We start from the raw sequence: 143,679 nt of genomic DNA on the forward strand, positions 1-143,679 counted from the left end.
GGGTACAGGATCCCTGTACATATGCATACATGTCAAAGCCGAAGACCTACTTTGGTTTTCTTCCTCAATCAACCCTTGCTTTATTGTTTGAAGCAAGATATCTCAGTGAACCTGAATTCCATCCATTCACCTAGACTGACTCATTTTCTTCACAAAGGAATAAATACATGGAGGATGTGGAGATTTTGGAGCACAGATGTGGGAGACCAAACAAGACACAATGACTACTTGAATGGGTCTAGTGACACTTACTGTGAACCAAAACACTTTTAGAGCTGAAGAGCAATATAAAACAAATGCTTCATTTAGCAGGCTACAGTGTACTCTAGAACACCAAACTTAGGAGAAGAAAAGATGACAAAAGAAACAAGACTCCAAATGCAAGCTCTTCTAACCAGTGTTTTGAATTCACAGAAGAGGCCAGGGAACCTACCTGCCAGTTAAATTAACTTTCCTTTCACCTTAAGACTTCAGAACCTGATTCTCCGGTATATTATATCTGCCTTTTCACAGCCAAAATTATCCATTTAACAAATCTCAACATTTATCACTTAAGGGTTTTTTTCTATCTATTCTTTCCATAACTTGTCCCTTCGGTTTTCTTGTCAACATCTCCAGCACTCTTGACAGGCAGAACTGTGCCCTCAGTATTCTGTGTCACATTCAAAATGTTACAGTTGCTCCTTTTCACAGAGACACACAGTGGAAGTATTACAGAGGGAACAGAAAGTTACTTAAGCACAGAGATAGGGAAGGGAACATGATAGGGAATAATGTGCCCACAAGATGGATATATGGATAAATTCTGTAAATAAGGGGGCTTGGAATGTTTGATCAAAAGGAAATGAATCCCCAGAGGACAATGCTTATCTTCATCAGTGATGGATTAAGTTTATTAGTTGCCCAGAGCTCAGATGTTATACACATGATTTGTTTGTTATCCCTATGTCCTTGCTAAATAACTTGAATAGTCACCTAAAGGAGCTTAGTAGGCACATTATGGTGTAAACAGAATATGTTTATATTCAAAAGCTTGTTTAGATTATTATTGGTATAGAAGAGAGTTATATAGCCATGGTAATTGATATACTGCTAACTGAAAACATCTTTCTTGTACTCATTCTATTTATACTCCAGCCTTGAAATGAGGTATGTGCCTGGTCTTATTGTAACTTGTTATGCCATGTTTGGTTGGTATCCCTGGGAGGCCTGCTCTTTTTTTGGAAGGGAAACAAAGGAAGAGTAGATCTGGAGGAAACAGAAGGTGTGGAGAAGAGCAGGAAGGGTGGAGGGAAGGGAAACTGTGGTCGGGAGGTAATGTATGAAAGAAGAATTTAAAACAACAGAAACAACGGAATGTAAGTTGTAGCTTAAAAGGTATATGGGAAAATTGATATAATGTCAAAAGTTATTAGCAAAATAGATTGTGAGTTTCTGAAGACTACTGATGACTAGGTCTAAAATGTTATGCAAATCAGAGTACAGATATATGCAAGTTAATGCAAGCACAGGAGAGGCGAGCAGGTGAGGTACAGCTAGAGCCTGGAAAAGACCTAAAGCATGGTTCAGTACATCGAAAAGTCATTAGTTCTTTCTATGTATGCTGAGTCAGGTCCCCTTCTGACCATCACATCTGGCCTCCAGAAGCCTCCAGAAGCCTCTGAATAATGTGGTTGAGGGAAACAGCAGCCTAGAGAAAAGTAGAGGCTGCTTATCTTTGAGCAGGCCCTGTCAATTTTCACACACCTCACCCACCATCAGAGAGCTTGCAGCCAGCCTTTTCATGCAGGCAGGACAGCGCTGCCAGAGGAAATGTTAGTCAGTCATGGGTAGTAAACAGCATATCTTTTTGTTCATAAACACATTGGACAACTGAGAATCAGCATGTACTTGATTTTAAACATTGTAGCAAGAACAAGTCTACAGATTTATAAAAATTGTTCTGCTGTCCTCTTTTTTTTTTTTTTTTTTGAATACAAGAAAAACACATTGTACCTAGGGCCAGATGATTAGCTCTCCATAGTGGAACAAGTAGAAATATTCTATCTCCAGGCTTGGCACAAACACAAAATCCCCACTGTGTTATCTATCCCCCTCAATTCTAATGACAACAATGAGAAACTGTACAACTTCTCTTGGAAGCTTCTACTCAGGAAAGACTCCTGCTTGCTATGGCAAGCACTTGCGTCTATATCAAGAGAAGTAAAACCAGCTACCATTTGGTTAAGAAGCTAAGGAACTGGGAGTTTGCTCTACCAGCGGTGCTATTTACCCTTACTGCTACAGCAGCACAAATCACAGAGGACAGGATTGTCCAGCAAAATGACTCCAGAGGAAACAGAAATGATTGACTGGAAGACAAGAACTTCAGATGAACCCTAAGTCTCTTGTGTTTTATTTCCTTTTGCTTTATTTTAGACTTTCTTACTCTATAAGGAGAATTCACTTAGTAAATTAATTCACTTATCAAAATTCACTAAGTCAATGTTTACTTAGATGAGAATTTTTGAGAAAAACTAAACACAGACAAGCAACAAACAAATAGAAAAGATTAAAGTAAAAAATTAAATATTAATGAAATATACATATGGTTTCATTAAATTCTATAATAATACAAAGATAAAATAGAAATTATTTTTTGCTTCTAATACATTCAGACTGAAGTTTTCCCTCCCTCCACCTCCCAACTCCCTTGAATAACTCCTCTGTTTCCCTTAAGAAAAGAGCAGACCTCCCATCAAACAAACCCTCATATCAGGGATAAATGAGGCAACCCAGTAAAAGGAAAAGGTTCCCAAGAGCAGGCAAAAGAGTCAGAGACATCTCCGTTCCCACTGTTAGGAGTTCCATAAGAAAATCAAGCTACACAACCATAACATATATGCAGAGCACCTAGCTACATGCCCACGCTCCTGATTGCTGCTTCTGTCTCTGTGAGCCCCTATGAGCCCTGCTTAGTTCAAGTCTATGGACCATGTTCTCCTGGTCTCCATGACCCCTTAAGCCTCTGAAATGAAATGTTCTTAAAAACAAATTACAGGAAATAGTATATAAGGTACAAGTCACCTACAAAGGATTGTGAATCAGAGTGTCAGCTGACTTCTCAGTGACAGTATGATTAGCAGAAATAAAAGAATCAGGTTTTTCATCAAGCTACAGAAGAAAGCCTTATACACCCCACACTGTAAACCTAACCAAATATCCATCAAGCATAAAGATAATATAAAGCCAATTTCAGATATGTGAGCAAGTATTAAGAGAGATACGACATAAAATGTAATCTTCAGAAAGGAAAAGTGGGCCTAAGAAATCCGACATGCAAAGAAATAAAACTCAAAAATTTAGTGAACATCGGTGAATATCTTTAAAAAAATGAATATCTTTTAAACATTTCAAGAATTGAAATATTAAAGAAGATGAGCAACCATGGGCAGAATGTTAACAGATATTCTACCCCAGGATTTTCTCAGTGAGCTTCGTGTGTAGACATCACGAAGGCATCAGTGGAAACTGTGCCTTGACTCATCGACTCGAGCTTCTGTTGTCATTACTGATTGGATTCCAGCAACAGTGGCAACTACAGGTGTCAATGATTAGTACTCTGTAGAACATTCCCCAGGGATTTGAAGAGACTACCTAGCAACCGGGTTACTGATGGCTCCCCTTTATCATCAGGACACTAAATTCAACTTCACAGTAAAATGATACATTTTAAAGGAGGATGGTCTTTTCTATAGTGATTCTATCAGTATCTATGTCATTGATATTTTTGACAAAATAACATATTTTATAGTTTTATGATTTACATCCATAGAATGTTCAGTCTTTATCAAGACCTCCACTTCTCGGAAGCAACTTGATAAAATCGTGAAGTGGCTTGACCACGCAAAGTTTCACACATGCCTAGGCTGAGAGGCTGGAACAGTATTCTAGAGTGAATGACATATGTCTCATCTTGGCAGAAATGTAATACTTTAGCTCTTATCTGAAAACTGAGAGCTGAGAACTCAAGGGACAGAAATAGGAATGAGCCTTTCACTATTACACCTTACAGACCAGCAAAGAATTTTCTTTTTCCCCCCAATACCATGTTCCATTTTTAGTCATGAGAGAATTGTTTTCACAAAGAAGCTACTGTTTCATTAAGTAGGAAGCTGATAGTGGCCTCTGACATTTGTTGTTTCTCCTGCTACTAAAGCAGCAAGCAACAAAAGTGGACAAAGGCTTAGATTCTCATGGCCACTCATGAGAACGTTGATGGCTGTTATATAATGGTGGAAAGCAGATCTATTCCAATATTGCCCAATATTCCTAAAGAATTCCATCAATTCATAACCTAAAATGACCAAATACTCAGATTCTTTAAAAATGAAGAACTCCATCCATGTGAAGTGCTTGGAGAAGAGAGGAAAAAGTGAATGGGAGGGGAAAATGGCTGTAAATATTTGTTCTAACAGGTAAGTAAGCATGGACTGCAGCAGCAAGGAACTGCACTGTTTAAGCCTCTGGTCTTTCTCCCTATGTTATGGCAAACACATGCTTTGAGGCATCTGGGATGATGACTGCTACTTTAGGTCTCTGGTGGACTCAAATCAAATTATTGTTCTTTTTTTCCCTTGTTAATTTACATAGCTCAGACACCTGCTTTTGATCCTGGGCTCCTGCATCATGCAAAACAGTCTTTATTCAACCAGGAATCTACACACAAAAGACATTCTAAGGCAGTGGCAGCTGCTGTAACCAGCAGGCGCCAAGCTGTGCACCTGTAGTGAAAAATGTTATTTCTTCCTCATGGAAAGTCCTAAATGGTTGATTTTGGCTGATAGGAATTATCTCTCTAAGGAAAAATTCAAAGACCGAGGCATGGTTGCTTTTTCCTAACTGCCCTTTAAGAGAATTTAAGTTCCAATATCTTTCTACACACCTGAACCATCAGGAAATAGAAAATAGAACATAAAGGTACACTATGTTTGCTGACCTGGACACTTTACAGGTCTTCAGTGCTGCCTCTGACTGCAAGCACCAGAAGTCTGGAGAAAATCAACCTCTCTCTTGCTCTCTCTTTCTGTCTCAGTTCTTCCCTTCCTCCCAACTTCTTTTCTACTTCTTCCACTTCCTTCTGATTTATAGGAGCCCGTATGAAATCTCCAAATAGTCCTCTAGGCAAAACCAACTCGTGATATCTATATTAACTGTGCCTATATATTGCTATATATCTATCTATATCACCTCTCTATATATGTCTCTCTATATCTATATAGATATGTAGATGTAACTATGATAAATTAAATAACATGACTAGTTATAGCAAACAGTGAACACTATCTAAAGAGAGATGGTATGGCTGAATGAATCCTTAAAGATATATGTCTATATACCCCAAAGCCATCTATATTCAGTAGGAGTGACTGTCAAGCCTTATTTACTTCCATTTCATTAATAAAAAATGTCCCTTAATACATTAAATGAGGCAAGTATAACTACTAATGGATTTTACCACAAAATTCTAGCAATCATGATTAGAATTTTGTCCTTAGATGAGTGACATTCTAACCACAAACACTCTCTCTCTCTCTCTCTCTCTCTCTCTCTCTCTCTCTGTGTGTGTGTGTGTCTGTCTGTCTGTCTGTCTCTCTGTCTGTCTGCCTGTCTGTCTGTCTCTCTGTCTCTCTGTATCTAGAAGGACAGCCTCTATAGGGCTGTCATAAGACCATCCTGAGGTTCTCAACAGGCATTACTCTCCCTGGCCCCAGAAAAGTCATCTAGGAAACCCAGAGAGCAGAACTAGGGAGCCTTTGATTAGTATGTTTTATTGGGAAAGGAAAACAAAAGTATGTCCTATTTTGACATCTTTGTCTCTGGCTCTTGGTATCTTGTCTTTTCATCTAACTGGTATTTTAAAAAAGAAATAAAAAGCCTTAAACACCTCTTTATTAATATGAAGCAGTTCAGTTCTGCCTAATGGCCAATATGGAAATTTGCATTTGTATGTTACATTTAGCCCAAAACAAAAAGTTTTTAAAATGGCAACCTATCTCTGACTTACTCATTGCACTTAAAGGGCTATTTAAGAGAATAATGTAGAACAAACCATGAGTCTTTCCTCTCGGGAAGAGCTGGTAGAGTGTTCTGACCACATTTTCAATTGCATTCTACTAATTTTTATAGCCTGAATGGTTCAGGAATCGGCTTGTATTCCTGCCAACAAACTCCTTAAGTTAAAAAAAAAAGAGTATACAGTGGCAATTAGCATCTGAAAAACTATTAGATCATTGCAAAAAGCATACATCATAACCATTCACAAACTTCTTTGAGTCCCAACAAAAACCTTTTAAAAGACCCTAAACACCTGCTTATAAAGACATAAAATTGTTTCTAGCTGGAAAAAAAATAGACTAAATCATACGATTCAAAATTCAAACTTATTATTAATAAAAGAAATTTGGAATAAGCATTTGACATACAATCAAGTAACTTCAGTGTGATTAACTTTGATCATAAACTTCCCATCGCCAAGAGCATTGCTGTCCCTTTCTCTAGCATCACCACTATAAAAAAAAAAAAGACTTAATTGAAGGAAAATCATTTTATAAAAATGTTTACCGAATACAGTTTTGTAGATATTCTTCTGATTGTTCAGAATGAAAGGCATTCATCAGAGAAGCCATTCTAAAATCTTAAATTTTCTAATCTGAACCAAGAAGAGAGGAAAAAATTGCAAATCCCATCCCTCCTTTTCTGTTGGTGTTTACACCTTAAACTATGAGTATTTATCTTAAAAAACTATTCTAAATTATTAGACAGAAAAGAGCATAATATCCTGTTAGCTTATTTGAAGATTCGCAGGCTCTCACAGGGGAGTTATTTAACATATCTTCATTATTAGTCTTCAGAATGAATTACTGAAATTTGGAATGCATTGCTAAGCCCCTTCTTAATCAGCCACCTCACTCAGTTCCTACTGCATTCAAATTAAAGAAAATGATAGCTCTTGGAGACCATTAGGAATAATTATCCCTTTTATAATCTATAATTTGATCATAGATAATTATGTGATGTAACAATAGAATAATTAGACTTGTTTCTCTATCCGTGTTTGTGTGTGGCCTAATCATGCCACAGTTGCCAGATGATATTTCTTAATATTTTGAGATTATAGTATAATACACAATTTTCCATTTCCCTTTTCTCCCTACAAACCTCCCCAGCCTTGCTCCCTTTCAAATTTATGATGTTTTTCTTGTTGTTGTGTGTTCCTAAATAAATATATACAGTCTGCCAGTCTTTAAATTGTTACTTGTTTGTACATGTTTTTAGGACTGACCATTTTAAGACCCTATGAAAACTGGTCAACTCAATAATTGTCACAGATACAAAAGATTCAGATGATTGTAACGTACATTGTAGTCAGAGTAGTACTTTATTTTATTTTCTCAGTACTGAAATGAAGATGAATTCAGCAGAAAAGTATATACTAGAGTATTTCAATGGGCAGACACTGTTCCAGGGTTGGGCGGGGGGGGGGGATAAGCAAACAGACACAGAAATGGTTACAGAATGTTGGTTAATCTAGGAGAGGAAAAAGGCATTGTTAAAAAATAACCAAGTTTAAAATCGAGAAAAACTATAATCTGAGCAGATGATCTTCGGCTCCCCTGTTAAACATCCTAAGAAATGAAGTACTTTTTTTATCACGCCAGAAAATAAAAATAGCATAATAACATGAATCTTTTGTTTTTCTTCCTTTGAGACAAAGTGTGGCTTAATTAGCCTGCTTGGCTTTTAATTCAAGGTTTTCTTCCTCAGCCTTGGGAATGCTGGGGTTACAGGTGTGTACACCACATATAGCCAATATTTTATCATTTTAACTACAGTTCAGTGTATTTCATTTATGCACAAATTGTACAGTCATTATCACTCTCTGTACCCAAAAAACCTTTATTGACTTTAATTAAAAATTGTATTATTAAATAGAAACTTGTCTTAATTCACTTTATATTGCTGTGATAAATACCATGATCGAATGTAGCTTGGGGAGAAAAAGGTTTGTTTTAGTTTATAGTTTCTAGTCCATCATGAAGGGAAGGCAGAGAACATTAGGAAATAACCAGGAGGCAAGTACTGAAGCAGTGGCTGCAGAGGAATCCTGCTTACTGGCTATGGAAAACTTATTGTTGTCCATCGCTTGCTCAGCCTACTTTCTGATACAACTCAGGACTATCTGCCTAGGGTTGGAGCCACCCATGGTGGGCAGAGCCCTTCCATATTAATCATTAATCAAGAAAATGCTCCACAGACTTGCCCACAAGCCAGTTTGAGAGAGGCAATTCCTCATTGAGATTCCCTCTTCCCAGATATATCCTGATTTCTGAAAGACTGATAAAAACCAACCAGCACAACTCTCTTCTATTCTTTCAGCCCTGACAGCCACAATTCTATCTTCTATGTTTGTTCATTTGCTTATTCATGGTATGTTATTGTTATGATCCAAATATTTGGCTTCCGCCAAATTTTCACATATTGAAATTGTAACATAAGATATTGATATCAGAAAGCGATGGATTTAGAACATAGAACTATCATAAATGAGAGTATTACCCCATGAAAGAATCCAAGAGAAGCCTCCTATGTTCCCTGCAATGTGAAGATACAACAAACATGTGAACGTGGAAGTGAGCTGTGGCCAGATCCTGAATCTGCTGGTAAATTTCTGAGTCCAGAATTGTAAGAACTTTATTTATGTTGCTTTTAGTCTATGGCATTTTCCTCTGAGCCATTCTATGTATATATGCTTGGCCCAAGGAGTGGCGCTATTAGGTACAGCCTTGTGGGATTAGGTGTGTCACTGTGGGCATGGGTTTAAGACCCTCATCCTAGCTGACTGGAAGTCAGTCTTCTACCAGCAGCCTTCAGATGAAGATGTAGAACTCTCAACTCTGCCTGCACCATGCCTGCTTGGATGCTGCCGTGCTCCTGCCTTGATGATTATGGGCTGAACCTCTGAACCTGTAAGCTGGCCCCTATTTAATGTTGTCCATATAAGAGTTGCCTTGGTCACAGTGTCTGTTCACAGCAGTAAAACCCTAATTAAGACACCGTAAGTGTGCATGGTCTCTAATTGCTGCACAGCACCCTCAATCAACACTTGTGATTTTCAATGTCTTACAAGATGTGAAGGATCTCACAGTAACTCTAATGTGCATTTTTCTAGTGCTTAAAGACACGCAACATTCTTTGAAAACATTTATTGGATATTTATATGTTTGTGATTTGGTGTGTTAGCTGTGGAAAATACAGGTGAGGTTAACTATTTAAAAAATAGGAAATATTTATGTTGGCTCATGTATTCAGATGATGGTTGTCTTAGTTAGGGTTTCATTGCTGTGAACAGACACCATGATCAATGCAAGTCTTATAAAGGACAACATTTAATTGGAGCTGGCTTATTCCCTGGCCTCCATAGGCTTGTTTAAACCCGTAAGTCTATGGAGGTTATACCCAAACATAGCATAATTAAAAAGTATTTTAGTTCAACTTTTAAATCCCCATAGTCTATAGCAGTATCAACAATGTTAAAAGTCCAAAGTTCAAAGTCTCTTTGAGATCTCCCAATCACTTAACTGTAATCCCTAAATTAAGACAGGCAACCAGCTGGGCAAATTTCAAACTCTGCTATCTCCATGTCTGATGTCAAAGCAGTCTTCAAATCTTTAAATCTTTTTTCATCTTTGTGACAAACTTCTTTCTCCTGAGCTGGTTCCACTCCCTTTTAGCAGCATTCCATCAGCTCTAGCATCTTTGACATCTTTGGGCCTCCAAGGAAGCTTCAATATTTCAGCTTGTTTCTATGTCTGGGATCCACACATGACCCTCCAAAGGGCTGGCTTTACTTTTCTGGCTCTGCCTTCTGGAGCACTCTAAGCTCAGGTTAATATACTCCATTCCCACTGCTGTTTTTGATGATCATCTCATGATACTGGCATCACTAATACACTGGGGTCTTCTGTTGTAACTGGGCTTCACCAATAGCATCTCATAGGCTCTCTTCATGGTGTCAAGCCTCAAGTCCTTTTCATGACTTGGGCTATCAATCGCAACCTTCACCAATGGCCTTCCATGGCCTCTCACAGTGCCCAGTCTAAGTTGCTCTTCATGACCTCTTTATGCCTTTAAAATCAGTACCACTTGAGTGACTCTTACACATTACCATGAGGTAGCATGAGGTACAACCTTGGCCATCTCTTAAACACAGTTTCTTTGTGCTCTCAGAGAATACTTCCCAGAAGATTTCACCTCAGTGATGCTGATCTCTTTCTTAGCTCCAGCTAACCAGCATCAATTGTCCCAGTCATCTCCTTCTCTTCTTGAATATAAAGCCAAAGACACATGGTCAAAGCTGCTGAGTTCTGTTGCTTGAAGGAGCTGGAACATGGCCTGCCTCATTCTATTACGTTATCATTAGCTTCTTCTTTTCTAACTCCTTCACGTCTAAGTTTGGCTATCCTGGATCTTGCTCTGTAGATCGACCTTAAACTCAGAGATCTGCTTGTCTTTGCCTCCTGGGATTAAAGTTGGGTACAAAGTTGCCTGGGGCTAACTCAGCTGGGTGGGATCTTGCCCCACCATCATTACTCTCATTCAATTTAATATCCTTGAACACAGGATTCGGCTCAATTTAACTATCTGATGCTCCTGTAATATTCAAACCATATATTTTGTATTTTTCCTTTCTCAACTTTCATTTTTTCATTGAAATGTTCTTCATAAGAGTCAATTTTAGTAACCACACAACAGAATTTACACCAAGCTGTTTAAGACTTCCTTTTTCAAAGCAATTAATCTAAATCTCTTCACCTTAACCTGAGGCACACTCTTTGGACAATGGCCAAAAGCAGCCACATTTTCTCCCCAAAATACCAAAAAACCAGTCTCTAGACCACATACTGAAATTCCTCACTGAACCATCTTGGGCCAGGTCTGAACAGTTCAAATTACTCTCAACTTCCGCATTCTAAAATAGCCCATTAAGCTCCATTTAAAGCTTTCCACTGCTTTCCAAATCCAAAGTCCGAAAATCTACATTCTTCCAAACAAAAGCATGATCAGGCCTATCACAGCCTATCCGACTCCTGGCACCAACTTCCATCTTCAGGTTTTATTGCTGTGAACAGACACCAGGATCAATGCAAGTTTTATAAAGGACAACATTTAATTGGGGCTGGCTTACAGGTTCAGAGGTTCAGTCCATTATCATCAAGGCGGGGGAGCATGGCAGCCTTCAGGCAGGCATGGTGCAGGAGGAGCTGCGTTCTACATCTTCATGCGAAGGAAGCCAAGAACATACTGAGCATCCTCAAGCAGTTAGGAGGAGGGTCTCCAAGCCCACCCCCACAGTGACACACTTCCTCCAAACAAGGCCACTCCTTCTAACAGTGCCATTCCCTGGGCCAAGAATGTGCAAACCATCACAATGGTCAACTCATATTATTGCTTTTGATTGAGCTGACAGAACATCATGGTAAAGAAAGTTTGATGAAGAAGAGCATCTAGGAGAAAGAGGGTGTGAGGAGAAGCCATGATAAGACACCCTTCAGAGACCTATGTCCCCAGTGACTTATTTTCCTACTTTTTAACAAAAATATCATTTATTGTTACTTTTATTATTTTATGTGTTTAGGTGTTTTGCCTGCATGTGTGTACACTACATGAATGCACAGAGCCCAAAGAGACAAGAAGAGGGTATCCAATAACCCTGGGACTGGAGTTACAGATAGTATGAACCACCATGTCTGTGTTGGAGATCAAAACTTCGTCCTTTGGAAGAACAGCAATGCTCTTAACTGCTGAACTATCCCCCCTAAATCCTATAGTTCCTCTAATTCTATCAAATTATAAACTTTTCAGTGTGCTAACTCTCTGGCTAGATCATAGTCCTCATGACCCACTCACTTTGCAGTGATTTGGTCTACAAGCTGAGGAGCAAGTTTCACCACCTGAATTATTTGGAGATATTCATGTACAAACTCTAAAATCTCTTTGGAGAATTGTCTATTCAAATGCCCTGTTCATGTTTGAATGGAGCCATTCTTCATTTGTTGTTGCAGTTAGGTTTAATCATTGTTTATAAATTCTGATAATAATTCCCTAGCAGGTACATATTTTGTAAATATTCTTCTAATTTTTGGTTACTATGTTTTTGTTTGTTTTGTTTTGTTTTGTTTATAAGATTCTGTTGTGCATGGAATTTCTTAACTTTTAGGTCTAACTTAACTATATTAGTGTTCTTTTCTTGAATGTGTCCTATCTCTTGCTTTTTCACTAATCCAATGACAAAGTTTTCTCCAGTGCTTTCATCTACGATTTTTGTTCATCTAAGCTTTAAGTTTGACCATTGATCCATTTTGAACTCACATTGGTGTTCGGTGTATAGTGAGGACTCAACTTCGGTCTTTAACAGATCAATATCCAAGCACCATTTGTTGAAAAGATTTTTTTTTCCCATTAAAGAGACTTGGCATACTTGTTAAAAATCAATGCGCTACTTATGTGAGGGGTATTTCTGGGCTCTCCGCTGATATTTTGAGGATGAACAGGAATTAAGTCATAGACAAAAGAGAGAAATACCTCTCAAAGAAGAAAGATTGATTTGTACAACAGTAAGCATTGACTTCCTTTTCTAGGTGTGAAGGAATGTAGCATTGATGAATCTCATCCCACCATTCTGTTCATAAATAATATATTAAGTTATTCTGACATTTAGGTCTCTCGTGGGGAAAATATTGAGTTATTTACTTTACTTTAGTGTTTCCCACAGAGAAGGGGGGCACTTAATCCATTCTTCTTTGTCTCATAACCACTATGTCACAAGCATGCCTCTTTTCTCTTTTTGAAGGCACCAGGTATCAGTGACTCAGAAAAGCACATCTCTCTAATAAATAGATCATTTACAACAACATTGCAAAGAGGAAGAGCCTAACTATCTTAGGATAGCCTACATTGCAACATAAAAGTAGTATTCTATGCTACTATGAAGAATAAAGCTAGAGCTGGAGAGATGGCTCAGTGGTTAAGAACACTGACTGCTCTTCCAGAGGTCCTGAGTTCAAATCCCAGTGACCACATGGTGGCTCACAATCATTTGTAATAAGGTCTGATGCCCTCTTATGGTGTGTCCAAAGACAGCTACAGTGTACTTATATATAATAAATAAATGCATCTTTTTAAAAAATTTTAAAAGAGAGTAGAACTAGAAAAGTTTTATTCAGCTAAATACAGATGTAGAGTGATGGGAGGAAGGAGGGAGAATCATCAGTCAGGATTCAACAAGCTATTAACATGGGAAATTATTGCAATTTATGTCAATTATATATATGATTCCATATTTTCGGTCGTGTCTCCTGCCCATCAATTCCCTTTGAACAGAATTAATGAATGATATATCTAAGAAATGTACTGTTTTCTGATATGGAAATAAACAACTTCATGTATTTATTTAAGATACTTAAAGTATCTAAGCTTATAGGCTTTTATTTGAATGTTTGTTAGTTAACCATGATTTCATAAAAAAAAAAAAAAAAAAGATCGTCTAGTTCCATACCATATCCTTTTAGCTTTATAAGAAAGAAAACATCAGCTAATTTCTGATGTTATTTTTCCACTGCCAGTGGAATGAGCCAATTTAAACCAGATTAGACTATATTAAAGGCAGCTTTATTTGGAAGCTGCTCTCAGGTGGGCGAGTTCACTGGCCTCCAAGGAGTCGCCAGGAGGAAGAGGAGAGGTGGAAAGAAAGAAAGAGAGCGCACAGGGGTAGAGAGAGACTAAAATATCTGGATTACATAGCAAGGAGCCTCTGGGAGAAGGGCAGCTCAGTCCTTGGGCTGGAAAGTTTAGGGGTGGGGGCAAGGTGGCCAGGTAGGAACAGAGGGATGCTGAATCCCTGGAGGCCAAGTCTGCTTTGGTATGCAAAATATGCACCTCAGTCCCTTGTCCTGGGGTCGAAACCAGACAATTTCTAAGGGCTACATGGCTGGCATGGCTAAGCAAGGATTCAGAGGAAACCCTGACAGTATTGCTTACAGAAGCCTCCTCAGTTTGGTAGGCAGGTCACTATCATCCTCCTGTAGCTCCTAGAGATGTGGAGGTACTGGAAAGAGATGGAGAAAAGCAGGAAAGAGGATTGTGGGGGTGGGGGGATGGGAGCGGAAGAAGGAAAGGGAGAAAAAAAGATAAAAGACAAAGTTGCTGTTTCTCCAAGTATGTGTGAGCATGTGTGTGTGTCCAAAATTTACATTTCAACTGTTTCAAATCATACACTTAATTTCAACACGCACTCATTTATACTGATGGTCCTATCATTTGAGAAATCAAAGGGACATGTACCCAGAAAATACTGTCATTTTTATAAATATTTCCAAAAATGTAAGACAACAGTAATGTCTCTGTGTATATAATAAAATAAGAAAGAGCTTTTGTTACTTGCTCATGAAATTTCACAAGACACTGTTTCTGCCAACTTACCATAGAAATTATTCTAGAATATTATGCTCCTTAGACATTGCACAGTGCCTGACACCTGTCACAGTTATGCTCCTTATATTTTTTGTGCTTCTTTGTTAACTCTTATCTATTTTGCCTTTAGATGAATGAATTATGTCCACTTGTCTTTATCTTTTATCTATGACTTGAAAGGTTAACACCCTATTTTAGAGATAATCTAACATGATTATCTTAAGCCATTAAAATTCTTTTTAACCTAATTATGCCAACAGTAACTGCTGGCTTCCTCTGATGGATGTCAAGGAATTCGGTTCCGATGACTTTCCACCTTTGCTGTTTTTTTTCCATATTTTACCTTATATTAACCTGGAGTTTAAGGTATTTCTTTAAGTGTAACAAGTAGGAGGACCTGAGTCCAGGTCTCCAGCACCCATTTAAAAAGCAGTGTGTCATCCTATGTGCTGTAACCCCACTGCTTCCGAGGGAGGAGATAGGAAATGGCCCGGGCTTACTGACCACTCAGCTTAGTCATAAGGGACATGAGCAAATTCAGTTAGAGACTGTCAAGGACACAAGGTAATGCATAATAGAACAAAGTATTTCACATCCTCTTGTTTTATGAACACATATAACAGACAGCACACACGACACATTCAAGTTACACAGACAGACACATATACACACAGACAGACAGACAGACATTATGTTTATATGGACCTCTTTATATTTTATGTTGCTACAATTACACTCAGTTATAGTAGTTTCTTCCAAGTACAGGAAGAAACTATTTATCCTGCGATTTTAGACAATTCAAGTGATTATGAGCACTTTTTCTTAATCACAAGTTCTACAATAAATAATCTGGCTATTCATCCTCTAGTTTTTCAGAGTATTACTACATCTTCTAGTTTTACAGTACACATTGTTTAAAAATGATCTTAGGTGGCAAGTTTTCTAAACACCGAAGCTCTGAAAATAACCTTATAAAGTCTTTTGAAAATAGTAATCCTGTATCTGAAGACAAAATATTTGAATCTGCATACATTAGCAATCTTCAGGTTTTATGGAACAAAAATTATAATTACTGGTAACGCCCCCCTTGCAGGGTGTGTGTGTGTGTGTGTGTGTGTGTGTGTGTGTGTGTGTGTGTGTGTGTGGTGTGGTGTTTTTTAATCCTAACAGAAGTCTGCAAGCATATGGTTGCTAGTTTTGACTGGGTTACCAATAGGGTTCTTAAGCACCTGTCACCAGGTCTCTGACAGGCAAAATAATGTCCCCCAAGGAGATTCATACCAGATTCCCTAGCACACTTTGCATGAAAGGGGGTTGGAGCTTGCTAATTAACAAATCTAAGGAGGAGAGGTTTTCCTGGATTATGGTGTTAGGCTCATTATAATCACAAGGGTCCTTAAGAATAGAGTCAAAGGGACAGCAGGTTGTAAAAGTTCATTCTCCTGGGATGTCACATCCCTGACTTGGATAGACCCATGAGGTAATGTTCCTTCTAGAAGCCACACTGAGGAAAGCAAGGAGATAAACTTACAACAACCTGCCCACACCTTAATTTCAGTGCTGGGAGAAGGACTTCAGACTCCTGACCTTCAGGAGTATGAGATAATAGACTTGTGTTGTTTTCAGGTGCTAAGTTCATTGTGACATTGACAGGATCCAATATGATGCCCAAGTAATTACATAAAAGCCAGAGAGAAAGGGCCTACCTAGTCAGTGGAGCCTTCTGCCAGAGATTAAAACCTTTCTCAGAAATGCCTTTGGCAGAATTTTGTTTTCTTCTGCTGGAACACAATCAGGTCTTATAACCACTTTTTTTTTTTAAATACTTTATTTATTTAGTATATATGAGTACATTGTAGCTGTCTTCAGATACGCCAGAATCTGTTATAGATGGTTGTGAGCCACCATGTGGTTGCTGGGAATTGAACTCAGGACCTCTGGAAGAGCAGTCAGTGCTCTTAACCACTGAGCCATCTCTCCAGCCCATAACCACTTTTAATTAAAGAAAAAATATAGATGAAAATTATTTAGCTTTTTAGGTTCAATGTTAGGACAACCTACAAGAGAGCTAGAAATGACTTGTGAGCTCTAGATTGTATAAAACTACTCTTTTCTGCTAAGAACTCTGCAGGCATCACCCCATTGGCTTTCTTTCTCATCAGTGTCCTCCAAAAGGAATTATAAATATGTCATAGGTAAATATAAGATCTATGTGTGTGAACTTACAACATATGGATTAAAAAGTATTTTCTAGAATGTGTCTGAGATATAACTTTACCCTCTGATTTAGAAGGTGGGACAGTTACTTCAAGTACTGAATAAATATTGGTTAAAAATTTAATAATACATTTCAGATATTTGAATTATTTCCTTAAACTTCCCTTTTTGTCTTCTCTTGTATATTTGATCTTCCTCCTCATTTTGAAATTATTTCAATGTTAGACTTTATTGTCTTTATTATTTCATCCAGAATATGCTTCCCATTCTTTCTCACTATATTGTTATTGTAGTCTTGAATTTGATATCTTCCTACCTCTTGCTAGGTTACAGGTATGTACCACCATGTCTTGCTTTAAGAGTTCATGTATTGAATGTTTGGTCAGCTCATCTTATACTGCAGTGGCTTGCTCTTCCTAGAGTTGTGAGTTGCCCCGTCCCCATTACATGATACTTTATTTTCATTAATTTGTTTTCCTTTTTTCCTTTCTCACTATTTTCATGTTCTAATCTTCAAAATCAGCTTTCACACCTGCTGTAATTCATTGAAGACACAGAATAATGACCTTTTCTGTTAACTCTTTTATCTCTGTTCATTGTCCACTTCCTCTCGCAGAATCTTCAATGATCGAAAGTCTGGTTGTTTACTCATTCCCATCAGTGAGTAGCCTGCTTAGTTAGCGGTGCTCGACATTGTGACACAGTGGATTTCTAGAACCCTGTTTGAATGGTGAGGAAGATTTGCGCTCTAGGGTGAGGGACAGCTAAGAAGGCTGAGAAAACATTCCCTTCATATCTAGATCCTGAATATAGATCCCACAGGAATGCAGACCCACTTTCCTGCTGGGCCATGTGGATACAGTCAGAGGTCACTTCCTGAACCAGAGCCAGAGGAGGAAACTACATCTGAGTGGAGGAACAGGCCATCAGACCACCTGCTTCATGTGAGTTATCCTGTCACCCACTTGGAACTGGAGACATTTGTAGTCTGCTAAAAACATTAATAAATGCTATGGTCCTTTCAACTCTTATTATGTGCATGAGAAATTGCCTAGGATTTACTGCTTTTCTTCTAAGAAAAGCATACTTATTTTATTGAGAGAAGGCTCGCAGCACTTCCCACACTCTACTCACTCACTTTCAGGGAACCACTCTGTCTGTCTGTCTGTCTGTCTGTCTGTCTGTCTCTCTCTCTCTCTCTCTCTTTCTCTCTCTCTCTCTCTCTCACACACACACACACACACACACACACACATTTCAAATATTCAAGTTATTTTCTTAAATTTCCCTTTTTGTCTTCTCTTGTATATTTAATCGTCCTTCTCATATTGAAATTATTTCAATGTTAGACTTTTATTGTTTCTATTCCTTCATGAATAAAACTACGTGTGTGTGTGTGTGTGCGAGAGAGAGAGAGAGAGAGAGAGAGAGAGAGAGAGAGAGATGGGTGTCACTCAGGTTATCATATATATCACATATATATTAATTATGATGATTTAGGGAAAAATTATTGATAAGGATGTCCTGTGAAAACCTCTATCTTTGCAATATTGGGGAAACATAGATCTCTCTGTAAGCATTGTGCTTCTTTTGTGAGAGAGCTGTTGTTTACTTGACAAATAATTATCTCTTCCTCTCCTCCTAAAGGACCTTTAATTTTGGGGGGTACAGCATGATGTTTCCCTTTCTTGTATGCAGGAATGGCTAGGTAACAAAGCCCAGGAAAACAACGTGTAAGCAATTACTGAGCAGAGACCTCAAAGCTCTGAAACACAGCAATGACACAACTGTGCATGTCTTTCTTTCTGTTATCTTCTTTTTCTTGCTCAGAAGGAAGAGTCTTTGCACACTGAGCTCTGGATAATACACTGAGACCCTGAAAGCAAGGCTACACCCTAAAAATGGAGTTCTGTGGAGCTTCCTGATATTCCTGCTCATATTTGTGGCTGAAGTCAACTCCTGAGAAAGTATCCAGTTGTTAAGGAAGAGCCATTCTCTCTTTGCACAAATGCATCAGCCTTCTTTACTATTGTTTAGTGAAAGCAATATCAAAGTGTAAGACTGCGTGCGTACACATTGAAGCCAATCAGTTTTGCTTTACAAATTAGTTCTGCAGGTTTGCCTTTTAAACAAATTGGTGCCTTAGGAAATATCCTGGAAGTTTCTAAGTCAACAGTTTTTCTTTGAATAAACAGGCATTTGGCACTTTTATTAGCAAAGCGTTTAGAGGGAACACACTTCAGCTTTGAGGAATTAAGGGTAACTTGGGGCCCTGGGCTCTCAAGACGATTCCGTGAAGAGCCGGGCTTTGGGAACTGTAACTTCTGCCTTGAAATAACAGATCTGGAAGCTTAGGCAGAGTTCTTTTATTGCTTTTTGCTGGCTTTCTTATCACTAAAATTACTTGTAAAGCTGTTTGTTTATAATAACATCAACTTGCATCAGCTGTTCTACGGGGAAATAAGGAAGCAGAAAATTGCATATCTTTGGGGAGTGATAGATATTGGAGAAAGAAAAGCTTAAGAAGGAAGAAAAACATCAGCAGAAAAGTGGCAGAGCCAGCCAAGGAGTCAGGCCATCTTGTTTAAGTCTTCTACTCAGGAGACTGCTTAGGCTCCACATGTACATTAGAAGTTGTGTGCGCTGGAGATAATGAATTCTATGAGGCATGTGCTTTATTAAGTTCTGCTTTTCAGCTTTAAAAAAGTTTAAATATTATTCTTTATTCTTTCTAAAACACCTCTAAGCACCTAATATGTAACAAGTATTGAGCAAATTACAGCAAAGATTTATGCTAAACTTTAAATGGAACTCCTTGCTTTGGTTTTTCATAGCTGCAGACTACAGTATAATTTACCAGATACACTATATTCTTTCTTTCCACTACTAACACCTGCTTAAAGACTGGTTGAAGATGGCCCAGTGGTTAAAAGCCCGTCTGGACCCAGGTTTGATTCCCAGCATCCACATGATGGCTCACAATCATCTATAATTCCAAATCTGGGCAATCCTATGCTCTCTTCTGGCTACTGGCACCAAGCACATTCATATTGTGTGCCAAGAGCCAGCCTCGGCTTGGTTAGGGGGAACCTGCAGAAGGAGGTGTTTGGGAGTGATGGAAGAAACAACTCGAAGTCAGTGACTGGTGTAAGCTGAGAGCTCTGTAGTCTGCTCTCAACGGCTGTCTCTTGCTATGGAATATTCTAAACGCACTCTGGATAGTTCATTGGTTTTCTGACCCAAGTCAGAAAAGCTGCTAGGAAAATCCAAAAGAGTTATGGTTAGCTCTCCAATTAGCTTTTTGGCATTCCAAACAAAGTCAGAAAATCTGGCAGACAAATTCCAAACAGGAACTACACTAGCTCTCCAGACAGCTCATTTCTTACAGACCGAAGCCCAGTCTTTGATTTACATATCAGCTCAGTCATTTGCCCTAGGTTCCCTTTTGGTTTTCCCATGAATCAGCATTTTATGACCTTAGTCCCTTGGTTTTTAGAAAACGGAAATACATTGTTCTTAACAAAGCAAATGAATTCAGAGATCTGCTGCCTTTGTGGATAAGCTACCCTAGTGGAATCCTGTCCTAAGATCTCCACTCCCACCATTCCTGGACCTAGAGTTGCTCTGTCCCAGGCTGACCTTGAACTCAGAAATCTGTCTGCTTTTGTAAACATAAACACTAAGTTTAGTTGGGTGGGATCTTGCCTTAAGGTCACCACTCCCTAAGCCTCTGTCTAACAAGCTGGCTCATTAGTACAGCTACTTGTGTTCTTTTAGGTCCATGAAGGCCCTCATAAATTCATATTGCATACATATATTTTGCATAGAGGAGAAAATATATATTCTTGAACCAATGTTCTCAGAGTTCTTTGCCACAGCCTTAAGGGCTGTCTTGAAAGTCTCAGCACCACAGAGACATTCTCATTTCCTGGGATCATCCGGTTCGTAATTATCAAGGAGTCATTAACCTTGGCAGAGAGGACATTCCCCCATCGGAGGGATATATATACATATATATATATTTGTGTGTATACATATATGTAACTATTGTATAGTATTCATATTTATATGTGTATATACCAGTTAGGTATATATACATTATTATACTATACAAACAAACCTTATATCTAGCAACCATCAACACTCAGGGAGGCCCACTCTTGCCGACTCTGCTCGGTTAGGACCTTTGTGATGCCTTCCCTTCCACAGCCAAGCAGGACTCAGCAGGTGTGTAAACATACATTCAGGAAAAATGCTCATACAAAATAAAACAAAATAATAAAATAAAACAGAGAAACTTGGTTTGAAACCATGTAGATTAGGACATAATGCTAACTGTAATAATAATTTGAATTTTCTAGCATCCTGTATACAATAGTGGGTTTTCTAAAAACTAGATGCGTTCAGATTTTCTTTATAAGGAAAAAATAACTGATTAGGTAAGTCTAAATTAATAGAAGATGGAATTTGTAATATGTCATACAATAAAAAGAAAACAACGATTTTTATTGTAATAGCAATGCAAATTTATGCTGGAATTTCTGGGCTTCATAAAGAAATATCTACATTTTGGTTTTGTGACTATGTTTAAACACACTTTAAGTGTGTACTTTATTCCTTTTTAAAGTTTCCAGACATCTAGGAGAGGCTGGAGGTACAGGGTATGTTTAGTGAGAGCATCAACAGCATGCCAGATGGTAACAGAAATTACCTAGATGCCCAGATAGACGTGATGATGGATACATGGTAGAATTGTCTACTAATGCAGATGACGCAAGATCGGCTCCTTTTTTTTTTTTTAGTCGTTGAAAGCATTGGAAAGAGTTGACCACAAATAAAGAACGCTCTTTATCAGAAAGCTTAGAAACAAATGGAAGAAATGCAAGTTATAGACATGCCAGTGTAATTGAAGTTTTAATGAGGTCCAAGTGCAAGTCATTAAACTTAATCAGGCTTATTAATTGATCCTCGATATTATGAGCGAACAACCTCCTGTCCAAGTAGGGACTCGTTATTTGTCTTTATCTTTCTATCACTCATTCATCCAATTCATTAACTACTGTTTCTCTCTCAGTGCCTCAACGAGTTTCATTGTTTGGTTTCTTGTGCATGTTGGCTCATAGTCTCTTTCACAATTTTCATTGGTTTCTAAATGCTCTTTAAGTACCAGTTATAATCGGCCCATATGCAGCTACCTGGTGCTTTCATAAGCATGCTTTTGAATAAGTGAAAGAGGGGGTATGAGATGGGACAGGGTGATAGGGGAGAAGAGGTGGGAGGGGGTTGGAATTCACCAGGTATCTGTGCTCCCTCAAAGAACCAGCAGGTGGTAGCAACACTTCGTGCGAAGGCTACAGCGGTGCTCCGCGGGACCTAAACAATAGACCCCCAAACCAGAACTCCAGTTTAGAAATGGTTAGGGATGAGTAGAAACGTTTCTCTCTCGTAGCAAGCTTGTTCTGTTCCTCCCCTACCTCCAGGCACCTACTGAGTGGACCTTCCACTGCCTCTCATCACTGTGGGGAGGTACTCTGCGGAGCGCGCGCCAGGAAGGTGGCACCCAGAGGTGCAGGGACCTGTTCAAGACACGTCTGCGCCAGGCACAGACATCAGACTTCCCGGACTCCGCCCCAGGCTTCCCTGCCTTTGAGACGATAGAAGGTTCAATACAGAGGCCCCATCGCTGACCCAGATTCAGGGACAGAAACAGACACAAGTCCGAAGCTAGCACCGGGACGTTTTCCTTCCCAGACGCCTGCACCGTCTCTGGCTGTTCTGCCCTCCCGTGCCTCCCTCCACCGCCTCCTTTTTTTCTTTTTTCTGCTCACGCCCACCTCGGTTCAACCCGGAGTAGAAGCCCCACTGGTTTAGTTCCTAGAGTTAAAGAAGAGGGAAGGAGGGGCCAGGGACGCTGCGCTTGGGCTTCTGCCTGGCGATCAGCTGCCAGCCAGTAACGCTTTGCTCCGCTGATGCTCCGGCGCGAGCTACAGGATTTTAAACACGCCTTGCAGCGGCGCCCACTGGCCACCTCCTCCCGGACCCTAACTCGTGCAGTCCTTCTGCCCACGTCCCCTCCGCCCGCCAGGACCCACGGGAGGAGGCCGACCCTCCTCAGCACACAGGCGGGCCCAGGGCGCGCCCAGCATCTCCACTGCACGCCCCGCTGGGGATCGGGCGCCGCGCACTTGGGTCCTAGGCCCAGAGGGCGGGCTCGGCTCCCGGAAGAGGAGAGCCAGGGCGGCAGAAGGGGCCGGAGAGGGGCGGGCCAGGCTGGGAGGGACGAGAGGGGGCGGGCCCGGCTGCGTTTGCCCAGCCAGCGCTTCGGAGCAGCGGGCGTCCGAACCCAAGAGCAGAGCTCAGCGACTCCGATCGTGACACCGGCCCCCGCACGATTCCCCAGGGCCCCGCCTAGGGAGCAGTCCCTGCTTGCAGCCTCGGGTCCTCTCCCAGAATCCCAGAGACTCCAAGCTGCGAGCAGACGCGGGCCGCTGGGAAGCGAGGTCCTCAGACCAGAGAGGACACGCGCGACGCTAGGAAAGATCTGCGAGGTGCAGATCCACCGCGGGGGCCTCGGGGGCGCAGACCTGCAGAGCTGGAGGCCGGCGGGAAGGTGAGTCCAGGATTTGGCAGGTCGGAGGATACTGTGTCTGGAGAGTAAGGGATTAAGGTTTGCAAAGTAGAGGATCCCTCTAGCCTGGGCCTATGCACACCCTGGGGGGGGGGGGGGTCTCCTAGAGGGGAGTACTGGGTATACCTCTCCAAGGCGAGAGTAGGTTCCTGAGAGACTGTCCCTTCTCTAGCCTTCATCGATGCTTTCTATTCTGTGTATCCTGGGTGTTAGAATTCTTCCATCACGTTTTCAATGCCTGTGCCTGTGGCTTGGGGTGTGTGGGGGGGGGGCGGGGGGTAACCTCACAAAGGTCAGGCTCCCAGCATTCAGAAAAGGTTTGTCCATGCCTCTGACTCCTGTGGCATCTCTCCAATTCCCTCGCTGCTGGTGGAGCTGGCGGGGGGCAGTCGATATCTACATCCCGCAACCCTTAAGCCTGGAAATAGAGGCTTGGATCTTGAGCCCCAACCATAAGCACGCCCCCTCCAATTGCAAACAAAGTCTCTTGCTCCTGCCCCAGCTCCACCCCCTCTATGCATCTGGGTGCTTGGCCCAGCCTGCCCACTGATCTTGGCCGTCTGGCACCCTCTCCCCTCCCATCCCTGGGGGAGCTGGCAGGAGACCAGCATAGCTGATGTTGTAATGTCCCTGGCAGTGCCCATGTAGAGTGCTGCCCAGCCTCTTCCCAATCAGTTAACCCAGGCCCTCCACCCGTCAGGGAAACTTGACTCAGGTGGCCCTGGAAGGGAAGCTGATGCTTCTTAACAGAGATACCAGTGGGAGTGACTGGTAGGGCTGTTGAGAGTCCTTGGAGACTGAGCCAGTAATAGGGCATTTGGGTACTGAATCTTGCTCATAGCAGCTATGGACCCTTGAAAGCTGTGAGCCTTTTGTCTTGAAGGAAGATGGCCATGAATGCCCCAGTGTACCTACCTAATGAGATATGGAAGAGTCTTCTCCAATCTATTGGCCCATTCATCATACAAACAGATGATTGGTAAGGACCAGGGAGTTACCCGTATGCTGGGAATAACAGGCCATGATGGCTGAGCATGGGAAAAGCAGGGCCATCTTCTGTGATAGTATTTTCCCCAGCTTTTCACCAACTCCTGAACCTGTCCATTCCGTTTCCTATCAGCCTTCCATGCCTCATTGTAGGTAAAAGGACTATGACAACATCTGAAGAGGCAGGAAGCCTTGGTTTCCCTTTCTTCTACCCTATGCTCACTCAGTGCTTCAGCAGAAGCATCTTACTAGAGAGCAGCTCACAGCCAGTGAGGATGCAGCATGGCCCATAGCAAGGACAGCCTTTCATAAGACCTCCAATTCATCCCTCTGCTCTCTGGGGTTGTCTACTGAATCTCAGTTACCTTTCCTTATACTCTACTGGCCATCTGTGGATACAGGAACTACTTCTGGCCCCCAGGGCTTTCTCCCATCACCTTTCAGGATGCATTGCTCCTATATTTGCTCCTAACCCTCCCTTAGACTCTTTCCCAGTACTATTATGACCCCAGTCAGTGAACAGCCAAAGTGATTCATTTTCCATGGCTGTCTGGCTAGACCTAGACATTGCTTGCATCTTAAATGCCTCTCCTGTCTGCAAAGACTGGGAGTGGGAGGTACAAATGCATGCGCCAGAACACGTTTAGGGGACATTATTGGAGACTAGAGATCTCCAGGGACATAGAACTGTCCTTAGGTTGGTAATCCACAAATTGGCTTCTCCGGCTTGGTCAGCAGAAGATCAAGAATGAAATGATAGCTACCTCCTCCCTGTCTGTCCTGAAGGCTGCCTTGATGCCTCATGGGATCTTTTTCAAGGCACAAGGCCAAGGCACGGAGAGAGCTCACCAGAGGATCTCTAGGGTGCAGATTAAAGGGTAGAGACTACAGCAGTCAGCTGAGCAAGGATTATATTGGAATTTCCTGGGTGTTCAACAGCTGCAGAACAGGACAGAGGACTAGCCTATAGTACTGACCCTCCCACGCTGACCCTGCAACTAACAGGTGTGAAAACCAGCTCAGCAACCACAAGAGACCTAAGGCCATTGGTCCCTTGCTTTGGGAATGCTCCTGATCCCTGCTGGACAGCAGCTAACCATGCTTCAAGAAAATCTCTCTCCCAAGCCTCCCTCTGTTGCCAGAGAGGACCCTCCCAGCATGTTACAAGTATCCAGTTCCCTCTGTTCCCTCTCCTTCCCATTGTAGATATAGTCCTTAGCCCAGCATGGAGACAGAGAAGCATGCTGACAACTTAAACTTCTTGGGAGAGAAGCTTAAAGAATACCCAAGTACAAAAGTTACTTCTTTGCCTTTGTTGTTGGCATCCTTTTGCTCCATCACTGCCAGTTTTGCCCCCTTGTGTCTTAGAGTTAAAAATTCCTAGCTGTTCCCAAAACTAACAGGGAAAAGGGAAAAAGAGATTAAACATACAAACATATGCTCTATGTATGCAGTGTCAAACATATCCTTTCATATATCCTTGCTTTGTTTAGACTTTAATTTTGAAAAATAAGGCATGTTTGTTATAATAAGAACAGAACAACTTAGGCATGTGTAAGAGTTAACTGTCCCCACCCTGTGCCCTCCATCAATAGCACCCTCCTACAGTTTTAATGACCCAATATATTTTCTCTCCTACCTTGCTTTAAGTTGATTTGGCTTACATCTTTTTTCTTTTTTAATTTAGAGCGAGGTGCATAAACTATCAAGTAAGCTGGGTTTTGTTCATGAAGCTATCGAATTTAGCCTTTCATTTAAACACAGTTAATTTCTAAAGCTCTTGCCGATTTGCTAATTGAATTCCTTTCAAATCTTTCATTCTCACAGAAAACAAAATTCACAATCTATATCTGATAGCTAAAACGTTAACACATTTCTGCCTTTTGCCACCTTCTAAAACCAGACATGGTCTCGATGCCTAAGACCCTGCCATTTTATTTTATGTTATAAAATAAAGCAAATGTATTAGGCTTGTGATCTAGTGTCTCCATCATACAAAGAAGGCAGAAAATGATAGATGGAGAAAAGGAGTTGAGGAAAAGATCATAGAAAGTGATTTTTATTGCATGAAGCTGTCCTGTGGGTTATTTTCTGAGCTACCATTTACATCCACATTTCTGCCACATTGGGTATTTTATATTTTTACAGCTTCATGTACAATTAAATATGAATGCTCCCCTGATTGAGATCTACTATAGCCCCTGCTCAAGTCTGAGGATTTCAAAAATCTAACCAGTTCCCTTCTTGATCTGCAGCAGAAATGGAGATCTCAGACAAGCTAAGAGGGAGGGACTCAAAGAGGCTCCTGGCTGATCCCTTCCCCTTTGGTGACAGGATGCTTGGCTGAGGGGGATGTTGTGGCTTCAAGCTGCAAAGCAACCTTTGGAAGTCAGGTGCTAAGCCCTGCCTTCTTAGTATTCCAGGCTCGAGGAGCACTCCTGTCTTGTCTCTTGTTGCTCGCCTTTTGAAACTTGCTTCAGAAGAATCTGCAGTGCTGTGACATAGTTGACAGCAATTACTTCATATCTCAAGGTTCCCTTTTTCTTTGTTTTTATTCTGGCAATGGAGCTACACTGTGAATCTTTTAATATATAAATAGGAGACTTGGTTGGTTGGATTAGCAAGAATTGATCTAACTTCCTACTCTGACTCAGCAACATTTCCTCCCTGAATACACTTATTTTTAATCTTCAATATTCTGGTTCTGAATCTGAAGATTTACTTCGAACATCAAAATATATTGCTGAATATTTTAAGATCGTCTGTTTTTTTTTTTTTTAAACTAAACTAAAATACCCAAGTACTCAAATAACAATTCACCACATTGATATCTACAGTTTATTCTCCCGGGTTCCTGATGACAGGACCTGTGCAGATTTAACCTATTTCATCATTGCTTTTGTTATTTTCTGGATCTTCTGGAGATGGGCCAGCTTTGTGTTGTCATCAAGGCTGCACGCTAAGGCTATACTAGTAGACCTTATCCAAGCAAATATTTCTGTCATTTATCATCTTCTAGAATGTTCTGTATTGCACAACTGGTACTACTTTTTTTTTCCTTGCCTTGCTTTTCTTTTTCAAACAAAAAAGTCCTATTAACAATGCTAATATGGTATTATTTCTTCTCCGTGATTGTCCGATTGTAAGTGGGAGAAGGCTCAGTCTTTACTGTTTCTTCTTTGTACAGAATCAGAACCCACTTGTGGTCTGCCTGAAAGAGACTATTTTGAGGGATATCTTCAGGGCATGTAGTAAAGTAGCCTTCACTGTTTAAAAGCCTGCCTCCGGTGATCTTCTGTTCTTGATAACAATGTACCTAAAGACTAAGGCTCTGGATTGAACCTGGGTGGGTTGTTTTGACATTAAGGCCATGGGGATTTGGGGTGGGGGTGGTTACAACTCCAGCATGTATTACTTTGTGGTATTTATGGAATGACTACTGATGCGGGAGCCGGTATTGCAGAACTTCACACAGCCACCTAAGCTCTGAAGTTTTTCCTCTGAGCTTTTACTTGATCTGCGCATGATCCAGGCAGCATTCAGAACTCAGAACGGTGCTTTCAGAAAATCTTTGCTTCTCACCAGCTGTTTTTCTACATGGAACTGCTTAGTGCTTGCCTCTCTTTCCAGGCCATGAATTGTCTATTTCACAGACAGGGCTTCAGTAGTAAGGAGGAAAGAATTCACTGGCTACTTGATTGCTATTCATCACCCTCAGTGGTTTTCAAAAGGTGTCCCTCTAGGATGGCTTCATGGGGTGACACTAAAGGCTTTATACTATTACACACATAACACCTTTCCCAGAAAAAAAAAACCAGAGGAGCAGGCATAATAGTGCTTCTGTTGACCACAGTTCTTTGACCAAGTACAGTTTTAGTTCAACTTCACTTCATTGGGAAATGTGTCTTTTTGCTATCATCGAGGACAGTCAGGATGAGGGGATCATCCATAGCCAGCGTGGGGCTGCCTTTCCAATTGGCTTCTGGTTTTGCTTCTCTGATTCCCTCTCAGTATTGTGAGCAGTGTGCCTCTCATTTTTTCTCAACTGAAATAAAGTTCCATGTGCCATGTGAACTTTTGAGAACAAATAACAGAGAAAGGCAAGAGTAGCCACCAATAGTGCTGTGGCCTTCACTGTGGCCCTGGAAGCATTCATTCCTTTGCAGGCTATTGGGCTTAGAACTGTATTTACTAATGGTTATAAAAGTGTCCTGTAGGGGATGGCTCTAGAAATCACTCAGACAACCTAAGCTCTATTTTGATTCATTTTACTAAGCAGATGTTAGCTGCAGCTTTCAAAAGGAACCTTAATTCATTATTAAGTTCAAAAGATAATTAATGGTGGTGAAAGATTATTTTACTATAAAAATTAAGAAGTCAATGAGAATATCTCCCCCAGTCCCTGTCATTTCCTTTCTTCTCAAGTTTTATGTGTTGCTCCATGATTTCCCTTTACATGCATATGTGTATGTTTACTTTGTATTTGTAATGCTGGGATTGAATGCAGGGGCTCCCATACAAGACAAATGTTCTACCAGCAGCAGCTTAAACACCCAGCTCGATAGCTATTCCTTTTAAGTTAACAAGTAAGAGCTTACTTAATACCATTCTTCTGCACATCCTGCTTCCACTTGGAAGGCACTTTCGTTTCCTTACATAAACAGCTCACGTAGTTGCTTAGGACATACCATAATTTCTCAACCATCTTCCTACTGATGTTCTGTTACTTTACAGATTTTTTTCCCCCTCACAAACAATTCACAGTGGCTCAGGACAAGGCTCGGTACTAGAACTCTGTCCAATCCCCTGCATCGCTCCACCCCCAATATCATGAATGTCGTTGTTTAAGCACATATCATGCAAGTCCATGATACCTGAAGGACTTCTAGATGTCAGGTGACTAGATGTTGGCAGTCGTTCTCCACATGCATATATAATATGAATTTAACAGCAGACTATAGAGAAGGGACCCTTACCATACCTTGTCCAACATTGTTTTCTCAAGCTCATAGGTTAATATAAGTTAATTATTTCAACTTACAACAACAAATGTACATTTTTTTGGGCAATCAACAGCTAATAAGAAATGCAAGTGTGTTCCTCACCATTCAGAGGATGTGCAGAGGTCAGGGTATTAATATGGCTGGATTCTGGTAAGGAGCATATTTACTGCAGACTCCCCTCTATTCGTTGTAGCTTTACAGCACGGAAATAAAGCTAGAGAGAGTGCTTGGGGGTCTCTTCTGAGAATACTAATCCACTCGTGTAAATCCTCCATGCAGAATTACTTCCCAAAGGCTGCACCTCCGAAAACCATCACACTGGGGAATACTATTGTAACATGCGTATTCATGACAAACGCAAAACATCCTTCTGTAACAAATGGCATGTCACTGCTATTTCAACACACCTTCCTCTAGTTATGAGCAAATAAGAAGCATCTTTTCATGTGTTTATGCTATATGCTTAGTTTTCTCTAGCTTCAAGAGAAAAAAATGCCCCTTGGGGAAGAGAACCTTTGTTCCAAACGAGTGCCAGACCTACATAGCTCTGTCCTCTCCTAACACAGCCTCATTTATCTCTGAGTCCTTGTGCCTGGGTTCTTTTTACATCTGTTCTCCCACCTCCCCACCCTTCATACCCCAAAGCCATTTTCCTTTGGCCCCTTTGCTTCACTGTCTCTGCGAAACGTCTGGAGTATCCAGAGCACAATTGCTGGGTCCTAGTAAGAACCCACGTGTCCATCAGGATGAACTGCTTCTTCCATACCTGCTTTTAATGAGAAGACATCTCTAACTCCCATACAGGTTGGCTGCTGGAGGACAGGTGCAGAGTAAATGAAGAGCTCAAACTGGAATAACTCCTTCCAGACACAAAGGGTAAGACTGAATCAGCACTCTGTTCTGCTTTGTCTCCAAGAATGAGGTCCTTGAGACATAGTCACATAAAGCGTTGAGACGGAAGCTTGGCATATGTCTCTACAGCAGTGGTTCTCAACCTTCTTAATGCTATGATCCTCTAATGCAGTTCTTCATATGGTGGTGACCCCAGCCATAAAATTGTTTTCCCTGTTACTTTATAACTGTAATTTTCCTACTGTTATGAATCGTAATGTAAATATCTACAGAATTCTGATATGTGACCCCCATGAAAGGGTCCTTCAACCCCTAAAGGGGTCAGGACCTACAGATTGAGAACTGCTGCTCCACAGGAAAGTGGAATTTGCATAAAAGAACCAGATGAGTCAACTCTTACAGGCCCAAGGTTTGATCAGGGGCAGTTTGAGGGTTGTAGGACAAGAGCTATTATGCACCTACAGAGTGTGTGAAAATGACTTCTTCTCTCTGCATCTTCTCATCCTGTGTCCTCCCAAGGAAACAAGCTTGTCTGTAGACAACGGGTCTTCCGAAAACCACAGCTGCGCCTCAGAACAGGGCAGTGGCCGAGGCAATGGTGGGAGTGCCGAAGACACCGCATGGCTTCTGAGAACACGGCTGGGTCAGGGAGCAGAGTGGCGGGCATGGTGTACAGTCTATGGCTCCTGGTTCTGGGGCCCTCAGTTCTAGCTCTGGAAGGTAGGAAGGAGGGGAGGCAGGAAAGTCCTATCAGCCAATGGAGTTGGGTGCAGTGGAGGGCTACGGGAGGGCGTTCAGGAGGGGGAGATGGGATACATAACTAAAACAGCAGGAAAGAGGGAAGCTATGGGCAAAGTGAACAGAACTCGTATCAAGTATTTTAGACTCAGGATCCTCATAAATACTGAACTCCTGCAGGCAAATTAAATGGATCTGAGAGAGACAGACAGTATTTGGTTTTCCATGGAATGGAGTGGGAGTAGCCTTGCCAGCTGGAGGCTTTTCACAATTTGTCCCTTTATGTCGGAACAGAGGTGCTGCTGGATACCACAGGAGAGACCTCTGAGATTGGCTGGCTCACCTACCCACCAGGTGGGGTGAGTGCAACTCTTCATTCTGAACTCATCCTCTGGCCTACATTATACTCCAGAAAGGGGAATTGAGGGAGGAAATCCCGGATCAAAGGTGTGAGATAAGACTCCATCCGTTGTAGGGAACAGAATTTCAATGTATCCTCTGTGTGTTTTGCTTGCCATTCATGCTAAAGCTCAGTGTAACAGATACAGCCCTACAGTGACCCTCTGTCACCTCCCTCTGCAAACTCTGAGCAGTTATTGTTTTTCCTGGTCCTCTTGCAGTGGGATGAGGTGAGTGTTCTAGATGACCAGCGCCGTCTGACTCGGACCTTCGAAGCATGCCACGTCGCAGGGCTCCCTCCCGGTTCTGGGCAGGACAATTGGCTACAGACACACTTTGTGGAGCGGCGAGGGGCCCAGAGGGCACACATCCGTCTTCACTTCTCTGTGCGAGCCTGTTCCAGCCTGGGCGTGAGTGGAGGTACCTGCCGAGAGACCTTCACCCTTTACTACCGGCAGGCTGATGAACCAGACAGCCCTGACAGTATTTCGGCCTGGCACCTCAAACGCTGGACCAAAGTGGACACAATCGCAGCAGATGAGAGCTTCCCTGCCTCCTCTTCCTCTTCCTCCTGGGCTGTGGGACCCCACAGGACTGATCAGCGGGTGGGACTGCAGCTGAATGTCAAAGAGCGCAGTTTTGGTCCTCTCACTCAGCGTGGCTTCTACGTGGCCTTCCAGGACACAGGGGCCTGCCTGGCCCTTGTAGCAGTCAAGCTCTTCTCCTATACCTGTCCCTCCGTCCTGCGCGCCTTTGCCTCTTTTCCTGAGACGCAGGCCAGCGGAGCTGGAGGTGCCTCCTTAGTAGCTGCTGTGGGCACCTGTGTAGCTCATGCGGAACCCGAGGAGGATGGCGTAGGAGGCCAGGCAGGGGGCAGCCCACCAAGGTTACACTGTAATGGGGAAGGAAGGTGGATGGTAGCTGTGGGAGGCTGTCGCTGCCAGCCTGGACACCAGCCTGCTCGTGGAGACAAGCTCTGCCAAGGTAAGACGCTTTCCCACAGGCACTTGGCTTTGATTTCTCTCCTGAACACTCCAAATCTGGCTTTGTCCACAAAATACCTAACATAAGCCTCCTCAGGAAAGGTTCCATTCTCCCCGATTTTGCTTTCTACAAGACTTGCTCATCGGACTGCTCTGAAATTTCTAGTTTTCCATATTTTGTGCCCTGAGACCATAGGCCCAAGAAGTGACAGAGAGCAAAAGTTTGCTCTGATCTTGGGCTATTTCATGGGGACTCCTCTGTGCACATAATCAACCTGTCTGGGAAGGATTCATCATCAGCTGGTAGCTGTGAGGCAGGTAGGCTAATAGTAGCAGATAGACTAACCGGCTAACAAGACTACAGAGAGTTTAGGTATCCTGGCTAGTAACACCTACTTCCCGGCTTGCCCTGCCTACAGCCCCTAGCACACCCAACTATTCATAAGTGGAAATGAATTGTACCCCCTGACTGACTAAATAGATCTATGCAGCATGGAGCAGGAGGCACTGACTGTGTCTCAGGACAGAGAAGCAGCTCCAGGGAACAAAAGACACCTTATACAGATGACTAGAAACTCAGGGTGATTGGATGAAGCTAACACGACACCTTATTTTCCCCTTTGCCTCTTTAGCCTGCCCTGAGGGGTCCTATAAGGCACTGCCTGGAAATGTCCCCTGCTCACCGTGTCCAGCCCGCAGCCACTCCCCTGACCCTGCAGCCCCAGTTTGTCCCTGTCTCCAAGGTTTCTACAGGGCCAGTTCTGACCCACCAGAGGCTCCCTGCACTGGTGAGTCTCAGTTCAGCTTGACACATTAAATCAGGGAATGGGAGAGGATTTAGGGGACCTAAGAACACTGGGGGGTGAAAGATCTTTGGAGTTCACTTGAATGACTTGGCATTCTCCTGTTTTCTTGATCCCCTCCCCTCATGACTCACACCTCTCTCTCTACTCATTTCTGGCCCCACTTTCTGCCCTTTTGGCTGCACCTTCTGTACTCCTTCATCTCTAAATCACCTTCACCTCATAATCCCCACCCCCAATACACCCCTTCCAGGTCCTCCATCAGCTCCCCGGGAGCTTTGGTTTGAGGTTCAAGGCTCAGCACTTATGCTGCACTGGCGCCTGCCTCAGGAGCTGGGCGGACGAGGGGACCTGCTCTTCAATGTTGTGTGCAAGGAATGTGGAGGTCACAAGGAGCCCAGCAGTGGGGGAATGTGTCGCCGCTGCAGGGATGAGGTGCATTTCGACCCCCGCCAGAGGGGCCTGACCGAGAGTCGAGTGTTAGTTGGTGGGCTCCGAGCACACGTGCCATACATCTTGGAAGTGCAGGCTGTCAATGGGGTGTCTGAGCTCAGCCCTGACCCTCCCCAGGCAGCAGCCATCAATGTCAGCACCAGCCATGAAGGTGAGCTCTTTCCCTTCTCTCTAAGGACAGCTTGCTTCAGCACCTCGGATCCCCTCTTCCCCATGCCTGCTTTTCAGCCAGCCTGCATTAGACATCACATTCTGAACTCTATCCCCTCCACCCTTGGGTGCTGCTGCTCTCAGAGACTCCAGACCCCCCCCCCCAACAATAATCCTCCACCCTGCACTTTAGTTCCTTCTGCAGTCCCTGTGATGCACCAGGTGAGCCGGGCCGCCAACAGCATCACAGTGTCCTGGCCACAGCCTGAACAAACAAATGGAAACATCCTTGACTATCAGCTGCGCTACTATGACCAGGTGGGCAGGGGGTCAGGGCAGAGCTCTCAACCACGACAAGCCTGACCCTGCAATGGCGTGGCTGTGGAGGAGGGCAAGAGGTGCCAAGAACCTCAGGCACCAGGGATATCACAGAGGAAGAGAGGGGACAAGGCAGGGACAAATGAGTGAGTGATTGTTGTCCCTAGGCAGAAGATGAATCCCACTCCTTCACCATGACCAGTGAGACTAACACTGCCACTGTGACACGGTTGAGCCCTGGCCACATTTATGGCTTCCAGGTTCGAGCACGGACTGCGGCTGGCCATGGCCCCTATGGGGGCAAAGTCTATTTTCAGACACTGCCTCAAGGTGAGAGGAAGCTTAGATGGGCATTTGGGTCCTAAGACTCTTAAAGCCACAAATCTTGTCCCATCATCCTCCAGACCAGTGTGTCTGGGAAAGGAGGATGCTGTGGGTGCCCCCTGACTTTAGAGGCTGGATGAGTAGAGCGGGAGGCTGTGAATTAATATGAGTGGGGTTATGGGTATGAATGCATGTAGTGTGGACAGTCTTGAATGTGGAGAATTGGAAGGATGCACAAGTAGATGAGTGTATATGTGACATGTATGCCTGTGGTGCTGTGGATGTCCAGGGGGCATCAGAGGCATGTGGACACAAAGAAAGCCTGGATCCTCCCTGTGACTCTACCACTGATCCCTCAGGTGAGCTGTCCTCCCAGCTTCCAGAGAAGCTGTCCTTGGTGATTGGTTCCATCCTGGGGGCCTTGGCCTTCCTTCTACTGGCAGCCATCACTGTACTGGCTGTCATCTTCCAGCGGTGAGGCCCCTGTCACTCCTATCCAACCTACCCCAGTACCATTCAAGTCCTGACAAACCCAGGAACCCCTGCAGCACTTCGCACATCCTTCTACTAGTTCATTGCAAAGGTGGGAAGGAGGGGCCTAGCAGAGTCCTCTCAATCTTAGACCCATGGGCTGGGAAGATGCCTGCTTGGCCAGGGTGGTTGGGGCCGATGCAAGCCGACAGAAACAAGTATCATTCTAGGCTATTGGTTTGCCTCTCAGGAAGCGGCGTGGGACCGGCTACACAGAACAACTGCAACAGTACAGCAGCCCAGGTTGGGAAGGGGAGAGGGACTGTGGCTGGGATTGTGGGCTTCTAGGCGCATGCCTGGTGAGGAAGGGGCTCTTCTTCCTCACCATCTTCCAGAGGTAGAAGGGTGTGTCTTGGGTATTTGGGTAGTCAGCATACCCTCATAGCACACTATACTCTTCAGGACTTGGAGTGAAGTATTACATTGACCCTTCCACGTATGACGACCCCTGCCAGGCCATCAGAGAGCTTGCTCGAGAGGTTGACCCTACATATATCAAGATTGAGGAAGTCATTGGGGCAGGTATTTAAGGGGAAAGGTGTCTGCAAGGGCCTAGTGATCCCTTCGTAGCACAGCTGAACATATCAATACTTTTATCCATGGCGGTATTTATTCTTTCAGGTTCCTTTGGAGAAGTGCGTCGGGGCCGACTGCAACCCCGGGGAAGGCGGGAACAGGCTGTGGCTATCCAGGCCCTGTGGGCAGGGGGTGCTGAGAGCCTGAAGATGACCTTTCTGGGTCGGGCAGCCCTGCTGGGCCAGTTCCAGCACCCCAATATCCTGCGCCTGGAAGGTGTAGTCACTAGGAGTCGGCCTGTCATGGTGCTGACAGAACTCATGGAGCTTGGTCCCCTGGACAGCTTCCTTAGGGTCAGTTCTGCTTTGATGAAGGAAGGTCCATGGGTTGATGAAAGCTTGGAGCTTTCCAGAAGACAGAGCCTTTTCTCTCTGTCACATCTTCTCTCGTGGGATGAACCATCATCCACCCTGGTTTTTCCATCCTTTCCTCTGTCATGATTTTCATCCTTCATGGGCCATTTTGAATCCCAAATTTGCCCCCAACTGCCCCCGTTTGCTGGGGTGTGTGTGTGTGTGTGTGTGTGTGTGTGTATGTGTTTCAGGGTGTCTACCCTGCTGGTGACCTCTATCCTCTGCTCTTCAGCAGCGAGAGGGCCAGTTCAGTAGCCTGCAGCTGGTGGCCATGCAGCGGGGTGTGGCTGCTGCCATGCAGTACCTGTCCAGCTTTGCCTTTGTTCACCGAGCACTCTCAGCCCGAAGTGTGCTAGTGAATAGCCACCTGGTGTGTAAGGTGGCCCGTCTTGGCCACAGTCCTCAGGTAAGCTCAGGATCTTGGAGGGTCAGTGCCCGTCAGCAGGTGCTGGGGGTAAATCTAGAATATGGGACGGGTGCTACAGGTGGGATATCATGGTTCCTGGGAGTTAGGGGCTTGGTCATGCAGTGAGGAGAAGGATGCCTGGACTTAGGGCAATTATGGGGCTTAAGCCAAGGGAACAAAAAGAAGCCCGGGAGACTGGTAAAAGTTCCTACTTGCTGTCAATACAGAGGTCATGCAGGCTGCAGAACCAGCATAGTGATGTTAACAATCCGAATGTCCCACTCAGGCCCCATGACCTTGTGCAGTCTTCTGTTCTCGAAACCTTGATTCTCCATCTCAGTGTGTATCTACTCGATGGCTAAGGGGCTCGAACGAGATGCTGATGGGAGATACCCAAGACATCTAAGCATCTAAGTTGCCCAATGAATGCGATGCTCACTGATGCTCATTAGTTTACCAATGGTTCTGCTCTTTAGGGTTCAAGTTCCTTGCTTCGCTGGGCAGCCCCAGAGGTCATCACACACGGGAAGTACACAACATCTAGCGATGTCTGGAGCTTTGGCATACTCATGTGGGAAGTGATGAGCTATGGAGAACGGCCCTACTGGGACATGAGTGACCAGGAGGTGAATGTGACACAGACAGACATTTGCTCATTTCCCACCCAGGTCTCATAGCCTAAGACCACCCTTTTCACAGCCATTCCGTTCTAAGATCTTGTGACTGGAATATTCCATATCTTATAGGTCCCTTTCCACCTCGGCTTCATGCTTCATGCCAAATCAGCCCATTCTCTGCTTTTCTAACATTTGTACCAGCAATAGCTTCTCATCACATGTTCCTCTTGACCTGCAGGTACTAAATGCGATAGAGCAAGAGTTCCGGCTGCCCCCACCTCCGGGGTGCCCTACTGGACTACATCTGCTGATGCTAGACACTTGGCAGAAGGACCGTGCCCGTCGGCCTCACTTTGACCAGCTCGTAGCCGCGTTTGACAAGATGATACGCAAGCCTGATACCCTCCAGGCTGAAGGGAGCTCCGGGGACAGGTCTGAAGCTTGGGGCAGGAGCCTGGGAAAGCCAGGGAGGGTGGATAGAAACCAAAAGGAAAATTGAGCAGAGATAGTAAGATGAGAGGAAACCTGACTTGCTTGCTCCTCCCCACCTTAGGCCTTCCCAGGCTCTTCTGAACCCTGTGGCCTTGGACTTTCCTTGCCTGGACTCTCCCCAGGCCTGGCTTTCAGCCATTGGACTAGAGTGCTACCAGGACAACTTCTCTAAGTTTGGTCTTTCCACCTTCAGTGATGTGGCTCAGCTCAGCCTTGAGTAAGCAGGGTTGGTGAGGTGGGAGGGTGAACACTCTGGGCCCCAGGCGACAGGGTACATTTGGGATATTAAAGATGCTGGCCCAAGTCTGATCCACTCCTTCCCCACCAGAGACCTGCCAGGCCTGGGCATCACCCTAGCTGGCCACCAGAAGAAACTACTGCATAACATCCAGCTCCTCCAGCAGCACCTGAGGCAGCCAGGCTCGGTGGAAGTGTAAAGCCTGGTCAGCAATCTGTGAGCTGCCGCTGATGCCCCAACCCAGCCCTGGCCATAGGGTGGAGGAGGGGCGTGTGAGACTGAGCCAGACTCTATTCCAGCCTCCATGCCTGCCACATTAAACCCAGCCCTCTGGACATTGCACCCCCAAATCCTGCTCTTCCAACAGCCTCCCCCATATTAAAGGGAAAGAAGGGAATTTATAAGTTGAGGTGTGTCCATGCCTCAGTCTGCAAAGAAGGGTTCGGGAGGCCTTGGAGGAGGAGCAGAGCTGCAGGACAGGGTGGGCCAGTGCTTAAGTTCACTGAAACATAAAGGGAGCTGGGTGGGGATCAGGAAATGACTTTACTGGAAGGTGGCAAGGCTCAGCCTAGTTTCCCCACCCCTAGACTGGTGCCTGTATCTCTCCATCACACGCTTTCCCACAATCTGAGTGTTCTCCACCGGTCCTCTGAAGCACTCTGGGTAGAGTTCTGTGCCCTCCCACTTATTAGACCTGGGTGGAGACAGGTGCCTGTGACGGGAAGCCTGTCTTTAAAGTGCTCTGGTGTGCAGGGGAGCTTCCATAAGAGAACAAGGAATGCTTGGTTGAGGCAAGGACCACAGAATCTTCTTCTTTCTGCCCCAAGGTGGAGTTGTGGAGCTCTGAAGGATTTATTGTACATTCCTTAGCATGTTCCTCCCCCTTCTCCTTGGACTTGCAGGATGACTTCTAGTTTTGAACTGGTTTTCTTTCATTCTGTTTTGATGTTTGGTGAGAGCCAACATTTAGATCTGGTACTCCCAGCCCTCCCCATCTTCCAGGCCCCGGTTGATTATCCCTTGAAGGTCCTTCCTTAGGGCCCCTTGTCGAAGCCTTTCCCAATTGGTGCTGCTTCGGGAGGTACTTCGAGACACTGAGGGTGTAGGAAAGGACAGATAGGCACCAAAGGGTCGTGCCATCTCCAGTTTTTCTCCTGAGTCTTTTTCCAAGTCCTCAGAGTAGAGGTCATCTTGTTGCTGGAAGGCCTGTGCATAGCGGCGGATGCGTTGTCTGTTGAGATCTTGTCTATCTTCCACCCTAGAAAGAGTGGAAGGAGGGATTACTGAAAAGAAGATCCAAGTTCAACACTTGTCATCCAGCCCCACCAGTGTTGACGTTTTTGTGTAGCCAGTGTGGGGACACAGAACAGCAACCCCTCAGAGGCCAGGCCTCAGAGAGCTGCAGGCTCCGCTCTGATGAAGCTTAGGGGCCCAACCTCAAAATAGAATCTTGTCCTCAGTAGCCACACTTTAGACAATGAACATGAGGTCTAGGAAGCATGCAGACTTCCATAGATCATCTAGAAACAAGAAATCATCTAAAGTGACTGCTTAGGGAATACCACATCGCTTACCTCAAGAACCAGCGGTCCCCAAGACCATACTCTCGCCCACATATCCCAGATCGAGGCCACAGGCAGCGAGGCAGCTTCCGTTCTAGCATCACGGTAGTAGCCACAACCTTTATTTAGGTATAGAAAGGGAAGTCAGAGAGGAGGTCAGGTGCTGACTGAGGAGGTCAGGGAGAGGAGCAGGGGCCAGGCAGAGGGAAGACAATTTAGTAATAGAAAAACTCAGGTACTTGTGGCTTTCTAGAAATGGAAGCAAGCCCCCAAACCAAGATGGCAGTATGACCTTAATAGAGTCTCTTCTGTGGAAGAGAATAAATGGGACTTGGACCCCACAATTCTTTATCCTCTGACTTGAAAGCCATGATAAAGCCAGGTGAGGTACAGGTGGCATGTAAGGTTCTCAGGAGAGACCTTGATCCCAGGTACAGGCAAGAACATGGGAAGCAAAAAGGAGTTTCGCAGGTTTCAAATGTTTTGACCCTGCATGCATAAAGTGATCTGAAAATATCAACATCCCACTTGGAAACCTAATATGCACATATTTTAAAAGATTTCTTCCAGCAAACTCTTCTTAGCCAGCTTACGATTCTACTCAATTTCCACACATCACAGTTAAATGCTTTCCAGGGTTTTATAGTTTCATTTTTATTTTGCTCAAATTATTTTTGGTGAGATGAATTCTTTTCCAGGTATATTTTTAAATGGGGACTCGATTCATCTCATTGTCTTTTATGTATGCCCATCATAATGATCTGACTGAAGATAGCTTCTGCTGCTAAAGAGAGGGGTTTTTTTAATGTCATTATTTATAACACTTTCAATTTTTCTGGGTCAAATTTTGCAGGCTTCAGTATGTTGAAGAAGACTAGATAGTTCCATTCTTACTTAGGGACGAAATTGACCAAATATAGCTTTAGCCATTTGTTCATTTTATTTCTAGAAAAGACCGAAGATTTAATTGTTGAGAAAACTATACCAAATCCTTCCCAACGTTTCCAGAAGTGCTCTTTGTTGCTAATTAAATCCCCGTGGACATGTTTCATTATTTTGTAACTTATGCAAAAACCTATCTAACCACACATGGAGTACAAATGGCTCCTTTTATTCTAGCATGGCCAGTTTCTTGAGAGGGAAGGAGGTAGATGCAGTAACCCTCCTAACCACTAGAGGGCTCACCTGTGCTCTCCAGAGCTCATCCCGCTCATGGGCAACTCTCCAGTGAGTGTCACCCATCATGGCAATTAGGAGGTTGAGCATGAGCAGTGTGGCGATGATGGCAAAGGCAGCGTAGGTGATGCTGTACATGAAGGGCAGATCCACGTCATAGTTGGCAGGGCCATCGATGATGGTGAGGAAGAGTTCAAAGGTGCTGAACAGTGCCATGGGGTAGTCATAGAAATGGCCCAGCTCATCGGGGTCCTCTGTCTGGAAGATGATATAGAAGGCTGCTCCACCCAAGGGGTGAGAGTTACCATGGCAACTGTATCATGAAGAGCCCACCACTTGTCCATTTACATTCTATTCCTTTCATATTGTGGTTTCAACTCTAAATAATACATTTTAAATTCTTTGATTTTCCCAGATGACAATAAAATTACTTTATCCCCACCCTTTACTTTCCTCCTTCCAAACCCTCCCATATAGCCTTTCTTAACAAACTCATGGCCTCTTTTCATTAATTGTTGATATATTTCATATTTTTTTTCATAAATACATAAATATGGCTGGTTCAGTTTTACAATGTTACTTGTAGGTATGTTATCAGGGCTGACCCTTTGGTATAGGCTAACAAGTTGGTATACTCTTTCCTGGGGAAGAATATTTCTTCTCCCAGCATTCCTTAGTTGCCCATAGTGTGGTTCTTTGTGTAGGGTTGAGGCCCCTGCTCTTCCCCTCTCCACATTAGCAGGTTTATTGAAGTTGTTCCTGATCAGCACAAAACTGATAAATTTTAAATCATTACGCTCCACTATTTTCTACAAGACTCGTGTTCCTAATCTTCTGTCCCTGACACACCTGCCCTTCCCTTCTGAGCAGCATTCGTCCATCACTAGACATTTCCTGGCCTCCCTCCAAGTTCAGTGTGAAGATTTCCGTATCCTCTAAGCTCCTCGAAGCCCTTTCCTCCCACAGATTCCCTCCTGGTAACTTACCTGAAGCAAATCCCAAGATTACCACAGCCATCAGCCAGCAGAATCGCATCAAGTCACCAAAAATCATCTACAAAAAGGAGGAGGCAGAGGACATTCCCTTCAGGGCATTTACCTACCTGACACCAGCAATTCTTACCCCACACATTTGCTGGCTCCATATACCAGGATGGGTGGGCAAACTGAGCCTGCTGGCTAAGTCTGCCTGGCCCCGTCTTGGTGAGGTTCTTAAACTAAGGATGATTTAAAAGCTTGTAAGAGGATTTTAAACTTTTTCAAAGAAAGACACTAAGAAAAACATATAAAAAGAACTATGTTAGGGTCACAGGACCTGAAACATGTCCTGCCCAGCCCTCTGGAAAAGTCTTTGCTTGACCTTGGTCTGAGGCTTTTTATTAGGAAGCATGGGGGAGGAACTAACCTTCTGGATCATGATGGTGAAGGGACCCAGCATTTGGAATCCTCTGGCAAAGTACATGACATTGCACCAGCCCAACACCAGAGCAAACGACATGGGCACCACCTCTCCATCTGAGTTGGTGAGCCGCATCACCATGGTCACCAGCACCATGAAGGCATAAGTGACACTGGGGGGAAGGAAGGTAGGTGTAATGAGAAAGAGGTTGGGGATTTAGCTCAGTGGTAGAGCACTTGCCTAGCAAGCGCAAGGCTCTGGGTTCGGTCCCCAGCTCCGGAAAAAAAAAAAAAAAAAGAGAGAGAGAGAGAGAGAAAGAAGCCAGACTCATCCTGGGAACCTAATAACAAGAGTGCAGCTAAAACCACTTATACTGTCAGACAGCCTTCTCACATTCACCACACTGGGGTTACACATCGCAGAGAGAACTCAGAGATGAGGGAAGGTGGGAAATGCTCTAATGAGATGAAGGCTGGAAATGAGATGGAGACACTCACATGATGACATGGAATGGCCCCCCAAGAATGGTCTGCCCAAAAAATCGAGTGACCCCCAACCTGAAGATGTCTGGAATCTGGAAAGAAGTCATAGAGATACAAAGGCACTTGTAGACCAGAATGCAGACTGGGCCCCTGGGGCAGATAGCCTCCACCAGGATTCTACCCACACCTCACCTCCACCAGCAGGATGATCACAGCCCCAACGATGCTCACCAGCTCCCCCACCAGCCGGAGATCATCCTTGGGGGTCACATAGGCCTCCTAGGGGGGAAATATTTGGTAAATCACCTGTATCTGTCTGTTTTCAAGGTCTTTGGCTGTTTCAGATTCTTTCTAGCCCATCAGATTCAGCTAGTCTCAAACTCTGCTCCCAGAGTAAGAATGTATGTGTGTCTCTGTGTGGGTGTGTGGACTCTTTGTCCTCTTAGGAGAGATCTAAGTGATAGGGAAATGCTGGTACGGAGTCAAGAAAGTGGGATAGCGCTATGAAAAGCAGATGCCTAGTATACTGTCTGTCACTACCAGGGTGTCACCTGAAGGAGCTTCTGCTGCAGGAGGGTATTGTCCCTGGGGTTGGTGCGGTTAGTGATCCTGGGCTTGAGTGGGCGGTAGACACAGCACATGGTAAAGCAGATGATGTAGAGCACGTAGATGGCACCCAGCACACAGAAGTAGGGCCGCCCATACCTCTTCCACTTGAGGCTCACCAGTTCCTTCACAGGTGTCTGGTCCAGGATCTGGCGAGCCTGCAACAGAAAGAATAGAAAAGTATCTCCACAACCCTATCACCCCTCACCAAGGCCTGTGCTCCCACTTCTTGGTACCTCCCGCTTCTTGGTGGTAACAATAAGTTCCAGTAGAGATTGATCATCCCCTGAGGAGTCAATCTCAGTGAGGTCATAAAGTGTGGAAGTCAATGGCCCATAAGTCCACTGGATGTGTTTCCGCTTCTGCATCAGGTGTTGGAACATCTGAAAGAGAGTTGAGGTGGTCAGGCCTCACAGCTGAATGGAATAGCACAGCCAAGAAGGAAAGGACTAGAGAAGATGTTGGCCTTCTCTTAAAGACCAGCCTTTGGAAGACCAAAGAACTCATGTCACACAGAATCCTAGATTTATCTTGCCCCAGGAGTCATTCCAGAGCCTGGAGGTAAGAGAGGATTTTCTCTGTTCTGGAAAGGACAAATTGGCTTGGGCATTCCAGAAAATCTCAGCATGACGTCTAGACAACACAAATTTTCAGTACTTTAGTTAGAGTAAATAGGCAGAAAAAAAATACCAGGAAACATGAAAGGCATAGGTTGAAACAGATCCTAGTTAAAGCTGAGAATGGGAACTAAGGTGTGTTCTCAGTTCTCTTCTGTCCCAGTCATGTAAAAAGAGGGGCATTAAAGACATCTTAGGATATGGTCTCACCACAATGTTGCCTTCCACCCCAGCCAACTTGAAAGGGGTGAGTCCTTGGTTATTGGGCACAAGTTCAAGGGACTTCAGGTGGTCTCCCCCATCATAGGACAGTAGCAGGTTGTACATCTGGCAGGCAAAGGTTTTGTTGGGCTGCAAGATGAGTATGTGTAGTACTGTATTTCCTGGGGAAGACAGAGGCTGCTATCAGGTTCCCTGATGACTCATTCTCCATCTGAGTATTTCTCTTCCCCCTGACATCACACACACTCGAGTGCACACACACACACACACACACACACACACACACACACACACACACACACACACACACAGAGAGAGAGAGAGAGAAAGAGAGAGAGAGAGAGAGAGAGAGAGAGAGAGAGAGAGACAGAGAGAGACAGAGAGAGAGAGAGAGAGAGAGAGACAGAGGGACAGAGAGAGAGACAGAGACAGAGACACAGAGAGACAGAGACACACAGAGAGAGACAGACACACAGAGAGAATACAGCACTTTCTCCTCATCCCCGCTCTTACCCAAGGAGTCCTGGGCCCGAATGTCAGCCCCATGCTCGATGAGCAGTCTAACAATCTCCTCACTACCCACACAGGCAGCAAAGGACAAAGGATGTTCTCCTGTGGACACAAAGAAATCCATGGTAGGAGACAGCCAGTAGAGATGTGGGCCTCTAGGCCCACAATAGCCTTCTAGGCTCCCATATCTCAGCCTGTGGCTTGGGATCATTTGACTAACAAAAACCTCAGGAAAGAACAATACAGAGGGTTTTAAGGGAAACTGGTCTCTGACCTAAAGTTTTACAAACACTACACTCCCAGCCTCCCAGAAGATACAACCAAGCAAAAGGCCTTCCCTCCTCACCACTGCCCTGCTCTCCACCTCTGAGCCTGCTCCTGGCTCTTACCATAGTAAATGAGATTGTGAGGCCTGTAGTGGAAGACAGAGCCCGTAGCTCTGGCGGAGACACTGGCCCCTCGGGCAAGCAGAGCACGGACCAAGTTCACATTCTGGTTTATTACTGCAATGTGCAGTGCAGTCTGACCTGGCCAAGAGAGAATTATGAGTTGTATATCTGTTCCCAAGACTCTGAAGAAATCCCTTCCATGTGTTCCCATAGTTTCCTTGTGTCACCATCTGGGATGGATAAGAGAGACCCTGTGGGTTCCCAGGAGATCCTTTTTGTTCCCTCTATCCAATTCTTCTCCTTCTCTGGGCCTCTGAAAGGTTGGGGACCAGATATAATGACTTGTCATCAGGACTTAGCAAAAGGACAACTTGGTGACTTATAATAAAGATTAGGGATCTTCAGAAGACTTCTCAGGTTCCCCCAAATTATCGACTTGAAATTGAATAACAGCTTACCATCCTTCCCCAGGCCTCACCTTCATATAGCTCTGAAGTCATGGGCTCAAAAACCAGTTCTGGGGCAGCCTCCATTAGCACCATGGCAGCCTCCAGGTTATCATAGAGGGCAGCTATGTGAAGTGCAGTTTCCCCCATGGCTCCTAGCATTAGAGATGGGGAAAGAACATATAATGTCTTTAGGGCAGTCAATGGAGAAAAAACAGACTCTAGGTCTTGGACTCTCTTAAGGTAGTGTGTAGGATGGGGTACTAAACTACACACCAATGCTAGAACTCTACTGCATACCTTTCTGGTGCACCTCACATCCTTCAAACTTGAGCAGTTTGATCAGAGCCTGGACATTGTTTTCTTTGGCAGCTAGAAGAAGAGGCGACTCCCAGATCCTACCAGGAAAGAGGACAAGAAAGGTAATAACAGTGAACACACCCAGTTGCAGGCCATGTTATAAAGGCTTCACTCAGAGGTGTGTGTCTTAACAACAACAATGGAGTACCTAGGTTCCTGACCCAGGCAGGTGGGTCCATTACAGGGTAAGGGTCACCAACTATCTTCTCCCAATTATTCAGTTCACCTAAACTGACTTTGCCCATTTAGCTTGTGTAAGCGAGTTCCCTAATTAGTTTTCTATCCCATAGTACTAAATAAGAAAATATATGATATATTACTATATAATATATATTATAACACAACATATGATATATTATGTGTAATACATTTATTATATAGCAATGTATAGTTTATGTTATATAATTGTAAAGTATGCATATTTCATAAATATATAAATATATGTGTATGGATATATATATATATATATATATATATATATATATGCACATGGAACCAAAAGAAAGGAGTTTTGTTCAGGTATACATTCACCCCATGACCTCATCATGCCTGGAATGATCTTATTCTCAACTCAGAAGTGCCCTAAGGTTGCCCTGCACGATAAGCACTGTTTTCTATGTACTAGAGGTATAAGGAGTCCTCCGTCATATTTGTGGAGGAAGTCCACATGCAGAGAGTGGTGGGTTTTCATCTGTTACAAGGTGCCTTGCTATTTGACCTTCAGTGTGGGACATTTCATTCCCTCCACTTTACCCTGTTCTCTGGCAGTATCCTTAGGACTCAATCTAAAAACAACAATGACTTTTGAGAAATCTTGGCTCCAGGCAGTGGTCATTCATATCTCCCACTCTCTCCTCTCACATCTTAATGTCTACAATTTTTCTTTTGTAAATCAGGAATTCTATGGGAGACCGCTATCTTATGCAAATTAATATGAGATTCCAACTTTCAGTTTACCCTTTGGCCTGAATATGTCCAGGTCTGCAGTTTAGGAAGAGTCCCAATGGATTCTTGGGATAATGAAAGTTCAGGAAATCTTTCTTAAGTCAAAAGTTATTGAGTGTGGTTCATGCATGTGAAATTGTTGAAGTAATAAATCCAAGGAAACCCAGCCTCTAAAGAGCACACTTTAAACCTGAGGCAGTCAAGTCCTTTGTCATTCTCAGACCCTGTCTATAGGGTCTTAGGTGCTACTACAGCTCTACCATTTGTACCTGTGAAGATATAAATGGTGACCAACAATGGCAGATGAGGGGGATTCTAAAGAATCTGTTTTAGAGAACTCTTGTCATGAATTTCATGTGGATGTGAATGTTCTCATTTTCCCCTTCCATTCCTTCCTGAGTGCATCCAATAATGAATTCAGATCCTCCCTCAACTCCCAGCCCCCGAGATTTCCTTACTTATTCTCTTACTTTTATGTGTTTGAGGCAAAAAAGTATGTCCTTTGGCTCTGCAAATCACCTCTGTCATCTTACCCCAAGTAAAACACGTGGCTCCGATTTTACTGATTTTTTTTTTCAGCTTGGAGCAATTTAATCTTTCCATGAGGGTAAAAGCAATTATTATATTTATCCATAGATAGCCGATTACACGGCATACAAAAGGATCTGTAAAAGAGCTCACATCCTAAAGTGTTGGCAGTAGCAAGAATCTTACTGTAAACTTGGGGGCAGAAAAGTAATAAAGAGTAGAAAGTGACTTTTATTTCCTCCATCCATAGGCCCAGGGGCAACAACCCGTTCCAGTCAATCATTTTAGATTCTGTCTCCATATAGTTCTTTCTCTTTTGTTGCTACTAAAGCTCATTAATCCACATCTTTATTCTCTGGAGCAGGATTAACAAGACATTCAGTTGGTTTTCCTGTGCCCTACTTACCCCTAGTCCATCTTTTTTTCTGCTGTCAGGATAGTCTTTCTAAATGGTGGTGCAGTCACAGCTCACAAAAAGCCGACAGGTCTTTCAATGCCCAAGGATAAGGAACACAGAGGCCCTTCACGGTCTTTGTGCAACTATTTTTCCATTCTGTGATCCTCCCCCTCACTCCTTACACCTGGCATTTCAATCTCACCACAGGCCTCAGCCCCACAGAGCACACCGTTCTCGCTGGGCCTGTGCCCACAAGACTGCTTCTTCCTGAATCCACTCCCCTAACCCAGTGATTGTCCATTGTGCATTCTGCACTCCTGTGCCCAGCAAAATCACCTAGGGTGCTGTGGATGCTCACTATGATCCTTGTCAAATGGATGAATCAGCGGTCGTGCCAAGGTGGCTTTACTCCCCCTCCTTGTTGACTTTATCTACCACCCTCTAAGTCAACCTTAAATAAACATAGAATCTAAATGTGAAACAGGGTTTGACTTGGAAACACTTGGAAGTTTTCTATACTCTTCACCATTAACCATGACTCCAGCCATTCTTGAAAAGCTCTCTTACATACCTATTTTAGAGTCAGCACAAGGCTTCATCCAACACACACACACACACACACACACACACATACACACACACACTCGCGCACAGCACCACCACCATACCCCTCAAACATTTTTACTCTTTCCAATGGTTTCATTTTTGCTGTAACATATTAATCTTTGTGTTGTAAATAAAATGTTTCTTCCTCTACACTTGGAAATCACAGAGTTTCCTTTTGTTCATGACACATCTCCGAAGCTGGCAACTGTCCCCACATGTCCCTATGTAATCCTTCCTTTTGTCTGTTGCTATTCTAGTAGTCCTGGGAAAGACCAAAGCCTGCTACATACACTGAGAAGAATTATATGATGCTTATTTAAGATTGAACCTTAGTTATATAACTATTTCAGTATCACTTTATGTGTATTCTTTGAAAATATAATGCATTTACCCAGTGCATTTTGACCATACCCATTCACTACTACCTCCCTCCGATTCTATAAATATATCCTATGAAATATTTTGCGATATCCCTATAGTAACAACTTATCCATTCTTCATCAGAAAATCAAACAGAAAGAAGTGCTCCGTACCTTATCTGGCAACGTAGTCAAACCACACCCAAGTAAAGAAGCAGCTTATAATCCAGCCCAATTGGTTTATAAGAAATGGTTGCAAACTCCAGAATTCAGGAAAATGAAGGAGGAATGGTCAGGGAGCACATCCCAGACTATTACTTGTAGTAACTACATAGGACCACAAGGTGATAGCAGAGAAAGCCCTAAATTCCTAAGGTAGTTTTGCCTCACAATTTCTGGGCTCCAAAAAGAGGTTCAGGGTATACCAAAGAATGCTATAGATCCTCTAACAGCAACCTAACATAGGAGGTTAGAGGACAATTAAGGGGCAGGGAATAAGAGGAAGACACAATGCTGAACATGCCACACAGGACCATCTACAAAGAATTATTCTGCCTAAAGTGATAACTGTGCCAGGATAGAGAAACTCTGATGTACAGATACAATTATTCATAACTTATTAAGATAAAAATTCTTTATATGAAGAGCAATTAAACTTCCATGGATATTTCCTAGTAACATACAAAATATTTTTAATAATTAAAATAAGTAAGAAAAAACAAAACTGTGGAATCATGTAAACTGTAGTGACAGAGTAACAAAGAGAAATGGAAGCTATTAAAAACATGAAGGATATTTCAAGATTCTTCAACATTTTGTTTTACTTGGCAATTGAGTATAAAATTGAACAGTTCTGTGATGGCTTGGGGAAAACTCAGTTAATGGAGTTCTTGACACAAAATCTAGCATATTGTTTTTGTTGGGGACATAAGTTAGTATTCTCTTGTTCAAACCCAGCACTGTGCTTCCAAAATAAGAGTCATTGGCTTCTCTATGACTTCGGCTTCCCAGACCTTCTGCTTCTGGTTTTTATGAACATATAAGTCTATGTGTGCCATGTATATGAGTCATGTTCTGTTGTTTATTCTGGGAAACAAGGAAGGATCCACTGAGTTTTAAGAAATGTTCAAATCAGAAGAGCACCAATTTTCAGAAATGCAATCTAATCTGTTCAAGTAACAGATGGAGCCTCAGGGTGAGTGCTCTGAAGTGCTTCGTCCAAGCAGGTCAGACTCTGAGCTGAGACGAGAGTACCTTGTTAGCCATTTCTCTGTCCTTCTTCTTTGTGTTAATTAGGTCCAGAAGTGGGGGTCTCTGAGGATATACATGAGTTTCTCTACAAATACCATTAGAGATGACTGTAGGCACCAGTAGATGGTGAGGGATAATACTATGTGATTGCCAGGAACATGCATTTTTTTAGTTCTGACTAGATTTATTTCCGTTGGGAGGAGATCACTCATAGCCCCACTGATTGCCATCATCCTCAGTAGCTGCCTTTTAAATAATATATTTTTTTTTGCCATGATCCCATTTGTTCAATTTGCCTTTCAGTTTCCAAAGCAACATCACTTAATGCCGTATTTGCTTTCTATAGCCATACAACACCAGCTGAGTAATTCTCTCATTTGTTTTTAATGAAAAGGAAACTGAGGCAGCAAGGTTAAATAGTTGCCAGAAGATCTCACAGGGTTAAAAAGCAGACCTGATTACCAAGAACATAGCTCTAGGCACTTTCCACTAAACGATGTGGTTCTTCTAGTTTTTATGGCTCTTCCTGATTTTTCTTGGGAGGTGGGGGTCAGGCCCAGAGCAATGACCACAGATGAGAAAGATCAGTCATGTGTGGTAACATGGCATACACTGGGCACTCATGAGCCGCCTCCCTCCAGCTGAGATAAGATGAGGAAGTCAAAATCTGGAGAACATGGCTCTTTCAAGATTTGGAACCAAGCTGTTTCTTACCTGCCAAAACTCCTTTTCTTGGGCAAGTGAACATGTACCTGTGTGTGTGTTTATCAAGGCAAGAACTACAGAAAAATGTCAGAGCTTAGCCTGCACAGACACTTCACCTCATATATATTATTTATACAGGTATCTATGTAACCCAACTCAAACATCCAGCACGACTCCCTGTCCTCCCAGGAACTGAAAATGCCAGCACAGTAGAGGTGGGAAGTCAGGTTGGGCAGCCTCCGTGAAGTTCTCAGCACACCCCACACTAGCAGAAATCAGATACCAGATAGAACAATTTCTTTCTGTACTCCCTCAACACTTGTTCAAACCTTTGCGTGACCTTCACCCTTTTAACATATGTATGGTTATTCTTCCAGAATCTGTAGGATGGACAGTGTTCTAGAAGATCCCACTCTGTACCAAACTTCATACAAACTCAAGTCCCCTCCATACAGTGATATAATATCTGCATATAGTTTATATATTCATAGTGCACTTTTAAGATTATGACTATACTCTGTGGCCCAGGCTTGTGTATGTACTCCGTGGTAAACTTGTGGCAACACTCCTGCTTCAGTCTCCCAAGTCCTTGGGTTACAAGTAAAAGCCGTAATATTCATCTTATGTATTAACTTTTGTATTTTAGGAGACAAATTTTCACTGTGTTATCTAGGATTATGAGTCCCGTTTCAGTATTCCAAGTACTGAGTATACAGGTATGCATCACTTCTCTAACTTCCACCTGTGTACTTTAAATGATCTCTAGGTAACCAATAATGCCTAATGGGATATAAATGCTCTATAAATGGCTATTGTACAATATTGTTTAGGAATGATGACAGAGAAAAATACCTGATAAGTATTGATGTAACTACCGTGAACCTGTTTACATAGCACATATAAGCAACAAAATAACTTTGTTGTCTTAGTATTTCCTCTCTGAGCTTGATTTAATCTGAAGATATGTAGGGACAGCATGCACTTTGGTACACGTTGCTCATCAGAACACAAGTTCCTTGAGAAACAAAAACTATGATAATTTCCCAGAAACCTAATGGAGTATGAGTTATGCTCAATCGATGTTTAATGCATTGGATATACAGAAATGAGACTTCAGGCCAGAAAAAAATAGTTTAGAAGAAACGAGAAAGAGTTGAGAATTCAGTTAACATGAGTTTAAACTGGGGAGCTGCGTGATTAAGACCCAAGAAAAGTATATCACACAGAAAAAGGCTGACTTCCCTCTGCTCATCTTACAGGGTTCTTAAAAAGCTTTGCCTTCTGGTGAGACCATTCACAGTGAAATCCTACCAGGTCCGATTCCTAGAATTCCATTTTGGGCTTCCTCTCTTGAGCTCTAACTTGCCTTTACGGGGATAACAGAATCTCCTTCCCTCCAAAGCCTGACTTCATATCAGATAAACCAGTGATGGTACTCATTATAGACGACGAGATTCTTTCACAGTTCACAGTGCTAATTGAAGTGCTCACCCCAGCTTGTCTTAATTGCTGTCATGTCTTCCTTGTGTATAGCTGACCTCTCAGGCCAAGAAACTCCTAGGAAATTTCAGTTCCTTCTGGGAAGGACCATCCAAAGAAGGCCACTACCATGGACACCAATTTTCTGGGAAGAAGAGGGTTAAGGAACTCTGGAACCAGATGTGGTGATCTGAAAAATGGGGAGGAGAATCCTCTTACTGGTTGCAATAGACCTTCCTAGCCTAACACTGCAGACAACGAGGCCCATCAGAAGGTAGGAAGAAATGGATGCAGATTAGATGAGGGCAAGTAACATATGCTTAGCCAGACTGCCTGCTCGGACCCAACTCCTTTACTTTGCTCTTCCTGTATATGAGATGTAGGAACCTCACCTGCCTCTTTCAAAGCCCATGACCTTTCTGCAGTCTGCCTGATGCCCTCAGCAACAGGGTCCTGAGAGTGGGAAGAGAAGAAGTGAAACCAATGAGGAATTATTCTCTAACAACAATGCCATTCTATTGTCCTCAGATGTCATCAGCCAGACATGTGCCCTACCCCCCACTTTCCCAGGCCTGGGGGAGAGAGGTGGGTGGCTGCTGTGAGAGACAGGAAAGCCGCAGCTCCAAGAAGGTGCATATCCCACCACGGAATGTTAATCAAAAGAATAGGAAATCCCAGGTAGCCTTGAGGCCAGGCTAAGACAAGCCCTGCATTCAAAGATGGAGGAAAACCTGAAGACAAGAACTTCAGCCTTTCCTCTGTGAATATACATACATGCTACCTGTCACAGAATTGCCTTGGAGGGAGGCCACAAAAGCAGGACTTCCTTTAAACATGTCACCAAATGGGTGAGGGAACCCCACTGGCAATGTCAGAGAGAAGACTACTCACAGGTTCCGCCCAAGATCCAGTGGATCACCCATTTTCCTGCTATCAGAGCCAACTCTAAGATACCATGAATCAGAAACAGGTATCCAGTGAATAGAGGGAAGTCTATTTTTAACAGATAGAATCAAAATATGAGATTTTCTAAGGGCTTAAACTCCAGACTCTCTCAGACCCCCTAGCCTATGCTTACTATGAAAGAGACCATAGTGAACATCTATGGCATTGAGTCCGGGAGTCCATACCAACCCATGAATAGAGAGGAAGGCACTCCAGGCTGCAACTCAGTGTTGCTGGGTCTTTAAACTCCTCCAAGTAACGGAGACAAATGCACAGGAATGATATGTATTTTCACATTTTTTGCCATATTTTATTATTGTTTTATTTGTTCGATCACACACATTCATTTCTACATGCATGCTTATGTATAAAGTGTATTTCTGTCATAGTTTGTCGTGGGGGCATGGAGTAAGATACATCAGACATTACACTGCCACCACCGTCACCTGTTGGGTAGAGGCTTCAAAAGGGGCAGTGAGGTTCCTGACTCCTGGGAATGGACTCACAAGAAACCTGCAGAAATGAATGGGACCTTAAAAGAAACTAACAACTGTGCCCAGGCAACCTCCCACCTGACATCCTGGCCAGCTAGCCTCATGGGCCAAGACTCAGGAGAAGGTGCTAACAAGGGGCACAGACTGTCCAGACAGGGTGCAAAGAGAATACTCAAGCTGGGAGGAGGTGGGGGGTACGCCCTGCTGCTGCAGAAGTAGAAGACACAGAAGCAGATGGCAAACTTACCTCTTCTGCTGCAGCAGGTTCTGCTCATCTCGGCTCTGAGCCCAGGACTCTCGTCTGTGGAACCATCTGCAGAACTTGTTCCATAGGCAGAGTATTAACCCCTTCTCCTTGGGCAGTGACCACCCCATGGGGTGGAAGGCTGAGTCCTTGGGGGGCTGAGGCTGATGCCAGACCCCACCTGGGCTCGACCCTGGGGCCACATTGGCATCCCCAAGAGCCGGCCTGCCCTCTCTCTGTAGAGGTCCCGTCTCCTGTGTTCTGCCTCCTACTTCACCTGTGGAGCTGGTGAGGCTTCCCGTGGCTGCTCTTAGGAGTCCGAAGAGGGCTCCTGCTTTGTTCCACTTGGCAGAGCTGGAAATCTGCTGGGCTTGTATATCGGAGCTCCTGTTGGGAGTGAGCAGGAGCTGTGTGGGCACTCCCTCCCTCCTCCCAAATTACCTGAGATTTAAAGAGACAGAACCCAAAGTCCTGCCTACCAAGGCCATGCGTCAGCTGCAACTCTCTCCACCCTGGAACTCTTCCCCTGTTCTTAGGTCTTCAAAGAGATTAAAGAGCTGGTTCCTGGACTTTGGGATATCTAGTGACCTTTTCTAGGAAGGCCTGGACAAGTCAGTCTCACTTGAAAGACTCTTGGCACTGAGGAGAAGGAAAGCAAGAAAGGGCCTTTTGCAGGATGGAGGGGCTTCTGTCTGTTTTTACTGAAGTTCTGAGGATTTAAGTTCTCTCAGGGTTAAATGTCCCACCTGGCCCTGAGTACACGTATAAATAGCAAAGATTCTGAGTTCTCACCAACTTTGAGATGGCACTGGTTTCTGTAAAGAACCAGACAGTACACATAAGCATTATAAGCCTAGTATAGTCTCTGAGAAACACTTTTTGTCTTTGGCTTGGGTTGTCTCCATTACCACCACTTAAAGATGTAATATATCCATCCCCAGGCTGGTGAGTCAGGGTATAAAATCTAGTGGTGGAAGACCCAGCTTCTAGTGGTAGGTGGGTTACGTAGTAAGACACAGGTTGGTCCCAATCCCAGCCCTGTACACACAGAGGCAGAAAATGGGAAGTTAGAGGGCAGCCTGTGCTACACAGTGAGACTTTGTCTGGAAATCAAAGCTACAAGAATGCCTAGAAAAAATGTATTTTTCAACAAATATAAATATTTTAGATGCTCTAGAGTATTTTATCTAGCAACTCTTCCATAAAGACATTGGGTCACTGCCACTGGCACCGTGTGCTACAATTGAGTGTGTCTACACAAACTCACAGAGAGCCTAGAAGGCAGTTATTATTCATATTTTGCCCATGGAGATAACAGAGGTTCCAAGTGCTAAAGTGAATCCCCAAGGTCACAGAAGTGACAGGGAAGCCCAAGCTCACCCAGTACTGGGCAATGTACTCACTCTAATTGGCAAAGAGATTGCTGCAGAGTTAAGACTTCCACAGACATAGTCACAGGTACCTTGGGCAGCAGCAGCAGCATTGGACTGCAACAGAGGCCTACCTGCAGATAAATCTGGCTTATTTCCCCTTTGTGGAAGAAGCCAGAGAAGCTCTGCCTTATTCAAAATTCTGCTGCCTTCCAGGGGCTCAGTGATCTGGGATGGCAGTTGGCTGTCAGAAGTCACAAGTGTCTGTATGTCATTCTCCAGGTTCAGTGTGTGTGTGTGTGTGTGTGTGTGTGTGTGTGTGTGTGTGTGTGTGTTGTATTATGGTTAATGTCTTATGTGTAAGCGCTATGTTTGCATGTGTGTGTAGTATGCCTGTGCTCTGGGTGCTGTATTATGTATGCACCATGTGTTTGACATATGGCATGTACATTATATATGTGCCTTTGATATGTCTGTGGTGCTTTTTGTGTGCAAGCTTTGAGTTGACTCTGATACTGTATGAGATGTATAGGGGTCTTGCATATGTGTATGTGGGATATGTATTATATACATTGTATTTGTTGGCATTGTATGTATTGCATGTTTAATGAATGATATATACATGAAATATGTGCTTTCCATGGAACGTGCATGGGGCAGGGAGTACATGTGTCTGTTTTATGATTCATATGCATGTAAAAATGGTATGTGGTATGCATCTAGTATCTAGGTGTAGTATTGTTGCTGTAGTATGTGTTTTCTCGGTGGGGTGGGCCATATGTGTTGTGTGTGGGTAAGTTTGTATGTCCGCGCTCAAGCATGTGTGGGGAGAGGTTCTTGGAAACAAAACTGAGGTGTTTCTGTGGGTGGGGTATGGAATGGCCACCTTCAAATGGAAAGCTGCTTGTGTTTTCCTGCTCTTGGGCCTAAGGCCAGGCCATACAGCCCTGAGCAAACAATGCACTTCGATTAGCTGCCTTCCACACCCACCTAAGGGTCAGTGAGTTTGAGCTGGGTGGGGGGAAGGCTAGAATCCAAACCTTGAACCCAGGACCTTTGTGCCCATTAAGCCAAGTGTTAGTCTGACGCTGACCAACTCCACCTTCTCTGTCCTCTCCAGCTCCAGGAAAGGACCCCAGTTTAGTCACTAGTCGGAGAGAGGATAACACAGCCAGGCTTGTATCATGCTGTGGAGTGAGATAATAGAAAGTTAGAAGGAAGAAATAATTTTCTACTGTTTTTTCCCTTTCCTCTTGGCTTCCTTCTCTCGGCCTCGTTGTGGAACGCATAGTGCTACAGATGGAACATGGATAATAGTATCAAAACGCATAGAGGTTCAGTTGGGGTGGCTTGGCACTCACCAATTTGGACATCAACATTCTATCTCTTTGTACCCCACATCATGTTCTTAGGACAGGGTGAGGCTGTAGACTTAAGTCTTTATCCAAGGTCTGATAATGGCATCCCCATCATGCACTCCAGTCCTGCAATTGACAGGTATGTCCCCTTATACCTCCTGCTGGTTCTGAGGGGACAGGAAGCAGGCTGAAGATCATATAGCTTTGTCTTCATGCCACCACTGAGAGAAGAGTTGTTTTGGCAGCCTAGAGCCAAGGGTTCTCATGTTGCATACTGTCTGTGTTGGAGTGAGGGATGATCACAGGCTGTCACAGGGATTGGCCTCAAGTTGAGAGACTTCTCATCTCACTATTTCTAAATCTATTTTCCTGATGACAACCCTGAGGAGACCTGTGACATGGGATCTGCAATTTAGCTTCCTTTATGATGGTCAGCAGACAATGAGTCTAGAACAGGCCAAGGGGCTGCACAGGAATACTTCATTCTGTTTCTTCTTGCTTTGGGCTTAATCTCCCATTATAAGCTGAGGCAATGGGAGGGGGACATCAAAATATTAGTGGCCCCCTCTAGGGGTCATATGCAGTGGGGCTTGAGATGTTGATGAGATTACATGGGTCTATCTGGACTTATGTCTGAGAATGGGCCTGAGATGCCAGTTTCTGCATTTGGCACAGTTGCTGAACCTGGGTACCAGGCATACTGAAGTACTTTGTTTTCCTGTAGGACCTGATGCATACATCTTCCAATGCTTAGCAACTTCTGAACCTCTAGTCCCTAAGTGACAATAGTCTCCCCTGCCAACATCTTCAAGGGGCAAAATCAACTTTCATTGAGAGCCGCTGATAGAGTATAGTGTGTGTGTGTGTGTGTGTGTGTGTGTGTGTGTGTGTGTGTGTGTGTGTTTTATACTTGGATAGTGAATAGGCCAAAATTGCTTTGTATATTTAATATGATATATATGTAGTGTACAATGTGTGCTATGTGTTATGTGTATATGTGTTATGTATGTCATAGTGTATGAAGTAAACCTGTAAGTTGAATGAAGTATATATGTCGGTGGTGCATAGTATGTTTGGGATGTGGTATGGGCAGTATGCAGAATATGTACTACATATATGTAGTATATACATATGTATGTGGTACAGTTGGCATACATATATTACTTTTACTGTTGTGTGATGAGTGGTTTGTATGCAAGTGTGCCTTATATGCATATACGCATATGTGCTGCTTGTTGAATATGTATGTGTTGTGTTGTTATATGCATATGTAGCAGATAGCTTGTTCATATATGTGAGTTGCACATTTATGGTGTGTGGGCACGTGTATCCATGTCTAAAGCTCTTTGTAGTCACTGTGGAGCTCTGGATTTCTGGGTTCATTATCCTTTCCAGCTCTTCCTCTCTTGTTCTAGTGACTCTTTCTGCCCATGCTTCTTATTCTGGTCCCTCCAGGAAAATGTCTGTAGGTGGTTTGGTCAGCAGAAGATTTGCTGGCAGGCAGTGGGGTCTTCAGGGATGAAGCTAGGGCAGGCCAGGGAGGACAGAGAGATCAAAACCAGTGCTCGCTGAGAGTGGAGTTTGTTCCAGTCACTGGGTTCAAAAGCCTTGAGTGCCAACTCATAAAGCCAGTGGACGAGCTGGACAGGTTAGCAGGTGAACGGGCACATACCACAGACACACACACACACACACGCACGCACGCGCACACACACACACACACACACACACACACACACACACACACACACACACACAGCACCACCCAGGGGCTGCCATATCTGATTGGGAGGCTGGCAGACTGGGCTCTCGTGCTAGCTCTGTTGCATCTGTGAATGAAAGACAGTTTGTGCCGAAACCCTTCAAGGTCCTTTTCAACTCAAACATCCTGTGATTCTGAAGAAATAGGAGTCAGGTGCAGATTCATGTGTACATAAAGACACTTCAGTTTTCACAGGTCAGGAGGTCTAATTTCTTGCAGAACTTTTGTATACCTTTCCCCCAAATGTGCCTTTGTTCCCCTTCTCTTCCTCCTGTCAACTGCTGTTGTAGCTCCATTAATTTGCCCCATAGTAAATTAATGCTGTGATCATTTCCTGCTGCCTCCTGCGCAGGCCCCACTGAGCTTTACAACATGAGAAGCACTCTGGAGTTTCCCACTCTCTGTTTCTTTTGAAAGTTCTAGAGAAGGGACTAAATAGGATGGCTGAAAGGCCAAGGTGCTAACCACTGGCCCCTAGGGAGGCCAAGGCCATGCTGAGCAGTACCAGGAAGCCGTTTCTATTTTCTGAGATGCATGTGTGCACATTTTTGACAGTAATTAATGCATATTTCATTTGAAAATGTATCACTGTGTTGGAGCAATGTTTTTTGTTGTGGGTTGGTTTTGTTTTGTTTTGTTCTTCAGTTTTTCAGGTTTTTTGTTTGTTTGTTGTTTTGTTTTTTTGGCATGGGGCACTGTGTAAGTGTGAGCATTTCTGTTTTCTGGTGTCCTATGACTAGTTTGTGCATTTTAAAATCTACACTGCCCTCTGCTTTGCAGGCTTCACCTAGGTCATATATGGGTATATGGACGGGAGCATCTACCCTCCTATTGTCCTCTTTCCTCCACTTACTTCCTTGATCTAACTCTGCCACCTTCCTAGACACATTACTAGTGGGAGACTGTTTGGCTCCACCCTGATGAGACTGGGTACATTCATTCTGAGTTCCACCTTGGGAATGCTCATACTGATGGTGGCACCTGCCTAACCCAGTCAATGAGTCAGGCACTTGTTCCTCAGTACCCAACTCAGAAGATATCTGGGGAGGGTCTGACCTTTGTGGCTTTATTTATTTATTTATTTATTTTTTTGAGGAACTTGGTGATAGCTATCATGGTTTTGTGAGAAAACTTTAGAGGAAGCTCGCATGAATCCTAGGGACCCTTCAACCTCTGACATCACTCACTCAGCACCAGGTTAGATGTCACTTAGGCCCCAGCAGGGGCCCCCTGGAGATATGATGTGTAAAACAAGGTATCAAAGTCCACAGCCTGCCCCTGGGTGAGCCGCAGTCCTACAGGCCTTGTTTTCCCCAGATCTGTTTTTGTTCTGTTGCTTCCTTCTTCAGTTCTCTTCCCCACCAGCCAGGCGGTCATCTTCCTCCCAAAGCAGGACCTCAATCTTCTTCATCTCACTCACTGTTCCTGCATCTTCTTGTCTGCAGAACCAAGGAGGAGGAAGACTGAAGAAGTACACACAGTACTCCAAGCCAATGAACTTTGGCATGCCATGCAGAGTTTGCTAAGGTGGGTTGACTTCCTAGAAGAGAAAAGCAGAGAGAGCAATTTATTTTCTATTTTTTATTTTCAGTCGTGCAGCTGTATTCCAGCTTCGATGCTGTCAGAAACCTGACCTTGACTAGTCACTGATCATTAGAGTTCCTGATTTGTAAAACTAAAAACTCAGTGTCTTAAGGACCCTTGTTCCCCATTCCTTTCTCAGTCATTTCAGGCCACTCCCCTCAACTTCCCTGAGCTGGAATGAAGGCATTTTCACCTGGAGGAGCTTCTTAGAAATGGTTCTTACCTTCTCTGGTCAAGTCAACACTTCCATACATAAATAACACCTGCAAGTGCTCCACTAGGAGACAAAAGAGAAAGCAACAGGTAAATTAGGGCAAACAAGCTTCTGATCACCTTCTAGCTCTGGGTAGAGAAATGGTGATGATTTCCAATCTTGGCTGTTTCTAGAATTCATAAAGCAAAACAGGAAGGAAAGTGGGTGTGTAGCACCCCTGGTCAAACAAGAGTAAGCAGGCTTACTATTCCAGGGTAACATCTCTGAATTCTAGGTTCACATCCACCATCTGTTTCTATTCTTCATGAATTATCTGTTTATTCAGCCAAAGATTTGGAGAGGTGGATGAGCTACTGAGAGACTAGAAGAAATAGTATTGTTTAGGGCTCAGGCAATGGTCCTGAATTTCATTGTGGTTGTTCGAACTCCCCTTTGGAAAGAGTATTATTTGATTCTAGCAAGAGCCTTTCAGAAGCACATTTTATCACTGATCTTTCCCCCGGATTTGTTCCCACCTGCACTTATTCTTTTTCTCTCTCCACCCCAAGAAACTCAGTGAAAGGGCAGCCGGTGATAAGAACTCTTTCAAATTTTATTTATTCAACACAAGCACTCACTGAAACACCCCATCACCTCCGTCATAAAACTAAGACTTGTTAAAGAGTGAGGATGATTGTTTAATGTGTATAGACATGAGTAAAACTGTGGGCAGAAGTGACTTCTCAGTGATACAGATCTAAGTGGTCTGAGCTAAACACATGGAGGGATGGGGAACAGACATCACAGAGCGAGAGGAAATGTGCTAGGGACTGGAGGCCTACCTGAGGTTGGGGGAAGATTCTAACCCTGGAATCAAGATACAAGTCCTCATTTCTCACATGTGGGGGATTACGGCTTAACCTGTGATATAAGGGGACCTGGGGTCCACTGGCAGGATGTTCCACGTCACAAAGGAGCACCAAGATTGGGCATAAGGGCCTGGAGAGATTCTGTGGTAGATACCTGAGCAGGGTGTGGTGGGAGACTGAGAGGAAATTGAAGAGGCAGCAGCCAAGGGGGCCAAGAAAAGGCGACCCAGCTAGGGACAAGGCAGGGACTGAAGCCAAACATCACATTCTCTAGGTCACTGTTGGGCAATTCTGGGTCTACCTAGGCAGAGAATGTGAGGTCCCTCATCAGTCACTAAAATAACAGGAAATAGAGAGAAGGTGGGGTGTAGGGGGGGAGATTTTAGTTATTCTGCAACTCCTGACCATCTGTCCCCTTCCTGCCACTTGGCACAATTCCAGGACAAGGAACAAGGGACTGTCCCATATGTAGATCTCCATATACACTCAGATGGGGATGTCTGAACATATCACCTGTGCTTATTCAGCATAGGTGTACTAGAATATGCATGAAGCTCTGGGGAATAGGAACAGAGTATGTGGTGAATGGATGTGAGCTGAATGAAGGATCTAATTGCCTTTTCATAGAGTTCTACTCATACAGAGCCTCATGCTGTCACTGGGAGACAATTCCCACAGATGGCTCTCATTTGCCTTCCTTCTCTTCCTTCCCTTCTTCTGTCTCCAAGGTGCCACAAGGTCCAGGAATCATTTTGTTGTCTAGACTGAGCCATAAGTCCTTGCACACAGATCAGAGTGTACAAGGGAACCACCCTAACATAGGACTACCAGTGAGAGTTAATATTGAAATCACCACTCTTTGAGTTTGTGACCAAGACCATCTGTCCACTGTGGAGAGGGTTCTACTAAAGCATATTGAGAGGACACAAGTAGCCCTGAGCTTGGCATCACTTCAAAGTGTCACTGGGTTTCAGAATTTGTCAAGAAGGTACTGTTGGGTGGGTTAGTTGTCCACCTGTCCATATAGGCAAGTCAGGTTAGTCTTTCCAGGAGTCCATAAGCCCTGGATTATCTTCCTGCTCTGAACTACTCGGGCCTATGACCTCAACTGGACAGCTTGAGAATTAACTTCCTTGTCTGTAAAGTGGAACATTCATCCTGCCCTGTTAACTTTATAGGGCTGTTGTTAGGATTAAAGGTGATAATGGACATGAAAAGATTTTATACACTATAAAGTAAGGTAGGAATGCAAGGCACTTGCGTGATCAACGTTGTTTAGATGGGAGCATTTGAAACTCAAGAGTCTTAAGAGTTAGCTTTCTGAAAGGCGATAGAGCTGTCTCATCTCAAGCTGCATACCTTACAATGGAAGCACTAGCTTTGAGGCCAAAAACATGTGAGTTGTAAAGTCAGATTTGGTAGATTTCTGCTCGGGTGATCTTGGGCAAATAGTCCACCTGTCTGAAACCCAACTTCCTTGTCCACAAACTGAGCACAGTAATAGTTACTTCACCTTTGGCAAGAAACTCACCTTTCTTTGGCCTTTCATTGTCTGTTTGTGAATGTGTATAATAGTGCATAATGGCAGTTAACTTATATGCTTGTGGGAATTAGGCATGACAGGTGTACAGGGCACCTGGCCCCTGTTAAATGTACACTAATACATAACCTGTTTTGATCCCTTAGTCTTTGGAGACTCTCTTCTCTCCGAGAGCCCTTTCAGAGACCAGGTTAAATCCCATGAAATGGAAGTCCCATTCCATTTCAGAGGTGAACAGATCCAAACTTTGATTGTCATCACCTACACAGGTAACTTTCTCTAATACTCACTGTATATGTCTTACCTCATCTATCCTAAGGAGGATGTTTACATATGATCATAGGTAGAGGAGAAACTCTCAGCTTAATTAGATATATTTCCCTGATAGGTTCTTCAACCAGATCAACCCTATCCAAGCTCAAGAGGATATCCAAAGTCAACGGTTCTCAACCTTCCTAATGCTGGAACCACTTAATATAGTGTTTCATGTTGTGGTGACCCTCAGCCATAAAATTATTTTCGTCTCTACTTCACAGCTGTAACTTTGCTACTGTGATAAATTGTAAACATCTCTGTTTTTGAGGCTCTGTGAAAGGTTATTCATTCCCTCCAAAGTGATAGTGACCCACAGATTGAGAACTGCTGCCCCCAAGTAGTCTACTCCTTAAGCACCGGTCATTTACTGAAGTGTGGCCCAAGTGCTGCATTATTTCCTTTCCACACTTTGCAGTCAGTTCCATCAGTCTAGACTCATTGGTGATTGTGTGTGCTCATCTCTCTTCTTCTCATAGTGTACAGCAAATTACAGCACGAATGGCCTTCCTTCCTTTACCTGTTTCTTCCACTTTAAGGTCCTCTGAGGAAGAGCCAAACCACACTGTATTCTTATTTCTCTCCATTAGTGCCTTTGGTATAACGTTGAACTCTGGTTTGTGAAAAACAAACTGTGTCCCGGGGCTTACAAATCATTTAATATGTGTATTTACTTTCCAGGGTAAAGTGAGGCCAGTGTGGAAGAAAGAGACCAGAATGTGGCAAAACTAATGGGGAGAAGTGACCATGAGAATTGGGAGTGTTGGTCAATCCACAGCCCACATACAAAGAAGTGTCTGGCCATCTGTTCCTGAAAGATTTATTGTCTTGAGGTGAGCAGGGTGCAGCAGGTGGGATGGAGAGGGCGGGGCACGGGCAGTAAAGCCACCTGTGTCTCCAGATACTTCCATCTTTTCTGATGTGAGCCACCTCGTCACATGTGCCCCTACAGACCCATGACATGGTGGTAAGAAGTAAAGCTTGACTTATGGGGCTATGATTCAAGGACTCAGTTTTTTCCACAGAGGCAGAAGGGAATATTGAGAGTTCCACCAAAGGAAATGAAGTACAGAATATGGGGAGGGGAACACCCATAGAGAAGGGGAGAGGGAGGGGCTACGGGGATGTTGGCCCGGAAACTGGGAAAGGGAATAACAAACGAAATGTAAATAAGAAATACCCAAGTTAATAAAGATGAAAAAAGAAGTACAGAATAGCACTCCTTTACAATGACCTTCTCTGAAATTGCTTTATATGGGCAGAGAGGAGGGAAAATGAAAGCCTAGGAGCGGGCTGGAGTCTAAGGAGTGCCTAAGGAAGAGAAGCTGATCATCCACTGGGGGGTTATAGTTTTTGATCCTAGGTCTCAAGAAAGGCTTTGAAGGACACAACCATGTTCATTTCCCTGATATTTCTTTGATACTGCATTATTCTTATCCTTTGTAACCCTGAATTAGGAGGCAACTGGGAGCTAAGGAAGAACAGAGGGAATGAGAACAGACAGGGCCTGCACAGGCCAAGACGTTACAGTGCTACCTTGCATCATACAACCTTACCCTGCACGCTTTCACATGCACGCTGCTGTTTTGTCATCACAACTGTGCTGGGTTGACAAGTCAGAAATCAAGATGATCACTGACTTCTGTCCAAGTTCCCTTGGCTAATCCCATTAGCAGAACTCAGGGTTAGAATTAAGTCTAGTCTTGAGTATATGATTCCTAAAGGACTCAGGTCTACAGAGGACTCAATTTATAGGAACAAGGAAGGAAGCAATTGCTTCTTGAGATCACCTTAGATATGTCAAAGACCTACAGTGGTCACTGGCCAGAGAAATCCACAGTGGGACAAGGAGGTGGAGTCATGATGCTGTAGTGAAAATATCATCTCAGCCTCATAGTAGACTTCCATAGTAGCTGAGTGAGGAAGGTGTCAGGACTTTGGTTCCAGAAGGCAGAGAACGAAGGCAGTTTGATTGAATAAGATAGGTCCGTAAGAGTCTTAAGCAGAAGCCTTCTACCTGGCACTGCTTGGATAGAAGCAGACTCACATTCTATTTCCAGCTGCAGCTCAGCCTTGCATAAGCCTCCGCACCCTCAGGCCCAATTGGCTCTAATTGCCACCTCCTCAATCTTGGGATGACAAAGAAGACCTACAAGCAGAGTAAAGAAGGTGTGACTAGCCCTTCCCCAGGTGGCTCCTGTCTGGCTGCTATGCCAAGCAGAGAGAATGGGCCACAAGGCCTGAACCTCTCCCACCAGGGTGACTACTTATCACCTGGTCAAAGTGTTTCTTTTCTTGGACTGGTTTTCGCCCTTTCTTCATTACCTCTTAAGAAACAATCATCCCTGTAACAAAGAGGTAAATAATTTGTGACCCCCTACGTCATAGTGTTATCTCAGCTTTTCAAAGTGTTCCTGATAGGGCTAAAGAGCCAATGCTTGGCTTTTCTCTCCAGCTCCTTTTCTGCCCATGGTCTAGGACTAACCCACTCTACTCTGGTTCTTATTAAACCAGCTCCCCCTTCTGTATTTCTCCCTCATTGTTTCTTCATATCTTTCAATTCTAGTGTGTCATATTTTATCTTGCATTTCTCTAACTATGCCAAGCCCACTGGTGGTACTCTGATCCCTGGCCTCTTCTCCAAAGACTGAAGACAGAGTCATTCTTTAGGGACAGCTTGCACTTCTCACCAGAGTCTTGTCAAATCAATAACATACTTTGCAAGCATCTGAGAGGGAACATCATCTTAAGTTGATCGACACCTGTAGGAACGAAACAGAAACATTCTAATTCCTCCCCTGCCTCTGGCCTGCAGGACATGCAGGAGCAAGCACTTCCTGCATTCTCTCCGAAGGAACCAGGAAGGGGGCAAGGCAGGACGGGAAAATGGGAGTCACTTTCAGCCATACTGGGACAGTTCCTTAGGCAAGCACAGCAGGGTATGTTTTATTCCACCTTGCATCTCATCTGCCTCCACTGCTGTCTAGGGAGCCCATAAAGCAGGCTGTACAAGAACATCTTTCCTTGCTTTAACCCTTCAGGACACTTGTTACATCTGTAGAGCCTTACCAGATGTCCCTTTGTATTTGCTCTCCTCCTTTTGTGCCCTTGAATCCTCACTTGGAAATTAGTAGCTTGCCCAAATGTGCCTCACAGAGAGCATCACACATGGGTAGGTTCCAAAAGTTATGTCAAGACCTGCTGTAGGACACTTCTGACCAATATCTCTCACCTTTCTTCTTTTTCCTTTCTCCACTCCTTTAAATCCTTTATTTCTGCAGTTCTTTCTCTCTTTTTCCTCTTTTTTTCTCTCTTAAACATGTGTAGACATGCACAGAGAAGTATATTTAAGGGAACAACAAAATAAACAGTAGTAAGTTCATCATTTTAAAAAAATCCATTCAGGGGGCTGGGGATTTAGCTCAGTGGTAGAGCGCTTACCTAGGAAGCGCAAGGCCCTGGGTTCGGTCCCCAGCTCCGAAAAAAAGAACCAAAAAAAAAAAAACAAAAAAAAAAAAAAACAAAAAAAAAATCCATTCAGGATATTCCACTCTTGTTATGCATATCTTTATTATAACTTCACCCAAAGGCAAGAGATAAGAAAACAAAACAAAACAAAACAAAACAAAACAAAACTAGTTCATGTATTGGGGGAGGAAAACTTAAAAGAAGTCATCATTTATATATTCAGTTAATGAATATTTATTTCATAATGCATGGTACCAGAAATTGTACAAGGTCCTGAGAACACAAGAGTGAATAAAATGAATTTTGCCTCTGTGTCACTTATAGTCTAATAAGAAAAATAGATATTAAATAAGTGTAATAAAGTGTAAGAGAAAAATATAAGTTATCTGGAAACAAAATGGATGTGTTCTAATTTCCCTTGGGGTAAGGAATTAGACACACAGACACAAGACACATAGACACACACACATACACACACAAACACACATAGACACACACACACACACACACACACACAGACAGACACATGCCTGATTTTTAAAGTTTGAAGGAGAATGGATGCCAAGAGTAAGAAGATCTGTAAAGTCCTGTCAAGAGGGAGAAGTAGTATCCAGGAAATAAAAATAACTCATTTGATGAATTACATTAGAAAGGAGAGATGCCCATAGAAACTGCAAAAGTTTAAGCAAGGAACTGCTTTTCCAAAGACAATTATTTGTGACAGCAGTTATATTTCACAAACAAATTTTAGATATAGTGTAGACCAGGGACCTGATAGGACCAAGAACTCACGCAAACAGAGCAGTCAAGAATATAATCCTGTCATGGAGAAGTTAAGATGTTGGTAGCCTGTTTTAGGAATGGCAACAGTTTGAAGAATTGAAAACAAATTTTCATTGTTTTTTGTTTGTTTTGTTTTGTTTGTTTTGGTTTGGTTCTTTTGAGTTTTGAGTTTTGAAACAGGGTCTCAGTATGTAGCCCAGGCTAACTTTGGATATATTTTCTGGTGTCTCTGCCATTGTCTTCTGAGTTTGGGGACTATAGGTGTATACTATTACACTTGACTTTGGAAGGATATTTTCTAATGTTTCAACCATATGAAGTAGTATTTATAACATATCTATGATAAAAAGAAAGAATTGCTTTTCTAATATGCTATACTTTGATATTCCAAGCGAAACATATAGATACAAGTTCTTTGTCACATTGACAGTATCTCTGGAAGCATGCATACATTTTTTCCCTTTTTTTTTTTTTTTTTTTCGGAGCTGGGGACCGAACCCAGGGCCTCGCGCTTGCTAGGCAAGTGCTCTACCACTGAGCTAAATCCCCAACCCCAACACGCATACATTTTTAATAGTAATAGTACTACAGCAAATAGATAAGGAACCAAAGTACTGGTAGAAAAAGTCATTTTTTGTGTGCTTAATCAGAATTAGTTTACTTTAACGATAAGTAATGGGCTGTCTATCCATTGGTCTTGAACGTCCTTGATATGAGGGTTGAGACCGAGTATTAAGGATGATTCCCAGAACTGTGGTTTAGGAAATCTTGCCTGTTACTCTGACATTTAACATGGTTGAGGATATGGATAGAGATGCAAGTTTGATGATGAGTAAAACCTGAGCTCTAGGTGTCTATAAAACATCACAGTAGAACAAGTCTAACAGTGGGACATCTAAGTTGTTCATGCCTGGAGCTCAGAAGACAGATGTGAGATGAAAATAAACCCTTCAAAACCATGAGCGCGTGTGTGGGATCTATGGCAGTAAGTAAGGTAATAAGAAAGAAAAAGCCCTGTAGACCAAAATTTTTATAAGTTGTGGTAAAGCAAAATCAGCCGGACTGGTAGGAAAGTGAAGAGTGTTGAATAGTCTTTTGTAATCTATAGAGATCAGCAAAAACTGAGATGAATGAGTAGGTTTATCTTTAGGGAGATAACAAGAGTGGAATCTGTAGCATACAGAAAACTAGATCAAATCACAAAGGGCTGAGAAATCAGGGGAAGCCAGTAGATAGTGGAATCGACTCCTAAGACATTTCGTTTTGAAGAGGGAATAAAAGTGATGGGCGTTCAGCAACTGTTGGAGGGAGTTGGATTTGAAGGAGGGTGTTTAAATAATACAACGTCCTTGCTGTCGAAGGTGATGGAGAAAGAGAGGTTAGAGATGTCACAAATGAGAAAGGTCAGAAGAAGCAGAGATAGGTACATCCCTGGCATCTGAAAATGCAGAAGGAACTAGATCTTGGACAGTCTAAAACACAGATGAAGTTTAACTATACATAAGATGGAAGGGCTTCCACTATGAAAGAAAATAAAACCTAATCGTAACTCAGCCCTGTTAAGTTTCATACCACCAGAGGTCTGGGAACATTTTTGTGATAGTTTACTATTGGCATACAGCTTTGAATATTTGTATTGGAATGCACCTGTCTAAAACTTCCCAGACCTTACTTATTTCTTTGCTTTGCCAACAGCAACAGCATGTTTGACTCTCTGACTGAGGTGATGAGAGAAGGGTGTGGAGTATGGCAGTCTCAAGATAAAAACAGGAACCTATGCTTTCAGCATCAAAGAGGATAACTTGCAAAGTAGAACCTAAAGAATAGACGGTCCTATAGAAAAAAATGATCGAGCCATTTAAACAAAGAAAAATATGCCTCACCAATTATAAAGTACATTAGGATTCAAAGGAGATACTAGCACCTCAGACTCAGCCTCTGAAAACCAGAAGGCAGTGCAGTGATAAAAATTAGTCCATAAATAATAGCATGAAAAGAGACTCAATATCCTTAGTCTTTAGGGAAAGGCAAATCAAAACTACAATGAGATAGCATTTCATACCCACTAGCAGAAGCTATAAAATGCTGAAGGCTACTATGGAAACATTATGGTAGTTTATCTAAAGTATTAAACATGGGGCTGTCATGCAATACATCAGTTCAATTTCTAGGCATATGATTCTTCTACAACAGCAAAGAATTAGAGACAAGGGCCTCTATAGACATGCACACTTTATTTTCATAGCAGCAATGTTCACAGTAAACAGAAGATAAGAAAACTCATTGATAGATGGATGAATGAAGTAAGGTGTAGATATTCAGACTTAAAGAGAAATGAAATTCTGATACCTCTAGAGAATAGAAGAAACCTTGAAACTACTATATTAAACAAAACAAGGCAAGTGCAACGGATCATGTCTTTTCCAGTCGGTTTTTAAATAAAGCACCTACAATCAATTCATAGTCAGGAAGTAAAATAATGGTTATTGAGGACTAACGAGAAGGAATAGTAGAGAGTTATTGTTCAGTGGACAGGAGTTTTGGTGTCTGAGATGAAAACCTTTTGTAGATGAATACTAGTGATATTTATACAATAATCTGAATGTACTTTATACTGAAAATAGTAAAAATGATAAGTTTTATGTAATGTATATTTTTTTGACATAAGAGAAAAATTAAAACAGGATAAGGAAATATTTTTTTCCTGTAGTTTTCTACATTGGGATTTGCTAGCTGGGAAGAGAGTCCTAGGAAGTCTAAAGAGATGGGAAGGATGTTCATGGTATGATGGTTCTTTCCACATTATACGTTATAGAATCGGGCAAGTTTCCTGACTTACTGCTTTCTGGTTCTATTCAAGGCACAAAATAGATGGTCTAGATGTCAACCCAAGATGACAATTAGCCTCCATTTCATATGCTCAGATGCCTGGTTCTCAGGAAATGAGCTTTAGAGGAACTTATAAGGTACATACAACACAAGATGGCCACTGCCCATACCCTCCAACTATTCATAACCATAGAATTCAGATTCTTGCAAATCAGCTCTCTCCTTCTCCCTGCCCACCCCTAACTACCCCTTTCTCTTCTACACCCTGGCCCACCTGGGGCTAGGTCTAGAGAAACAGAATTCTCTTCAGAAATGGTAGATCTCCTCTCCGTCTCCCTCACCAAGGTCTTGTCCAAGATTCAAATGTCCCAGGGTGTTTCGACGGAGAATTTCCCATCCACGGTGGCTATTGCTGCTTAGGGATGTAGTCCTGGACAAAGGAGGCGTTTGCAGAACCACAGAGCCTCTAGCTAAAGTCCCAGTCTCAGTCCCGGAAGGCTGCTTCTCAGATAGTTGTTCTTGTACTTCCTCCTTGTCTGAAGATTTGAAAGCTTCCACATAGCGAAGTACTCGATACGGATTCTGCTCCTGGTGGTGTTCAACCCTAGGAGGAAACAGAATGACTCATTAGAGGATGGGGAATGTAGGCCATAGAGAGACGCAGAGGTGAGCATGGAGGAAATGAGATATTCATAAATAAACAAAGGGACAGAACTGAAGCAAGAAGAACATCTAGAATGAAAGAAAATGAACTGAAAGTTAACCTGAGAATGAGGTAATAGAACTAAGGAAGTCAGCTCTGGAGAGTAATGAAATGCATGCATGATGTGCTATATGTAGCAACATTAAGGGGGGGGGGGAGAGAGAGAGAGAGAGAGAGAGAGAGAGAGAGAGAGAGAGAGAGAGAGAGAGAGATGAGAGTGTCATGAATTCTACAGTATCCAATTTAAGGAGTACCAATGAGGGGTGAGGAGAGCCAGGTCAGGATATAATAATTGTCTATGAACAAAGAAGTTAGAAGCAAGGGCAAACCATATTGGAAATGAGGATAAGGAAGTAACATAAGTAAACATGAGTAAAACAAATGGAACAAGCCATAGCACACCTGAGCACTTATATGTCGGCACGCATACCTTTTCACACACCACTGCCCTGTCGGAAACACAGCTTGCTAATGTTTTCTAACCCCCCCACCCCCAACAACATGTAAGCTCTCTCCCTCTCTCAATACCAGACTAATGCAATCCCTTAATATTTCCTGGTTTCTCTTACTCTCAGAAACTCCATCTGCAGGTTTCACACACATACTGTCACTCACCGTAAGAACCAGCGGTCTCCCAGGCCATATTCGCAACCACAGATACCAGAGCGAGGCCACAGGAAACGGGGCATTTTCCTCTCCAGCATCACTGTGGTGGCTACAACCTGGAAGGAGATCATGTAGCAAAAGATCTCAGAAAGAGCCATGTGGAGCAGAGTGACACCAAGAATACCAAAAAAGGAAACAAAAATCCACCTGTTCAAAGAAGACCCTGGAGACCAGTTGTAAGGGGCGCTGTTCATCTATATCTATGCTTGTTCTACAACCATACTAATCTGGCTATCTCCTTAAAACAGGACAGATGATATTTTTGCTTTTAATAGAACAATTAGTTCTACATTATTATTCATATTCACAGAAAGTGACTCATTCCAACTAATGTGATTCCCCCTCCCCCACCATAGGAAAACCACAGACCAATGACATTGACTTAAATACAATTATTATATAGAATCTGTATGATATCAGGAATGAAGTGAGGCAGTTCCAGTTTGGGGCTTTCCTAACAAATTAAAAGTCCATATCTTAAGAAAGAAAAGGTTTGATTAACGTCTATCTACTCAGCAAGGAAATTTCTAGTAGCATGTCTCATGTTCTGTCCTTTGTCCCGTCCTCATTAGTTGGCTAGATGAAACAGACATCAAGCTTATCAAATTTGCCTGTGACACAAAGCTGGGAGGGATACTTAATCTGTGGGGTGACAAAATCAATATAAAATGATCTCACCAAAATGGAATGCTACTCTGAAGCCAGCAACACAAACTTAGAACAAAATGTGAAGTCCTACCCTTATACTTAAGGAGGTTAGCTCATTCCTGGGACAAATCTGAGGGTTACAGTTGACTGTGCACTTAAGAGTGAGACAGTTGTACACCTATTTGAAAAACTGACTCCATCTTACGTGTGATTGACAGTAAGTAGTATGTCTTCTGTAAGAAAAAGCCTCTTCTAGCACCTGACTGCTCCCTCCATATCAGAAACTATCCTGGCAGCAAAAGAATCAGGAACCGACTGTGCAGTCAAGATGACTAGGGGAGAGAAGACTATTGATGGAAGGAGCTGTCAATCCCCAAAATAGCCAGTCCGTCTTGGTACACCCTTATGTGTCTTCTCTCCCTCATTGTCTTCCCTTCATTTAGTCCCTTGGTTGTAACAGCTTCTCTTCCATCTCAGGACTTCAACTCATGTTGTTCTCTTCCTCCTCAGTAACTGTTCTTTTTTCTGAAATGAATACCCATGGTTCTTCTTCACGTAGTCTTCCCTTGACCCTTTTGTTCCACCAGAGGAGCCTGTTTTTCATCTAGATTATCACTTAGAGTCAATGGGTTTCAGTTCAGAGTTAGTCCTTCTTCCTAAAAGACTGGAGATGTGGGGACCTCATCTCCTTATTGCTGCTACTGCCTCCACTATCCAGCCCTGGACTTTGTCTTTAAAAAATAAAAAACCTTTCACCTAAGCTTTGTTAAAATCCCATGGAAATTAGAATGATTTGTGTTGGGTCAAATATGCTTTTAATTTTATTTATTTTTTTTTGAGGTGTTGGGAACTCAACTTCCAGCCTTGGACATGCTAGGCAAGCAAGCCATATCTCTGGCCTAAAGTTGTTTTTTATCAAGCAACCTGGTTATGCAATGTCAGAAGAGTCTTGAATGGAACTTGAGTCTGCAGTGCAACTTGAATGGGACCATTAGAATTGTGCAAAACAGTATGCTCCGCCCCCATTCTCTTAGAAGGCCTGAGCATCTTAGGTTGCTTGTCAATATAATGGGGATGGTTACCTTAGAAGAGGGAGTAGGCTTGAACAGGCAGAACATAGGATCTGGTAGAATGTGTAAGGTAGAGACTGAATTATATAAACAGATATGTAAATCTAGTTTGATTTTCTAAACTTCCCACTTATGAGGATTAGCACATCCATCCTCAACTTGTTACAAAAACCTGTTTAGGATTGATTTATTTCTTTTAGTGGTCATTCACCTTCATTAATATAAACCTAACTTGTATCTAATCCTAGTTCAGCTAGCTAGTCTTACCCATCTTTACCATCTGCCATAAAAATTCCTCCTTTGATAAGGGAATTTTCCAACTTTCTACTTAAATCCCTCAGTTTCATCTCTTCTTAGCACAACGTATATCTCTGTATCAGTTTTACTTCTATGAGTGTTCAGCTTCCTGTGAAGTGATTTACTAGGTGTCCATAATTTATGTAGCTTGGCACTTCAACTGGAGCACAGAGTATGTCTTTGATGGTTGTGTTTGTGCCCCAGATCCTAGACATAAAATAGGCTTTTGAGGATCATTGCTTACATACCCACTATATAGTTTTCTGAAGGGTAAACAATGGTTATATTCAAATATTTATATAGTACTTATGTGGATGGATATGTGCTTTCTGGTACATAGAAGGAAAAAGTCCGAGCCTTAAGAATCAAATTACAGCAAGATTGGTTTTAGTTCACTTCAACATGATGCTTCTAATAATGAACGTTTCACAATATAGAAAATTCCTATTCTCTGAAACCTTACTCAAATATACAAGATAATAAGGTCATAATTAGACTAAAGAATATGCTGAATGACTCTCACACCAATACATAATTATGCCGAGAAACAGCTCAATTATTTCTTAGCAGTATTTGGAATGAAGCTCCTAACTCTAGTATTTGATTAGCTTATTGTGATACAAAGAAAAGATATAATAGGGATTTAGGGATTTATACGCTCTAATAGAAGAGAAAGTCTAAACTTAAGAGCCATGTTATAGAAGAACAAAATATTCCTGTTCCCTGTGGATTTAAAGGCTCCTAGATCTGCTTTTTACCTGTAATAAATGGCCAGACTCTGTGCTTAGATCCTCCACTGTATTATGCTTTTGTCCCTCCACCAATTCACACATACTTCAGGTGTATATAAATGTAACTGAAATGATAGCCTCTTGGGGCTCTTCTGTGACTCTCTTAAGAGTGGCTCACAATAAACACACCCTACTGCAATGTTTCCCTCCAGTTTCTGCCCCTCTGAAGGACCAACACTAATAACATACCTGTGCTCTCCAGAGTTCGTCCCTCTCCTGGGCCACTCGCCAGTGAGTGTCACCCATCATGGCAATGAACAAATTGAGCATGAGTAGTGTGGCGATGATGGCAAAAGCAAAATAGGTTAGGTGGTACATGAAGGGTAGATCCACACTGTAATTGGCCGGACCGTCAATGATGGTAAGGAAGAGCTCAAAGGTGCTGAACATTGCTGTAGGGTAGTCGGAGAATTCTCCCAGACTCTCTGGATCCTCTGTCTGGAAGATGATATAGAAGGCTGCTCCGTCCGGGAAGATATAGTTGGGGAATTAAATTTTCATAGTAAGTAAGGTTTTGGTGGTCATTAGTTCTACTTCTCATCTATACACATCCATCAGTTTACACAGATGTACACACTACTATACATCAACAATGTAATTGTAATACTGGAACTGGCTAATCCTAAGAATCCTTACTACATCCACTGTTCTGAGTAATGATAACATGCAAAAAGAATTACATCAAAAAGAATTATAGATGTACATATATGTATAGTAAGTTATCTAACAGATTATTGCCTTTAGGAGAACCAAATATTTGAAAGATAAGTTATTAAAAGAATGTACTGCATCTAGAATGATTTCAAAGAGCAGCACACATGACAAGGCTAAAGGAAGAGTCTTAATTTTCATGGCATCTAGATAACTATCCATTACTCTGAAACTTGCTAGCCTAACTTTGAACATCACAGAAAAGTTATCTCTGACTCGTGTATCGCCTACCACATGGCAGGTTATATTGGATCCTTATGACACTAGACCTTTGATTTCTCTCTGTATGGGATATGGAAACCTATGGCAAGGTGATCCCAAGACCAAATACAGAGTCTGTATGAACTACAGATTTCCTTAAGTAAAATCACAAGCACAATGAGTACACAAGCAGTGACCATTTAGGAAATCATCAGTATAATCTTTCAGAAACAATCCTGTTCCTGGTTCTCCTAATAGTCTGCATATGGCTGAGTAAAGAGATTTTGGGTAGAGAAAGGGATAGAATCAGGCCTCACAGGATAGACTATTCCAGATAGACTGCCAGTTTGATTCTTTCACACTTAAGATCTTAGTTTTTTTTTTTTTTAATTTTTTATCTACTGTTCTATGGGCAACCTCACTGAACAGAGAAATTTCTAGAGGTATTAATAAAGTTCTGTAATGATGGGAGACAGAGTTCTTCAGAGGTCACTTTTATTTTGCACCCTCTTCACTAATGGATGACTAGTTTTAGACATGGAAGGCTTAGTTAGAATTGCAGGTTTTTCATGAATTGGACCTGGACCTTCCTCCCACCTATATGAATTCTCTTTTAACCACTTATGCTTCCTCTGTGCCTCTGTTGGCTTTTCCTTCCTATGCTGGACTTGTCACCTATAGTACTTGTCACTCCCTACTGTATCTATTTGTCTCCCTTCTTTCAGTCTTTCATTGTCTGGACTCTCTGCCATGTCCCAAGTTCTCCAAACTCTCATTCTGAACCTCCTTTTTACAATCCTTTCTTTTATCAATACTTTAAGTGACTACATACAGAAATAGGGCACTTTCTGTCTTATTGCATGTATTTTCCTCATCTTTTTAAACTGCAAATATAGCAGAGTATAATAACATGGCATCGTTCCTATTGACTTAGCATGTAAAAGATCTACAAATGTTCAGTGCTTCATGCTTCTCTTTCTGCAATATTTCTTTAAGGGACTTGCAGCACAGTTAGCTGACGTGAATCTTAACAGCTCAGAACTCACAAATTCTGCATTCCAGGCCAACCTGGGTGGTCCTTTTCTTTGGATAGTGGTATGTTTTATTGACATAGTAAATGACAATAATAAAATCAAGTGAATGTGAGAAAAGAATCAATTTTTCTGAAGAGCTGCATCTAACAGTCTAGAAGTAGTGATATTACCAGAGGCAAATCCGAGGATGACCATAGCCATTAGCCAGCAGAAGCGCAGTAGGTCTCCAAAAATCATCTACCAGAAACAAAGAAGAGGAAGAAAGATGAATGTCTCTGTGCAGTTGTTGCTAACAGATCTAAATGTCCCCATGATGTCCCCAGCTCTGCTCTGAGCAACACTTTCTCTTTAAGCTATTGCTACCCTTCCATCCATAAAGGTTCTGCATTTGAAATCAGAAAGACATTTAGGAAAGCACTGACCTTCTGAATCATGATTGTGAAGGGGCCCAGCATCTGGAATCCTCGGGAGAAGTACATGACACTACACCAGCCCAGTACCAAGGCCATGGATATGGGGACCACCTCCCCATTCATACTGGTAAGCCTCATCACCATAATCAGTAGCACAAGGGAGGCATATGTGATGCTAGAGTGAAGGCAGAAAGCAGAAAGTGAGGTATGGGCTGTTAATATTCTGGTTCTACTGTATCATGATGAGTTGGCTGATAACCACACATTCAGGCCAAGTCTTAACAGCTAAAACACACTTCTAAAGGTACAAATCCACTCGCCAGAAATCCCTGGACTGTCACCCCATATTTGAGTCTCAGAGAGTAAACTGGAGACTTATAATATTTTAGTAGATGAAATCAGAGTCTATGAGAAAAAGACACTCACATAATGACATGGAATGGACCCCCAAGAACTGTGTGTCCAAAGTAGCGAGAGGCACCAACTCTGAAGATGTCTGGGATCTAGGGAAAGATGATAAAGCAAAATATAATATAGACTGCAATTCAGTATAGGACCTACCAGTAGATGGATTGCTTTATCCCAGAACCCCCCAGCCCCTGCTCCTCACCTCTATGAGTAGAATAACCACAGCCCCAATGACTGTCACGAGTTCTCCCACCAGCCGGACCTTATCCTGGTAAGTCACATACGCTTCCTATGGAAAGAAATCAGGACAAGAACTATTTCCTAATGTGAAGACTTGTACATAATGCGATTAGAACAGTTGGATTCTTTCCATGGCAGAAATCATCATTGTCATCTTCTAAACTCTCTTATTCACTCGGCATGCTTTGTTGTTTCATTTTATTTTGCTACTTCATCAGACAAGATTCCACAGTTTAGTCTAAGCAGGCCTTGCTATTAGTGCCTACAGTCTAAAGCTGTCAAGATGTGTGTAAGGCAAGGAGAAGATCTTTCACCCTATCACAATTTTCATGCTGATTAACTCTGTGACCAGGACATGAGGTAGGTGTTCAAGGTTTTCTTGTGTTGCCTCATTCATATATGCTGTGAGTAATACTTTCTCTATATATTGAGCAACTGAGATCACATTTCATAGCACAAAAATAACCAAACTACTGGGCATGGTTGTATTTGCCTGCAATTCTAGTATTCAAGAGAATGAGCTAGAACAATAGAGCACAACAGGAGCTTGATATGGATGTCTCCTGAGAGGCTCTGCCAGAGCCTTAGCAATACAGATGAGGATGCTTGCTTTTAACATGACGTATAGACTAAAACACACTAGATTGTAAAGTTTTCACATAAAAAATTAGAGATATTATGTTTGGTCCATTAGGACCCATTTGGTGTGGTTGTCTATTATTTATTGTAAAACTGGGGAGCATGTTTGCTTGCTTCTATATCTGGAAATTGATATATATGTGATAAATACAAAGGAAATGAATAAATGTCCAGGAGTGGTATAACTGGGTCCTCAAGTAGAACTATGTCCAATTTTCTGAGGGACTACCAGACTGATTACCAAACTGATTTTTTGATTTTTTTGATGGTTTATAGCTAACCATCTGACTGAGTACAGGACCCAAATGGAGGAGTTAGAGAAGGACTGAATGAGCTGAAGAGGTTTGCAACCCCATAGGAAAAACAAAGATATCAACTGACCAGACTCACCAGAGCTCCTACTAAATCACCAACCAAAGAATACACATGGAGGGACCGATGGCTCCAGCTGCATATGTAGCTGAGGACGGCATTGTCTGGCATAAATAGGAGAAGAAGCCCTTGGTCCTGTGAAGGCTCAATTCTCTAGTGTAGGGGAATGCCAGGACAGGGAGGTGGGAGTGGGTGGGTGGGAGGGGGAGCATCTTCATAGAAGTAGAGGAAAGAGGGATAGGAGAGGGGGGATCTGAGAAAGGGGATAATGTTTGAAATATAAAAACATAAAATATCCAATTATAAAAAGGAGAAAAAAGAAAAAAAAGAATGATAGAGCACAAAGGCCAGATAGAGTGTAGACCAGTTTGGTCTTGTATGATGAGGTAGCAAAATAAAATGAAACAACAAAGCATGCCAAGTGAATAAGAAAGTATAGGAGAGGGTGATGATGGTTTCTGCCATGGAAAGAATTCAACTGTTCAAATCTCATTGTGGCTCCCTCACCTTTTTTAAGACATAATAAACATATCTGAGAATTCAGGGGTCACCATAGACTTTAAACTTACTAGCTCTGATGAGACCTTGAAACATTTAAGACCTCTAATTTAAGGGTTCTCATTTGTAAGATGAAAACTCTAATGCTCACCTCTTGGGGATGGTGTGAAGATTACAGTAGGTGGTACAGTTGGGTATACTTTAAACAAAAATACAGATTAGGGTAGAATGGGCTTTAGTTTTCTTGAAGGGCTCTGATTATTCTGAGACATCAAGACAGTTCTGGAGTCAAGGTCACATGAAGACATCATGCAGAAGTGGTGATAGAATTCTTTGTTTGTGATTCTTACCTAGTTAGAAGTCTTGGCCTCACTTAAGAATACAAGAAAGCTTTCTGGAAAAAAATTATGTACAATTTCAACATGGAATTATATGTCTAACCCTGGGAAATTAAAGTAGCTTTGGGGCTGCTCCAGGGTTTCTTGTTTGCTAGTTGTGTGATTTCTTTGCTTATGTTGTCCTTAGTCCTGGCAACTATATGAACTCACTTTCTTCTCTACTGAAATTCAGTTCACAGAAGAGGCCCTTTTATTTATTTATTGCTCCTATAGCATCTATCTCTTACTGCAAACCATGCTAATTCACTTTAAGACCCTAGATAAGTAGAGGAATAAATAGTAAACACATTAACTGAGAAATGACTTTAAATACCAGAAACTAGACAAGTGAATCTTTTCCTGCACAAATATTTCAAATTCTTTTCAAAACTTCGTATCTTGATCAATAGGTCTAGACCAGTGGTTCTCAACCTTCCTAATGTTGCAACCCTTCAATATTGTGTTGTTGTGACCCCCCAACCATAAAATTATTTCTCTAGCTGTTTCATAACTCCTTTTGCTATTGCTATGAATTGCAATGTAAATATGTGTTATGTAGGATCTCTGCTATGCAACTCCAAGGGGTTGTGACCCATACTTGAGAACCTCTGATCTAGACTACATGATCAACTTTTTCTCTCTTCTTTCCCTCCAGAGACAAAGACAAGATTGATAGTAAAAGTTTGTAATCCCAGAAACATTGAGACCTAGGCAGAAGGATTGTGGAGTCAAGGCTAAATCCCAGCAACCAACAGGTGGAGTTGAAAGGGTTGGGAGTTTAAACCGATTGTTTGACTGTGTAACAAATCTGAGTCCTTCCTGGTTAATTTGAGACCTTGTTTTGAAAGATAGAAGGTGGGAGATTGTAAACTAGGTTTAGAAGACAAAAGAAGTCAATGAGCTCTGAAGACAAGAGTGCCCCTAGAGGCCAGTGTAGCAATGACACCATTTACAGAAAAAGGGATCCAATCTCTCTGGGTCTCCCCAACACACCCCAGCAACCCCTCTATTTTCTTATTCAGCAGATATTTTTTAATATGGAGGCATTCCCTTCCACAAATTCAGCAGTCAGCTAGGCATCCAAGGACTGCAAGACTTTGCTTGAACTTCCAGCTGCCCTTTCTCCAAGGGTCCTGTCTCAAACCTGGCTGCAGAATATGGTGTCTTCTGTGAGCCTACTAAACAAAATAAAGGGCTTTGCTTTTTGCCCTTCTAAAAAATTCTCTCTCTCTCTCTCTCTCTCTCTCTCTCTCTCTCTCTCTCTCTCTCTCTCTCTCTCTCTGTGTGTGTGTGTGTGTGTGTGTATGTGTGTGTTTGTGTGAAATATGTCATAATAATTGTGCTAGGAACTTAAATCATTGGCCTTGATTGTATTGTTTTATTACTGACATAAAACTCTTTTTCATCTAGAATGAGTATCTACAATGTAAAGACAATGGTACTGCTTTAAAAACAAGAGAGACTTGAACTTCAATGATAAATGTCTGATGATTTAGGAAGTGATAACAATTCCCCTTTAACTAATACCCTAAGCTTCCCCAGAATTAAGCCCAAATAAATAAGAAATTTGCCTTTTGAAGTTTTAAAAGTTTACTCTTTAGGGGTTGTAATCAAGATGTTCTGTCTAAATTAAACATCTAACTCATGGCTCTTTACATCCGTGGTTCTTCAAATAAGGTTTGGGGATCAAGGTTGTGTTTGGCAAACTGTTTAAGTTACCACAGCCACACAGCCTCAACGCCTGTCTGTCCAGCCATTCAGCTCTGGCCATGGCCATGTCTCTTTCTTTCATTCAGCTGGACTCAATGCCTTCAGACAAAGGCAAGGCTGTCTATCATCCTGATTACTCTTTATCCCCACAGTCTACTTCCCTCCAAGTCCCAAGACTAATCTTTTGGAAATGTGAACATTATCACATGACTTCTGTTTTATTTCTTTCCTAGCTGTCCACTACCTTCAGGATAAAACCACAGATCGTATTAGACGGTGTTCCTTAAATACTTTTCGGAGGAGAAAGTCACTAGATACTGCCTGAACACACTTAACAAATGGAGATAGAGGCGTGGTCTCCTCTGAAGAAAAAAAAGGTAAAACCTGACTGAGCAAACTGGAATGAAAAATGCCTGGAGAAAGAAGAGTGGTAGGCCAGGATATAATTGCTATTTTGTTTTATTTGGTTCTAGTTCTGTTTTGGTATCTGTCTATCTATCTATGTATTTATTATTGACTTTTTTGTTTGTTTGTTTGCTTGGTTTGTTTGCTTGTTTGTTTTTTGAGACAAGGTCTTACCATTATCCCATGGCTGGCCTGGAACACATTGTATAGAACAGGTTGGTCTCAAATTCCTGGGTGACCCTTCTGTCTCTATCTCCTGCATGCTAGAATTCTAGGTGTGTGTCATCACATACAGCAATGGTGTCTCCTGATGAATACTTTTGTTTGATTTTTAACATCTATGTGTATGTGTTCTTTTAATTAGAAGTGTTCGTTGTAAGATAAGGATCAAATGTAAAGCCCAGATTAGCTCTCATTACAAAACTCATGACTTTGACATCTCTCTGCCTTGAGTGTTTATGCTCTATGCACACACATTAAGCAATGGAGTTGTGTTAACCAGCCCTTAAAGCAGGATATACTTTTTCGTCAAGAATATTAGCGGAGGACATTAGCATCTGACTCTTACCTTTTTTTTTATACACAGTTTACAACACTGCGAGAAATTATTCATTTAGTCAAGAAGCAAAGAAGGAAGAGGGCCGTGGAAGCTGCAGAGAAGCAGCCTTCCCTAGAAGATGCAGATGAATGAGGGAAATAAACCAGAAAGTAGAAGTGGAGAAACGTATTGGAAGGAAACCAATGCAAAAGATGGCCGTTGCCTGAGTTCTTCTAAAACTACCAGAGTCCTTGCTCAAGGTCACCTGAAATGTCAAAAACACCCCATTCTACTTTACTCCTCTAAGCACTTCCTGCAAATAACCAGAATTTTCAGCATTGCCACATGGCTAAGAATTTTGGGAATTATTAACAGCCTGAAATTTTAGGAGTAGTGATAACCTAGAATTTAATTGTTTCCAGTAACCAGATTTCTTGCAGGGACTAGTCATTCATACTTCACTGAACTGTTCTCTGTGAGGTAACTGTTCTGCATTGAATGCTCAGGAGAGTGCAGAGTAGAGCCTGAGACACCCATGAGCTTGAAGAGCTAGGTATACATTCTCTAGAAAAAGGCTGGGGATACCAACCACTCTAGAGCATACAAACAAGTTGAAAAAGTCCAGTTCAGACTTTGGATTTTGTTCCCCAAACCACAGACTTACAAAGAGCCTTGTTGCCAGTGAAAGGATTTCTATGATTCTATAAATTGAACAGAGTTTCCTAACCAGTACTGTCCACAAGAGTTAAATGGTAAGTGTTTAACACAACACAAATGGGTAGCAGGATCTTGGGATAGTTTATGTCAACTATTACTTTTCTTCAAGGAATCTATAAAGGTTTTGATGGTAGGTATCCCGAGGTAAGGACTGCTGGCCATGGGAGAGTAGGATTCTATTCCCAGGAAATATTTCCTTCTCAGAGTTTATGATCCAGAATTTACGTGTGTGTGTGTGGGGGGCTAGAACTGGGGGACTACAGAGAAGCAGTTCCCTTGGAAGTTGTAGATGGAAGAGGGAAATAAACTAGTAAGTGGGAATACTTTTCTCAGAAAAATTGATTGAGATTTTTTTTCTCTCTTTCAAGAAGTCATGAAGTAAGAGTGGCCACTCCTTTGTGAGTTGTTCTTGTGTGGCTGTACCCCCTTCTTATTTTCGTTTCCTTTGTTCTGGTGTGCTTTGTTTGACATGGTGCAGTGAGCATCTTACTATGTAGCTCAGGCTGACCAGAAACTCTCAATCTTAATTTACCCTGGCCAGTGCTGGCAGGTATCACTTTCCTTTGCCCTTTGTAAGGGCAAAGTCCAATCTCTTTGCTTGTCATTCTACTACTGGTCACACAACTATTTAATTTCAGAGTTAGTATTAAAATCCAAGGAATCCGACTCCCAGGCCTTGAACTTCTCAATTACTTGAAAACTATGGCTGACCAATAAAGCACATACTCATTCTGACACCTCTAAATCTGAGCAAAGGTAAATTAAGTTGACCTTTATATGGCTAAGTTTTTATGTTCTTTGTGCTGCCTCTTGCAGAGAGAAGATTTTCCCCCATTCCTTCCAAATGTCTAGCAGGGAGTTGCTGGAGTATTCTCATAAAATCCCACACACGAAGCTAGAATATTTCTTTAAGGTTCAGAATCCCAATAGTTTCCACAGGCCATAAAATATTCACAAAAGCAGTCCCAGATTGCCCCAAAATGCTGGGTTCCAATGCTATTAGTATCACTGATTGTTAAAGTCATTTATTTAAGCAAATTTAAATTCATTTATTTAATCAAAAGCTCCCTGGGTTAACTAATTGGTTAACAATTGAATTCAAGTCTAGGTATATTTTTATACCTTTATATTTTTGAGACTTTCAAATAATAAAGAAGTAGAAAAAAAGGAGAATTTCCTATTATTCAAGTAATTTGGTATAAAGTGACAGCAGAATATTCCAAATTATGTTGAAAAGTCCAGGAGCTCCTCATGTAATCCAAATTGACTTAGAACCACTACATTCTAGAAACTCAGGGCTAATGCTTAAAGATTAACCAAAAAATAGGGACTATTAATTGATGTTCTTTGCTATCTACATCTCTTATTACTGTATCTTTGACCTTCCTACTCCTTGCTCTGATGCAAAGGAAAGAATATTTAATAAGAGTCCTCTATTTTGTGCAGGATAACTGACTGAACCAAAAATGAAGGGACTAAAGATGTTAAGGAGAAAGAAAGAAGAATGGCTGGGGTATTTAGCCATTATTATGCTATATTTAGTCTTGAGGCAAAGAAAAAAGGATCTTTTAAACATAACTTAGACTATCTGGGTTAAAGAAATATGTTTATGCATAATTCATCTTGCCCCAATGAGAAAAACACATGTGCGACCTACTCTTACTTAATTGCTCATCATCTCCAAGGTGCAGTTAGGGTGGACCCTCATCTGCATTGCCTGTTTACTCTCTGTGTAAGTGTGAGACAAAAGTAGGGAAAGACCATGTGGGAGGACTCAGGGCCAAAGACAATGGAAAAGCCCATCTACTCCCAGCTTGTTCTTGGCTATATTTTTTCTCTATTACCAGTCATTTCCTTCAACCACCTAATTACCATTACTGTCACTCTTCTTTCCTAGCTGTCCCTTTGCCTATACTTGGTCTGAACATTCATGCCCAGATGGAGCTACAGGAAGAAAATTCCTCTAAGCACCTGTGTCTACTCGTGACCTGCTGGTGATGTCATCCTTTATGTATATATTACTGATAAAATAATCTCTCTCCGTCCCCCCGCTCATTCTTCTCTTCCATGCCTCTCTGTCTGTCTCTCTGTCTGTCTCTCACTCCCTTCATCCCCTCTTCTCTTCTTTCTCAGAATAATTTTCCAGTTGAATAATAAGCCATACTGAAGCCATGTTAAATATATGTGTATCATATATATATATACATATATATATGTATATACATAGTAAAACCATAAATATAATTCATTTATTTTATATGTATGCTCTGTATACATACACGTTTAAGTGTGTGTGTGTGTAAAAAAGAGATAAGTAGGTAAAAAAAAGTAGATGAAAATATAAAAAAAGAAGAGAACCAAGGAAGGTGGAATATCTTCATGTAGTTTGGGGTTCTTGTCTCTGTTTACTACTTTTATCTAATCCAACAAATTCAGGGCTTTGATTCTTGATTGCAGAAAATTTATCTTCTCCTTAGAGAAAACCACACCTTAGCTTACCCATGCTGAGTTCTTCCTATGGCTAGTTTCCGTATGGACCATAAATCTCCAGGATTCAGCTCTCAGCTTGCACAATTTTTCTCTTTTATTTTTTACTTTTATCTATATCTCTTTATTCTTTTGATGAATATTTGTAAGCACATAGCGCTTCATTAATAAAACCCTCAGATGTTCTACTGGTTGACTACATATGGTTAAAGCTACTCATCAGAATCTGTTGTCTTTGTTACAACAAAATGGGAATTTGCTCTTTTTGACATCAATTTTAATCTATTCTACCCCTTTATCTGTCCATTTTTAACCACCCCAGATCTCTGCAGGACATTATAAAATAGCAGGTCCTACACCTGCAGGTGATTCATACTCAGCCGCTGCCCATTTTGAGCATCTTTCTGTAGAGTATCCAACAGAGACATAGATAACCAACAGTAAAGAGGAACTCTTTTTTACAAATTAACAAATTTGATAATACCAACCTTTAAACAAGTTTTTGTGAGAAAATCTGTAACTTCCTACACAAACACTTTTACTGATGTTTTAGAGATGAGGCTCTATCTATGGCCCCTTATCTCCTGTTTAATTCCTACATTACTGATAAGGTGTTGGCAACTTCCTGGGCCTATGAACAGCGTCTTTCCAGGAGAGCATCAATAAGGTCTGTAGAAAACATCATCATTTCATGCTTTTCATCCCTTTGAAGAAAAATTACCTGTAGTGGTTTCTGTTCCAGGACGGTGTTATCTCTAACATGTGTACGGTTGGCATCACGGAACTTGAGGGGGCGGTAAACACAGCATGTGGTGAAGCAGATCATGTAGAAGATGTACAGCATACCCAGGAGGCAGAAATAGGGTTGTCCATATTTCTTCCACTTCAGGCTCACCAGCTCCTTCACAGGGGTTTGTTCTAGAATCTGACGAGCCTGTCAAAAAAAAAGCACAATATAGAATGATCGACATGATGAGCAGTGCTGAGTTTTGAACTGCATTCCAGGGCAGCAACTATCATCAGCATCATCCAGTCACTCACTTCATTGATAGACACTTAGTAATTTCTATTGTATATTAGGTTTTGTGCTAGAGCTGCAGAAGTATTACAGAAGTAAACACAGTGCATACAACAACATTGAGGCCATAATCGATGAGTCATAGGTGACTGAACTATGATAGGAAGGTGTGAGAAGCCGTTGCTCACTTGCACGTAAGATGTGTTTAGGACTGTGGGAGAATCAGCTGAGATTAGTGGACAGATATTACATGGGAGAAATAAACAATAACAAAGATCACTGTGCAGATGCACTGTAGATGTCATTGTAGGGTGTTTAGTTCTTTTTCTGAATGCAGTAGAAAGCAATTGAGAACTCCTAGCAAGAGATAGTCCAATTTGCATTGGAAGTATGGTTAGACGGGTGAAAAACAATATAGTAGATGGCAGAATTGGATGGTGCTCTGAGAGAAGAAGTAAATAGCAAGATGCAAAGAACAAAAGATAATGGATGACACAAAGCATCTGAAAAGAAGTAAATTCAAAGTAAGGCAGACAGGATTAGGTAGGAAAAAAATTCCCTCGAGGCTGGAAGGAGGAAGACAGCTTGCAGATATGCTCAACAATCCAGGGCAGAGTGTTGAAGGAGACCCCAATTAGAGAATCGAGTTTTGCCATAAAACAGAAAAATCTTATTCTTAAGATGGTACTAAGAGTATCAGTTGCTAGAATTATAAATGAAAGCAAGATAGGAGGTGTGAAGGAAAATTACTTATTACAGGTTGTATAAAACCACAAGAGAATGCAAATAATTAATACCTGATGTGAACGAGCAAGGGAGAGATTGAGAGATAAATAAATGGGAAAAAAAGAAATAAACTCTAAGCCTTAGATGTAAAAGGAAAGAAAGAAAAACAAAAGAAAGGAAGGAAGAAATAGAGAAAAGAAAGAAAGAAAAAAGAAAGAAGAAAGGAAGAAAGAAAAAGTGAGGAATGTGGTGGCTGAATCTACATAATAGGGAGGGAGTTTGCACTCCTAAGAAAAACTGCTCAAACTTTAGGTGTTTCTAAGATTGTTCTAGAATTATATAAATGACTGTTCAGTTTTTCTAATGCTTATTAGTTATAATAATCAGTCATGCTTTGTGATTCTATAAGAGTGCTTAGGAAATTATTATATAGCAGATAGGCAATAGAAACTCAGTTTTCCCAATATCTATAGGTTCCTAAAAGATAGAGCTATTTTCTCCACTCTAGTCTCTTCCATTCCCTATGGCGTTCAGTTCATTGTATCTGAACTGTCTTTACTGTATTCTATCCCTGGAAAATTTTATGTGATACTCTTAGGGTTCTGTCATGTGGATGTTTTGTTTTTACTGTCCTCAGTGATGTACAACTCCTGAGGTGGGGTGGGGGTGGGGTACACTTCCTCTCTGAAGGCTCCTTCACCTTTCTGCCCTGGATTGTCAAGCATGTCTACAAAGTCTTCCTCCATCCTCAAATGAAATTTTTTTCATATGGCTAATCCTTCCTGCTCATTTTGAATAGGCCTCTTCCTACTTTTTCAGATGTCTCTTCATCTCAGCCATTATCTTCTCCCCTTTGTATCTTGCTATAGATATTTTATCACATCTATCCAAATTGTTCCCACCTCTATTTTCCTGCCCCTGTACACAGTGTATACTGGCAGCGGGGTACAGACCGAACTCCATTGCAGTTTGTGAGAACATCAATCCAAAAACTGAAGAAATTGGCTGAAAGGACATGTATTTTGGCCTCTATCTATCTCTTTGGTTTTTGGTATATTGTCTGTGACAAAGTATACTCTCAATATACTGAGTGACGGAAATAACGAAGAAAGAAAGGACGCAACAAAGGAACGAAGGAAAGAATGAAGAAAGTGACTCCAAGTCAGAAGGTTCTTTATCTGAAAAATTAGAATGAGATACGTAAAGAGAGAGACTAGAGCTAAGCAGAAGGGAAGTAGTCTCAGAAGATAAATGTTGGATGACATTGGCACCTATAGGAACTGTTTTCTCCTAAAGACTGTTCTCTATCTATAGTAAATCTCTTAAGTATCTTGGGATCAAAGTGTCTCAGTAGATGAAAAAGCAACATCTCAAAATATCTTTCTTCACATGAAGTTTCTGGACCTGTTATGACATTTATACCTCTTTCTTCTTGGAGGAAACCACAAGCTCCAGAAAGGACAAGTCCTCACCCCAGGAGTCAATTTCTGTGAGATCATAAATGGAAGATGTTAGGGGTCCTAATGACCACTGGATGTGCTTCCGTTTTTGCATCAGGTGTTGAAACATCTGGTGAAGCAAGAGAGCATTTGAACGGTTAGTGTGTTAGATGATCTGGAGAACAGCTGTGGACCAAGTCATTTACACATGCTAGTGATGGGAAAGGTCACTAAGGAGAAACCTTAGGGACGGGTTCTTACCACAGTGTTGCCTTCCACCCCAGCCAGCTTGAAGGGGGTGAGTCCTTGGTTGTTGGGCACAAGTTCCAGGGACTTCAGGTGGTCTCCCCCATCATGGGAGAGTAGCAGGTTGTACATCTGGCAGGCAAAGGTTTTGTTGGGCTGTAGGACAAGTATGTGTAGTACTGTATTTCCTGGGGAAGACAGAGGCTGCAATGTAACCATAGTACTATAGTTGAAGATTTCATCCTCTAACCTAAGGTTTGTTCTCTCTCTCTCTCTTTCTCTCTCTCTCTCTCTTTCTCTCTCTCTCTCTCTCTCTCTCTCTCTCTCTCTCTCTCTCTCTCTCTCTCCATCCAGGATCCTCTCCTCATCCCAGCTCTTACCCAAGGAGTCCTGGGCCCGAATGTCAGCTCCATGCTCAATGAGCAGTCTAACAATCTCCTCACTACCCACACAGGCAGCAAAGGACAAAGGATGTTCTCCTGTGGACACAAAGAAATCCATTGCAGTAGAGAACATGATTAGATGATGAGAGGAACTTTTACCCTCCAGACCACAACTGCCTCCTCCTCCCACATCTCAGCTTGGGGTTTGGGATCAGTTGCCCAGCACAACCCAATGAAAAAAAGGTGATGGAGTGTTGTGGAGGGATTGGCCTTGGCCTCTGGTTCTAAGTCTTAAGTCCTAGAAGTATTAACCCCTCCCAACTTCTTGAAACATGAAACCAAGGAAAGGCTCCTTCATAGCCTTATTAATTAATTAATTAATTAATTAATTTATTTATTTATTTATTGCGAAGCCCAGCTTTCCACCTCCCCTTTCTCTAAGCCTGCCCCTGGTTCTCACCATAGTAGATGAGGTTGTGGGAACTTCGATGGAAGGCAGAACCTGTAGCCCTGGCGGAGGCACTGGCTCCTCGGGCTAGCAGGGCACGGACCAGGTTCACATTCTGGTTCATAATTGCGATGTGCAGTGCAGTCTGACCTGGCCCAAAGAGAACTGTGAGCAACAGTTCTGTCTAGAATATCACAATCCAGCACCCCTTACAGAACTTCCCTGACAGTTCTTCAGACAAATTTCTGCTGTAGACAGAATAGTCAGGAATTAAGGATAGTTAATCCCTCAGACTCCTGGAACAATGTGTCTATACTTCCTTTATTTAGGGGTTGCTATACATATAATGATATTTAGGGGTTGCTATACATATAATGATATTTAGGGCTTGCTATACATATAATGATATAGAGGAGAGAGGGGGGAAGGGCAGAGAGAAACAGTTGGAACAATGAATGGTCTAAGGGACTCTGCGAAGACTAAAGAGGAATAGGAAAAATGAAAAGCAAGCCATGGGAGCTAAAACCCAAGGTGTAGGGGTCTTGTACTTTTCTCAACTCTTGATGACCCTCCACCACTTCCTGAGCCTACCTTATACAAATATATTTTAGAAATGGTAGATCACCCACCCATGTTTAGCTTTAAGTTATTGTGAAGCCTCCTCACCTACAAATGGCTCACACAGTGTAGACTCCGTGACCAAGTATGGAGCAGTCTCCATCAGCATTATAGCAGCATCCAGGTTGTCATAGAGGGCTGCTACATGCAGTGCTGTCTCCCCCAGAGCTCCTGGAATGGAGTAAGCCAAGAATACCAAACACTTGCAATTCTCCTTCAAGTGGGTCCTAGCTCCAGAAGCACCTCAGCAGTTTCTCCACGCAGCCATTTGCAAACACAAGTCTATCTCACTAATTCTGATCTCACCTCTTTGTCGGAAGTCACAGTTCTGGTCATGTTGAAGTCTCTTAAGTGTGCACATATCATTTTCCTTGGCTGCTCTAAGCAGTGGTGACTCCCAAATACTGGAGGAAGATGAGAAGAAGTCCAGTAGTGACCATCAGAGACAGGCCATGGTCAGAGGAGGCAGAACCATTCTTTATTATGATCATGATGTTTACAGTACAAAATAACAAATCAACTTTGTCTCTCTTGAGCTATTTGTTGGACTCAAGGGTTAATATGACCCTAGGACAAGAGCTTATTTTAAGGCTCCTAGGATTTCCCTTGTTGTCCCTCTCAAATTAATTTCTCCCATAAAATAAGGCTTGTGTGCACCCCAAGTCTTAGCTATAAATTGATCAGTAGATGGGACAGTTCTTCATATGTCTGAAGACAATGAACTTATATATATGTTTCAAATTATTCAAGATGGATTTAACCTGAAAGCCTCATGTGTGTGGTCTATCCTCCAAAGTACCAGAAAGTCCTACACCAGCTGCCAATGGACAAAAACAACTAATAGTCCTATCCAGCTGTTGACATCTGTGAAGCACAAAACTGACCAGAATGGCTAGGTATCTCTGAAGGTACAATAGTGACATTCCTATCTTTGTAGTAATCAACAGCTGTCTAATTGAACTTAAGGTCCAATAAACAGGAAGGAACTCATGCCTGGTATAAAAAACATAACCAAGTACATGGGACTAGTGAGGATATGAATCTTAGAAGACCTACCTCCACCAATTTGCTAGATGAGTATAATTCTTAACAATATTCTTATACTTGGCACCATACACACAAGTAAGTATAGCTCTCAATCATTAAAGAAGCTTCTCTTTATAGCAAATTAAGACTATTACAGAAATCCACAACTGGACACCATGCAGAGATCAATGAAGATGGGGTTACAAGCTCCACTGCATACATCTTCAACACTGTCATGATTTGTATATGCTCAGCCCAGGAAGTGGCACTATTAGAAGGTGTGGCCCTGTTGGAGTAGGTGTGGCCTTTTGGAGTAGGTGTGTAACTGTGGGAGTGGGCTTATCCTAGCTGCCTGGAAGCCAGTTTTCTGCTACCTGACTTCAGATGAAGATGTAGAACTCTCAGCTCCTCCTGCATCATACCTGCCTGGATGTTGCCATGCTTCCACCTTGATTTTAATGGACTGAACCTCTGATCCTGTAAGCCAGCCCCAATTAAATGTCATTCTTATAAGAGTTGCCATGGTCATGGTGTCTCTTCACAGCAATAAAACGTTGACTAAGACATACTCCTACTCAGGAACATCACAGAAGAGAAGGCAGAAAGATTGCAGGAGGCTGAGGACTAGAAAGTTGTATTCATATGTGTGTGTGTGTGTGTGTGTGTGTGTGTGTGTGTGTGTGTGTGTGTGTGTGTGTGTGTGTGTTTAAAACCATCAAAGAAAAAGAGATCATCAGTTTGAAGGGGTTAGGACTGGAGAGAAAAGGTGATGTAATTATATTTTAGCTAAAACATACAAAATTTAAAAATTAATTAATTAATGAAACCAACCAGAAGGGATAGTTCTTGAGGAAGGAGAACCCAAGGCCTTCAGTGGGTTTTGGAGTATCCTCATGAAAAATTAAAAAAAGGACCTCAGCCTGGTGAACTTCATTTGAACCAAAAATAAATAAATAAATAAATAAATAAATAAATAAATAAATAAATAAATAAATAAATAAATGTGTCAGGAGCCTAAACGGTAGACAAGGAGCAGGAGGTGGTTGGAGGAGGATTGGGAGTAGAGGGAGATAAAAAGGAGGAAGAGGAGGAGAAGGAGATATTCCTGTCAGTTCTTCAGGCTCCCAGGCCAGCTAGACCTGTTCTCTGTAGCCAAGATGAGTTTGGAGACCAGACACTTGAAGGACTCAAACTAATTTTAGACCTTACCAATTCTGTGAAACTCATGACCTAGACTTAATAGCTGTTAAACGCTGAGCCCTGGACTCTTACATTTGTCCCTACTCTAGTTCTCACCACTATTTTGGGTTGTTGAAATGCACTTCTCAGCTGTGAATAGAGTGTTTAGGGTACCTATAGGCCATGCAGTCTTCCCAGACTTAATCTTTAAACCTAAAATGCTAAATACTTTGTTTTCAACCAAAGAGACTTGAGCTCTGGGCTTCTCCGCTGGTTTCTCTTACAAAAGCCCCTGGGTGAACCTCTGATTTTGACTTTGCCTGGATCTAAATGGAATAGGAGATAAAGCTGAAGCCAGTTTTCCTAGAAAACATAATTTGGGCTTCTAAGGCAAACAGAAGTCTAGCAATTTGGTTGCCATAGGGAAAGCAGAGAAGAGAGCTTATGGTTATTTCTCTTTGATTTCTCTAAGTCCCCAATTTTTCTCTTCCAGTTCATCTTGAGGCAATTGGAAGAAAGAGTGTGGTGGAACTTTATAGTTAAAGAAACATTTTATTCTGCATAATGGTCCCAGGAGGCACATAACGAGCCAGAGTTCAGACCCTGTCCTATTTCATCTAAGCTCTTAGTCTCAGTTGAGCTTTGTGGCCCTGACCAGCTCAGAGTAACTAGGACTAGATTTCAGAGTTTACCCTTTGTGTTGAGCCTACTATATAAAGCTTTTGTCCAATACAACCCTTGACCCCACTGCACCTTTGCTGAGGAAAGTCCTGAGACCAAATGAACTCAAAGTCTACCCTAGTCCTGCTCTAATGCAAGGTGTGGAGAAACTGAAGTTCCCATTTCATAACCTAGGGTGGAGCTTTGTGAATAAACAGAGTACCTCAACAGTGAAAGGACTCAGAACAAATGGTAAATGCAAGCCTCCTTCACAATTATTAACACTTTCAAGCAGAACAAACTGAACACTGAACCAAGCACAAGGCTCTTCTGAGCCCTGGCAGACATTCTGTCATCACCTCATTCCATGTTCTAGCCAGCTCTCAAGGTGAAGCAAACTCTACAAATTCTGAAGCAGAAGCTCACCTGAGGGAGGATCTCTGGTCCCTTGCCTGGACAGTTTTTCCTACTTCGGGTTCAGAGTTCAGTCACAAATGATCTATCTAGAGATGGATCAGCAACCCTACACTAAAGACGTTCAGTTATCTTAATGATCACTGACAAGCACCACAGTTAAAATGTAGAATTGAAGTTAGTACTCCAATCTCACCTGAACGGCCTTCAGCTAATCACCTGCAGGCATTATACAAACAAACAAACACATAAACAAAACCCTCCTCCCCTTGCCCAGGGAATCAACTGTCATTCTTCCTGATAAGGATTCCATGTTCCTTCTCTCAAGTCTGCTAAACAAAAGCCCCTCCAAAACCTGCAAGATATAGTCCCTTCCCCACACAAGCTATTCCTCAACAACCTTCTTTTGCTTGGCCTCCCCACCAATGCACCAAGCTTATATCTGTCTCCTTAGAGCCCTTCTCTACCTCTTTCTTTGAGGCAGGAAGAGAAGTTTAACTCTCAGCGTCATTTGGGCTTTTACATCCATTTTCAAGATCTCCAGGTATACAAACCCATACTAGCTGGAGAAGTGTGCCACTTAGGCTGGAAGGGGTAAACACAGGCAAGAGCCTGGCATTGAGTTTGAGTATTTTCTCAGGGAAACAGGCTATATTCCAAAGGACTTAATAGAAGCCAGGGAAGAGGGAGGGAAGATGGGAGTGGGGAAGGGGATAACATTTGAAATGTAAATACATAAAAATATCCAAGAAAAAAAAAGAATCTGCGCAGTAGAATGGGCACCCCGAAGAGCCTACCTTTTCTGCTGTAGCATATGAAGCTGATCCACATGCTGGTTCCAGTCTTGTTCTCTGACCCACCAGTTGAGACGTTTCTGAAGTTGGATCCAAGGTTTTTTCACCCCCATGTCTTCATGCAAATACCAGCCACTTATTCGAATCTCATGGAAGGAGTCAGTCTAGGGTGACAGAAGCTGAGGAGTCTAGGTCTGCTAGGGTGAAGAAAGGTATATATCCCCTGGTAACTTGTTGCCCACGCAGTGGGTTGCTGTGAGGTGTGAATATGTGCCTGTGTACTGAAGAACTAGCCACACCCCTGGGAGAAGGGGAGGGGATCTTCTCAGAGCTGAGCCTGGGGGCATAAAACAGCCTGAAGTAGGGAGGGGGAAGGGGAAGAACCTTCTTGATTCTTGGGCAGGGCAGCTGAGACTGGGAAAGGCTGAGAGGTGGGGTCAAGGAATTTGGGGAGGGAGCAAGGCAAGATAATTCTGAAGGTGAAACAGGCCTTGGGATATAGACCCTTGAAGACTCCTAGGGGACTCTGTGTAACTCCTGATGTTAGACAGCAGAAATTTAGAGTGACTAAAGATAGAGAAATCATGAGACCCTTTCGACCCAGCAGGAGGAACGGGTTCTGATAAGGCAATGTTCCTTTATCAAATAGTATCTTGCATTGTCCTTATGGCTTTCAATGAGACATGTTACTGTTGTTGAATGTATTCCTTCAATGGACTTGTAAGATCAGTGGAAAGAAAGCAAGGGAAGCTTTTGAATGAGAACATACCACACTGAGAGCTAATGTGCTCTCTCGTTTCCTGGGCTGAAGACAACATTGAAGCAGGCTTTCAACTTGTGACTTGGTTTCCAATTCATACCTCTCCAGGTCTTTGTACTTCTTAGGAATTTTGGGGCCATGCAGATATGAGAGACTTAAATGGGATATGCTTGAGACCCTCTGTTGGAGAACCTTAGGGACTGCCCCTTCCTTTTGATGTAAGTGAGAGAGCTCTGATCCATAGAACAAAATATCTAGAGTAAAGCAAGCATGGAAACACAAGGAAATATAGAAAGGGAGAAGAGCAACAGGAGACAAGGAAAAACAGTGCTCTTACCCCAGGAGTGGGAGGGTCACCTTGTGGAGTTTTTATGCCTCACTGGGGGTTGGGGCAGTGTAAGTGCTATTGGTCTCTGAAACCTGTGGACTTCTAGTCTAAGGAGATGGAGGGAGTGATAAGATTGAGGTGGGGGTTATAGATGCGCTGATAAGTGGAGAGGGAGCAGGTCATGAACAGTGCACTTGCCAAGGAAACACTAAGCCCATAAAGCTGCTCCTTGAGGGGGTGGGGGTGGGGTGGAGAGGGGTTGTGGTAGAAGAGTCTGGCGCAGTCAGAGTTACACAGTCACTAAGGGCAATGGCCATAGGTCCCTTGAAGAAAGAAAGGAAGCAAGTATCCATAGGTCTTCAACTTTATTTTTTTTTCCTTGCTCTCCTTGCCTGCACTAAATTCTTCAATGGGAGAGGTCTGGATAAGTTGGATGGGAACCAAGTTATCCCTTGTCTCATCTCCATTATTCTGTTGATGAAACACAGTTTAGAATCTTTGTTCCTCTGGCTTTTCTCTCCGCTATTTCTTCCTTTTGATAATAGTTTTTATTGTACGGCCACAGTTCTGTTGCTCTTTCTTGTCATCTGTTTCTACTCAGTGCTCCTGTAGCTTTCTGCACCAAATGTCATTGTAGCCTCTCTTACAGATAGCCCCTTTTCTAGTAATAGTGCCCCTGGCAGGGCAGTTGCATCTTAGGTGTAGGCATGTTACCCATTGTTGAGTCCCAGTGATGTCCTAGCTTCTCACAGGTACCTAGGAGGAGGAAATAAACATGTTAGGGTTTTTTTGTTTGTTTGATTATTTCTTTGTACTTTTATATGTTTTCTACTTTGTAAGAAGATAAAAATTAAGAAGTTCCTAGATTCTGAATGATTTACTTCTGAAGCTAAGAGTCAGTCATGTGATCTAGTAAAGAGGTAGAAGTCATTGATGGTGAGCCTACGCTGGTTCTTTCCACTCCAGATATCCCTGCCACAGCTGCCCTCCCATTCATGTCTACAGAGCTGTGAGTTTCTCTGCATACCAAGGAACCAAGAAGCTATTCCTCCAAAATAGCCAGGAGGAGATTTGTGTTTTTTTTTTTCCATTCATTCATCATTCTCTGGATCTGCAGGTCAATGGGTGCAAGGTTGGGGTAAGCGAGGTCACTGCATTTTTACACCTTTGTGGCACCACCATGTGTCCTTCTACATCACCCCCATCTCCCATCACCTGGTATGGAGCTCAAGGAAGTAAGAGCTGGAATGCAGCAGGCTTCGTGTGTGAGCGTGTGAGCATACCTGCTAGCATGGAGGGAGTGATAAGCCCGGGAAAGCATCACATCTCTCATCTTATCTCCTCATTTCTGCAATTCTTTCTTGGAGAAAAATATAGGTTTGTGTACATCGCCTACCCCTGCACTTGCATACATTTTTCTAGCAATGTGTGCATGGTGAGAAAGAGTGACAAACCTTTCCTGCTCCTGGGCCTAGCTGCTGCTCATGACCCTGGACTGTTTTTGTCTTCCAACAAGGACCTTTATGCTATCTTCCCTGCCCACCACCCTTGAGTCCTCTTTACCACCTAGCCAACAGGTTTGACCTGTGGATGGCAAGTTCTCTCCAATTGCATTATTTGGAAGCTTTGACTCCTTGCCACACTCTTGACTCTTTGTAGACTCTCACCCATCTATTGAGCAAAGCATTGTTAGATACCCTTGAAATAGCTTCTCTGTCTGTGTCAGACAGTGCAAGAAGATACACAGTAGGAGCCAAGTAAAACAGTGCAAAGTCCTGAAATGAAGGGAAATAAAGGAAAGAAGAAAAGAGAATACTCTCTGTTCAGAGAGAAAATAACTATCTTTTGGACTCTATTTCTTTTATTTTGTGTTTGTTCATTTGTTTGTTGGACTGGACATTGAACACAGGTTCTCATTCATGCCAGACATTTTGCCACTGAACTACATCTCCAGCCATTGAAGATGTACTTTTCTATCACAGGGTCTTACTAAGTTTCTCAAACTGGCCTGAAGTCAGTCTGTAAAACAGGAAAGCCTTGAACTTGTGATTTCCTTCTGCTCTTTCCCCTCTGGAGTAATGGAAGGAAGGGCTATACCTGTAGCCTAGCACTCAGCCTCCATGTCTGTTCATCCTTATGCACCATGCATTAGATCTGTCTCTGTCTCTCTGCCTTAGGGGCTCTGTGTGCTTTCTCACCCTCCCCCTATTCCCTTCTTCCCAGTTTTCAACAGACTGGGTTTCATGCAGTGCATCAGGCACATGTATGGACCTAAGGATGCTGGTGTGTAGACAGTGATTGTCAACATCTGTGCCAACCACTTTGCATACAGAAAAGCTCCATGGAATTATAGACAGGTGACGCATTCAGACTTAAAAGCACTGGAGATTACTGCTATGCATACTGATGCCTGTCATCTTGCGTGGGAGCTGTGTTTTCCCAGTGACCCCGTTTTTCTCATCTCAGAGACTATGAGAATATTGTTGCTTTAGAGGACAGGTAGCTATGCAGAACCAATGGTGTAATAGATGTGATGATACTTGGCAGATTCAGGAGCTCTTTTAGGTTGTGGTCTATAAGGTGACCCATTATGGCCATGTCAGAAGCCTCTACCATCTCCTACCTTCTGTCTGGCAATGGAATGGTATAAAGATCTAGAATGTAGCATACGGACATGGCAGTGATGTCATAGGACACATAGAGTCAGAGGTCCTATGGAAGAGAAGGAGGAAAAGCGATGCTGGCAAGGGGTAAGAGCTAAGAAAGGGAAGGGGTTGTGCTGGGACCTAGGGATTGGTGACAGAGGCAGCATGGGCGAGCAGGCCAATGACTTCTCTGGGCTCCCAGCTCCACAGAGCAACATTCCTGACAGCTGTGCTGCTACTGCTGCAAGTAAAAGGGGTGAAGACTCTGAAGGGCAGTGCGAGCCTGGATGGTGACAAGAGTCCAAAAGAAAAAATGTCTTCTAAAGGTGGGTAGAGAAGAGAGAGATGGGAATGGGATGGCGGGGGTACTGGACAGGTGGGGTGCTGGACATAAGGGTTTTCTTGGGTTCAAATCAGGTTCCAGCAGCTAATTATGTCAGAATCAATCTGGGATTTGGATTTTGGGAGATAACTCATGTTCCCTATCACCATAGTATGAAATAATAGCTATAGGTAAAAATGTTTGGCTTTACAACAATTATTAGTTGGGCCACAGCATGGGGCTATCTACAATTGTCAAAGGCTTCTGAGGAAGTAGAGTGCCTAGAGAAGGCCTCTTTGTCTTCATGCTTGAAAATATCCCTCACTCCTTTGGAAGTGGGAACTGGAGTGAGACTTGATTGTCACCTCTATTTGAGATGGGGCTACTGTTGAAGCAAGACCTGAAAAGCCTTCTCGATTTTAAAGTGTTCTCTCATCACGTCAAGGCCAGCATTATGACTCGAAGTTGGCCCTCACTTATCTCTCCACCTTTCACCTCCTCCCCTTTCTGATACAGACTACAACTGAGATTGGGGCTGCCCATCTCTGCCTTTCTTTTATGTTCTAGACCAGGGTGAGCAGCAGTATGAAGAACACTTTGTGGCTTCATCGGTGGGTGAGCTGTGGCAGGTGGTAGATATGGCCCAGCAAGAAGACACAAACTCCAAAGCATCAGCTATCCGGGACCACCTCTTTGATCTAGCCTTCTGCTTCAACCTGGCCAGCATTGTGTTTTTTTTATGAGAGACTTTGAGTTGGAGGCAATAATCTGGATCCTTCATGAGGACCTAGACATCTATCTCCCCTTTCTGATTGCTTATTGACCTCCTCTCCTAAATGCCTTCTCAAAATGCACACCCTGCTCCTTGTCTCTAAGAAGCATCTGGCCTTAGGGTGTATCAACAGAGCTTTCCTAACTCTTATAGCCACCACCTAATTGCCACCCCACCCAGAATTTCATGTCCCAGGGCCAAAGACACCAAACCTACACCCTTCTCTCTTAAGCTTTGTCTGAAACAGGGAGGAGACAGTGACAATAATGTAGAAATTGCAATAAAATTCTAAAAACAGTTGTGAGTGGCTTTGTGCAACTTAAGATCTTGCTTGATTCTCTAACTGGTCTGTTTAATTGCCTGGCCTTTGGCCCACAGACTGACTTTCAGATCCACCAGCTCACCAGCTTTGCCAGTGTTCATAAAGCTTTCTTGGCACTTTTCCCTCTTATCCTTCCTGACTTCTAGGAATAGAACATACCAAGAAAAAGGCACCAAAAGATGACTGAGTGGGCTGTGGAGATGTAGAATAAGTAGTTACTTCAGAAGTGTAAGCACCTGTGTTTGAATCCTTAGAATACACTTAAAGGCAGATGCAGTAGTCCACATGAAAAATATCATCACTCTTACAGTGAAGCAGACAGACAGGAGGTGGTGATAAGATAGTTCCTAGAAGTTGGATTTGGAGTGTGTGCTACACACTGGTATGTTTCCCTGTCTCAAAACAAGGTCGATGGCAAGGACTAAAATACTCAAAGTTGTCCCCTGACCTTCACACATAAGCTATAGCACACATGTGCCCAGTGCCTACCGTGGGCATGTACATGTGTGGGCTCATGCATAAGCACACACACATACACACACCTGCACACACACACACACACACACACACACACACACACACACACACGTGCACATACCCACACAATGAAAAAAAGAGAGAGAAATAGCAAAGGGAAAATACACACTTTTATTTTGGGAACAAAAAGGAGAGAGACATTTATTTTGACTTCAAGGATGGGCTCATAAGGAGTCCATGTATATCTCAGTCTCTTTGGTAGCCAAGCTACCAGAGCTTGCAGCGGGTAGAGGGATTCAGAAGGGAACCACTTGGACAAAGAAAATGTTTGGCAAAATCTGGAGAATTGCTGAGGGGCCCATGGACTCGAAGCCTTGGAGGACTGTGAGTGTCCTGAGGGTCTTGTGAGATCAGCTCCCTACACATTACCTAAGGAAGAAGATGGTCAAAAACGGTAAGGAGTAAAGAAAGTCTCATAGGGTCTTAGGGATGGGCTAGATACAGGGACTGGGAGATCCTAGGTAGAATAAAGAGGATGAAGGGCAGGGAGCTCAGGAGACACATGGATAACATATCATGTGTAAATCATTCAATATGGCACTAGCCATGTAGGAGAAAAATTGGCTGTATAACATTATCATTTATAAGGGACAAAAGTGAGGGTTAGCAGTAGAGTTCTGTTAGTGAGCCACTAATGCATTGAAAAATTGTGGACCATGCCTGCTGAAAGAGCAAAAGGTTTTTAAAGAAGTGTTACCAGTTTGAGACCAACTCCCTGGACTGAGGTCTCTAAGTAGTATGGTTATATGCCCAGTCTGTTATTGGTTCCTTTTAAAACAGTCTATTTCTGAAGCATAAGGAAAAAAGAAAAACAGAAAAAGGAAACAGGCTTATGTTATAGACAGACTTGGAAGAGTAGTATCTTCTTCTCTTGGAGATGGGGTGAGGAACTAGTTTCTGGATATGGTTAAACAACCTGTACACACCTAAAGGTGGTTCCAAAGGAACAAACGAGAAATGATAAAAATGGGGAGCCATAGTAGTGGACTTGCGAGTATGGAACAGTGTAGCAGGAGACAAACATTGTTTTAGCATCAGTGATAGGGTCCTTAACTGATGTGAAGCAAGTATAGAGAGAAATGATAGGTGTTCACCTGGGCGTAGCTTCGGAAGAAGAGTTGATAGGGGCTGAGCTCCTGGTTGGGCAGAGTCAACTCTCCAGTGCGCTCTGTTATCCTCTTTCTATATGCCTAGATATGGGTATGGGATAACATTGCTTTTAGGCTTCAAATCTGTAGGCATTTAGAAGTCTCATATCAGCTACATAGCATGATACCCTAAGCCTTCTTATCCAACTCTGCACTGATGTTCTGATCTGAGCCAAGAAGAAAGAGTACTCACCAGAAGACCTACAGATGTCTTAGAAGGTGGGGGATCTACAGAGTAGGAAGGGGGTCCCAAGTTGCCATCTGTTCAATGGGAATGTGAAGGGCAGAAAGCTATGCAACCATATTTCCATGAGGGATAGTGGAAGAAACGTGGAAGGACAGGGACCTCAGCACACCTGAAATGCAATGGCTACGCCTCCTATGTCTGCAGCATTTTCCAGGAGTGTGTGAGAACCATTGAAAGAGGACATGCTGGGTAAGGGGAAGGCAGCATAGCGATGCTCCAGGCATAGAAGTGCTTCTTGTAGTGCACGTGTGTCGCAGGCTGGGCAGCCCCCAGGAAGTACTGTTAAAGATGGGACAAGAGAATGAATTGGTGAAGGTTGGTGGAATATGAGGGATATCATAGACTGACCAGGAACATGGAACATTTTGCAGACTATTCATCCAGTAGCACTTGAATAGCCTTCCCCTTCCCTCCAGGTATCCTTTGTTGTCCTCCCTGGTGATCCCTTTGGTCCTACCTTCCAATGACTCATTACTCACAGAATTGGAAGAAGATATGCAACAGTTTATGGGCCATGATGCTGCCAACAGCGCCAAAGTTCACGGCTCTAAAAAAGATGAAATCTGGTTTTACTTGCAAAATCATTTAAAAATATTTACTCCAATTTTCCAACCCCAAGTCTCATCCATCCTAATACCTGTTGATTCCTCTTGAGATCTCCCACCAAAAGACTCACCTTCAGAAAATGGTCCATACCTGGGGTAGCCAGGGTGGAAGAATGGAGGTTGGAGAAGGCCAGCAGGGAAGACCACCACATGGTCAGGTACTGAATAGTAGGCACTGACGCTCCAGGGAGATTTCTGCCATCTGTGTGAAGAGAAAACATAAACACAGCACTATCATTTACTGTCTATGCAAGGCACATGCAATCTTTCCTAACCATCACTATGGATTTGTTTCTGTTATCACTGTTCTTAGCCCATCTCTGGCATGAAGTATCTGTTCTCATACCTGTGGTAGGGAAAAGGCTGCAAGAAACTCCGAACCTTTCTGCCCTGGAGGGATCGTACACAGCTTAGGAAAGATTGAAGGAAACTGGGACCAAGTTGTATCTGGGGGAAAAGGCAGCAGGTCATTTGATGCACAGATATGTATACAGATAGCTGGTACTGGGCACATTTACACCTGACCAGGTAATCCCTGATATATACATACCCTGTAATATCACCTCATGTTGGTATAAAGTTCATATGTATCATCATGTAGAGAAACATAGACATGCCACAGATTGCATGTGTTTGTTTGTGTATGTATACATGAAGCCCCTAGGCAGTTTCAATATTTTGCCTGTAAGGCTCATCCAGCACTGGGGTAAAGAAGAGGTGGGCTCAAAATTCCCCACAGAAAACGGATTGCTTTGCAAACTCAGTTGGATCAGGGGAATAAGAAACCGAGGGCATAAGTGATACTGAGAAGGACAAAGACTTACATCACTATATTCTTGTTTGGCCATCTCAGTCTTCAGGGCCCGTTTTGGAGCCCCCATCTCCACCTGCAGTTGGGTGAGCTAGAAAGAGACACAGTAATGTGTAAGCTGCCAGCATTCCCTTATAAATCCCTGTGAGCCATTGACACTGTGACTCAGATATGTTATCTGTACTCCATTTTCTCTCCTCCATCCCCATTTCTTCATCCAGTGATCAACTATCTCTCAAATGGCTTCAGACTGAACTGTAATCATTCTGGCATTACCTTGTTCAAGGCCTCTTTCCGAGTCTCCTCACTTATCCAGGAAAGCTTCTTGAGGCGTACGATGACAGCATCCTTTATCTCAGCAAATAATTCCATGGCCTATGGGATGTGTGCAGAAAATGGAAAAGAGTGTAAGGATTAGTCTGATCCCTGGTCCTTCTCTAGTTTGTAAAGAGACCTTTGCCCTACTGGGCTCCAAGAACTGCTAGAGAAAATGAAAGTGCTCACAGAGGGTTTGTTCCCCAGATTACCACAAATATCCAAGGTATAAAGATTTATGGGGTTACTAGGACATTGTCAAGCTCAGAATAGGTAATTCGTTAGTTGCCCCAAGAACAGGACACAACAGTGCTTTTGCCATTTTAATATCTGAGATTGTTGAGTACTTTCATTTAGGTCCAGCAACTCTCCCAGAAAGCAGAGAGCATGGGGAACTCCTGTTTCTATCTCTGTTTTTAGGACTTTTGTCTTCATACGCTCCCACTTAAATCAAGTCATATTTCTTCTCTACTAATTTCCTTAGCGTCCTAGCAAGTTGCAGTTTCCATAGTCATTCAGCCTGAATTTGCACTTTCTTAACTTGCAATTACTCACTCTCTTACGAACATTCTTTCCTGGTAAAGGAATTGGGTAATAGCATCAGAAATGACTCTGGCTTCAGACTGAGTTCAAAGTGGTCCCATGAAGTAAAATAACTCATTTAACTACTCTTTGTTCAATCCCCTCTTCCATTAAATTAGGAAAATAATCGTAATTAAAAATATTACACATAAAATGCTTATACGTTCCCTACTCATTCAGAAGTTACTCGTTTGTTCTCTGCAATTACATCATCCCGTGCTCATGGTATACCATGTGTTGTTCAAAATTCTTAGACAAACAAGGAGATAGCCTTAAAGGTCAAGGAGTTTGATTTTTTTCTTTTTCTTTTTATGGTTGAAGAAACACAATACCAGGAAAGTCCAGTGAGGTGTTTAAATTAATTCATGTTGGGAATACTTTGTGTCCTGTGGCTAAATTACACTCGCCTAAGGGACTGAGCAGGCTCCTAGGTTCTGTCTTAGTTGACTTTCTTTTCTACCTGATTCATGCTTTGCACAACACAAAGAAGGACACACTTCATAGAGCTAGGGCAAAGCGTGCTGGTTGGAAAGGGTAGAGTGTTGCAGGCTGGGGTAAGCTCTCACATACAGCACTTCGAATGCTTGGACCAAAGGCTTCATGAACAAACAGAGCTGCCAGAGTAGGCTCAAAGAAGGATCCCGTCTGTTCCACACACTTCATCCACCGAGGGTAGGCTGGCTGCAAAAACATACTGGAGTGAGTGAGATCTGTCCAGGTTTCTGTTTTTATCACATCCCAGTGCCAGTCATCCAAAAGGATGTTTTCTTTGATGAATTTTTAACATTTTTTATTTCCCAGGAATGGAGAAATAACCCGGGCATTAAAGTGCCTGTCGCACAAATACAAGAACCTGAATTCAGGACCCCAGAACCAACATAAAAAGTCAGGTTTGGAGGTTCATCCTTTTGGTAGGGTGGAGAAGCTGTTTGGCTGCTAACCAGCCTATCTGAACTAATGAGTTTTAGGTTTAGTGAGAGAACTGCCTCAAAAACTAAAGGTAGAGAGTGACAAAAAGAAATATACCTGGTGAGGTCTCCAAATGCACACACAAGTGCATATATGAAATATATACGCATACACTGCACATGTAGACAACAACATGGACAAACGCACACACACCCAGAAACATTCCTTTATCATTTTCTCAATATACACTATTGCTCAGCAGAAAAAGGCTTCCCTTCTCCCTCAGCTCCCAGGCTTGGTGCCTATTGGTACAAAAGGAAGGCCCTTAGGAGGCATCCCTCTGAGAAATGTAAGCCTCCTGGGAAGGGGAGGAAGAGTATCCAATCCTGAGATTGTGTTCAACATACCAATCAAATGGCCCAGGAGTTCCACCATACTCTCCTTCCTAACAGACCTTTATTTCTTATTGTAAACCAATGGGAGGAACTCTTTTCTTCTACAGCATTCATGCCCAGTCACAAAGGGTGTGTATTGTATGGTAGAGCCCTATAGATCAGTAAAGGTGATGCAATTTTTCCTGTTATAAGAGGTAAAAGCAAACTACTAAGGAACCAGTGCACCACTCAAACTAGAATCCCACTAGACAGGGGAAAGTGGCAAGCATTACATATGTTAGAGGGAGAGTGGAGATAGAGGAGGGAGAAAACTCTGAAATATAAATGGTAGAAGAAATACATCAAATTCAAAATAGTGAAGCTCAATGGTTTCATTTTAGGGCAGTGAAAATGTTTGCACACGTCTTCTACAAACCAGGAATAAGAAGACTATAAAGAAATTGTAGAAATCAAGACAGCTCCAAGAATATGTAAGGATTTCTAGATAAAATTCTATAATGACTTATTAAAGGAATGTTTTTGAAGGTAGAGAAAATAATGTATAACTATTAAAGACTATTGTAGGATCACTGAGGGCCACATATATCAAAATAATAAAAATGTATTTATTTAAAGGGCTCATTAAACTGGGTTACAAGACAGACTGGGAGCTAAAAATACAGATAAGATCCTGCTATAAACACAGATTAGGGCCCTCAGCAACAAAACAGAGTCCCGTACTAGAAGAACAAAACACAGAAGTGCTGTGCAAACTGGAATATGAACTTAGCAGAAACGAGCAGGTTCTGAAATAAGACTGGTCCAAGCTGTTTGCTTACAGAAATGCACACATGTATTTACGTTCTCAGACTGGAAACTATTAGAATGCTTCCTCCTAAGTTTTCAATGTAAATTACTCCAAACACCAATGAAACCTACCTGTAAACTTAATTTGTCCTTAAAGACTACCACAGTACTACCCTTACACATAATATCCAGCATTTACACATGTGGGCTATTAACCTAAACCCATGTACTTTAGGCAGGCCAGCTGTACAAACAGAAGAGAGAAAGTGTGGAGCAGAGACTGAAGGAAAGGCCATCCAGAGACTGCCACACATGGGGGATCCATCCCATATACAGACACCAAACCCAGACACTATTGTGGATGCCAAGAAGTGCTTGCTGACAGGAGCCTGATATAGCTCTCCACTGAGAGGCTCTGCCAGAGCCTAACAAATACAGAGGCAGATGCTTGTAGCCAACCACTGAACTGAGAACAGGGTCCCCAAAGAAGGAGTTAGAGAAAGGACTGAAGGAACTGAGTGGGTTTGCAACCCCATAAGCAGAACAATATCATCCAACTAGAATCCCCCAGAGCTCCCAGAGACTAATCCACCATTGCAAAAGAAAAGAGGGATGGACCTATGGCTCCAGCTGCATATGTAGCAGAGGATGGCTTTGTTGGGCATCAATGGGAGGAAAGGGTCCTGTGGATGCTCCATTGTAGGAGGATGTCAGGGTGAGGAAGAGGGAGGGAGTGGGTGGGTGGGTGAGCGAACACCCTCACAGAAGCAGAAGGAAGTGGGATAGGATAGCTGCTTCCTGGAGGGGAAACCGGGAAAGGAGATAACATTTAAAATGTAAATAAAAAATATCGAATAAGAGAAAAGATGTAAAAAAATAAAAATAATAAAAGAGAAAAATGTCTATTCTACCTTCCTCACAGATTTGAAGATCAGATGATGTAATTCCTTTGAAGCACTCTATTTATTCTAAATTCAACTAGAATTCGATTAGCATTACTCAGTAAATTCTATCGCCACGCTGATGGCATTATCTTAACATCAGGAAAGCCTCTGGAAACATCGAAAATCACATCCTGGTAAATGAGATAAAGAAATTGATGTGGAATGATGGTGCACTATGAGTGGACTCTAGTCTGGTTCAACCATAACTAAACGTCACAAGAATGACTCACAGTTAATTTGACCTTTCTTCACTGTCTACTGATAATCGTAACTGATATGTTTCTTGCATTCTTTTTCTTCCTTTGCCTGTGTCCTAACACCGCCCAGTGCACAAAGTCTATTATCTTTTTTTTTTTTTTTACTGAACTATAACTACTCAAACCAGGGATACTTGTGTATCTTGTGCACAGGTACATAATGGGTGTCATAAAAACATTTTTTATAGTTGTTACTCAACAAATATTGTCACATACTCCACATGCAGTGAGTGATGGCACACACCTGTAATCCTAGCAGTTGAAAGGCAGAGGAAGAATAATTAGGAGTTCTAAGCCAGCATGGTGCGACTATGTCTCAAAAAAAATTGAAAAACATAAAAAATATCACATAAATGAATAGATGAATCTATAGCTAAATCCTCTAAGCCTGACCTAATGCTTTCCTATCGAGATATTAACAGTAGTTTGGATTAAGAACTTTTGGGTAAATTTGAAGATAACCCAGGATCTGAGAAGAAAGGTCACTGAAATGACTTGTTTAAACAAAATTTTAAATTGCCTAAATAAATTGTGTTGTTGGGCTGAACATGAATAGTTCTCATCACACGGAGAGAAATGTGAAATCTTGCTTCCATTGTCCCAAATCCAGACTCACACGTTTCATAATAGAAAGAGGCATTTCCATTGACCATGTTCTCAAAGTTAACCAACAAAAGGGTCAGATTTGACACTTCTTGATTTTTCAGTCAGAATGTACATTAGAATTCCTCAGAGAAATTAGAAGGCTAAAATTAATAAACATTGTCTGGAACCAAAAATCAAGTCCAGAGTCTGGTATTGTCACTGACTCCTTGCTACCTCTTAAGCTACAAGTCAGGAATTTCCATAGTTTATGCTCTTGGAACATGTTTGTTTAAAATATAAGTCAGACAAATTCTATGAATTTTCTATTTCCTAAAAAGAAAGTGTGTATCCTTACAATGACCTGCCAGAGCCTCTTTTCTCTGATTTTTACTTCAGGGCTATCCTATTTGCTGATTCAGTTATCAACTACCCAAGGTATACATCAGCAGTAGCATTGGGTCTTACAGGCAGAGCCCCATATGTTTTCTAAGCCAGAGTCATAAGGACAACCCCACACACTATGCTAATTTTTTACCAATTCTTTTCCATGCATTGTTCCTGTGAGATAAGCCCAGGCAATGCCTCTCTTTCTCTAACTATCGCCTTAGATTTATGTGTTTCTAAGAGTTCCCACTGATATTTGACCCTCTCTGATCACCCTGTTTTAGGAGCCATCAAGGGTATCTATTGTCTAAATTGTGTTCTTCAGTAGCATGGCTTTGTCTTTTACGTCCTGAGACGGTCAAGTGTTAGCAAAATAAACTATACGGAATATAAAGGCAAATATAATGAACTACCTTGTCCTTTCTAAAAGAGTTTGCTAACCCAGTGCAGTAGCACTCACATATTTCTCAATCTGGCCTGGTGTGTTAAGATATAGGTTCATGAGGCTAGAGAGATGGCTCAGTAGTTAAGAGTACTGCTGCCTCTCTTCCACAGTGCCTCCGTTCAAATCCTAGCACCCACATGGCAGTTCATAATTGTAACTCTACTCCCAGGGGATCTGACATCCTCACATAGACATACCATACATGCAGGCAAAATGCCAATGGACATGAAGTAAAATTAAATAAATCATTTAAAAATATATAGGTTCATGAGCCAAACAGATTTATTTTGCATCCTGATTCTTCACTTAAGAACAATGAGATCCTAGGAGAGGTTGTCATTCTTTTTTTTTTTTTTTCTTTTTTTCGGAGCTGGGGACTGAACCCAGGGCCTTGCGCTTGCTAGGCAAGTGCTCTACCACTGAGCTAAATCCCCAACCCTGGTTGTCATTCTTCTACCTGTTTCTGAGTCTGAGGAATGGGAACTAAAACCTTAGAGCAATATCATCTTGAGTGAGCGGTGTACATGGATGACTGACTGACTTTAAGACATTGTTAATGAATTAACATTATTGCTCAGTGTCACGTTTTGTTAGTTCAGAAAGGTGAAGCAGTTTCTCCAAGGTCATACTTTATTTTCATCTTTCTATACTCTCGTGGAAAGAATAGTGTTTACTGGCTTTGTAAGCCTTTCACATTCTTTAAGCATGAGTCTCCATGTTGATGTGTTTATACCTTCCAAGGCATGACCTCATGCTACAGTGCTGGCATTTACAGGAAGCTATTTTTTATTTTGCCAGGAAGTTTGCCGTTAGGGTTATGCTCTGCTGCCTGTGATCAAAAGATAGGCTGCATAGTAGCATCTTGTGAATCTACCCCACATCGAGTAGCCATCCTAATCGAGAATGATCTAAGATACAATAGAAAAACCACACTGACCTTGAAACCAGACAGCCAGAGAAGACCCCTGCTCTAACTTATTACTATAGCCAGGTTCCTAAAGACACACATTTGTTGACCCATCTCTACAATAAACATACAGTGAATTTCATGTGGTGGTGCACACTTTATTCTCAGCACCTGGGAGACAGAGGCAGGCAGATCTCTGTAAGTTCTGAGCCAGCATCATCTACACAGTGACCTCCAGTACAGCCACAGCTACATAGTGAGACTCTGTCTCTAAAAAAACCCAAAAGATAAATAAATAAAAACGTATAATTATATTATGCTACATCAAACAAATTTGAGAATCAGATCAATAAAGGAAATTATCTAGGCCTTTGTAGACCATAAGTAATCAATGACTACATTATAGCCTCAGCAAAACAATTTTTTTTTTACAAATTTGAGAAGTGAGGAGTTAATTAGTGCACATGTAGAGTTCAGAAGACCCCCCTCAAGTGCCAGGCCTCATATTCAGCTTTGCTTGAGACTGGGTTTTTTGTTTTGCCATTGTATATATCAGGCTACTGGGGTCGTGAGTGTCCAGGGGATGTCCTGTGTCCATTCTGTATGGCAGTAGAACTACTGGGAATATAGACAACACTACTGCAGTTTGCTTCAAACTAGGAACTCAAACTCAAGTGCTCTCCTCTGATTGGCAAACACTTTAGTTATTAAGCCATCTCCCCAGAATTGAGAAAGTACAGAAATTATCCATAAATTAACAAGGCTAAAAGTTATTTTCTTTCAAGACAGACCATAAAGGAAGGCCTTCACTGAGGTAAGGATGTGCCCAACACTCTAGATGTTTCCACTTGGATTTGGAAGGGTCTGATGTAGGATATCAAGGAATTCTGACTGAAGACCTCTGTCAGATAATACATCTGACGAATTGCTTCTACACTCTTCTTATAGTCCCTTCTCCTCAGATATGTGAAGATCTGACCAACCATGTCCATTTGTAACTGAACAATCTCATAGGCTCAGGGATGAACTTGATGATGCACATTTACATATTGGCAAATATTGTTCCTCATAATAAATCTTAAGCTTTAGGGCCAGGTCCTACCATAGAGGTCAAACCATAGAGTTCAGGAAAATAGAACATTGCTTAAGAGTAATGGTAAAGGAAGGGTTCTTTCTTAATTTTACTTCTACCTTTAGTCAAAGGCCACAGAAGTAACCAGTTAGTATCTTGATTCTAAAGCTATACTCTGACTCCCCATCTTGCCTACTTCCATGGTGTAGGACCTCTTCTCCTATGTCCTTTTCCCTCAATAATTACCCCAATATAGAAAATACATCATCTTCTCTCCTCACCAGGGGTGGTCGTTCTTTCAGTTTCCGTAGTTTCTGAGTCAGTTCTCTGCGTGCCTCCTGGAATTTAGTGGCCAGTGCTGGTGAAAGGGTATCCACCAACCCAAGGATCATGTAGCTCTGTATTATCTCACTGTAAATACAAAATTCCCAACCCAAAGCTAAATCTCCTAAACATGTTCACATGAATAATCCCTTCAATAAACTACTGTGGTATACTAGTACACAGCCCCCTCTCTATATTTACAAAGAGTAACTGCCATATAAGCGAAACCATGAAGACCAAACAGTCTTTATTGGTTTGGCTTTGGGAGTGACAGAGGAATGGAGGAAAGAGGCTGTCTCCTGAACTTACTAGGAGAGGCTTGATTTATCTGTTTCCACAATGAGGAAACTTCAGCTCTTCTAAAGATAGATTTTTATGTACAACAAACCTGGGCTTGTGGCTTGCCTTGGTCCTGTTGGCAACTGCCTTTCAGGACATACATATATAAAACTGCTGAAGCCACACGATTGCTACTTTGTCTCCCCTGAAAAGGATTTCTAGACAATGGTACCACTAGGGTGCTACAGGGAAGGCCTGTGTTCATGCCCTTCAGAGTTGGGCTTTTCTGCATGTTTATTAGTGTATAGTGTATAGTGTATGATCTCTGTTAAGGATAATGGTATATTCCTGATATGTACCTCATCTGTCTTACCCCTATATCCTTCATTTAATGTGTCACACGGTCATAACATCCCAAAGCCTTACATAATCCTTGATTTTTATGTTTCCTTCTGTGCCACCTACTCTATCTTTCTGTGTTTCTCCATCTCGTAGGTGCCTCTCATTCATGGTGTCTCTGATACTTCACTCTCCTCCCATGCCCAATATCTGTCCAACTCCACCTGGGCAAACCTGTGATTCAGCAGCCCTTCTTCTACCAGCTGTGACATGTTTCTCAAGTAGTCTAGGTCATGGACTTGGAGGGTCTGGGAGGGACTCAAAGACATCGGTGTGAATATTGCTTGTAAACAGGATAACCAGTCGATGGCTGGGGCCATTTCCTTAGAGAAAAGACACAAAGCTAAAGAGGGAGACAACAAAAGGATCAGGAAGGAGAGGGAATGGGGAGTGCTAGAGGAAGGCTTGGAGAAGACTAGAGTTAAGGACAAAATGAAATGAAAGGAAGGGGACAACAAGAAGATTCAGTGGTGACAGGCATGACCACCTGACTTCAACTCCCAGCCTACATGATAGAAGGAAAGTCCAACTCCCAAACATTGTTCTCTGGTTTTTATCTTCACACCTAGACAGGTTTTTGCTCAAAGTCCCATAGAAAGAATAAATGTATAAGTAAATAAGAAAGTAAATAAATAAACAAATAATTACAATTTTTAAGTGAAGGAATTAATGGTAGTAGAAAAAAGAAGATAAAAAAGAGAAAGTTTGAGAGGCCATCAAGCAGAGTCCTCAGGCCTTCAGTTCTAGGCACCTGAAGGGCATCAATAGTAACCACGTGAAAGAGCTTGTCTTGTGCCTGCTGCTGTTGTTGTGGCCTCAGAAACTGGAACAGCCGTGAGGTAAAGACGATGGACCAGGAGGCATGTTGTTGTGCTTCCTGTGGGTTACTCCCAAGTAAAGTTCCCAACCGGTTCAGGTATGTCACATATTCCCGTAGGATCTAGAGGAGGGGAATCTTAGTCACAAAAGCTAGAAGCCTTTCATTTGGGGGCAAGGTGACAAGGTGCATGCTGGTGTGGCATCTTACCTGAGCATAGACTTTCTGTTCCTGATCTTGCTGGAGAAGAATGTCAAACTCCGGCTGGTCTATCTGGACACAAGAGAGACTGGAGAGAAGTGGGCACGTAGGGGTAGAGTGGGTAGGCATGGGAAGGTAGAAGAGGTACCATGGAAGACGGAAAGATGGGAATAAAGAAATGAGAGAGATACAGGATACCATACCAAAAAAAGAGACAGGAACTGTCTATACATGCAAATGTTGAGCTTTTCAGCAACAGAGGAACACAGATTTGTTTAGAGGGAGCTATTTTTCTTTTTTTGTGCCAATATAGATCTAGAGTCAATGATGTGAGATACCCATGTCAGATATACTAGTTAAAACATACTCAAACTCAGTAACAAAATGTATTTTTAATACATACTTTTAAAAGAACAATTAATGCAGAAGAGTCCATTAAAATAAAAACCTCAAAACTTCGCTTGTCATGATTTTATTTTTTACAATAAATTCTACAATGCTCCATGCTTGTAGTATGGTTTTGCATGCCTATCACAGAAGAGGTCTTATATTCAATCCCTACCACCAAATTTCCCAATGTATTTTATTCTATTTTAAAAATTGTAATTGGTTTTTAGAGACCCACAATAGTTTTGCTTCATTTTGGGAAAGCAGTATATTTTTAGACTTACAAATAAATGTAAATTTGATAGTTCACTCATCATAGACTCTGAATTAATGTATATTTTTAAAATTATTCATATTTAAATAGTTTATATTGATTCTGTGTATAGAGGATCTGTTAAACTTTGGACCCCAGGCAAGTGCTCATGGTCCAAATTACATTTCATTTTTTGTCTTCGAGCTATGCTTTTCTCTTTTGATTTCAATATCCCACTCCCATTCCAATATCCCAACCCCACTGGCTTATATACTTTTCTTACATCTTGAAAAAAGTCTTTGGATTACACTGGGCTCCAATAATAATCTCTGCCCATTCTTACACAATTCTTTGTGTATGTGTGACTAGCTGCAGGTTTTCAATGGTGTCTTTCTGTTCTCTACTCTGTCTGTGAGGGAGTCTCTGAAATCTCTACTTCCTTTCTCCTATAGTTCCTCCATTTTTCTTTGTGATGCTACCCATGGTGGTCTCTCTTCCTTTTCTGTGATTTCCTGTACTCTTCTGTTCCTCCTGCCTAGCTTCTTCTGGGTTCCTCTGTATCCCACTTTCTGTAGCTAAGCTTATGTTAATAGCCTGGGCAGACTGGAGCTAACTAAGTGACTCAGTGTTTCCTCTGTCTCTTTTATTTACTTTCAACCAAAGAAACCTTGGAAAGCCTCTGGGACCATCGACAATGTGTTTGAACTGACCACATTCTCATGCTCAGCTCTTATTTTCCATTTTTCTATCATGCATCAAATTCAAATATATTAACTTAGAATCCTCAGCTGCTTCATGTGGCCTCCACAGCTGATTCCACTTTAGCTCTACATAGACCTATGGTAATATCTGAAAGACTTCAGGAGCGCTTCTTTTTCTATATGTTAATATTTATCAATTCTTCTTGACTTTCCGGGTCAAAAATCACCAGGCTCAATCTCATATTTTCCTTCTCACTTTTCTTCCTACTCAAAGTTCAGGCCAGCTTCTTACTGACCATGTGCAGAAGGCACAGCATTCTAAGACTCCTTAGCTCAGAATTTCCCTGTAACCCCTTTATGGTGTCTTAGTTTAATTTTGTCACCTGTATAATTAGCCATGTCCCACGACTCCATTGATGTCTTCCTATCTAAATTTGTCCTTAACCACTTCAGATTTTAGTTAATCCTAACAAACCATAAAAGGTAAACTTATGAATGCACATGGTAAAGCCAAATCTTAGAATACCACATATTGATGGCCATGTCTTCTTGATTAATTCCTCTGTACAAAGCTGTGGAATTCAGAGACAAATATAGAACACTCCAGTGTTTATCACAGGAGGAATTGCTCCACTATTTATTTATTTATAAACTCAATGAACACAAAGTAGTGGGCCCTTGTTGCTGAGAAGAACTCTAATCTACTGAGGGCACAGGCTTTCAGATTACTAAATGCTGAGAGAATTTAATGGATGACAGAGACTTCATGCAAATTGTATCTTACATGTCAGGGAAGACTTACTGAAAAGACGTCAAGTACAAACAGATAGGAGTCTTCTAGGATTGTTACAGGCAAGAAAGCAGGATATGCAAAGAGAAGAGGAATATTTTTGACACTACATGTGAGTCAGCAGAACACAGAGTATAAGGGAGAGACAGAATGCAACAAGAGATAAGGATAGAGGTCAGATCACAAACTTAAAATTCTTTGGAAGTAATAGAGGCCATATTTTGATGACTGAGTGATCCATTAAAGTGACAGGCTTTTAGCTATCAAGTTTGGAAAGGTGCCTTAGGGTAAATGAAGAATAAATAAGAGAAGGAGAACCCTGGAGACAGGATACCTAATGAAGAGGTTCAGGAGAAATCTGTATTTGTAGTAAAGAAAGCTGAAAACTTTTACTTTACCCTTCAAAGAGCTGGGCTCTGCTACAGTTTTCCCCCCTACCTATTAGCCCTAATCATTGTAGTACTAATTTTCTCTTAAGGAGGGCTGCTCCCTATGTTGTATATATATCATATTTTCCAGTCTGAAATCTCTTTTTGTAAGTAATGATAGCCTAGAGTTAGAGACTCAGGTGCATCTGTGATTTTGCCAGTTTATCCCTCACCTGGATGATTGGCGTATGTGGAGGGGCTGGATGAGGATGAAGATAGGCTCGGAAGAATGGGAAGTGGCCATACTGACTCATCAGAAGCCTCAGATTTTGATTGAAGTCAAAAAAAGTCCAATTGCCAGAAATATTCCAGCCTCCAAGCTTCAAAGAAGAAAGACAAACCTGAACCTAGGGACCCATGAGATTGATCCTCAAATGAATTTATCTTTCCCTTCTCACATCCACAAGATCCTTCTTTTTGAGCCTTTGGTATTTCTAAGGCTCTTCCTTCTTTCTCTAAGTCTTGATTCTTCCAAGTAGTTTCATTTCTATCTCCCTCAGAGACCTTGGAATCTCTAAGAAAGAGCCCTATATTCTATAAAATCATGACAGCTCTCAAGCATGCATTGTTCATATGAATTATTTAGAAAGTTGACACCCCAATTTTTTTTACCTCTTTAATAATTTGTACAAGTGGACCAGTCCCTGAAGCTTCAATGGCATCTGTGTCCATGCAGGAGTTATAAAATTGGAAGGCTTTCTCCTCTCCAGATTCTAGATGCCAGGACCCTGGGGCCTCTGGAAAGCAAACAGAAGAACTCAATGCGTGGATACTGGTACAGAGACAAACAGAAAATGGGAACCTCATAGGGATGTTGAGAAAACTTTTTCACAGGGATATAGAAGAGGATCAAGCTCAAATAAATGAGGGGAGCTCCCATTTTTATGAGTTCAGCTTGACAACATGATAGATGAGCAAAGATATTTAGTGAGACAAAAAGATGATGAAGACAGTAAGGAAAACACAGAAAAGGAAACAAGAAAGAAAAGAGATAGAAAAAAGAAAAAGAATAAAAGAGAAACATCATGTGAATAAAGGAGAATGTCGGGCAGGAGTGGAAGACAAGAGCAAGAAGGGGGTTGTCTATACTTGTGCAGAATTCAGAACTATCAAGATCATATAAGACCCAGTTGTCTACTTGCTCAGAGACTCTGCCAATATGTGTCCTCACCCAATAGTTTCCACAGTCGGCTCTTGTTCTCTTCTGCAAGTGCCTGGAAAGAGTTACTGGTCCCATTGGCTTTTTCACAAGCAAAGCTGAAAAAGTCAGTACAGGGGGCCGCACTTCTGTTTCCAGAAGCCAGGTAATGGTTCACGAGCTCCATACACACAGGTGACTCACAGGTCCCTGTGAAACAAAAGCTCGGAGCTAGATAAGAGTCAAGTGAACAAGGGCTCCCCCCAGGGGCTAGCAAAGGACTTCTAGAGAGGTTCATAAAAGAGACAGACCTTAGGGGGAAAAATGGTTGCTGTGGGAGTCAGAGCAAAAGCAGTCTAGATTCTCAGAGACCATGAGGATAGGGACAAGTATGTCATGGCCAGGAGTCAAGGCATATGAGGGAGGGCTGCCTGGGTCAGGGGTGTTTCAGGATCTTCCTTACAAGGACCACAGTTCCGGAAAATGTAAACCCAAAGCATAGAAGAACCAATGAGCAGGCCACAAAGCAGGACAGCTAGCAGCACCCATCTGGCTCTTGTCGACTGTCTGCTCCATTCAGTGGAAAGACTCTCTTCTGGAGATCTCTAGTCAGGGAACAAACAGAGGGAAAAGAAAAACAAGACAAAGAAGTTTGGGAGGGCAGAGAGAGCAAGATGATAAGGAGTTAGTGCTATTGTCTTTTTGTACAGAGGTAATTCTGCTTAAAAGCCAGCTTTCCTTAGATTTTTAGTCCATGAGATAGCAATTCACTGAAAACAGGATTAAACAGGATTTTCAGGAGTTTAGAAAGTCCTGATGTGTGATGGCAGAGGACACTTACCTCCTGGCTCCAGGGAGGTCCCATTCTACTGCTCTTGCTCTGTCCCCTCAACTTTTCCCCTCTTTGTCCTTCTCCTCCTGAAGTGACTGGAGGAGAAAGGAGGAGAGAGAAGCTGGTTCAGAATGCTATATTAAAGATAGATTCGTCAAGCCACTCTGACCCTCTCCAATATTTTCATCTCAAGGCATTTCCCCACATGAACCACTTCCTGGATGTTCCAATTTCCCCACCTTCCCTCATCAACTCCTTTCCTTTCCCTTCTATTCTGGAGGCTTCATGTTCCCTTCTCTCTGGTGCTTGTTGGGGAGACAGGATATTTGTAGCAGCCACCCTAGCCCCCTACTAGGCTCTGGCTTCAGAAGTGGATGGTTCTCAAGGACACTTGCCATCTGTCTCTGCTTCTCTCTGGCTCCCAGAATCCTCCCTGGTTCTGCTCCCGATGTTGTATCTAAAGCATTGAGAAAATGACCTTCCTTTTGCCCCTACTCCCTGTGGCCCTGGAGAAGGGGCAGCTCTTCCACTCTCTCTGTCCCCAAATGAGTACAGTTGGCCTCCGGGTGGAACCTGCTTATCAGTGATGGAACACTCAGGCCTCACCTCTTCCTCTATCTCAGTTTCTCAGGGGGAAGAGGGAGGAGCTCTCACTCAATAAGCAATCTTGCCCTTGGTCTGCTTCTTGGGTTTGGCTCTGTAACTTTGTTCATAATGTTTCTTTATTTCTTACATATTCTTTCCTCCTCTCCTTTCTTTTCTGATTGAAATCTCTCAGATTCTTTGGTTCCTGAGTCAAATGCCACTTGCCAGGGAGTCCTCACAGTCACATTAAACACAGTTCCCAAGCATGCTTCGTTGCTTTTCCTTGTGAGACATGGCCCTGTTGGTTGTAGTCAGAGCCACACATTAAAAAGATCACCAAACTAACAAACCCTAATCTGCTAATTATTAGCTTTGTAACAATACACAAGCCACTTATATTCTCAGAAAGGTAAGCAAGTTTTATCATCTGGAAAATGAAGGTAATAGTTTCCCATGCCTGCCTCACAGGGTCTCATATCTGCTGGGAAAGAATGAAGCCCTATGTGACTCTTTCTTTACTCTGCTCTATATTATGATGAAAATGTGGATCTTCATCTTCTCAGTTGAGAACACTTTGTGGTAGGTATAGTATGCTTCATAATTGTTAGTAGGAATGGATGGAATTTTAAGCCCAAATTCTGCTTTGCACATAACACTGAGCTCCCATTAGCTGTCACAGCAAAGCACATACATTTCTGTTCTCTGTATCCTCATCAAAGGCAACATTGGCCAAGCTAATGACATGTATCACAGTTTGGATTCACTGGAAGGGGTGTGGAGGGTTGTGCAATTTGAAAAGCAAGACAAAGCTAGATTATCACTTGGGACAAGTGTCATGAAGGAAGTCATGAAGGACAGTCTAAACTTCATATAATAGAAAGCGAGATACTAGGAACAAGGAGACCCTTAAGGAAATGCGTGGCAAAATAAAATAATATTTTAGAAAAAACTATGTGATGCTGTGACTTTGATGGATAGAAGAAGAGGAAGGAGGAGGAGGAGGAGGAAGAGGAGGAGGAGGAGGAGGAAGAGGAGGAGAACAACCAGAAGCTAGTAGCTACCCTGGCACTGTTCTATGATCAAGTAAGATCTGGCTCAAGCTGATGGCAAATAAAAGGAACATGTAAAAAAGACTGCAGTAGAAAATAGTCATGGAATCTTATTTTAAGGCAAGGAAAGTGTAAAGGAGTCATAGACAGGCTTTGTTTTTGTCTTGGATGGGCAGGGGACATCCAATGGTGAGGCCAGAAATAGAAGTGGAATTTTGGTTTGAAGTGGATATGGATGAGGATCAGATTAAGGGAAAATTGATACTTCATGGTATCACAAGACCAGAGCCTGGGATCCAGCAAAATAGCCCATTAGGTGCCATCTTGTGTGCAAGCCTAAAAACCTGAATTTAGTTCCCAGAATCCATGGCAGGTTGCCCTCTGGGGGCCAGATGAATAGTTCAGTGGTTAAGAGAACATACTTGAAGAGGATCTGACTTCAGTTCTAAGCACCCCTATTGGGTGACTTACAGCTCCCTATAACACTGGCACCAAGGGATCTGACACTCCCTTGTAGCTTTCATGGACACCAGCACTCACATGTAGGAGTACATTCATGTGTACACACACACACACACACACACACACACACATACACACATACACACACATACACACACACATACACACACATACACACAGACACACATACACACACATACACACACACATACACACACATACACACAGACACACATACACACACATACACACACACACACTTGTGCACATAGATTAAAGAGTCTGTTCTGCTCTGGCATACACCAAGGCATGTCCCTTTCTCAAGATGTCTAAGGCTCTCTATCCATGAGAACTCTTACTTTCACTGTATTCACTTTCTCCCTCATTTGGTGCCAGCCAACTCCTTTAGTTGGCAATTCTCTAGGAAAATGATTATAAGGACAGTTCAGAGTACATGAATATAAGCTAGTTTCCAGTACTCTTCGTGCCATCATGATCCTGATCCATGAGAGTAACTTGAGGAAGCAGTATGCTGTGTGACATTAGTCCTGAGGACAGCCTTCACAGCCTGAGCTTAGGTTCTCTCCTTGTTGGTGAAACTGAGCCAGTAATCTTGATGGTATGGTAACGGTGATGTTAGAAACTGGGTTCAGCCCTCATTACCAATATGCTCAGGATGGTAAAGAAACCACTATTCCTGGAGCGGCCTCAGGAGTGAGGCCTCCTTATCTGCCCTGACCTGCTATGGGTGACTCATCACCACCACAGCCATGCCCAACACACTCAAGGTGCTGGGCAGTGAGGAGAGAGAACCAAGCACATACCTCATGCAACAGTCTTCTTTCTCTTCCCAGACAGTGCTGCCCAAATGCTTTAATTCCTCTTTACCATTGATTCTAATATCAAGATCTTTTCCCTGGAGACATATTAACAGTAGTAGTACTTATGATAAAAATGCTACCAACTATCTACAAAGTACATGCCATGGATGAACAGTGTGCTGAATAATTCATCCATACATGTAGCTCTACCAACGTTCACAGCAGATCTATGGGAAGAGATAAGAGCTATTAATAACTTGATTTTTTTCAGATGAAAGTGGAGGTATATAGAAGTATCATAAGCTTGTTCATTGTTGTAAAAGCAACAATTAGTCAGGTCTGAGAGTTGAACCAAAGCCTTAACAATTGAGCTTCTTCATTCACGACTTAGTGAGTATTTTAATCAAAATTTTGTTTTGTTTTTATGTATTGATGGGGGGTGAAAGTGGTGATCTGTTATTTTCTAAAAATTTGTTTTCCATGCTCACGTTATAATGTAGGGCATAGGGTATGTTAGGCAAGTTTTCCAATAATAATCTATGTTCTAGCCATATCCTTCAGTTTATTTTTATTTGTATGTGTTGTATATGTGCATGTTCATATATGTACATGTATTTGAACGTATGTGGAAATATGTATAGAATCCATAGGTCAATATCATGTAATTTTTCTTTCTTGCCCTCCCCTTTATTTATTGAGACTGAATACCAATTTAGCAATATTAGCTGGTGTCGGAGTTGTAGTGAGCCTCCTACTGTGCTGAGGACTGGGACTCAGGTCTTTATACTAGTGCAGAAAGTCATCTTTTGTTTTTTAATCTCAAATGTGATCCCTAGTTTTCAAATATGTCCTCCATTGAGGAATACACAGAAAGTCCTAAACCTACTCAAAGGGACTTGAGTCTCCTTGTCTTGCCAAAGTCCTCAGCACTGCTAGAGGCATCAGGACTAATTACAGCCCATTCAGAATCAGCTCTATTATAATTTTGTAAGTAGCTTCTCAATGATCAATGTATTTAGATGATCCCAGAATCTCCACTGTTATGTGCACATGAGTGCCACAGTATGTACAGAATGGTCCTTCACTTTTGAAATCCTGAGTACTATAGACTAGAACTGATTATGGGTCAATAAGAAAGGTACTGTTTTCAGAAGGTAAAACGGAATATTCAAGAAGATAAATTAATTATCCTAATCTCTCTGTCTCCTCTGCCTTTCTGTGTCTGTTTCTCTCTCTCTCTCTCTCTCTCTCTCTGTCTCTCTCTCTCTCTCTCTCTCTGTGTGTGTGTGTGTGTGTGTGTGTGTGTGTGTGTGTGTGTATGTATGTATGTGTGTCTCACTTATATAGATCTGATATCATGCCTGGTTGGCAAAGTGTTGGTGAAATCATTTAACTGGTAAATTTTAAATATTTTAATTTTCACAAGCATTGTCTTTTATAAATACATTATTAGAGCAACATTACATTTAGGCATCCATATTCTCCATATTCAGTTAAATGTGTAATTACATTTAAAATATAATGAGCCAGATTTGATAGCAATGTGTGCCTCAAATCCTAGAACTCAGATAAGAGAGAAAAATTGTGAGTTAAAGGCCAGCCTCGTCTAGTGAGTCTTTGCTGTCACCTCCACTCACCCTCACATATATATGTGTATGCTTGTGTGTATATCTATGTGCATATATGTGTATATACATACAGGCATATGTATGTGTATATATGTATATGTGTTTGTATATATGTGTATGTATATTTGCATGAAAATAGATATATGTATACGCATTACATATAATACATAATATATGAACATTAAATTTTATTTTCTAAAGACTATTTTCATATATATATACATTACATATATATATATGTATGAGACAGACAGACAGTATAGGAGTTTATTCTTTGATATGGCAAAACATTAAAGGTAATTCTCAAAATCTGGAAATCTGACGTATGTATAGAGACTAATGTGAAAAGGAAGATCTTTGTTCTATTTTATATTTTAATCCATGTCACCAGTCTTTCTTTCTCAATCCAATAGCTAAGACTATGGATACATGAAATTCTAATAATAACTTTTGTTAATTTAACATGATCCCTCAACAAGAATTTGCATAGGACTTTGCCAAACCCTGTCTTAGTTAACCCTGACAATGATGATGATTCAAAATAACCACTCTTGTTCAATGGTATAAGACAAGTATTCATTCACATGCTCAAGGCTCTGTGTATTAACTCATGCTTTTCTGAGCTCTGTTGTGTTCTGTGCAGCTGGTGGTATTCTGAGGAGTTTAAATTCAGGACACCAGCTCACACAGGCTTATCTCCCATGTTCTTTTCTGGGCTAAGCTTCTGAGATATCGAGCTGAGGATTAGTAAGTCATACCTTCCCATAAAGAATCACCATGATAAAGACTTAAGACAAAGCACGTAAACAATGTTACATCTACGGTTGCATCATGACAGCTAACACGGCCAAATGTAAGGTCAATAGACCAGAAGTCTATTATAGAAAGAAGGCAAAGTGAAAGGATATTTGCTAATTACTGAATCTGTCTCATCATACTCCTTTGATTAAAAAAACCTCAAAAACTCTCTAGCAAGGATGAGGGATTTGGTCATCATGTTTGACATCATAAAAATTGACTTCTATACAAAACTATCAAATCTACAAAGAAATAAAATGGCAAGAACCAGACAGGATCATCCCTTCAGAGGGAAATGTTGCAAAAACACACAGTCTGATAAATGATGAGTCTGTTTCATGTTCTTTAGTACTGTAGCACATCTCAGAGTACATGGGAGAGTAGCACATCCTCACCACTAAATCTTTAAACTATTCGACCGACTCATGGTCAAAATGCTGTCCTCACACAGAATAGTTTATCTAAGACTCTCATCATTATTTTTACTTTAAAAATTTAAATAAATGTGTGAGTGATGTGTTTGTATACATGTTTGTGCATGTAAGCATTAGCATATGTAAGCCTTGGCATGTGTATAGAGGTCAGAGGAGATTCTTCATTATTTGAGACAGTTTCTCTTGTTCACTGGGCCATACGTGAGACTAGCTAGCCCACTAGCTTCTGAAGATTGTCCAGTGTCTACTCTTCCCTTTCACTGTGGGCATACTGGGGTTATGGTCATGTGTACTACATCCATCTTCTTGATACATTGTCTTGTAACCCAAAACTCTACTCCTCGTGCTTGCATGGGAAGTCCTTTATCCACTGCCCCATCTCCTCAGCAATATTTTAATATTGACCTTTGATGATGCTATTTACTTCTGGCTCTGCTTCTGACACTTGTCTCTATCCTCTCTTTTATGCTCTAGCTCACGTCTTAGCCACACTCTAACACAGAACAGGAACACTTTGGAGTTCCATTGCAGTTTCCTTTGCATGCACTTAGATTCTTCACTTCTGGAAAACTAAGATAAAGTCCTATACTCCGCTTCATACTCACAAGTCTATTATTTCTTTATTAAGTAGTTAATTAATTTCTGAGGCAGGATCTTGCTATGCAGCCCAGTCTATTCTAACGCTCAATCTTCCTGCCCAAGCCTTATGAATGTTAAGATTGTAAGGATAGGATACTATGCCCAGTTTAGTTTTATTTATTTGTTTTAATATTTTAATGCTTTGAGAATTTTATACATTTTGTTTTGGACATTTTCTTTTTTTTTCTTAATCATTCAATTTGCTTACATCTCAAATGATATCCCACTTCCTAGTTACCCCTCCACAACCCCCACTCCCCCTTTGCCCTCTCCCCATCCCTTTTGCCTCTGTGAGGGTGATTTCCCATCTACCCACCCTCTCCCACCCCACCGTTTCCACATTCCCCTATGATGGGGCATCAAATCTAAACTGGACCAAGTGCCTCCCCCACATTGAGGTCAGACAAGGCCATCCTCTGCTACAAATGTATCTTGAGCCATGGATCCTTCCCTGCACACTCCTTCGTTGGTGGTCTAGCCCCTGGGAGCACTGGGTAGTCTGGCCAGCCAACACTGTTCTACCTATGGAGTTGCAATCTTATAGGATGGAATCTGCTTCTCCAGGGCTTCTGCCAGCTCTAGCCCCAGTGTCCCCAGGCTCAGTCTGATGGTTGGCTCCAAGCATCCACATCTGCGGTGGCTGGCTTACCTCCACACTTCATGCTGGAATTTTATCTGGCTTGAGCTTGTACAGGTCACAACCATTGTGAATTCATATATGTAGCTGCTCTGTTTTGTCTGGAAAATGCTGTGCCCCTGAGCCTCCTCTTCTGCAATGGTACCAGTGTCCTTGGAGGACGGAATGAGAAACAGATCTCCCATTCAGCACTGAGCACTCCTTAGTCTCTTATGATCTGCACATTAACCACTTGTGGGTCTCCATGTTAATCATCATCCACTGCAAAAAGAAACTTCTATGATGAGATTTGAGAGTTGCCAACCATTAACAATGTAATCATTTACTGTGAATAAAATGTGTAGAAATATTCATACACTGATGTAATTAAATGCTGCAGATTAACATAAATCATACCTAATACATTTATCATGTTTTGTGGTGAGCATGCCTGAAATGTATCTTCCTGACAATCTTTAACAATATAACTCATTGTTTTTATCCACTGAGCCATCGACTCAGCAATATTTTAATATTGACCTTTGATGGTGCTACTTATTTCTGGCTCTGTTTCAGACACTCTTTATCCTCTCTTTAAGCCTTTAAGGCATATCTTAGCCACACACTGTCATGGAGCACAAACCCTTTGGAGTTCCATTGCACTTTCCTTTGCATGCACTTAGATCCTTCACTTCTGGAAATCTAAGATAAAGTCACTGTGTACACACCGCAACACACTGTTGCACTTATTCCTCAATTTCACAAAAGTCTTAACTCTGTGGAAAAATACCTACTTTTCCAAAGTTCCCTATTATCTATCCCATTCTCTAGCACTCATCCCTTCATTCTCTTCTTTTTTTGTGACTTTATTTTGTCCCAGTCAAAGATACTTTGTCCTTCTCTGTCTCTGTTATTTTACTTAGCATAATTCTCCAAGTTCATCCATATTTTCCTAAGGAACAGGGTTTCTTTCTTTTTCAAAGCTAATAGTACTCCTTGGAATTAAATACAACATGTTTTAGGTCTAGTATTGGATTCATTCAATCTCTCAGCTATTGACCATAGTATGCAATGAACATGGGGGTGTAGACCTCTCTTTGACACACTGGTATAAGTTCCTATAAACATAGTCAATTGTGGAATTGCTGGGTTGCTTAAAAGCTTGCTTGCTTATTAATTAATTAATTTTTATTCATTTATTTTTGGTGTTTTGAGGATTATCTAAGCTGTTTTTCATAATGGTTATACCGATTTACATCTTAACCAACAATATACAAGTGTTTCTGCACATTCTCACTAGCATTTTTGTCTTTTATCTTTTTGTGTATCAGTATTTATGTATGTTTGTGTGCCAATCAATATGCATATATTTGTATGTAGGTGCATATGTATGTCAGAGGTCTATATCAGATGTCCATTGGGCTTAACCAGGGCCATCCTTGTGTCCATGGATGTGGTTGTATCCACTGGAACACAAGGAATGTGCCAGTAGTGGCTTCTGCTCATTGGTTGGGGCTATGTATCTGCATCTGACTTGTTCAGCCATTTGTTGGGCCTCTCAGAGAGCAGCCATGCTAGGTGCCTGTCTGTAAACACACCATAGCATTAGGAATAGTATCAGGTCTTGGAGTCTCCCCTAGAGCTGGATGCCAATTTGGGCCTGTCACTGGACCTCCTTTCCCACATGCATACGTTTCTCCATTTTTCTTCCTGCAGTTCCTTTAGACAGGAACTATTCTGGGTAAGAGTTTTTGACTGTGGGATGGCAACACCATCCCTCCACTTGATGCCCTGTCTTTCTTTCTTTCTTTCTTTTTTTTTTTTATTAACTTGAGTATTTCTTATAAACATTTCGAGTGTTATTCCCTTTCCCGGTTTCCGGGCAAACACCCCCCTCCCCCTCCCCTTCCTTATGAGTGTTCCCCTCCCCATCCTCCCCCCATTGCCGCCCTCCCCCCAACAATCTGGTTCACTGGGGGTTCAGTCTTAGCAGGACCCAGGGCTTCCCCTTCCACTGGTGCTCTTACTAGGATATTCATTGCTACCTACGAGGTCAGAGTCCAGGGTCAGTCCATGTATAGTCTTTAGGTAGTGGCTTAGTCCCTGGAAGCTCTGGTTGCTTGGCATTGTTGTACATATGGGGTCTCGAGCCCCTTCAAGCTCTTCCAGTTCTTTCTCTGATTCCTTCAACGGGGGTCCTATTCTCAATTCAGTGGTTTGCTGCTGGCATTCGCCTCTGTGTTTGCTGTATTCTGGCTGTGTCTCTCAGGAGCGATCTACATCCGGCTCCTGTCGGCCTGCACTTCTTTGCTTCATCCATCTTGTCTAATTGGATGGCTGTATATATATGATGCCCTGTCTTTCTACAGAAGGTGGACTCTACAGGTTATCTCTCCTCACTATTGAGCATTTCACCTAAGGTCCCTTTCTTTGAGCTCTGAAAGTCTCTCACCTCCCAGGTCTCTGGTACTTTCTAGAGGGTCCCCCTACTTCCTACCTCCCAAGATTGCCTGTTTCCATTATTTCTATTGGCCCTCAGAGCTTCACTCCTGTTACCCCCAATACCTGATCATGTTCCCCCTTTCCCCTCTCTGTCCTTTCTTCCACCCAAGCCCCCACTCCCACTCCACCTCCATAATTTCTTTCTTCTCCTTCCCAAGGGCATCTCTACTTGGGCCCTTTGGCTTGTTACCTTCTTGAGTTCTGTCGATTATATCCTGGATATTCTGCACTTTTTTGGGAGCTAATGTTCACTTATTAGTGAGTACATAACATACATGTCCTTTTGAGTCTGAGTTGCCTCACTCAGGATGATATTTTCTAGATCTATCCATTTTCTTGCAAAACTCATGATGTCCTCATTCTTCTTTTTATAATTGGATAGTTTTTTATTTACATTTCAAATGTTAACCCATTTCCCTGTTTCTGGTCCATAACCCCCTTATCTCATCCCCGTCCACCTTCTTCTATAAGATTGTTCTCCACCCAACCACCAATCCCTTCCTGCCTCTTTGACCTGACATTCCGCTACACTGGGGGGGGGGGGGTCCAGCCTTGGCAGGGTTGTCCTCATTTTTAATAGCTGAATACTATTCCATTATGTAAGTGAACCACATTTTTTTGTATCCATTCTTCATTGTGGTATATCTGGGTTGTTTCCAGTGTCTGGCTATTACAGATAAGGTTGCTATTACCATAGTGCACCATGTGCCACTGTGGCATGGGGGACACCTTTTGGCTATATGCTCAAGAGTGGTATAGCTGGGTCTTCAGGTAGATATAGTTACAATTTTCTGAGAAGTCTCCAGACTGATTTCCAGAGTGGTTGTGCCAGTTTACCATCCCACCAGCAATAGGAGAGTGTTTCTATTTCTCTGCATTCTCCCCAGCATGTGTTGTCACGTAAGTTTTGATCTTAACCAATCTCATTGGTATAAGGTAGAATCTCATGGTTGTTTTGATTTTCCTTTCCCTGATGACTAACAATGTTGAACATTTCTTTAGGTGCTTCTCGGCTATTCGAGATTCCTCAGTTGTGAATTCTGTGCTTAGTTCTACACTTCATTTTTGATTGGGTTGTTTGTTTGTTTGTTTGGTTTTTTTTTTAGAGATTTTCTTCTTGAGTTCTTTATATATTTTGGATATCAGTCCTTTATCAGGTGTGGGGTTAGTGAAGAGTTTTTCCCAATCTGTAGGCTGCCAATTTGACTAGCTTTTCAGTTTCACAAGTCGCATTTATCAATTCTTGATCTTAGAGCCTGAGCCACTGGAGTTTTATTTAGAAAATTTCCCCAGGTGCCAATGAGTTTGGGGCTTCCCCCTTTCTCTTCTATTAGATTCAGTGTGTCTGGTTTTATGTTGAGGTCCTTGGTCCACTTGAACTTGAACTTTGTGCAAATTGACAAATAAGGATCTATTTTCACTTTCTAAACAGATACCACATACTAATATTAACTCAATAGCAGGTAAACTATCTAAACAGGTCCATATATCCTAAGGAGATAGAAGAAGTCATTAAAAACCTCCCATCTTCCCAAAAGTCAAGGGCCAGATGACTTTAGTGCAGAATTCTACCAGACCTTCAAAGAAGAGCTAATACCAACACTCCTCAAACTATTTCATAAAATAGAAAGAGAAAGAACACTACCTCATTCATTCTAAGAAGCCAGAATTACTCTGATACCTAAACTACACAAGGACCGAACAAAGAAAGAGAACTTCAGACTAATTTCATTTATAAATATCGATGCAAAAGTACTCCATAAAATTCTTGTAAACTGAGTTCAGGAACACATCAAAACCATCACTCACCACAATCAAGTATGCTTCATCCCAGGAATGCAAGTTTGGTTCAATATATGAAAATCTATTAGTATAATCTACTATATAACAAATTCAAAGAAAAAAATCACATGATCTTCTTATTAGACGCTGTAAAGGCATTTAATGAAATATAATACCCCTTCATGTTAAAAGTATTAGAGAGATTAGGAGTTCAAGACCCATACCTAAACATAATAAAAGCAATATACAGCAAACCAACAACCAGTATCAAATTAAATGGAGAGATACTTGAAGCAATCCCACTCAAATCTGGGACAAGAAAAGGCTGCCCACTCGTCCTGTTATCTATTCAATATAGTACTCATTGAGTTCTAGCTAGAACAATAAGACATAAGGAGATTAGGGGTATATAGAGTGGCAAAGAAGGAGTCAAAGTATGACTTTTTTGCAGATGATATGATAGTATACACAAGGGACCCCAAGAATTCTAACAAATAACTTCTACAGCTGATATAATTTCAGCAAAGTTGGAGGATATACAGTTAACTGAAACAAATCAGTAGCTGTCCTTTAAACAAATGGTAAATGGACTGAGAGGAAAATAAGGAAGCCACACACTTCACAATAGTCACAGATAATATAAAATACCTTGGGGCTAACTCTAACCAAACAAGTGAAAGATCTCTATGACAATAATTTCAAGTCCCTTAAGAAAGAAATCAAAGAAGACCTCAGAAAATGGAGAGATCTCCCATGCTACAGTGAAAATGGCCATCTTACTAAAAGCAATTTACACATTCGATGCAATCCCCATCGAAATTCCAATACAATTTTTCAAAGACAAGGAAAGAGCAATTCTCAATTTCATATGGAAAAACAGAAGCCCAGGAGAGCAAAAACAATTCTTAACAATAACATGTTTTGATATTATCCCATTTGCTTCTTGTTGAATTGTTGCCTGCATTTTGACTTTCATATCTAAAGCATGCATACAGATAATTCATTAATCCTGACGGTGAGAGCTCAGAGTGAACTCTGAATAAAGAGTGCTAGGGATACAAACCCTCGAAAGAAAAATCAGAGAATGACTGGATCTCTAGCCTGAGATTAAATACTGAGTGATCAGTGAGAATTATTTCAACAAAAAGAAATAGAAGCCGGTTTTGGTCACATATGTCAATAATCCCCAGCAATTAGAGGGCTGAAACAGGAAGGGGGACTTTGAGTTTGAGGTTAGTCTGCACTAAATAGTGAATGAGTTCTAGACCATCCCACTCCACAAAATAAGACCTTGATTTTGTTTTGTTTTGTTTTGTTTTAAGGCCTCTAAATAAGTAAAATAGAAATGCGATAAAATTGGTGGTGGTTGACAGAAAATGAACCTCTGGAAGGAAGCATCCAGTCTTAGTAAGAGTTTGTATAGAAAACTCTAAGCGGTGTCTGATTTGTTGGGAATTAAAAATCACACTTGTGCCTGACCTGATTTCTAAGGTCAGGTTGTTTTCCTTGCCAGTATTTATTACCTACGCACTGTTGGCACAGACCAGGAGATGTTTTTCTGATGTCAAAGAAGCGACAGCAAATACTCCTTAGGCTTCATTATAATGTTAGGAAGACCAGTGTTGTTCATGGTTCTCTAAAATATAAGCTCCTAACTGCCCCATGGCAAAGGAATGGCTCCATAAACAATAATGAAGTTGAACAGTTTCATACAAACATAATGGATACACAAATATTATAAGTAATAGAATTCAGTCACAAATGCAGAACTACTTTCTGATTCCACTTACACAATATACTTGAAACAGACACATTTGAAAAAACAAAAAGCAGACAATTGTTTCCAGTGTCTAGAGGGAGGAGAGAATAAGATTTAGTATTTAATGAGGAGCAAGTTTAGACTTGAACAAATGAATAATGTCTGCAAACAAATGATGGGGATGGCTGCCCAGAAAGGTAGATGCATTTGTTTAGGTTATGTTTATTTAGCTACAACTAAAAACTGTTAAAATGTTTTTAAAGAAACTGAAGACTTGCAGTCATATATTCAATTCCAGCAGCTATTATATTTATGCTTCTTTTTCTTTAATCTCTTCATACTTCGGAGGGTGGTGGAGATAGGAAGAAGTGTTTTATTTTTGAGAAAAGGTCTCAGGTATGTTGCCAGTTTGGCCTTTAACTCATTATCACCCTTCGTGTTGAGATAACAGATATGATACGACATCTCCATTTTCAGTTTGTTAGATCCCTGTAAACACACACACACACACACACACACACACACACACACACACACACACACACGTGCGGGGATGAGGACGGAGTGAGGGAAGGATGGAGAGAAGGAGGGAGGGGAGAGAGAGAGATAGAGATAGAGATAGATAGATAGATAGAGAGAGAGAGAGAGAGAGAGAGAGAGAGAGAGAGAGAGAGAGAGAGAGAACATGAGCCCCTTGGCTTATGACTTTCTAACTCCTTATCTTCCCCCCCCCGGAATTGTTTTGAGATTATTTTGGTATTCTTTTTCTCCTCTGCCTCTCATCTATCTCTACAGTAGAGTAAACTAGGGAACAACTTCTGTGTTCATCTCTTCCCCATGATCTAACCTTTTCTAGACTTCTTTGTTAGTTTTAGTTCTCTCATTCTTCATTTATGAGAATATATAAACTTATATGAGCATAAGTATACATTTATAATCTGTAAACATATTCAGTGGATTTAATGCAATGAGCAAGAATTTTAAGTGCAGACGAGCCAGTGCTACTACTCATGAAATCCTGGGAAACTATCATTTCTCTACTTTTAATTTCTCTGTTAAACAATAATCATATCTTCTTTAATATAATTGACATAAAGTTGGGGAAATGTAGGTTTTCTTTATTATTTGTAATATTATAGGCAACAAATGATAGACATCTTTACCCACATGTGTTTGCTTTTGGTGTACCAGAGTCTCCAAAAGCAAAGCAAGACTACCTTTACAGAAAAGCATGAGAGACTGTGCACCTTGCCTGTCCAATCTTGATTTGCTTTCCTATAGGATGCAAAATAAGAACTCACTGAAAGTTAAGAGAGCAGCAATGGTGGACTTCTGTTTAGAGATTTGAGGATACTGTGATTTTTCCTTCTCCTTGTCATAAACTATCCTGACATCTCACTTTAAGCCACATGAGAAGGGTCAGAGAATTTGACATGGCAAGGTTCACATGATTGATACTTGAAAACCATAAGGGCTTAGATGGTGCTGGGTACCTACTTGAAGTGCCACTTTACAAATACCCTATTAGATATAAGTTATACTTGCACAGATTCATATTTTCTGTTCTTTTTGTACTCTGTGGGTTCTATAGAAAAGAGATGGCTACGCACATTATTCATATATATGTATACATACATACATACATACATACATACACACACATATGATTTGAGAGCTTCCCTACAAAAGAATATGGCAGAAAAGGTCTAGAATACAACATTAAATAAAAAATTAAGGTCGTATAACTAACAGTAATGCAGGAAAATAAGATCCAAGTCAGAAGTCCTTAACTATAGATTTCTAGATTCCTAGAGAAAGTAACTCCAAATAACTAAGGAAAGCACCCTATAGGATGTAGAGGACTTTTGGACATTTCCTGTCTTTCAGAGAACTCTTGCATCAGATTTAATGTAAGACCTGTTCTAGCTGGAACCAAAACAACTGATCCAACTTAGAAAAACAGGTCGATAAAGGGGATGTTGAGAATGACTGGCATTTCTCACTATGGTCTCCACACGTGAGATGAGTATGAACAGAAAACAAACAAACAAACAAAAAAAAACCCAGCAATTTTGAGGGAGATAACAATCTAGACTTTGGATAGTAGATTTAAATGCCGTTTTTATTACTTGTGAAAGTCTGGAGGATACCAATTGCCTGGGAAAGCTACTGGACTGGCCTGAAATTTCAGCCAGAGAGATGAACAAGCTGACAGAGCAGGTTCTGCAGGAACAGTTGCATGAAAGAATAAAATCAATTCTGGCAGCACCCTGTTGAATCTAGCCCCATTATTAAACCAGTCCCATTAACCACATGACCAAGGAGAAGGAATTTCATGCCTTTATTTCATCATAAGAAGAAAATAAGAGAACTATATGTAAGCATTGCATAAATTAACTTTTTTTTTTCTGAATCAACACTGTACACCGTAAGCTTTATAAGGACCAAAAGAACACATTTCCCCACATTGTCTTCAGTCCAGTAGGTTCTGGTGGGCTTGCTCATAGTCCTCAGGGGAGACACTTCGTGCTTTGCCACTTAACACATTCTCCATGGCTCTGGTCACCTCAGCAGCACTCAGATCGTTCAGAGACACATTCTTCTTTGGTCCAAAAGCATAGCGGGTCCAGAACTTGGGTTGCACATCTGAACATTCGCGGATTAGAATGGGCAGGTCGGGGTGCACCTTCTTCAGCTCCACGTACCATTGCTGGATGAAATCCCTCACACCCTAGCTGCCTGGGGAACGCTGGCATAAGTGAATGCGAATCTCACACAGTGCCTGCTTTGCACCGACTACTCGGCTTGCAGCAGTGGCCGCCATCTTTGCTAGCCATAGATTAACTTTCTTATTAGTAAAAGTATCAAACATTTAATACTGCTTGGTCTACTTAATTTTCAGTACAAGTTCTGTGTTGTTCAAAGTATTAAAATTATAAATTTCCCATTTAGAAGAGCAGAAGACAAAACAAAGGGAAAAATTTTTTTCCCCATCTTCATTTAATTGGGTATTTCTTACTTACATTTTAAATTTTATTCCATTTCCCGGTTTCCAGACCAACATCACCCTAACCCCTCCACCTCCCCTACTATGTGGGTGTTCCCTTCCCCACCCTCCCCCCATTACTGCCCTCCCCACAACAATCCCATTCACTGGGGGTCCAGCCTTTGCAGGGCCAAGGGCTTCCCTTTCACTGGTGCCCCTACTAGGCTACTCATTGCTACCTATGAGGTTGGAGTCCAGGGTCAGTCCATGTATAGTCTTTGGGTAGTGGCTTAGTCCCTGGAAGCTCTGGATGGTTGGCATTGTTGTACATATGGGTCTCAAGCCCCTTCAAGCTCTTTCAGTCCTTTCTCTGATTCCTTCAACGGGGGTCCCGTTCTCAGTTCAGTGGTTTGCTGCTGGCATTCGCCTATGTATTTCCTGTATTCTGGCTGTGTCTCTCAGGAGAGATATATGACCGGTTCCTGTCAGCCTGCACCTCTGCTTCATCCATCTTATCTACTTTGGTGGCTGTATATGTATGAGCCACATGTGGGGCAGAGTGTGAATGGGCGTTCCTTCAGCCTCCGTTCTAAACTTTGCCTCCCTATCCCCTCCTGAGAGTATTCTTGTTCCCCTTTTAAAGAAGGAGTGAAGTATTCGCATTTTGGCCATCCATCTTGAGTTTGATATGTTCTGAGCATCTTGGGTAATTCGAGCATTTGGGCTAATCTCCATTGATCAATGAGTGCATACCATGTATGTCTTTCTGTGATTGGGTTACCTAATCCAGGATGATACTTTCCAGTTCCAACCATTTGCCTACGAATTTCATAAAGTCATTGTTTTTCATATCGGCATAGTCTTCCATTGTTAGATGTACCACATTTTCTGTATCCATTCCTCTGTTGAAGGGCATCTGGGTTCTTTCCAGCTTCTGGCTATTATAAATAAGGCTGCTATGAACATAGTGGAGCACGTGTCTTTGTTATATGTTGGGGCATCTTTTGGGTATATGCCCATGAGAGGTATAGCTGGGTCCTCAGGCAGTTCAATGTCCAATTTTCTGAGGATCCTCCAGACTGATTTCCAGAATGGTTGTACCAGTCTGCAATCCCACCAAAAATGGAGGGGTGTTCCTCTTTCTCCACTTCCTCGCCAGCATCTGCTGTCACCTGAGTTTTTGATCTTAGCCATTCTCACTGTGTGAGGTGAAATCTCAGGGTTGTTTTGATTTGCATTTCCCTTATGACTAAAGATGTTGAACATTTCTTTAGGTGCATCTTGACAATTCGATATTCCTCAGCTGTGAAATCTTTGTTTAGCTCTGAACCCATTTTTAATAAGGTTCTTTGTCTTCCTTCAGTCTAACTTCCTGAGTTCTTTGTATATTTTGGATATAAGGCCTCTATCAGTTGTAGGATTGGTACATACCTTTTCCCAATCTGTTGGTTGCCATTTTGTCCTAACGACAGTGTCCTATGCCTTACAGAAGCTTTGTAGCTTTATGAGATCCCATTTGTTGATTCTTGATCTTAGAGCATAAGCCATTGGTGTTTTGTTCAGGAAATTTTCCCCAGTGCCCATGTGTTTGAGATTCTTCCCCACTTTTTCTTCTTTTAGTTTGAGTGTATCTGGTTTGATGTGGAGGTCCTTGATCCACTTGGACTTAAGCTTTATACAGGGTTATAAGAACGGATCTATCTGCAGACTTCTACATGCTGACTCCAGTTGAACCAGCACCATTTGCTGAAAATGCTATCTTTTTTCCATTTGATGGTTTTGGCTCCTTTGTGAAAAATCAAGTGACCATAGGTGTGTGAGCTCATTGCTGGGTCTTCAATTCTGTTCCATTGGTCTTTCTGTCTATCTCTGTACCAATACCATACAGTTTTTTATCACTATTGCTCTGTAATACTGCTTGAGTTCAGGGATAGTGATTCTCCCGGAAATCCTTTTATTGTTGAGGATAGTTTTAGATATCCTGGGTTTTTTGTTATTCAAGATGAATTTGCAAATTGTTCTGTCTAACTCTCTGAAAAATTGGATTGGAATTTTGATGGGCATTGCATTGAATCTGTAGATCGTTTTTGGTAAAATGGCCATTTTTAATATATTAATCCTGCCAATCCATGAACATGTAAGATCTTTCCACCTTCTGAGGTCTTCTTCAACTTCTTTCTTCAGAGACTTGAAGTTCTTGTCATACAGATCTTTCACTTGCTTGGTTCAAGTCACACCGGGGTATTTTATATTATTTGGGTCTATTATGAAGGGTGTTGTTTCCCTAATTTCTTTCTCGGCTTGTTTCTCTTTTGTGTAGAGGAAGGCTACTGATTTCTTTGAGTTAATTTTATATCCTGCCACTTTGCTGAAGGTGTTTATCAGCTTTAGTAGTTCTCTGGTGGAACTTTTGGGATCACTTAAATATACTATCATATCATCTACAAATAGTGATATTTTGACTTCTTCCTTTCCAATCTGTATCCATTTGATTTCCTTTTGTTGTCTGATTGCTCTGGCTAGGACTTCAAGAACTATATTGAATAAGTAGGGAGATAGTGGGCAGCCTTGTCTAGTCCCTGATTTTAGTGGGATTGCCTCAAGTTTCTCTCCATTTAGTTTAATGTTAGCAACTGGTTTGCTGTATATGGCTTTTACTATGTTTAGGTATGGGCCTTGAATTCCTATTCTGTCCAGTGCTTTTATAATGAAGGGGTGTTGAATTTTGTCAAATGCTTTCTCAGCATCTAATGAAATGATCATTTAGTTTTTATCTTTCAGTTTGTTTATAGAGTGGATTGCAACGATGGTTTTCTGTATATTAAACCATTGCTGCGATGAAGCCTACTTGATCATGATGGCCTGATTGTTTGATGTCTTCTTGGATTCAGTTTGCAATAATTTTTTTTTTTTTTTGGTTCTTTTTTTCGGAGCTGGGGACCGAACCCAGGGCCTTGCGCTTCCTTGCAATAATTTTATTGACTATTTTTTCATCGATATTCGTAAGGGAAATTGGTCTGAAGTACTCTTTCTTTGTTAGGTTTTTGTGTGGTTTAGGTATAAGAGTAATTGTGGCTTCTTGGAAGGAATTTAGTAGCGATCCATCTGTTTCAATTTTGTGGAATAGTTTGGATAGTATTGGTATGGGGGTCTTCTGCAGGTCTGTAGGTCTGTAGAATTCTGCACTGAACCCATCTGGACCTGGGCTCTTTTTGGTTGGGAGACTTTTAATGACTGCTTCTATTTCTTTAGGAATTATGGGGTTGTTTAAATGGTTTATCTGTTCCTGATTTAACTTTGGTACCTGGTATCTGTCTAGGAAATTGTCCATTTCCTCAAGATTTTCAATTTTGTTGAATATAGGCTTTTGTAGTAGGATCTGATGATTTTTTGAATTTCCTCTGTTTCTGTAGTTATGTCTCCCTTTTCGTTTCTGATTTTGTTCATTTGGACACACTCTCTATGTCCTCCAGTTAGTCTGGCTAAGGGTTTATTTTTCTTGCTGATTTTCTCAAAGAACCAGCTTTTGGTTCTCTTGATTCTTTGTACAGTCATTTTTGTTTCTACTTGGTTGATTTCAGCTCTGAGTTTGATTATTTCCTGCCTTCTTCTCCTGGGTGTATTGCTTCTTTTTGTTCTAGAGCTTTTAGGTGTGCTGTCAAGCTGCTGATATATGCTCTCTCCTGTTTCTTTCTGCAGGCACTCAGAGATATGATTTTCCCTCTTAGCACAGCTTTCATTTTGTTGCATAAGTTTGGGTATATTGTACCTTAATTTTCATTAAAGTCTAAGAAGTCTTTAATTTCTTTCTTTATTTCTTCCTTGACCAGGTTATCACTGAGTAAAGCATTGTTCAACTTCCATGTATATTTGGGTGTCCTTTCCTTATTGCTATTGAAAACCAGCTTTAGGCCATGGTGGTCTGATGGGACGCATATGATTATTTCTATCTTTCTGTATCTGTTGAGGCCTGTTTTCTGCCTGATTATATGGCCAATTTTGGAGAAAGTATAATGAGGTGGTGAAAAGAAGGTATATCCTTTTGTTTTAGGATAGAATGTTCTATAAGTATCTGTTAAGTCCATTTGGTTCATAACTTCTGTTAGTCTGTCTATTTCCCTGTTTAATTTCTGTTTCCATGATCTGTCCATTGATGAGAGTGAGGTGTTGAAATCTCCTACTATTATTGTGTGAGGTGCAATGTGTGCTTTGAGCTTTAGTAAGGTTTCTTTTATGTATGTAGGTGCCCTTGTATTTGGAATATAGATATTAAGGATTGAGAGTTCATCTTGGTGGATTTTTCCTTTGATGAATATGGAGTGTCCTTTGATGACTTTTGGTTGAAAACCGATTTTATTTGATATTAGAATGGCTACTCCAGCTTGCTTCTTCAGACCATTTGCTTGGAAAATTGTTTTCCAGCCTTTTACTCTGAGGTAGTGTCTGTCTTTGTCTCTGAGGTGTGTTTCCTGTATGCAGCAAAATGCTGGGTCCTCATTACATATCCAGTTTGTTAATCTGTGTCTTTTTTGAGGGGGAATTGAGTCCACTGATGTTGAGAGATATTAAGAAATGGTGTTTGTTGCTTCCTGTTTTCTTCGTATTTGGAGGTGAGATTTTGTTTGTGTGCTTTTCTTCCCTTTGCTTTGTTGTAAAACGATTAGTTTCTTGCTTTTTGTAGGGTGTAGTTTGCCTCCTTTTGTTGGGCTTTATCATTTATTATCCTTTGTAGGGCCGGATTTATAGAAAGATGTTGCGTAAAATTGGTTTTGTCATGGAATATCTTGGTTTCTCCATTTATGTTAATCTAGAGTTTTGCTTGATACAGTAACCTCGGCTGGTGTTTGTGTTCTTTCAGGGTCTGTATGACATCTGTCCAGGATCTTCTGGCTTTCATAGTCTCTGGTGAGAAGTCTGGTGTAATTCTGATAGGTCTGCCTTTATATGTTACTTGACCTTTTTCCCTTACTGCTTTTAATATTCTTTCTTTGTTTTGTGCATTTGGTGTTTTGACTATTATGTGATGGGAGGAGTTTCTTTTTTGGTCCAATCTGTTTGGAGTTCTGTAGACTTCTCGTATGTTTATGGGCATCTCTTCCTTTAGGTTAGGGAAGTTTTCTTTATGATTTTATTGAAAATATTTACTGGTCCTTTGAGCTGGGAGTCTTCACTCTCTTCTATACCTATTATCTTTAGATTTGATCTTCTCATTGTGTCCTGGATTTCCTGTATGTTTTGGGCCAGTAGCTTTTTCCGTTTTACATTATCTTTGTCAGTTGTGTTGATGATTTCTATGGACTCTTCTGCACCTGATATTCTCTCTTCCATCTCTTGTATTCTGTTGGTGATGCTCGTATCTACAGCTCCTTGTCTCTTCCTTTGATTTTCTATATCCAGGGTTGACTCCCTTTGTGCTTTCTTTATTGTTTCTATTTCCATTTTCAATTCCTTCCCCTGTTTGATTGTGTTTTCCTGTAATCCTCTTAGGGATTTTTGTGTTTCCTCTCTATGGGCTTCTACTTGTTTACTTGTGCTTTCCTGCATTTTTCTTAGGGAGTTCTTTATGTCTTTCTTAAAGTCCTCCATCATCATGATCAAATGTGATTTTAAATCTAGATCTTGCTTTTCTGGTATGTTTGGATATTCAGTGTTTGCTTTGGTGGGAGAATTGGACTCTGATGATGCCATGTACTCTTGGTTTCTGTTGCTTGGGTTCCTGTACTTGCCTCTCACCATCAGGTTGTCTCTGGTGTTACTTGTTTTGCTATTTCTGACAGTGGTTGGACCTTCCTATCGGCCAACCACTGGTGTGTCAGGAGTGCTGTAGACCTGTTTTCCTGTTTTCTTTCAGCCAGTTATGGGAGCAGAGTGTTCTGCTCTCAGACTTGTAGCATTCCTGTCCACTGGCTTTCAGCTGTTCCTGTGGACAGGAACCAGAAGGGTCTGCCCCTACTTCTTCTAGGTCCCTGTCAGCATGGTTCCCAGATGGAGCTAGGTGTTTTAATCTAGAGTCAGAAATGTGGGCAGAGAGTTGTCTCCTCTGGTTTCCCAGGCGTGTCTGCCCCTCTGAAAGTCTAGCTCTCCCTCCCATGGAATTTGGGTGCACAGAGCTGTTTGACAGGGTCCTTTCAGATCCAGGCACAATCTGGACTACAGGGCTCCTGTAACTTGACTACTGCACTCTTCCCGTGCCCAGAGACACTATACAGTTTCCTCTTGGGCTAAGTATGTGGGCAAAGGTGAGCAGAAGTGGCAATCTCTCCTGTCCTGCAATCTCAGGATTGCCCACACTTCTGGGCGATCTGCTTTCTCTCCCACAGGGTTTGGGAGCAGGGAGGTGTGGCCCGGATCAGTAAGGTTCAAGAGGACAAATTTTATGGTCATCATTTGTGAACTCTTTAAAAGAAAACAAGAAATATTGATGGGAATATGTGAGTACACTAGTTCTTCTTTTCTGATATAAATATGAAAAGTTTTATGTTTGGGTATTTTGCCTACTTGTAGAGACCAGAAGAGGGTCTTGGATGTCATGGAACAGGAGTTTAAAAATCCTCAATTATAATGCTGAGAATTGGACCCAGGTCCTCTGAAAGTACAGTGTTTCTAACTCTGAAACATTTATCTCTCCAGCTTCAATAATAATCTACAACGTTGACACTAACCATCCATGTATAGGCTGTCTCTTCCATGTATTGTCCCATTGACTATACCTGATATGAATAGCTCTGTTCTTTGAAGTATTTGTTTTCATATGACAGGCTGACCCAGAGCTGGCCATTCTTAGACAATCCTTCTCACATGTAACTACTGAGACTTTTGGCTGAAGCACATCTTATCACATCCAGCAGGCTAGGTGAGGTAGTATTGATGGCATCTGAATTCTAGGAGAATAGCAGTGGATGGTGCAATTTTTGCAGGTCTAGGCTTGGAAGTCATATAATATTATCTTCTGGGAGGTGAGGGAACATTTATAAGATAGGGCCCAACTGGATGTCTTTAGTTAAATAGGGAGTATCCTTGAAGATGTATCCCACCCTGATTCATCCTCCTTTGTTTTTTTCTTCCTAGCTGCTGTGATGAATAATTTGCTCTGTAATGCTTTACTACTATACCAGAAACAATAAGATCAATTAAGTAGACTGAAGCTGATTCTAAATAATTTTTTCTCTCTTATTTTTACTTTTTAAATTAATTATTCTATTTATTTGCATTTCAAATGTTTTCCTCTTCCCAGTCTCCCCTCCACAAGCCCTGTACCATATTCTTCTCTCTCCTTGGTCCCTAAGTGGCTGCTCCCCAACCCACCCACCCACTCCCAGCTTACCTGTTCCTCATGCCCCTTCACTGGGGCAACAAGTCTCTATAGGACCAATCATCTCCTCTCCCATTGATGCCAGATAAGGTACATATGTAGTGAAAGCCTTGGACACATGCATGTATATTCTTCAGTTAGTGGTTTAGTCCCCGGAACCTCTGTGAAGTCATGTTAGTTGACATTGTTGTTCTTCCTCTGGGGTTATAATCTCCTTTAGTTCCTCTAATCCTTCCCCTAACTCTTCCTTTGGGGTCCCTGGGCTCAGTCCAATGCTTGGCGTGAGAATCTCCATCTGTCTGAGTCAGGTGCTGGCAGAACCTCTCAATGGACAGCTATACCAAACTCCTATCTACAAGATCTTCTTGGCATCAGCAATAGTGTTGGGGTTTGGTGTCTGCAGATGGGATGGATTCAAAGGTGGGCTAGTCTCCAGATGGCCTTTCCTTCAGTCTCTGCCCCATTTTTGCCTCTGTCTTTTATTTGGACAGGAACAATTGTCAGTAAAAAATTTTGAGATGGGTGGGTGGTCCCATCCCGCAACTGGGGCTGTACCTATCTACTGGAGATGGTCTCTACAGGTTCTCTTTCCCTTTTGTTTGAGTATTCTGGCTAAAGTCATCTCCACTGTGTCCTGAGAACTCTGGGGCCCTAGTATCTGGGACTTCCTAGTGGTTCCCTTTGTTCCCCATCTCCTACTGCTACTTATTTTTATTCACTCTCCTGGCCTTCTGGACTTCTCTCCTATCTCTTCCCATACCTGAACCTGTCCTCCTTTTCCCTCTTCCCTTCTTCTCCCATCCAGGTCCCTCCCCCCTCTGCCTCCCATGATTATTTTGTTACTCTTGTAAGTGGGGTCAAAACATCCAAACTTTGGCCTTCCTTCTTGTTAAGCTTATTATGGCTTGTGAGTTGTATTCTGAATATTCTGAGCTGTTGAGCTAATATCCACATATCAGTGAGCATACACCACATATGCTATTTTGTGTCTAGCTACCTCACTCAGGATGATATAGTCTATTTCTCTCCATTTTCCTACAAAATCTGTGAAATTGTCATTTTTTAATAGCTGAGTAGTTTTCTATTATGTAAATGAGCCACATTTTCTATATCTTCCATTGAGGGAATTCTTGGTTGTTTCTACCTTCTGGCTATTATAAATAAGGCTGCTATAAAAATATTGGAGCATGTGCTCTTGTTATATGTTGGAGAATCTTTTGTGTATATGCCCAGTAGTAATAAAGCTTGGTATTCAGTTAGTACTATGTTTAATTTTCTTAGGAACTGACAGCCTGATTTCAAAAGTGGCTGTGCTAGTTTGCAATCCCAGCAGCAATGGAGGAGTGTTCCTCTTTCTCCACATCCTCACCAGCATCTGCTTTTACCTGAGTTTTTGATCTTAGCCATTGTGATGGCTGTGAGGTGGAATCCCAGGGTTGTTGATGATTTCCATTCCCTGATGACTAAGGGATGTTGAACATTTTGTTAGGTGCTTCTAGGCCATTTGAGATTCCTCAGTTGAGAATTCTTCTTTAACTCTGTTCCCCACTTTTAATAGGGTTATTTGGTTCTCTGGAGTCTAACTTCTTGAGTTCTTTGTATATTTTGCATATTAGCCCTTTATTGGTTACAGGGTTAGTAAAGATCTTTTCCCAATCTGTAGATTATCATTTTGTCCTATTGACAGTGTCCTTTACCTTACAGAAGCTTTTCAGTTCCATGGGGTCCCATTTGTTAATAGTTGATCTTAGAGTCTCAGCCATCAGTGTTCTGTTCAGGAAATTTTCTCCTGTGATGATGTGTTCAAGGCTCTTCCCCACTTTCTGTTTTATTATGTTCAGCGTATCTGATTTTATGTCGAGGTCCTTGATCCACTGGGACTTGAGTTTTATAAAAGGAGATAAAAATGGATCAATTTGCACTTTTCTACATGCAGACTGACAGTTAGACCAGCACCATTTGTTGAAAATGCTATTTTCCCCCTACTGGATGGTTTTATCTTCTTTGTCAAAGATCACATTACCATAGGTATGTGTGTTTATTTCTGAGTCTTCAATTCTATTCCATTTTTCAACCTGTCTGTCTCTGTAACAATAACATGTGGTTTTTATCATTATTGCTCTGTAGTACAGCTTAAGATCAGGGATAATGATTCCCCATGACGTTCTTTTATTGTTTAGAATTGTTTTCTGGGGTTGGGGATTTAGCTCAGTGGTAGAGCGCTTGCCTAGGAAGCACAAGGCCCTGGGTTCGGTCCCCAGCTCCGAAAAAAAGACCAAAAAAAAAAAATAGAATTGTTTTCTGCATCCTGGTTTTTTGATTGTTTGTTTGCTTTTTGTTTTTTTGTTATTGCAGATGAAGTTGAAAATGCTCTTTCTATCTTTGGGAAAAATTGAATTGAAATTTTGATTTCAAATTGCATTGAATCTGTAGGTTCCTTTTGGTAAGATGGTCAATTTTACTGTATTAATCCTACCAATCCATGAGCATGGAGATCTTGCTGTCTTCTGAGGTCTCCTTTGCTTTCTGCAGAGACTTGAAGTTCTTGTGATACAGATCTTTTACTTGCTTGGTTAGAGTTACACCAAGATACTTTATATTATTTGTGGCTATTGCGAAGGTTGTTGTTTCCCTCATTTCTTTCTCGGTCCATCTATCCTTTGTGTAGAAGGAGGCTACTGATTTGTTTGAGTTAATTTTATATCCAGCCACTGTGGGGACGTTGTTTCTCAGGTGTAGGAGTTGGTGGAATTTTTGGGGTTGCTTAAGTATACTTTCATATCATCTGAAAATAGTGATACCTTGATTTCTTCCTTTCCAATTTGTATCCCTTTGACCTCTTTTTATTGTCCAATTGTTCTAGCTAGAACTTCAAGTACTATGTTTAGGGCAGCCTTGTCTTGCTGCTGATTTGAGTAGGATTGCTTCAAGTTTCTTTCCATTTATTTTGATGTTGGCTGTTGGTTTGCTGTACAAAGCTTTTATTGTGTTTAGGTATGTGCCTTGAATTCCTGATCTTTCCAAGACTTTCAACATGAAGGGGTGTTGTAGTTTGTCACCATCTAATGAGAAGATCATGTAGCTCATTTTTTCCTTTGAGTTTGCTTTTATAGTGGGTTACATTGATGGAATTCCATATATTGGACCACCCCTGTATCCCTGGGATGAAGGTTATGCAATTGTAGTGACTGATGACTTTGGTGTATTCTTGGATTCATTTTGCTAGAATTTTATTGAGTATTTTTGCATTTATTTTCATGGGGAAATTAGTCTGAAGTTTTCTTTTCCTTTTTTGGGGGCTGGTTCTTGTGTGGTTTGGGTATCAGAGTAGTTCTGGCTTCATAGAATGAATTAGTTAGTGTTCCTTCTGTTTCTATTTTATTGAATACTTTGAGAAGCTTTTGTATTAGACCTTCTTTGAAGGTCTGATGGAATTCTGCAATCAAACCATCTGGTCCTGGGCTTTTCTTGGTTGGGAAATTTTTAATGACTGTTTCTTTGTTCTTAGGTGTTATTGGACTGTTTAGATGGTGTGTGTGTGTGTGGTCCTGATTTAATGTTGGTACATGCTATCTGTCATCCATTTCATCTAGATTTTCTCCTTTTGTTAAATATACACTTTTGTAGTAGAATCTGATGTTTTTGAATTTCCTCTGTTTCTGTTTGAAAGTCTCCATTTTCCTAATTTGTTCATTTGGGTTCTGTCTCTGTGCCCTTTAGTTAGCTTGGCCAAGGGCTTATCTATCTTGTTGATTTTCTCAAAAAATCAGTTCTTACTTGGGTGATTCTTTGCATAGTTCTCTTCATTCCTAATTGGTTAATTTCAACTCTGAGTTTTGACTATTTCCTACTGTCTACTCTTCTTGGGTGTGTTTGTTTCTTTTTGTTCTAAGCTTTTAGATATGCTTTTAAGTTGCTAGTTTAGGATCTGTACAATTTCTTCATGAAAGCACTCAGTACTATGAATTTTCCTCTTAGCGTGGCTTTCATTATGTTCCATTAGTTTGGGTATGTAGTGCCTCCATTTTCATTAAATTCTAGAAAGACTTTAATTTCTTTCTTTATTTCTTCCCTGACCAAGTTATCATTGAGCAGATAGTTATTCACTTTCCATAAGTATGTGGGCTTTCTGTTGTTTTTGCTGTTACTGATGACTAGCCTTAGTTCATATCAGTTTTACCTGACAGAATGCATGGGATTATTTCCATCTTTTATCTGTTGAGGATTGTTTTGTGTTTCATTATATGATCAATTTTGGAGAAGGTACCATGAGGTGTTGAGAAGAATTTGTATTCTTTTGTTTCAGGGTAAAATGCTTTGTAGATATCTGTTAAATCCATTTGTTTCATGACTTATTTTAGTTTCACTGTGTCTCTGTTGAGTTTCTGTTTCCATGATCTGTCCATTGGTGAGAGTGGGGTGCTGAAGTCTCTGA

At 41.9% G+C, this 143,679-nt stretch overlaps 6 protein-coding genes and 1 pseudogene across 57 annotated transcripts; 2 read left to right on the top strand and 5 right to left on the bottom strand.

Moving 5' to 3' along the window:
* Window positions 1-22,482: 22,482 nt before the first annotated feature.
* Window positions 22,483-23,775, bottom strand: LOC147994825 (uncharacterized). The gene is made up of 2 exons (XM_087659721.1): window positions 23,483-23,775; window positions 22,483-23,375 (listed from the first exon to the last, which is right to left on the bottom strand). Exons 1-2 carry the CDS (start codon window positions 23,533-23,535, stop codon window positions 22,553-22,555), a joined length of 876 nt encoding a protein of 291 aa, XP_087515847.1. The 5' UTR covers window positions 23,536-23,775; the 3' UTR covers window positions 22,483-22,552.
* On the top strand, window positions 22,697-37,987 carry Ephb6 (Eph receptor B6). The gene is given in 18 exon segments (NM_001107857.1): window positions 22,697-23,338; window positions 30,151-30,222; window positions 30,718-30,918; window positions 31,231-31,295; window positions 31,557-32,319; window positions 32,951-33,106; window positions 33,375-33,725; window positions 33,918-34,042; window positions 34,210-34,372; window positions 34,726-34,840; window positions 35,088-35,140; window positions 35,300-35,419; window positions 35,519-35,766; window positions 36,059-36,232; window positions 36,709-36,858; window positions 37,088-37,281; window positions 37,403-37,558; window positions 37,670-37,987. Coding segments are annotated over 16 exon segments (3,042 nt in total). The 5' UTR covers window positions 22,697-23,338; window positions 30,151-30,222; window positions 30,718-30,818; the 3' UTR covers window positions 37,779-37,987.
* A 112-nt stretch (window positions 37,988-38,099) lies between these two features.
* Trpv6 (transient receptor potential cation channel, subfamily V, member 6) lies at window positions 38,100-53,647 on the bottom strand. Its single transcript, NM_053686.3, is given in 15 exon segments — window positions 38,100-38,837; window positions 39,154-39,260; window positions 40,327-40,595; window positions 41,304-41,370; window positions 41,722-41,887; window positions 42,213-42,289; window positions 42,390-42,476; window positions 42,749-42,961; window positions 43,040-43,186; window positions 43,631-43,803; window positions 44,156-44,254; window positions 44,542-44,679; window positions 45,020-45,142; window positions 45,288-45,385; window positions 53,304-53,647. Coding segments are annotated over 15 exon segments (2,304 nt in total). The 5' UTR covers window positions 53,552-53,647; the 3' UTR covers window positions 38,100-38,545.
* Window positions 53,648-67,169: 13,522 nt separating this feature from the next.
* On the bottom strand, window positions 67,170-93,519 carry Trpv5 (transient receptor potential cation channel, subfamily V, member 5). Of its 2 annotated transcripts, NM_053787.3 has the most exon segments (15): window positions 67,170-69,972; window positions 70,687-70,793; window positions 73,733-74,001; window positions 75,660-75,726; window positions 75,912-76,077; window positions 76,329-76,405; window positions 76,513-76,599; window positions 85,015-85,227; window positions 87,460-87,606; window positions 87,738-87,910; window positions 88,103-88,201; window positions 88,566-88,703; window positions 89,220-89,342; window positions 89,478-89,575; window positions 93,248-93,519. In NM_053787.3, coding segments are annotated over 15 exon segments (2,172 nt in total). In that variant the 5' UTR covers window positions 93,358-93,519; the 3' UTR covers window positions 67,170-69,674.
* Window positions 93,520-97,027: 3,508 nt separating this feature from the next.
* On the top strand, window positions 97,028-98,368 carry Sofu1 (sperm-oocyte fusion factor 1). Of its 2 annotated transcripts, NM_001443728.1 has the most exons (3): window positions 97,028-97,082; window positions 97,180-97,303; window positions 97,867-98,368. In NM_001443728.1, the coding sequence occupies exons 1-3, from the start codon at window positions 97,047-97,049 to the stop codon at window positions 98,040-98,042; spliced, it is 336 nt and encodes a 111-aa protein (NP_001430657.1). In that variant the 5' UTR covers window positions 97,028-97,046; the 3' UTR covers window positions 98,043-98,368. The 2 variants fall into 2 exon arrangements, with proteins under 2 accessions (NP_001430657.1, NP_001102862.1); NM_001109392.1 differs by having other exon boundaries at window positions 97,071-97,303; window positions 97,867-98,362.
* Window positions 98,369-99,020: 652 nt separating this feature from the next.
* Kel (Kell metallo-endopeptidase (Kell blood group)) lies at window positions 99,021-116,487 on the bottom strand. Of its 50 annotated transcripts, none has more exons than XR_015685404.1 (20): window positions 116,267-116,459; window positions 115,881-115,966; window positions 115,503-115,644; window positions 115,073-115,249; window positions 114,514-114,638; window positions 114,075-114,221; window positions 111,352-111,430; window positions 111,076-111,264; window positions 110,499-110,647; window positions 109,604-109,733; window positions 103,209-103,319; window positions 102,018-102,116; window positions 101,755-101,832; window positions 101,277-101,377; window positions 101,022-101,132; window positions 100,805-100,872; window positions 100,435-100,604; window positions 100,272-100,339; window positions 100,025-100,120; window positions 99,021-99,299 (listed from the first exon to the last, which is right to left on the bottom strand). XR_015685404.1 is itself a non-coding variant. In XM_087656555.1 (19 exons), exons 6-19 carry the CDS (start codon window positions 114,143-114,145, stop codon window positions 99,138-99,140), a joined length of 1,614 nt encoding a protein of 537 aa, XP_087512681.1. In that variant the 5' UTR covers window positions 114,146-114,221; window positions 114,514-114,638; window positions 115,073-115,249; window positions 115,503-115,644; window positions 115,881-115,966; window positions 116,267-116,459; the 3' UTR covers window positions 99,021-99,137.
* A 14,932-nt stretch (window positions 116,488-131,419) lies between these two features.
* Window positions 131,420-131,770, bottom strand: Ndufa2-ps2 (NADH:ubiquinone oxidoreductase subunit A2, pseudogene 2; annotated as a pseudogene).
* Window positions 131,771-143,679: the final 11,909 nt, after the last annotated feature.

The sequence above is a fragment of the Rattus norvegicus genome, chromosome 4, assembly GCF_021556685.1.
Source record: "Rattus norvegicus strain SHRSP/BbbUtx chromosome 4, alternate assembly SHRSP_T2T, whole genome shotgun sequence".
NCBI lineage: Eukaryota > Metazoa > Chordata > Mammalia > Rodentia > Muridae > Rattus > Rattus norvegicus.

What these genes read in the sequence shown, in the direction of transcription:
- Trpv5 (XM_087655578.1), bottom strand. Translation starts at nt 93,357, where the DNA reads ATGGGGGTGAAAAAACCTTGGATCCAACTTCAGAAACGTCTCAACTGG. An exon ending in TGGAACAGAAACCACTACAG is followed by an intron (nt 76,600 to 85,014) that starts GTAATTTTTCTT and finishes TTCTTTCCATAG; the next exon opens with GAAGCGTATGTGACTTACCA. An exon ending in GGAGACCGCTGGTTCTTACG is followed by an intron (nt 69,973 to 70,686) that starts GTGAGTGACAGT and finishes GTTTCCTCCTAG; the next exon opens with GGTTGAACACCACCAGGAGC.
- Kel (XM_087656545.1), bottom strand. Translation starts at nt 115,904, where the DNA reads ATGGGACCTCCCTGGAGCCAGGAG. An exon ending in CAGCCTTTTCCCTACCACAG is followed by an intron (nt 101,133 to 101,276) that starts GTATGAGAACAG and finishes CTCTTCACACAG; the next exon opens with ATGGCAGAAATCTCCCTGGA. An exon ending in GCGTAGCCATTGCATTTCAG is followed by an intron (nt 100,121 to 100,434) that starts GTGTGCTGAGGT and finishes ACCCATATCTAG; the next exon opens with GCATATAGAAAGAGGATAAC.
- LOC147994825 (XM_087659721.1), bottom strand. Translation starts at nt 23,535, where the DNA reads ATGAAGGCTAGAGAAGGGACAGTCTCTCAGGAACCTACTCTCGCCTTG. An exon ending in CCTACTCTCGCCTTGGAGAG is followed by an intron (nt 23,376 to 23,482) that starts GTATACCCAGTA and finishes CTTACTCTCCAG; the next exon opens with ACACAGTATCCTCCGACCTG.
- Sofu1 (NM_001443728.1), top strand. Translation starts at nt 97,047, where the DNA reads ATGGAAGAGAAGGAGGAAAAGCGATGCTGGCAAGGG. An exon ending in AAAAGCGATGCTGGCAAGGG is followed by an intron (nt 97,083 to 97,179) that starts GTAAGAGCTAAG and finishes CTGGGCTCCCAG; the next exon opens with CTCCACAGAGCAACATTCCT. An exon ending in AGAAAAAATGTCTTCTAAAG is followed by an intron (nt 97,304 to 97,866) that starts GTGGGTAGAGAA and finishes TTTATGTTCTAG; the next exon opens with ACCAGGGTGAGCAGCAGTAT.